The 127,554-nt window shown below is 39.2% G+C and overlaps 3 protein-coding genes across 3 annotated transcripts; 1 reads left to right on the top strand and 2 right to left on the bottom strand.

Annotated features, from left to right (window-relative positions):
- Positions 1-19,987: 19,987 nt before the first annotated feature.
- TMPRSS3 (transmembrane serine protease 3) lies at positions 19,988-49,271 on the bottom strand. The gene is made up of 13 exons (XM_089508096.1): positions 49,254-49,271; positions 46,016-46,160; positions 45,779-45,886; positions 42,296-42,412; positions 41,579-41,702; positions 39,840-39,965; positions 36,849-36,892; positions 35,093-35,258; positions 33,967-34,136; positions 29,116-29,211; positions 28,455-28,597; positions 22,546-22,698; positions 19,988-20,014 (listed from the first exon to the last, which is right to left on the bottom strand). Exons 1-13 carry the CDS (start codon positions 49,269-49,271, stop codon positions 19,988-19,990), a joined length of 1,437 nt encoding a protein of 478 aa, XP_089364222.1.
- A 4,517-nt stretch (positions 49,272-53,788) lies between these two features.
- UBASH3A (ubiquitin associated and SH3 domain containing A) lies at positions 53,789-84,850 on the top strand. Its single transcript, XM_089508095.1, has 14 exons — positions 53,789-53,901; positions 56,600-56,653; positions 57,984-58,170; positions 59,036-59,234; positions 60,237-60,406; positions 65,991-66,199; positions 72,204-72,321; positions 75,028-75,136; positions 75,514-75,636; positions 76,992-77,084; positions 77,985-78,129; positions 82,557-82,663; positions 82,842-82,948; positions 84,070-84,850. The coding sequence occupies exons 1-14, from the start codon at positions 53,789-53,791 to the stop codon at positions 84,205-84,207; spliced, it is 1,872 nt and encodes a 623-aa protein (XP_089364221.1). The 3' UTR covers positions 84,208-84,850.
- A 3,689-nt stretch (positions 84,851-88,539) lies between these two features.
- RSPH1 (radial spoke head component 1) lies at positions 88,540-105,933 on the bottom strand. The gene is made up of 9 exons (XM_089511964.1): positions 105,718-105,933; positions 104,753-104,866; positions 103,297-103,402; positions 100,126-100,216; positions 99,154-99,289; positions 96,575-96,640; positions 91,787-91,970; positions 90,027-90,167; positions 88,540-89,042 (listed from the first exon to the last, which is right to left on the bottom strand). Exons 1-9 carry the CDS (start codon positions 105,769-105,771, stop codon positions 88,984-88,986), a joined length of 951 nt encoding a protein of 316 aa, XP_089368090.1. The 5' UTR covers positions 105,772-105,933; the 3' UTR covers positions 88,540-88,983.
- Positions 105,934-127,554: the final 21,621 nt, after the last annotated feature.

Raw genomic sequence — 127,554 nt, 5'->3', positions numbered from 1 at the left:
TGCCTATATGGCTTTATAAAAGTTGCTTCAATTTGCAATGTAAAAATTCTGTACTTTTGAATGACAAAAAATCCTTTAAAATAGGACTGCAGCCAGAAGGCACCATAGCAAGACAGACTTGTCCTACTTGTTCACAGCCTTTCATGGTATGATATAGTGAGTGATGATGATATGAGACATCAGAGTAAACTAGTGAGCAAAAAAGTTGTTACCCAAAATGCCAGGGTCCTGGGAGGGCACCACATTTAATAGTCAATGGAGGAATTTTATTAGCTCAAGTGAAAGCAGTTGAGAGGGCTTGGGCCACTAAAGTAGGGAGCAAACCTATGTATAGTGATTCCAAGAAACAGAACTCCAGAGTGCAAGTTCCAAAATAGATTTATTTATCAATCAAAGGAAGTCACCATTCATGCAAAAGCACTTACTCCTGCATATATCCAAGAACTAGTGATATAGGAAGTGGTAGCAGATAGTAATTTAAGGGGTTGCAGGTGGCAATACTGTAGCAATTCCAGATGTGGAGCTCCAGTCAGGTGACACTAAGACATGAAAATGGCTCAGCAATGCTGAGAAATCAAGCAAGATACCAACAGAGTGTCTGACCTTAAGCGAGACTGAATTGCAGGCATATTTACAGGGCAAAACCAGTCCTGGGGCAGAATTCAGGATTGTGGGATAGCTTCCAGGAGAAAAAAATGAGAAGGGAAATCATGAATGGCCAGACAATCAGTGAAAGGAGTGTTGTTCCCAGAAGGAAGCGTACTTGGACTTCTGTTCACAAAGTCTATCACCTTATCTCTCTTATCAGTGATGGGATTATGCAGATTCTGATCTTGAGCATTCTATCCTTTTCTACATGCTCTTGAGCACCTTCATGCTAAGCTAACTGGATCTCCATATACGGTAAGGCTGTTTCCCTGCACTGAGGCACCCTCACAGCTACATGCTCTAAACATCAGTTTTAATATCACCTTGATATTAAAAAGAGAGGGGTACAGGGAGGCTAGACCTTGGGGTAACAAAATTAACATACTATTGCCTTTGAATTAAATTGATCATCAGACCAGTCTGTGCTATAGATTCTGACCTACACAAACATCCAACAAACTGGGTAACAAAACTAAGATCACATATATATGGGATATTGGCTTGTATGTAAGTTGACTCCATGGAATCCAACTGAGACATCTTATATAGAAAAAGGTGAGGGCTACAACAACACTGCTAAAACAAAGGCTGAGATTCTGCAACAGTGCATTCAGACTGTAATTCTTGGCATGTGAAGCTCCCTGCAACTTCCCTCCCACATGGCAACTTTCCAGCTCCAGGGCTGTTCCTATGTCTGTTTATTGGACAAAATGTTAGGAAGGAAGGGGATGAAACCAGACAATCCTCTCTGAACATCCAGCAGAGTGACCTTATTTCTCTTCTAGAACTGCAGGTGGGAGCGCCCAATCTGCCACCGCTTCCATCCCTCCCCTAGCCAGTAAATGGACATAACAGCAACCCTTGGCATTACAGCAAGATATGTGGAGAAGGTTGGATGTTGTATAAGGAGTTAAGGAATATTCCTTGAGCAACATCTAAAGCAAGATATGCACATACCAGTAACTCTGACTTACATATAAATATGGCAACAACAGGATTCTAGCCAAAGACTGCAGAGAGAAAGGAGCAAGCAATAGTGAAGTCAGATCTGGGAACAACAGTCTATAATAAACATGGGCAAAATGTAGACTGCAAATCGCATGAAGCCCCCAGGACCTTCCCCTGCCCCCAGTCTTCAGTGCTCCCCAGGATTTATATTTATATTTGTGTGTGAGAGTGTGAAAGAGAGAGAGTAGTTTGCAACCCAGGTCCAGTGGCAATCTGCTAAATCCACTATAATCAGTGGAGAAATGGGTGACATTGACTGCCCCATTGTCTATACAATATAATTTTATTAATAACATAATATAGTTAATATGTAACATGAAATGGTTAGAATACTGTTAATGACATAGCACAGGTGTAAATTTGTGTTACACCTCTGCATGCCATTTTAAGGTCATTGTAGAAGGCCATCTCCTGTACTTCCTTTGGCAATGACCCTCACCACACCTGTCAGCTGTCAGAGATTGCCCAAAACAGGCACTGAAGAAGACATCAGCCAGAAGATGCAAAAGATCCCTAAACCCCTATATAATGGACAGACTCCAGTAATGGACTAGATGAAAGGAAACAAAATGAAACTTACTCCAGACAAGACATAGGTCCTCTTAGTCAGAAGGCAGATGAGGAAATAGGGATTCTGCCTGTGTTAGAGAAGTTACACTCTCCTGAAGACACAGATTTGCAGTTTGGGGATACTCCTGGACACAGCTGAAATCTGGAGGTCCAGGTTCCAGCAGTGGCCAGAAGTGCTTTTACACACTTAAATCTTGTGTGCCAATTGCACTTGTTCCTTGAGATGCTGGACCTGTCCACAGTAATACAAGCCTTTTGTTACATCCTGTATGGATTACTGAAACACCCTCTACCTGAAGCTGCTTTTGAAGAGTTTTTTTGGAAATTTCACCTTATTCAAAGCGCTGCAGCCAGAGTGTTAACTGGGGTAAGTTACAGAGACCATACTACACCACTGTTTAAACAGCTCCACTGGCTGCCAGTATTTTTCAAGCACATTGAAAAATATTGGCAGTTCTGATTATAACCTATGAAGTCCTATGTAGGCTATTTAGCAGACTATCTTTCCGTGTATGAGCCAGCACAGGATCTGAGATTATCAAGAGAGGCCTTTCTCTCAATCCCATCACCATTGCAAACACAAATGGTAGGGACATGAGAGAGTGCCTCTTAGGGGCTGCATCCAGGCTCTGGAACACCAAGCCCAGAGAGGCTGTTGTCTTTCCAACAGCATGCTAAAAGACTTTTTAAAAAGAAAAATCAGATAGGCTTTTAAAATAGAGAGATTTTTAAAGAACAAACCAGAGGGTGCTGCATTGTTATAACTAAATTGTTTTAAGAATTTTCAAAATATTTTAAATTATATTTTATTCTTTTATTGAATGATTGCTTTTAATACTGCAAATAGTTTAATTCTATCTGAATGCTCTCTTTTTGTATATTTGTAATTGTACTTTTAAATGTGAGTTGCTTTGAGTCCCAAATTTATTTATTTATGTTTGGATATTTATCCTGCCTTTCTACCAAAAAGATTCCCAAAATCTGGGTAGGAAAGTGGGAGAGTGGGGTGAATAGTTAGATGACATCTTCTTGTCTTTCAAACTGCAAAAAAACAGATGTTGCTTGGGTGTCATCTGCTTTCCTCCAGCCACTAAATGACTATGAAGACATGTGCTCACAATTGACAGAGCTGCACACATGTGTGGGGGATGGTGGTGGAAAGGCAGAGATATGCCTGGCAGAACTTAATGTAATGTATTGGTGTAAGACTGTGGCCAATATAATATTAATATAATAATAATCAAGTGTATTCAAAGACATAGCCATGTTAATCCACATCAGTGTCCAAAGGGATCTTGTAGCACCTTTGAGACTAACTGAAAGAGGTTTGTAGCACAAGTTTTAGTGAACTCAGTCTACTTTGTCAAATGTATGAAATAAAGCACCTGTGGATAGATGTTTATATTATATGTGTGAGAACAGTAATAGAAATGCAAAACATGTGGGTATGGTGATGGGGTGACAAGGTCATTTTCAATGATGGTCACAAATAGTTAGGAGACAGAGGTGGGAGACAGGATCTACATAAAAATGAATAGAGGAAGTTCTTGGTCTGCTGTGCTGAAATGGTCTCGGGACAGAAAAGAGATGTCAGAAAGTAACATGAGAACCTAGTTGTGCCATCAGATATTAAAAATGGGAATGCACAAAACCCAGTTTCAGCACATCTTAGCCTTCCTGGACCTTCTATCTCAGGTCTCAGAACAGTAGCAGTGGTGTAGCCGGGATTTTGGAAAGGGCAGGGGTCCAGACCAAGTGCCACCATTATAATGGGGCTTGGGCACAGTGGCGCAGCAGCGCACACCATTCATTGTATCTAATGGAAGGAGGGTCCAGACCCCATGGACCCCCACTTGGCTACGTCCCTGACAGCAGTCCTTGAACAAACAAACAAACAAAATTTCAAAGGGAGATTAGAATGAGAAATAGATGAATTAGGATATATCTACAAATTCCAGTCCATTGACAGTGATCTGAACATAAACAGTGGTTTTCTGAAAATTCTGGCATACCATGAATGTCAGCACTAGCTGACATTCCAGTCATAAAATCACTCTATATGTAGAGTATTCAAGTGTAAACAGAGGAAATTTAGAGCATATTCATTTTGTATTACAAAAATATTTGGCACCTGTAGATGCACATGTTCTTTTAAATTATATTACTGCAATATGGAATGTAATTGGTGGTAAACATGCTTTCACTGTTGTAAAATGACTTATACTCTGGAAGTGGAATGAGAAACATTCACTATCTATTGTTTGATAGTGAGACAACCTTGCTGATTTAGCTATGCATGAATGTGTTGTTGAAGATGCCACCTTACAATGTTCGTATTTTTAGAAACGTAGTCCACTTACATCAACGTAAATTGATGTGTATGCATAATGTATATGCCTGTTGTTGTTGTGTGCCTTCAAGTCATCTCTGAATATGATGACCCTAAGGCAAACATATCACAGGGTTTTCCTGGCAAGATTATTCAGCAGGGGCTTTCTTGAAAGTTACTTACCTAAGGCAACCCAGTAGGTTTTTATGGTCAAGCAAGGATTTGAACCCTGATTTCCCAGATTCACAATCCAGCATTCAAACTACTACACATGCCTAGTTCTCGTACTTTTTCATAACTGCTTTTTTTCTCCCTCCCCCCCCCCCCATATATATGTATATGGTTTTTTTAAACAAAAATAAACAAAATTAATTTGAATGGTTGTTTTTTTAACTGTTTTAACTAATTTTAGCTAATTTTTATGTTATTTTAGCTTTAAAAACCCCTGTAAAATGTAAGGTGATCCTTGAGCATTTGAGCAGCATGAAGAATGGCACCCTGCCCCAATGCAATTGCCCATCCTGAGACTGAAACATTGCAGGTAAACCATTAGCTCAGTAAATTATTGCATATGTTCAGGATCCACCCACCCCCCAATTTCTGGGATAAATGGGTTCTATACAAAGCCCTAATTGAATTAAATTCTTACTTCAGTTTGGTTAGCCATCTCAGACAGTATTTTTTTTAAGCCACAAACCTGCTGTTGAGCTTTTGTTTTCCTGCTTCATATGACAAAGACAGTGAAGGCCAAGATCTAAGAGGAAAGCCTGAAAATCTCACAATATTAGTCTAATCTTGATACTGGATTTTTAGTCCAAAAAGTAACTTTGCTCTACACTGCATGAAAAAAGACACACATAGGAGCTGATCGCTTGGGCAAATAAGATGGCTTCCCTCTTCCGGCTTGATTCAGGATCTGGGATGCACACAGATGTTATCATACCTAAATCGCCACTGATCTAGTTGGGATTCCACTGCCTGGATGCATCCCAGGTTGAAGCCTGGCTCAGCCAGCACTTTTTCGAAGTCTGGAAGCTTCCGACTTCAAAAATTGGCTGGCTGAGTGAGGCTTCAACCCGGGATGCATCCAGGCAGTGGAATCCCAACTAGATCAGTGGCGATTTAGGTATGATTACATCTGGGGACATCTCATATCCTGAATTCAAGCTGGAAGAGGGAAGCTATCTTATTTGCCCAAGCAATAAGCTCCATAGACCTTCCATCCTGGCCAGTTTGAACCAGAAGGGCTTAAGAAGTGGCAGACAATGCATATACATATAACTCCCAGCCCAGTTACAGATACTTATTTCTCAGTCTAGGGTATAATAATGATATCTCTCATGTGGTCAGTAGAAATTAAACATGTCACACATTTTGCTTTGCTTTATTGTTCCTGGAAGGTGGCAAACATTGAGCAGTACATATGGGTTTGAGAAGCAATAATTTCCTTTCATTGTTTAGCCAGATTAATTAGCCAGAATATTCTGCAGGATTTCAGCAGTTATGCCATCATCAAGAAACAAAATATCATGATGAGATGTCTTGGGGATAGCTTCTTCATGTAGAAAAGTCACTTTTTCCTACCATTACCGAGTACCTTCTTGGTAAATGTGTTGGGCTTCATGAGGGTATTCTAGAACACACACTCTAGATAGAAAAAGAATAAAAAGAATAAATAAAATAAATAAAAATGACAAGAGATGAATAAAGTTAGCATTACAGCTAATTTTGTCAGAGCCCTTCTGATCCCAATTAAAAAGCCTAGTTTTAAATTATCTGATGGAACATCTTAACATTTCTAAGCTGCAACAATAGATATATGTGTTGAAATATAAGTTGATGACTAATGCTAAAGAAAACCAGTAGCCATCTACAGAAATAACTATTAGTTATTTCTCTCCTCTCCACAGCATCAAGCAATGCAATGATGTGATGTGACATTACTCAAGTGTTTTCCATTTCTGTGGCTACAAAAACATACAGTGTTATGATTACAGGCATCTGTAATAGTAGCTTTTGCAGTGGATGGTTGGGGGCATTAGCTGAAGAAGGAACATTAAATCCCCGATCACCATGACCACTTCCGAATTCCTCAAAGCTTCACAGCATCTGAAGAGGTGTGCACATTTCTTTTTTAGCACATAGGCAGTTCTGAATATAGACATTTAATTTATAGGAGGTTGTGCCAATGGATCTTCCACATCATTCACATGTTCATATGAACCAAGTCCCATCTCTTCCTCCAAATGTTGACTTAATTCTACTTATTTTATTAATTTTTTCTTTATGTCCAGTTGCTTATATGTCACATTTTAAGCATTGTGTGTGAGAGAGTGTAAATGCCGAGGCTGGTGCTCATGTTGCCCTGCAGACATTGTTGATCTACAGTCTTCATCAACTCCTAGTGAATATAGCTAATGGGAAAGAATGTCTGGAGTTGTAGGTCAACAGCATCTGGAGAGCTTCATCATTCCCACCTCTGATGTATAGAATAGGATTTTGTGTGTGTGCATACGTATACAAGTGTGTGCGTGTGTGTGTGTGTAAATAATTGATACAAGAGCTAGTATGGTATAGTGGTGTGAGTGTTGAACTATGACTCTGGAGACCAGGGTTCAAATCCCTGCTCAGCCATGGAAATCTTCTCTGTGACCTTGATCAAGTCACATTCTCTCAGCCTCAGAAGCCTCCTCTGAACAAAACCTTGCCAAGAAAACCTCACTTTAGGGTCATAATAAATGGAAACAACTTGAAGGCACACAACACACACACACACACACACACACACAGAGAGAGAGAGAGAGAGAGAGAGAGAGAGAGAGAGAGATACAGTTTTAATAAATATTTAGGTATCTTCATAAAGAATCTGTAGTGTAATCCCCAACTCTGCTGGTAGGGGTGGTTCTGATGATACCTTTGAACATATCTTTGTAATAGTTACAATGCTAAGCCTTTCGTTCATATGTACACAGACAGACAGAATGCTTGGTATTCCAGGGTCACTGCGTAGCACAGCAGTTGTAATTCCTAAAACAGGGTGAGCATTTATTTGATTTGGGGCAGAGACTGACAATGGGCTAATGTTATATTAATGTATAAATTTGTAGAGCTTTTAATAATTAAAATTTAAACTCTTCTAAAACACCTCTGTCTCTGAGTGCAAGTAACCACACACACATAAATTTTATAAAACCAGCATATGCCAGCAATGATTTATATATACTAACCATCTACTGGAACAGGGTTGAAACACCAGGGGGCATCAAATGTGTTTGAATCAAAGCAACATTGCCTTGCACTGCATTCAATTTCATCAATGCCTGGGTAGCCACAATTTTGTCTTGACTTTGCTGGAACATTGCATTGTCCCGAAGCTATTTGAAACAAAGCAAAACATAAATAACTTGATTTTTGTGAAGTAGTCCCACGCAGCCTTTACATACCATCAAGGATCTTCCTATTTAGAATAAAATAGCTTGCCATCATCACTCCATTAATCCTGATTCTAGTTGCAATACCAGAACTCTTAAATAGTTTCAGTTAATTGCAAACATTATTCTGATATTTTAATAACATATTCATTAAATAGGTGTCCTGGGTCACATGTAACCTCTAATGGCAATTTGAATTATACAATGACCTGTTAAAGAAACAGTATACGTCTAATGAACAGATGCTTACCCCTTTGTTATTATGGGCACAATAATGAGATCAAGACCCAATTTGAAGCTCAAGATTCAAAGAAACTGAAGTTACTAGATTTCCATTTTCAGGCGCATAATCAAAGAAAGAAAGTGAAACTCCTAGATGTCCATTTTCAGACGCAAAATAATCACAACACACATCTGCCCTTGTGGTATTTCATATTGTATATATCATAGGGAGCAGGTATGTCTGTTAGTATCCTTGAAAAACTATAATATCTAAAAGAAGCTCTAGTACTGTATATACTTGTCTATAATTTGAAAAATGAATGCCTAAAAATTGACACCAAAATCCCAGGTCGATTTTTTTACAGGTCAGTATGGTAATATGATAGTTCTTTCAGATTTCCACATGCGGTGGAGAGAGCAGTTTCTTTCTCTCTTGAGCCAAGCAGAAAGAGTCCTGGGTGATTGATTGCCACCTGGGTCTGGGGAGTGAAGGCTGAAACGAAGGCTGAAACACTGAAGCAAAAAGCCTCAGTTAGAGTCCCTCTTGCTGCATGCACACATACACACACTGAAGGATCCTCCAAGTTTTACCCCTGACTTATCCATGGGTCATGGCATAATTTTGACCCCAAAACCTGTCCTCGACTTATACATGAGGTCGACTTATAGTCAAGGGCATACAGTAGCTTCTAACAAATACAAGTGCCCTTTCTTTTAAAAAGGGAAGTTATTTATAAACATTATGATAATGTGGAATGTATGTTTGTGGAAGCAGCTTGAAAATATTCTGTGGATGTAAAAAAATTGCTCAATTTTGTTGAATTTCTCTCAGTCCTTCCTGCATTTACCCACTCTTTTTTATATTTCATTGCAAGATTTTCTGTTTTGCATATTTATTTGTGCCGTTTACTGATCTATGCAGCTTTCTCCCATTCACTAAACTATGTTTCTGAATTTTTTTGCACATTTCATGTGTTTGTATTTTAAAATATGTAAATAGCTTTCTGTGCACTTTAATTCTCAGAAATACCCTGTAAGCCTGTAAATTTGTAAATTCATGAAGCAAGAGTTGCCTTTTCTTGTGTCTCAGTAGATGGAAAAATATTACTTTTCACAGACTGCTGATTTCGTCAGAATTTCACCCCATCACCAAAATATAAAGGATTTTTTCCCTAGAAACTTTGAAACAAGAGAAAACTGTCATTGGCCTGGAATTCTAGGTCATCCTATCTGTAGAGATAGGATTCTCCAAAGAAGTGTGAAGAATCTCTTCTGGTATTTTGTTGTTGTTGTCATTGTTACAGATCTAATTCAGCAGTTCCTAAACTGTCTATGGGCTGGATTCATTTCGCACTCTGGAGTCTGTAAATCAATGGATAGCTGTGCACATGTGAAAAGTGGATAAAACATTGCTTAAACACATTTAAGTCAATGATGGAGGGGATGCACTCAAGCAATGCATATCATCTAAAACATGGACACAAACAAGCACATATTTTGGGGGGGAGTTACCAAAAACTAGGATGGATTCCATCCCATTAAAAGGAAAAAAATGAAAGGACCAGGGATTGACTAGAGGTAAATAGGGTGAAAAGAGAAATCTACAGATAAAAGCTTTGTAGGTCTATTAATCCATTGATGTCTTAAGACCACTTCCAGTTCCTATTCTACCTGTCTCTGAAAATCTACACCGTTCTTAAATATGACATATCAGTTTTTAAAATTCTTATTCCATTACAAAATCCTGAGAGTAAGTATGGACATACAATTTTAAAATTCTAGTAATAAAACAAAGTGCATCACTTACTGTCCACAGATAATTACAATTGCCAAATTTAGGTTTTCTGCTTTTAGAATCTGAGATCTGGAATTTAGAATTCAAAGGCCAATGAGCCATTTGATACCGGGGGAGCACACTTCACCAACTTATTCATGCTAGAGCTCTGCAGAGCAATGGCTCCCCCTTCTTTCTTACTGAATAAGTCCAGCCAGACAACACCAGACCCAGAGTGGCTTCTTCTTTCCAACCCCCATCAGCATGATGACAGACACCCGGCACAAAGTTACAGTTCTGCCTCCTGCCAGCTGTGGTTCTGCATACCTCTTTGTGAAATATCCCCAAAGTACTTACTGGGACATAATCCAGAGTTACACCAACATAAACCCCCAAGTTCTCAACCTTTATCTTAACACTTAGTGAAACTCAGTGAAACTACATAAAAATATTTTTTCTAGACATCTCCATCCAAATTTCCAGACCCACCAAGATATAGGAGAAAGACTATCCCTCCCCCTTTATTACCTCATTGAAATAATTGGAACCTATTTCCAAGCAGACCTGTATACGCTTTTAGTGCTAGATTGCTTGATATTCTGCACAATACACACTATAAAGAAATATTGAAAATGTCTGCACTTACGCAGCAAGGCACTGCTGAGCCCTACGATTAGGCAAATGGTGAAAACCAAGAACAGTTTTTTCTCCATTGCAGATTCTATGTTCTACTTCCAGAAAAGGAAGATGGCGAATCTATGGGTGAAAATTATCCGAGAGAGGGTTTTGTTATATATACAGGTTTTGTTTGTTCACTTGGTTTCACAGAATATTTGCCTAAGGTGTTTTCTCCATTTTTGGCAGCTCATTACCTTTATTATTTTCTGATTACATTGACAAATTTACCAGGTAGCACTGACTGGTCATTCGTGATAGCAATTTTAAAGCATGCCAGTGCAGATATTAAACTTTGCTAAAGGCCTGTGCAACAAAAGAAGTTTTACGTTAACATTCTGTTTACACTAAGGCTGGGTCCATATTATAGTGTGACATGGGAGTAAGGTTTGGGATCACATATACACCCTCTTGCGTGCAGAATTGGTAAGCATTTATGTGTAGGCCACAGCAATGAAGACACTGAGAGCAGATTTAGAGTGTGGGAGGGGGTCTGGTGAGATTGAGGGGAAAAGAATGAGGAAGGGGATATATGGAAGAACATACATGGACAGTGGGAAAGAACTATGTACAAATAAATAGAAATCTATTAAAGTATTTTTCAATGGATATTATGCCACAGATAAATAAAAATAACTAAGTAGATATTTCTTACAAATAAAATGTATTTTCAGTTAATTCCTATTTTCCAGTAACAAAGGCTTAGTGGCATTCTGCTACTCCTGTGATTTAACAGAAGAGGAAAAACTTTAGTCTTTAGGTGATGGGATAATAGAAACCTCAGAGCCTAAAAATTACTAGTTGCTTATAAGTAATTCCCTTGGCTAATAAGAAAGTATAATTAAATCACCTTTTGCTAAATTACAAGAGTCTAAGTACCCTAAAGGCAACAGATCCAATCTGATCTTGGAAGCTAAACAGGGTCGGCCCTGGTTAGTATCTGGATGGGAGACAGTTAATGAATACTAGGTGCTATAAACTATATTTCAGTGGAAGTGACTGGCAAAGGCACCTTTGATTATTCCTTGCCTAAGAAAACCCTATGCCTTTGAAACTGATGTGGGTGCCATAAATCATCAGATGACTTCAGATCACATGCACAAACACCCACACATACATAATAATCTAAGGAGATTATTGCACTTCAGTTTTTGCCTGATCTGGTTATGGGCTGGAAACGCGCTTGAATGGGTGAAAATGGGTGTTATTGTACAGAAAAATGCCACCAATGCTGCTGGGAGACTACAAGCCGTCTCTCAGCAGCACTTAGCCTGCCCATTTTACAAGGACAGAAAGCTTCCATACTTCTAAATCGGCGGGCTAAGCATGGCTGGCAGACGGCTTGTAGCATCAATGGCATTTTGTGGCATCAATGGCATTTTGCTGTGTGATAACACTCATTTTCATCCATATAAACCCACTCCCAGCCTGTGCCCAGATGGAGCAAAAAATGAAGTGTGATAATCTCCTAAATCACATTATAATTGTAACTTGAAGTATATCGTCACTTCTTTTCAAAGGTAACTATAACATTTAGTTAATTTTATAATTATAGGGATGGAACAGGCACAGCAGGTGGAGCAGAGACATTACATGGTTCAAATGCTAATTAATACTGCTCCTTGGTGCTGAGGAGACAATGAAGTGAAGGAGGAAAGTATGTTTGTGCCATAGGCCAGATGCTTTAGCACTCAGATGGTTTTAAACAAAAAGTAACCGTTCTTGTTGCTCTTGAGAAATGGGAAGTAAGGTTATTTCATAAAAATGTAGCTGTCACAGTCACTAATGATTTGGGGCTTAGGACTTGAATGAATTGCTTTTCAAAAAAGTAAAAGTGCACCAAGAGTGACTATCTTAAAACTGATTTAAGTAAGCTACACACTGACCAAAATAAGATACTATTATAGGCTAGAAACAGCTTTTGCATATGTCTAGAAAGGTTAGCTATGCATTTCAACATCTGTGGTAGAGGTATCTGTCCATTTCATAACAACTATCTGGGAAGGTCATAATTGTCCCTTTCACTTGGGACTACACTTCATAGGTTTCTCTCTGAAAATTGTTTCAAAAATACTGGTATTGCAATATGGATATTGCAGGATGCTGCTAACTAGGCCTCTTTGGGGTGGCTGGTGCCGGGATCATATTCCTCTCTTGTACTAATTGCATATGGCTCTGATACCAGTGAGACGGTGATTCTGCTCTGAGTTTTCATCCAGAATTTTTTAGAAGAGATACAAAGTACTGAACGCTCTCCCCCCCCCCCCCCGCAAAAAAAGTTCAGTACTTTAGACTTCTTTACAGTCCAGAAGGATTCTCAGAATAGAGTCACTGCCATGCTAACACTGGGACAATTCAATATTGTCTGCAACATCTAACCCAATACACAAATCAATACACTGCCCCCTGCACAAATCAAGATGGCCAAAGCTAACCAAGATATTTTGATACAGGAGGCAACCCACCCTCACCCCCCCCACACACACACACACACCACATCTGGCAGTAGAATAAAAACTATGACAAGCCACCCAGGATCTGCTTTTTGAAGTGCCCATTTCACTCTGTCTATTGGTATGGTGACCTCTGCCTGGTCATTGCCATTAAAATTCTAGTATGATGCGGACTAGGGGTACTTTGCAAACCATTTTTTCCCTTACTTTCTCCCTTGATGCAGATTACTTTTCAGAGGTGGTCTCTTATCTGTAGCACTCCCTTGTCAAAAACTTGGGAGCTTATCGCATTAACAATTAAGCCTGCTTACCTCTTCTGGCTTGAATTCATGATCTGGGATGCCTTCAGATGTTATCATACCTAAATCGCTGTCAATCTAGCCAGGATGCCACTGCCCAGATGCATCCCAGGTTGAAGCCTTGATCAGCCGACACTTTTTCGAAGTTGGGAAGCTTCCGACTTAAAAAATTGGCCTGCTGAGTGAGGCTTCGACATGGGATGCATCCAGGCAGCAGTATCCCGGGTAGATTTAGCTATGGTAACATCCGCGGGCATCCCGGATCCTGAATTTAAGCTGGAAAAGGCAAACTGGCTTATTTGTTAATGCAATGAGATCCTTGTATGCCTCCTACATGAAAGGCTTTTAGGCAAGCAATTTATTTCAAATAATGACAGAAATATTTTTGTCCTGTTTCATATTTACTTGATGTGTTCATTTATAAGCTTTTTTTGAAGCCATATGACAGGGAAGCAACCTTACATACTAACATAAGTAAAGGCATGCATGAAAATGGAATTAGTTTAGGCTAGAGCTAAACATTACAAACTGTGAAGGTCCTTTTCTAAAGATGGTATCCTCTTGTCTTGTTCTTTCCCACTATAAAATCAAAGAGTAATTAATCACAGTTTTGTAATATGTAAACCTGAATTTTGGGTGTGTCTTTCCACTCCAAAGTCAAGGTTAAGTGGTCACAATAGGTTGAGCTTGTAGCTACCTGGAACCTTCCCTAATGTTAAACAAAATATCTCATTTTCCACCTGTGAGAAACAATATCTAAGATTAAATTATTTTAAGGGAGAGTTAATGGGTTACTTCCTATCTACTTGCTCCTTGCTCATTATAAGAATTCTCTTGACTAAAAAGACACAAGGGCAGATGACAGAACTGACAATTTAGATTCACAAGGTAATGATCAGCACCAGATAGGCCTGTTACAGACTGCCAAAATAAAGCTGCTTCGGGTCTCTTTGGAGGTATGCTATTTAAATGATGCATGGGTCCTAAGAGTCCAGAGGTCACACCAAAGTCACACTCCATTCCTAAGCGCTGGAGTGCAGCTTTGGTGCAGCTTCCGGATTCTTAGGATGCATGCATCATTTAAATAGCATACCTCCAAAGAGACCCGAAGCAGCTTTATTTTAGCAGTCTGTAACAGGCCAATAGGAACACTTTAATGCATTGCTGTGCACTTTTTTCATGTACCACACCTTTAGCATCCTGTAATGGCTTGACACTGCAGCCCTAGGGCCCATGGACTGAGGAGACGAAGCACAAGGAGAGCAAAGAAAGTGTCTGGCAAGACTAGATGAGTGAGGCTCACTCCTAGTTCCATAACATGTATTTTTAACATCTAAACTGTTCCTAGCTGTGGCATAATGTGATATAAACCTATCTATTAAAAATAAAATGTAATGCTTATTATAAACAACAACAAAACAATTGTCAGGTTCTAAACCATATTGCTAGACCAGAGATATAAATCACATTGCCTTTTAGATTTTGTTGGACTGCAACTCCCAGCATTCTTCATTTCTGGTTATGCTGTCTAGAGGTGATGGGACTTGTATAAAATAAATAAATAAATCTGAAAGTCTGCATATGTCTCACCCCTCTTCTAGAGTGTTCAGTAAACTTGGAAGAAAGAAAGCATAATAGTCGCTTAATCTCTCTAGATATGTACAAATGATACTTATGCCATGCTCTTTTTTATCAGTGGCCACTAAAATGGGCTTTACCAACCTGTTTCAGATAGGTTGGAGAACAACTCCCATCATCTGTATCAAGCATGGCTATCAGAGTTGTAAGCCAAAACATTTCCAGGATGATGTGAAGTTGAAGGCTTTCATGGCCAGCATCCATGGTTTTTTGTGGGTTTTTCAGGCTATGTGGCCATCTTCTAAAGCATGTCCACATAGCCCGAAAAACCCACAAAAAAACATTTCCAGGACAACAGTTTTAAGAAGGCTGCTCTAAAACATGATTTCCAATACAGTGCCTATTACTTACCTAACAGCTAACTCAGATTTTGTAATTTGCTCCTTTAGGTTAAGTTGGCAGGTTGTGTGGTCCCTTGCTTCAAGCACCTGGCTCTACTGAGCTTGCAGTTCTTTTCCCACAAGCCATAGGTATTTTTAAAGTATTTAAACCATTTTTTAATCCTGGAAACTGAAGGATGAGAGGAAAATGTGCTAGTGCTGCCCAAAATGCACCTCTAACTTATCCCAGAGTGGATGAAAAAGGGATCTCACCTCCATACATTAATACCTGTGACCTTACCTTTTGTGTGAGAACACTTTTGTGTGTTATCTGTGCACAACATTAAAGTGTGAGATGGTTATCAAGCCTCATTGTTTGTGCCACTATGCTCTCTCTCTCTCTCTCTCTCTCTCTCTCTCTCACACACACACACACACACACACACACACAGCAGCAGCAGCTTGTGAAATTTAACTCTGTCAACCTTGAAGCAAGTCTCATATTTCTCAGTGCTTCCTGTGACTATCATGCAATCTTGTGGCAAAACAAGTGCTTTACTCTGTGGCTTCAGTTGGCAGCCTTACATTGTCACATAATCAGCTTCTTCAATAATAAAATAGAACAGTATACCAGCACCCCTTTCCTTAAATGTCTAATGTGTGCCAGGCTTCTCAGGCATGTACAAGAGTTCCTATATTCCCATTGTGAGTGGAGGAAGAAGTTCTGCAATTTCCTGCATCACTCATATGCAAGTCAGGCTTCGATTTGTCTATTTTGCTTCAGTAATTGTATCATTTAGAGGTTTTCTCATCAAATGTAGGTAAAGATTTGTAATATCATGTGCAGACCTATGGCACACATGAACAGTGTGGATTTCTAGGATCAAGATAGGATCAGCTTCTACATACATACACATAGGCACCTCAGCATCTGGCCATAAAAGAGTGGAGCCCCTTTAGCGGGTTTTTATGGTCTTTTTTGGGGCTAGGCTTTTAACTCTTAAAATCCATTTGTCATTATTTTAAAATTTAAAATCATTTGTGAAATCTTAAAATCCTTTTGTGATTCCTTTGGATGCTTCTTCTCAGGTTTCCCCCCCTCATGCATGTAAATCTTACAGTTTGTAATTCATAGCTTGCTGGGTGCTTTTGGAGCATTAAAGTAAAATTCAAATTTGATAAATACAGTGGACCCTTATTATATGCTGAGGTTTGGTTCCAACATCCCTGGTGGATAACAAAATCTGTGGATGCTCAAGTCCCATTAAATATAATGACATAGCAAAATGGTGTCCCTTATAAAAAATGGAAAATCAAGGTTTGATATTTTAAATTTATACTTTTTGAAACATTTTCGAACTGTGGATGCTTGAATCCGTGTATAAAAAAATCCATGTATAAGAAGGGCCAACTGTATTTGGTGCTGTTCTGTATTAAGTCTGTGCTCTCCTATAGATTACTGTTACTAGTTTTAAGTGCCACTGGGTTTTTATGCTTTTGTTTTTACATTTAACAGTTTTTAAATTCTGTGAGGTAGCTAAAGAATCTCATTACTGGGTGGAATATGAATGTCACAGAGAAAGTAACAGCAAATTTCTCTTCCAGTATCATCTGTTTGAATTGAGTGAGTAAGTCATGCTTTACGGTTTAAAACACAGTGCATATTTTTGGCCATCTGTCAGGAGTGCTTTGACTGTGTGTTCCTAAATGACAGAAGATTGAATTGGATGACCCTTGTGGTTTCTTCCAACTCTATTATTCTATGATTCTATATGTGAATGTTACACCTGAGTGTTGCGTTCGTTTTTACTGTTTTTATTCACCACCCAAGCCCCCTAGTCAGTATCATATCATCTTTGTTTCCATGTAAGTGAATGGAGTATAAGCTTTCACTCTTCTCCGCTGATCCTCCCCTTGATCTATTGGTTGCTCATTTGCTCATGCAGAAACCTCACACATTCCTCCCACCTGGTCTCCACAAGCGGTCTTCTATCAAATGATGAATGCTGCACATGATTTTTCCTCCTCTAAGTATCTTTCACTGAGTGTACTTGACTTTGTGATTAATCTTTGGAAGGTAAACAGAAGCTTAATTGCAAGTCTAAATGCAGAGACATGTATCACTGAGGAAATCTAACTGTAAGAAGGAAAATGGGTTGATCATAAACATTAAATATTTTGTGAATCAGGGTATGTCATTACAATTTTAAAACAGAAGACATGTCTATTTTGACTCTCTGTAAAGCAAGAATACTGGGCAGAAATTTACACTGCTGACTTAGATACAAATGTGTAATTCAGCATTATCTCCTGGCCTATTTATTTATTTACTGTATTTGTACCTCACTCTTCTGCCAAAAAGGCTCTCACAGATGCTTACAGAAAGTTAATTAGACATTTCCCTGCCCTTAGGCTTACAATCTAAAACAAGACACAAAAGGAGAAGGGAATGGCAGTGGGGAACGGGAAAAGTCCTGTGGTTCTTCTCTCCCTCTGAGCAGTGTTGCCAACAAGCCTCGAAGATATTCCCCGGAATGTTTTATCAAACTCCAAAATGTCCAGAATTCCCCAATATTATTAGTTTTCAGTCAAAATCCCCGGAAAGAAATGAATTAAATTCCCCGGATTCTAGGGAATTTCCCGGAAATTGGCAACACTGCCTCTGAGACTTGGATCATGGCAGATGGACTAAAGGGAGGGCTCTGCTTCTTAATCTAGGCTAGGCCTGATGGAGCTGTCCTGCCACTCTTTCCCTCTGTGGCCGGATGATAGTGGATGAAGGGAGGGCCATCTTCTTGCTCTGGCTAAGCCTGATGGAGCTGGCCTGCTACTCTCCCTCTGGGGCCCGATGATGGTGGATGAAGAGAGGGCCTTCTTCTTGTTCTGGCTAGGCTTGGTGGAGCTGGCCTGCCACTCTCTCCCTCTGGGGCCAGATGATGGTGGATGGAGGGAAGACCTTCTTCTTGCTCTGGCTAGGCCTGATGGAGCTGGCCTGTCGCTCTCCTTCTGAGGCCCAATGATGGTGGATGGTGGGAGGGCCTAATCCTTCAAATGTAACTTAACAGACAACAGTTACTCTAGGTGATGGAGATCTGTTCTGCTAGTAATCAGGAAATAGCAGAGTGTTGTTTCTATTCCTCTCCCAGCAGTGATCCGTAATGTGATGAGGAATTGTGACAGGAGTCCACCCTTGGATTGTAGTAACCTCACTCACTTGGTGGAAAAGGCAGAAATCATCCTGCTACACCCTGATTGATAGCAGAGCAGATCTTCAGCACTTAGAGTGGTTCCCTGAAGGTCAAGGTACAATTCAGGGACATTTACAACTGTGGAAATAGCGCCACACTAATGAATACACAGTATAACTGAATATGGAGCAATTATGAATCTGTATTTCTAGGGTCTTAAACTACGTAAGGGCTGTATCCCATCTCCAGTGCATAATAACCCTGCTACAGTTTGACCTCATTACTACCACATGCACCTGTTTTAATCTGAAGTCAAACCAGTTTTGAAAGCTACATGGTGCCCCATCATGAAGTCACATTGGTACAAGAGGGCATTTCTACAATGTATGCAAGTTTACTGTATTGGTTTATTTTCAGTTGGTTGTACATCTTGGCGGTTACATGATCCATACCTGGGCAGTTACCTTAGCTCTTACAAATCTGTAACTGCAACAGAATGCCAGCCATACCCACCACCACCACCCCCGCCAAAATGGATTTGGGGTATTATGGAAAATACCCACTCCTTGAGAATTTTCTCAGTAGAGCCCCCTAATCCCATTAAACAAAGACAGACATGCAAATTCTTTTAAACTGGACCCAGTTTTCTTTGCTGGTCTGTAACAAGTGGAGATAGGAGTATCATTAAGGCAGGTGGCCCTCTGCTGGCTAGACTTGAGACAAGCAAATGCTCAACCATGTCACTCTCAGGTAGCCAACCCAACCTTATTGTAAGAAAGATGACTGAGTGAACAGATGCAAATCAGGACAAGAATTATGTGGTATTATTTGTGTTATTATTGCCATCCAGGATTATCAATCAAAACTTTATTACACATTTTAAAAAATGTATTTACATCATGCTTAATGTCTAAGCACCAAATGTAATTTTGAAATCTGGGGTGGGGGAATGTGCAAAAGGGCAAAACTGTTTATTTACCGGTTTTGTTAAGTTAAAGTTTGTGACAAAGTCTCTTTCAAAGCCAAGCAAATAGCTTGTTCGTTTCCACCCCCTTGGTCTTAGAAATAACCAATCCGCTAAAAGATACACAGAGAGGAAAACAAGCTTCCTGTTTAAACAGATGTGGGAGGGAAAGATTAGAACAGCTGAGATGCTTCAAGCTAAAAATATGACAAAAATCTAACAGAGAACATTAGCTGACAATGTGATTTGTGTATACTCTGGCTCTTTTTAGCAAGGCTGACAAGGTCAAACTGGATTTAACATTTCAAAAATGTCAAAAAGAGAGCCAAAGTTTTCATCATGACAAAGAGTGACATTTTTCAGGATAAGAGCAAAGATAGGTACAGCCATCCTTCTTTTAGCAAGTTCACTGAGCGTGGGGTGAAAGACAGCTTTTATAAACCTTTTCCAAGCCTTCTAGTAACGATGCTAACCTCCTCTCTCCCATTGTTCTCTCTGCAAATGAAAAATCAAACACACATGGTATGAGACATTGACAGTATTGCTTCATGGAAAGAAAATTAAATGATGAGCTGTTTGCATATTCTGTGATTGCATATTCTGGACTTTAGAAAGAGCATTTTATAGTGCCAAAAGAACAAAAGTTAACTGAAACTGTTCTGGCTTTTGTGACCCAGTCTTGGGGAAAGGGTGGGATATAAAAAACATGATTGATCAAATAGATCAACTGGTTGACTGGTTCGCTGCACTCTGTGGCAGATATTCACTTTGGGAATAGTCATTTGGTAGTGTCCAAGAGAGACAGAGAATCTTGAAATGTATGTCTTTGGACCTTATCACATGGAATGGAAGTGCCCAAATCCCATGGATAAACAGGATTTAAATCTGGGAATATCCCACAAAAGCAGGATTGTTTTCAGATGACATTGGGCTAATTGAGCATTAACATGGCCTTAACCCATGTAGAAAGTCACAAAATTGCAAAGTAGTGTTATTTTGCCCACTTTCTGCATGGGTTAATGTCATGTTAATGCTAATGGCCATCTGTTGAGGATGCTTTGACTTGGATTTCCTGCATGGCAGGGGTTGGACTGGATGGCCCTTGTGGTCTCTTCCAACTCTATGATTCTATGATTCTAATTAACCAGCCATGCCTGAAAACGATCTGACTTTTGCAGGATATCCCTGGGATCTAAATCCTATTTATCCATGGGATTTGGGCACTTTGCCTCCCGTATGATAAAGTCCCTAGACTATTTCATCATTGGATGTGGGGACTGATAATTATGGTAGTTTAGTCCCCTCTGTGATAGAAAACAAACATATTAAAGCATCCCAAAATGCTGCAGAGTAGTTCAGGAAAAAGCATGTTCTGTGCAGAAAGCAGGAAATATTTTTACAGGAAATCTCTTTTCAATGCAACTGGTTTTTGTGCAACCCCATCTTTCTATACATAATATATGTAACACTTCACATTTTTGAATACTAAGAAAAAGATTCTTCCTTGTCTGTGTTTTTGTTGTTGTTGTTGTTGTTGTTGTTTTTGGCTTTGGCTTTTCCCAGCTAACTGTAAGGAGCCCTGTGTTTTGACCTGAAAACTAATTATAAATATTCTTTCAATCCTTAACATTATCTGCTAAGAAAATGTCTCTGAAATTCACATCTTTGTCTTCCAACAAGGCAAAGAAGGAAAAGCCTGAGAGGAGCTACTGTTCTCTCCTTAGAAGCTGCTGTCTTACATTTGCCTCACTGTGCCTAATGGTAGGGCTGCCTCTCTAGCAAAAGGTAGTATGATAAAATTCCATGCTCCCAAGATTATCACTTGGTTTTCTTTCTTCACTAGAAATGAAAACTCCTTTTTGTTGACATTTTTGCCCTTATGTTCCCTTAAGAGCCCTGGTGGCGCAATGGTTAAATGTCTGTACCGCAGCCACTCATTCGCAAACCATAAGGTTGCAAGTTCAATACCAGCAAAAGGGCTCAAGCTCGACTCAGGCTTGCATCCTTCTGCGGTCGCTAAAATGAGTACCCAGCTTGTTGGAGGCAATTAGCTTACACTTTGTAAACCGCTTAGGGAGTGCTTAAGTGCACTGATAAGCGGTATTGAAATGTACTTGCTATTGCTATTTCCATCGTATGTTAAGTGGCCCCAAATGGCATGTATCCTGTAGAGTTTCCCATAGGCATCTCAAAATGGTTAAGCTTCATACTGCTCTGCATTCACTGGATATGTAAAATGGAATCACTGAAGGAGCTCTGCATTATACTTGCTGCTGCTGTCTTTGCAATGTGTACTCCTCCTGCTCCAGAAACCATTGACCTGATCATGCAACACCAGGCAGGAAATGCCGCAACACAGCCCTGCAAATCTTATCCATTCTTCTACTATCTTATCTATGGGTAAATACAAGAACATTAGGGTGCAACTGGAATAGCCCATGTCAGATTGGAGTTGAGTTCAGTGTTAGCACCCAATGTTCCTAAACAAATAATCACATTTCCAGTCATTAAACCTCTCCAAGAATGGCTCAGGATTCCCTCCAGCCCTTTTATAAACACTGAATTTCATAACAATTTCTGCTGCCTGGAGTCAGCTTAATTGTGTGCAAGACACAAATGAAGGAAGAGTAATTTCCCTGCACTCCATTCACAGGAATATGGCACAAGTAGCTGATAAAGCTGAGAAGCCTATCAGGAAAAAAGTAATGGCAACCTTGATTCAAAACCTACATAGCTGAAAGGGATTCGAAGCCAGACTTTTGAGAACTATGCACTCAAATCCCAAGCCCTATGTGGAATTCCATTTTCTTCCTTTTCCCCCCTCACAAATTCTTTCTGTCCTGAAAATAAATAATGTTGCAAATTTTCATGACTGCTTAGGAAAAGTGAACCAAAATACATTTTTTTCACCAATCCTAAGGTGTACAACAGGAGAAACTACTGACGAGAGAATGGAGAAGAGAACACTGTACTGCATTATATACATCATGATTAAGCACAGGAGAAGGAACTATCAGAAAGTAAACCTCCATCTGTTCATGTATCCAGTCTAGAAAGGATGTAATTCGGCTGTAAACCCCTGGTTTATTTTCTTCTGCACAGCCCATCCCAAAGCTGGTTGTGCCCACCAGTTTCCAGGTATTCAGATCTTCACATACCAATGGTCCACCACTATCTCCCTGAAAGAGACAAGAAAATAAAAACTTTGCGTTAGAAAGAAAGAACAGAAAGCTTTGTTCATATTTAAACTAGCACAAGTTATTTGCCTATCACACACATTTGCCTACCATGTTCCGTCATGTAACTCCTAAAGATGTACATAGGGATGTAAAGAATATTCTCCAAAATTCGAAAATTAGGAGAAATATGCCTAATTCGACAATTTCTATAACATTTTAGAGAGGAGAAATTCTGAGCAGTTCTTGATCAATGAGTAAGAATCTTGATGGTTAGTCATTTCGAAATGAGGGGGAGAGAAGAATCCTTCATCTGACTCTCGATGGCCACTATTTGCATATTTTGTGTAAGAAAAGCTACCATTCATCCTGGAGGCTATTTCCTTTGTTAGGGTGATTTGCTCCAACTTTGCTTAATCACAGCTTTGCTTTGAAAAACAAAAGATAACAAAAGGTGAGGCTTCTGCCCTTTATGCCATGCTCTGACATTCAAATTCTCACAGAAGAGAAGAACTTGAAATCTCAAAACTTAGCAGGAAAGGTCTTGGCCACAGTTTTTTGGATTAAGACAGGTATTTTGATGATAAAAAAATGACTAATCACTTTGATGAAATACAGTTACATCACTATGATCTGGAGACTACCTTGCAGTGGAGACATTGATTTGGGTTCTCCAAGGCCAAGAAATTCAAGCACACACACACACAATGCAAAATAAACGTAGGTTTGCCTTAGCATCACCTTGAGAGAGCTGGAGAGAGAGGTTTGTCATGTCCTGCCTCTGAGGCTGAGAGAATGTGCCAATTATTATTATTGCATGACCTCTTAGCATCACCATGGGAGAGGTGCAGAGAGAGAGGGCAGGGAAATGTCTAACAATTTGTAAGCTGCTTTGATAGCACCACAGACTGCTGGGAACTGCAGTCTAATAAGGCTGCACACTGCAGAAATAATCCAGTTCGACAATACTTTAATGCTATGGAAACTCCTGGGATTTGTAGTATGTTGTGCCACCAGAGCTCTCTGACAAAGAAGGCTAAATGTCTCACAAAACTACAATACCCAGATATTGTTGTTGTTGTTGTTGTTTTCTTATATCCCTGGCACAGACTCTCAGCCTCAAAGGGAGGCACTGCCCCCCCCCCCAACAAGCCTTGCATGCCAGGAGAGTCCTAAAAGTCACAACACACGACAACAGCCATGTTTCCAAGAGGTCATGGGGAAAGGGAGCTCAGGGCTTGGATGGCCATAGGAGCCCTCTGGGAGGCCTTGGGCAAGTCACACTCTCTGGGTCTCAGAGGAAGACACTGGCATGTCCTCATTGCAAGAGCCCTCTAAACACTGGGTTCTTAACTCAGCTCAGAAGTTGGAATACAGTGTCTCAAAGCATGAGCAGAGTGCCTCTGAGCATGAACAGAGTGGCTGCCGCTCATTGCTCGAGCAGCTGCACTTTGCTTGATCGAGATGAATTTATCTGATGTAAACACCTTCAGAGGAAGGACTCAGTTTGCATCTGCACTGAAAAAATAATCCAGCTGGCCACTTTAACTGCCCTTGGCTCCATGTTGTGAAATGCTGGGATTTGTAGTTTGTTGTGGAACCTGACAGATGACTCAACAGGTCCTCAAAACTACAGATCCCAAGATTCCATAGCACGAAGCCATAACGGAAGTTAAAGTGGTGCCATCGAGGTGTCAAGGGTAAACGCTCGACCCTCTTTTTGTGTCTTGGGGGGGCTCTTAGCCTCTCAAAATGGTGGCACTTAGTCTTGACCCCCCCTTCCCAAAATCCTGGCTATGTCCCTGGTGGGTCACACTGTCTCAGCTTGAGGGGCATCCCATGGCAAAACTCCTCTTTATGCCAAGAAAACCCTCAGTTTGTCCCATCTTCCAGTGACATCCTGATGTTGAACAGGGGTCAGACTACATGTCCTCTAGGACATGCTACTAGAGAGGTCACTTCCTCACCACTACTCCCTTCTCCTTTTGTGTTGTGTCTTGTTAGATTGTAAGCGTGAGGGCAGGGAACCGTCCGATTAAAAAGATTGTATGTACTGCACTGTGTAAATTTGCAGTGCTTTATAAATAAAGGTTAATAATAATAATAATAATAATAATAATAATAATAATAATACATGTCCTCTAGTATGCCATGTATTCCTATGTATTACTTCATAGCAGAAGGGGGTTGGACTGGATAGTCCTTGAGGGTCCCCTCAACTCTAGCATTTCTTGTTGGGACTGTTTATTTGTTGACACTGGGCTTTTTTTGCCTTTTGTGTGTGTGCCTTCAGGTTTTTTTAAGCATAGGAATGTTCTTTCAACCTCTGCCAAACTTCCTTTTGACATGGTAATTGAGTTTGAAATGCAAAGTAATTAGCGTAATTATTCGCCTTGTCTTTTATTGTCATTCAGAGAAATCTGTGAAAAATATTTCGCTAGTTGCTGAAAGGGAGAGAAGAAATCACCCTTTGAAAGAGGGATTTGTGGAACGAATATTTTTTTTAAAAGTTCTCCTCAAGCTCTCAGTTAACGAGAAGAAAAACATGGGTTTCTCTACATACATATTTTTATATAATGATATTTCTCCTTCATTCCTGTTTGGTCTGTTCTTTCCAACTAGACTATAGCCCTCAATTACTGTATTCTAGTCATGAATCTCATCTCAGCTGGTTTCAGTAATGCTGATTGTATCATATTTACCTTCCTATATAGAGTTCAAGTTCATCTTGTTTATTTCTCATGCTCTGTGCATTAGTATAGAGAACATAAAGGCATGAGTTATTTCCTCCAGTCGCTTCATTACTGTTTTTTTCTTCCACTTATGAATTTACATCCCGCTCCCTGTTTCCCTGCATTGTTGAAGATATTGTCCCTGATATATTTTTGTACTTTAACTCCCAGAATCCCCCAGCCAGCATTACCAGTAGCCATGCAGGCTGAGAAGATCTCAAAGCTGTAATAAAAAAATGTGAGCTTTGCCAAGCAAATTCCAGTTGTGTTACTGATGTTGTTACATTCATTTCTGTTCCTTTTTTTCTAGTTCAGGAATTAAAGCAGTTTACAACAAATTAAAAAATACATTGTTAAAAATTCACAACTTACAAAAGATAAACTGAGATTAAAACCAAATTAAAACATACATCATTAAACACACACATGCACTTGTACACACACCAGCACAAAAATTAGCAAGGTCCAGCACATTGTTTAGGTGAGGTGGGCCTTATATAGTGACTCATCAAATGCCTGTCAAAACAGTAAAGTCTTTCTGTTTCAAAAAGAAAGCAGGGAGAGTACCAGCATAACCTCTCTGGGGTGAGTGTTCCAGAGCCTGGAGCAGCCAGTGAGAAGGCCCTCTCCCATGTTCCCACTAGATGTACCTGCAAGGATGGTGGAACAGAGAGAAGGGCTCCCAAACAGATCTCAATGCCAGAGCTGGTTCAAAGGGATAATATTGTCCTCCAGGTAACCTGCATCTGAGCTTTATTGGACAAAACCAGAACTTTGAATTGTGCCCAGAAATGGACCAGTAATAAGTGGAGCTGTTGCAAGAAGGGAATTATATGCTCCCTGTAGCTAGCCCCAGTTAACAATCTGGCTGCATCTCTTTGGACCAATTGAAGCTTCCAAAAGGCACATCCTTTCTATAAAGTTCATGCTGTTTTTTTCTGGATTCCTTTGTTCCTAGTTCCTCTTCCTTTTCTGAACCCCACTTGCACTTCTGGAATTTCTCTCACCATCTATGAATGGAGTCTATGCTGAACATTTTTGAGCATTATAATGCTATGGTCCTATAGCTGCTGCTCTCTTTTGTGTCTCCTTTATTGTGGATTGGGATATATATTGATCGTTCCCAGTCCATTGGCCACTGTTTTGTTTTCCATATTTGTTGACATACATTAGTTAGGTTTAGAATTTGGGGTTCATCTTCATATGGTTCTTCTCTCCATAATTAAATAATTTTTCTGTGTATAGCATCCAACTTCTTTTTCTTTCTTCTTGATCTTGTAATATGTTCTTGTCATAGAGCGGTGATCCCCAAACTGTGCCCTTTAAGAGATTTTGGACTTCAGCTCCCAGAAGCCTCAACCATGTTGGCCAATAGTCTGGGATTCTGGGAGCTGAAGTCCAAAATCCCTTAAAGGGCTTGAACTTCCCTGTGACTTCCTGGAATTTGTGGAAAAGGTCTCACAGGCCCGTTACAGACGGGCACCCTAGGATGGACTCAGTCCGTGCTAGGGTTAGAAAGGGGCGTCTCTTCCAGACGCCCCTAACCCTAGGACGGACTCAGTCCATACGAAATGGCGGCAGCTGTTCCACACAGCCGCCGCCATTTTGACGTAGCGGACACTCTGCATCCGCAGGTCGCATCCCAGATATGACGCCGTGAGTGCGCAACTAGCGCTTCGCGGCGTCACATCCAGGGCCCAGGAAGGAGCATGATTTTCGCGCTCCTTCTTTGCTGCGTCCGGGAACCATGCCGTTTGGCTGCTGCTTTTCAGCGGTCTGTAACCCGCCACTCTTCCTTTTTTGTTGTTGTTGTCTTCTATTTCGCTGCATTGATCATTATAATAGTTCTCTTTTTCCTTTCACACTAGTCATTGTGCATTCATAGTTCTGTTTTTTATCCAATCTCCCTTTTCTTTTGCCTCTCTTCTTTCCTTCTCTGCTTGGAGTGTTTTTTCTATCATCCATTGTTTCATCTCTTTCTTTTTGGCCACTGTTAATATTGTTAATACTGTTAATATCTTTCTGCATTCTTTTTAATATTCTTCCGCATTCTTCGGTCCATGGTTCTTCAGCTTTTCAGTTCTTAATAGTATAATATTATAATATAATAATAGTATATAGGGTTAAAATGTAAAAATAAAAAAAATGAATTAGGAAGCTGGTATAAAAAGTCTCTGATAATACCAGGGAGTGACAGAAAATATTCTGGGATAAACAAAACATGTACGGCTGTCCAAAATAAATTCAGAATGAACAGGAATAAAATCTGAGGCTTTCTGGTATTTTTAATCAGTGCAGATGCACCCTCTTTCAGTTAAGTCAATATGTTGCTGAGGTTAGAACAGAATTTGGAAGGAAACATCCTGAATCCCTCTCTTTGTCTCAACTAGAATACAGCCATTGAATCAATTGTATTTATCTATGTATTTAAGAACTGAATCAATGTTTCTACTCTGTTTGTGACCACTACTCTGTTTTTAGCCATTAAATAACAATTCAAACCATTCAGCTCAGTATCATCTACTTCAACTACCAAGGATTTTCTATCTTCATGGTCTCATAACCACCATCTGTGCTTGATCCTTTCCACTGGAGACACCAGAGACTGATGGTGGGACCTTTGGTATTCAAAACCCGTGCTCTACCCCAAAATTAAAACTGCTTTCCATCCTAGTGGTCACCTTATCATCTTCCTTACTTCTTCAACTAGTCTGGATTTGATTAAAACAGTTGCAACATTTCTTTCTTAATAACGTTTTTAACGGCATTTCTCTCCTATAATATTTATATTTACATGTATATACAGTGCATTATCACAGGCTGATGTGGCTAGATGTCAGTCAGTACACAGTAGTTGTTTTTTTTTACTCTAGCTGCCACAGGAAGAAATGGTAATAAGAATGTATCATCAGATAAAGTCTAACTGATATAAATATCATAGAGATTTCTTCATATAACGCAGGTCGTCTTAATTTTCTCTTAGCTGATTACACATTTTAGACAATTACCATCAAGAAATGCCCCTACCTGGCAGGAGTCAATGCCTCCCTTTAAATAACCTGCACAGAGCATTGATGAAGCTACAATTCCTCCGTAGACCTCTCTGTGGTTGCACACTTTGTTTGAAATCAAAGGAACCCCAGCATAATTCATGGTCTCAGACGTGTCCCCTGTTTTCAGAACAGAAGAACAGATTTTCTACTTCACTGGCAACAAATGGTACAACGTCTTAAACAGCTATTAACTATGGTTAAAAACTGCATCTTAAGGAAGTTTCCTGTAACCTATTATATTCTTATAATTACTGCTACACAACCAGTGATGTATTTAATAGAGATGGTTGAATCGTTTGTTTCATCTTATGCTTTTTAATGTTTTTTATGAAGAAGAAGTTCACAGTTCTCATCAGTCTGTCTTCAGAAAATATTTAAATGCATAAAATGTTAATTAGGCTTAAGTCTAATTGAAATCAATGGGGCCATATTTATTTTGAGACTTCCCACTACCACCCTCAATTTGAGGGGTGTGCTCTTATATGAAGAAATGGCATCAAACAGCAGTTTAATTTCTGTTTTCTGGTCAATCTGGAAATTTTCCATAAAAGTTTTTTTTAATGTGAAGTTGTTCATATACAGCAAATCTACAGGTACTGTAGCTGAGACAATATTAGTTTCACATGGTAAAATACCTCCTTCTTCTGTAGTTCCCCATCCTGATATCCAACACATTTTCCCTTCTGGAAAATGTTCTCCAAAATTAGGAAGACAAATTGGCTCTATAAGACCTGTGTTAAAAGACAAAAACCTCTGCTCTTCAGATTAGCAGTTTTATCATTTATAATTCATATGAAGGAAAACTTAATTTTTGCATATATTTATTATACAAATACAGATTTCCTTCAAAGAACACTTCCTCCCAGGCAGCTTAAAGATGGTACCCAAGTTTCCTCCCCATTGGGCCAAACTAACTTGACTTCAGCAGCAGAACTGTATGACATTCCTTCACTCATATCATCTATATTGTAATTTAACTTGTGGCAGTGAAGTTTCTGACATTAATTGCCTGAGCAGGTTGTGACAGCTCAGAATATTCAGCTGCACATGAGTTTACATTCTAGCTTCTTTGAAGGAAGGAAAGGGCATCAGTTTGACTTGGGATAGAATTCCACACAGGGACAAATTGAAGAGCAGAAAAAAATTCCGGAAATTAGAGAAACTATATGAAAAAAGAAAGGTGATTAGAAGAATGGTGCAAGATGAGTGATGAACTAATACAGAGAAATCTGAAAGTAGAGTAAGACCCCATTCACACTCGCATTTTTGTAGCACGGAGATTTGATTGGATCCGATGTGGCAATTCTGAACCAAAGATCATACTATGGCGGGGTACATACCGCCACTTTGCGGCGCTCTGCCGCCGCCGCCAGTAGGTCCGCGGGGGAGCCGGAGCCTTCACACGGCCCGACTCCCGCGCGGACCGAAAAAGAAGCTCCAAAATGGAGCTTCTTTTTTCGTCGCGTTTGCGACGTAGCGAGGCGCCAGGGGCGCGCTCGCTACGTCACAAGCGGCGCGACGCGTACGGACGCTCAGCGTCCGATACGCAAAGATGGCGGCGCCCATGTGGAAGGGGCGCCGCCATCTTGTACGTATAGGATACGTACTAGGGTTAGGGGGGTGCGGAAGCACCGCCCCTTCCTAACCCTAGTACGTATAGAAGACGTACTAAATGGCGGTATGTATCCCGCCTATGTTTATCCTGATCAAATCTGTCTGGCACAATTTAACCCTATTGAAGTTCACAGTGACTGAAGCACCAATCCAAAATGGATCTTCCATATCGATTGCATTCAGTCATTTGGGGGGGGGGGGAGGGTGGTTGTTCTGTTAATCAAATGATGCGCACCTGTCACAACACTTCTGTTGTCACAGGACTTTATTACATAGGGAAAATTAGGGGTTTAAAGAATTATTATCTCAGAAAAATGACATCCCGTGAATTAGGTAATAAAGAGAAAGTGATCCTTCCCCCCCCCCCCCCCCCTTTGCTTCCCAGCCTTTATTTGTGAGTAGAGACAGTATGCTGAGGGGAAACAGAGGGAGGGATCTTTCCAAGCCAGTGTGGTGCAAAGGTTTGAATGTTGGACTGAATCTGGAGACTAGTGTTTGAATCCGAGATCAGCCATATAAACCTAGTTGATGACCTTAGGCTTGTCACACTCTGTCAGCCTCAGAGGATGACAACGGCAAACCCCCTCTGAAGAAACATGACTAGAAAACCCTGTGATAGGTTATCCTTAGGGTTGCTATAAGTCAGATATAAAACAATGTGAAGGTACACAACAAGAGACAACAACAATTTCTCCCTCTCTCCTTTTCCTTTCCCAAATGCCAATTCTCCTTCTCTGTTTTCTCCCCGGTGCAGTTTTCCTTTACAAAAGTAAGCAAAAAGTTTTCCCACTTCTTCTTTGTCCCTGCCGGAAGGAAGGATGGAAAGACAGACTAGCTGCTGAAAAGGAGATGAGGCACCACAAAATGTAGGACATTCAAGAAAAATGGAGGGCATGGCAAAACGATTGCAATGGTGTGACCCTCAGAGGATCCCTTCCCAAGAAAACCTGGGATAGGTTAGCCTTAGGGTGATTTTCCCCCGTTAGCCTCGGAGGGTGGTGATGGCAACCTCCTAACACCCACCCCCACTAATAGAATTTTCCCCCTTGCACTTTTGTCATTTTTGGAAAAACTGGGTTAAGGGGGATTTGCCCTGGGCCCCCCTTGAATTTGGGTCAGAAAAAACCAGCGCAAGTGTGAATGACCCCCTTTTAAACCGGTTTATAACATAATGTAAATGACCCCTAAGGCCCCATTCCCACTCGCTCATTTGCCCTGGATAGAACTGGGCAGATCCGGTGGCCCCCATATCGAATCTACTCGGAAAGAAGTGCCCACTACCCTTTACCTCGATCAGGGGAGTGTGCCCCTCTGAAGTTCACATTTACAGTACCGCTTTAAAATGGAGCCTCCTTTGTTGTCAATCAAATTCACTTCCTCTTTCGTCAAAGGTGACATATCCTACAGCTATTGGCCAACCGAATGGGTGCTTCCCCCCGCCTTTTTAAAAAAAAAAACTGGTGGCAGTGTGTGCATATTCTGTCAACTTGTCAAATTTAAAAACGCCCAGTTGTATGTATTTGGGTCATTACAGATTATGGCAACCTTAAAATGATCCCATCCTGCGGTTTTCTTGGCAAGTTTGGTTCTGAGGAGATTTGCCATTGCCTTTCCCCTGAGGCTGAGAGAGTGTGACTCCCCCAAAGTCATGGGTTTCCACAGCTTTCCCCCTGAATGCCAGCCTCTAGCCTCCCCTTCACTTCCAGCCCAGGATTTCCTCCTTTTTGGAACCTCTTCCCTTCCCTTCAAGCCCAATGCCACCTCTGAAGCCCTTGCCTCCCCCCCATGCCATCCTCTTCCCATCACAATAACAATAATAATAATACCTAACCTCAGAATGCCATCTCTGCATCCTCTTTGCTTTCTCTCCGATTGCCATCCCAGAATGACTTACATACACATATACATATATAGCAAAAGCATCCACACATAATTTGCCAAATTTAAAAGGAAACACATTCACATATTCTGTCTCACACACACACACACACACACACACACACAAATAATTTTTTAAAAAGGCCACTTGCAAAGTGAAGTGCCGTGCCGGCAGCAAGCAAACAAAAGGGAAATGTAGCACAAGCAGACATATATGTATCAACCTGTAGAAAAAGCATTCACACATTCTGTCACAATACAGTGGTGCCTCGGGATACGAAATGATCGCGTTACGAAATTTCCGGGATACGAAAAAGTTGGATTGGAAAAAACTGTTCCGGGTTACGAAATATTTTTCGGGTTACGAAATTCATTTCGGCGCGAAATTCAAATGCAAAGTGCAGCTATAGGCTTTCCAGTGCTAACGGAAAGCCTTTTCGGGTTACGAAATTTTAGAGTTACGAAAGGAATGGCGGAACGAATTAATTTCGTAACCCGAGGCACCACTGTAATAATAATAATACTTCACCTCTGAATGCCATCTCTGCATCTTTTGCTTTCCCTCTGATTGTCACCCCATGCCATTACATAGACATATGTAGGCAAAGCATTCACACATTGTATCAATTTGCCAAATTGAAAGGTAATTTGTAACATTCGCATTGTAACATTCGCATATTACACACACAAAAATAATTTTTAAAAAGCCACTTGCAAAGTGAAGTGCTGTGCCGGCAGCAAGCAAACGAAAGTAAAATGTAACACAAGCACACACATTCTCTCAATATGTATCAGCCTGTAGAAAAAGCATGTGCATAATCTGTCAAGAATAAAAATACAAAAAAAGAGGAAGAGAGAAAGCTGCCTGCAAGAGGGAGGCATGTTCCTCCCTCTGCCCTCCCTCTGACCTAACTCCCTTCCCTGAACTTGACTCAAACATGACCAGGGCCAAGTTCACATTTTCTGGCACCTGTTTTTTTCTCAAAAGATAGAGGAAAAACTCCGCTTTCAAAAGACCCGTGCCAAGGCGGATTTGCCCCTGAATGGGTGTGCAAAGCTCAAATTTGAGTGTAAAAGAACCGGTGCCAATATGAACTTCCCGCTTTTAATCCATTTTCTGAACCGGGGTAAAAGGTAGTCTGAATGGCCCCTAAGTTGACATGAGAACTATGTGTGAGGACAAAGGCAGAGGGAACTAAGTGTGCAAGATTGCTAGCAGAGGGCTTTTTGAAGAAAACTTAACAAAGTCAGGATGGACTGTGTTTATATAATTGTAACAGATTGCTCAAGTTGGTCAAGAGAGGTTGGTCAAGCAGCACTGACCAAAAAAGAACAAAATTAGCAGTGATATTAAAAGGATGATTTTAGGGGAACTATGAATGGTGGAACGCCAGAGAGAAAAGAAACCTTAAGCTATCCCAGGGAAGAAGTAAGCAGACAACGAGGGTCTCCTTTCCTTTTCCTTTTATATAAAATTATAAGTCAGCATTTAAGTCCATGTCTCATGAGGGACATAAAAACTGTTTTGAAAACTAAATATGGTTCATGAGCAACCAACTGGGCCATCTTTCATTTAGAAAATAAGTCTTCACTGTCCATATCAGAATCTTTAACCCCCAATTGCCCCTATTTCCATTCATATAGATGGCAGGTTGACTTCAGGATCAGCATCTAGAGCCTTAGATGACAGACCAATGATTCTGCTGGCAAGATGAGCCCCTTTCCTGACCCCCCCCCCCCCGGCAAAGAAAACCCCAAATATGCACATTTTGGAGTCCTACAAACATGACAGACCTAGAGAAAGAGAGTTGCTGTGTGGGCTTGTTCACATTGACAGTTCATGAGCCTTTTCTGTAGTTCACTGCAGGGATGGTTTTGGTTGAGATACATCATAGATTTTAGATCTTTAATTATTAACAACAGCAACATTTATTCCAAGTTAAAATATAGAACAAAAAGAAATAAGAAAGAAATGATGGGAGATTCAAAATTACCATTTAGTGCAAGTGGATTGGCCAGCTTAATCAGTGCTATATCATTCTTCATTGTTTTAGGCCTATAATTTTTATGGTATATTATTTTATCCACTAAGTATGGATTAATGGGTTTTTCTTCCAGTATTACAAAACCCACATGTACACTCCAAGCTCTAGGAAACGACAAACTGAAACAAAGATATTATAAAGAAAAGTTAGTAGTTGTTCAACATTTTAAATTATCTGTCAGACTTTTAATTAAATAAATTAAGTCCCCACAATGATCAACTTCTTTTAAAAAATTAGTTCAAATTCATTTCAGTTAATTTTTAACAATCTACATTCATTCAAAAATTGGCAACTGTGTGTTCCAGAGGCAACGGATTTAACTTAACAGTGCCTATGGCTGCATCTACACTGCAGAATTAATGCAGTTTGACACCACTTTAACTGCCATGGCTTAGTGCTATGGAATTCTGCAATTTGTAGTTTTGTGAGCTATTTCACCTTCTCTGTGAATGAGCTCTGGTGCCACAACAAACTACAAATCCCAGGATTCCATAGGATGGAGCCATGATAGTTACAGTTAAAGTGGTTTCAAACTGCATTGATTTGGCAGTGTGGCAGCAGCCTTTGTCACATGACCATAGAGACTTAAGGACTCAGTCAAGGGTGTCCTTGAGGATGTGATGAACATTTAGGGATGTCTTTAGGACCTATGATATAGGGAACAGAAATAGGATAAAAGAAAAGGAAAAGGCAGAGATGGCTTAATAAAGTTCTCCTTTATCTTCCTTCCCTTTTATCTCTTTGCTGCCAGTACCACATTATCATTCATTTCTGGTTTTGATTTAGGCCACACCTTGGTCTAAAAGAGATGGGGTTAAAAGAAAAATTGCTTCCCACAGGCACTATAGAGTGATGAGGGGCTTTGCTGGTAGAAGAATTTGAGGGTAGAAGCTTCGGAAGCCATGCTTGAGCCCCTTAATTTTTGCCCACTATAATTATTGTAGTCTTTGTAGGCTTGGACTATATTCTATTATAGCAACAATATCCTAAACGAACTGGGTGCACTCTGAGCCAAAGCCATTCGAGCTGATGTAACCAGATTTGAAAAACATTGCAAATGAGATTGGATACGTACTCATAGACACAGTGAGCTGCTGTGACTATCCACCAGGGGGTGATGACAGATCCCCCGCACAAATGATATCCTTGAAATTGAAGGCTGGCTTGCCATGGCCACTGCTGGGGCAATGATGCATTTCCACCAACTATGCGTGGTGAATAGCCAGATCTAGTGCCGCATGCTGTTGGAACAGGAACATAAAATGACTGAAATAGGGCTGTCGTTATAAATGAAATCTTATCTATGAGAGAAATATGTGTCTTTAAATGTAATATCTAAGTCATAAAGACATAACTATGTCAATGGGTTGACTAAACTCATAGAAAACACCTGGATAACCTGTGGATAACCTGTATGCTTCCCCACAAGTTAACCCATCTGCTAGTTCCAGTCTTCTCATTCCTAACTTTTCACAGAAAGAATGTCTTTGTGAGAACTGCAATAAGCAATTAACAAATTGGTTGGTTTTGCTTTATCCCACACTCAGATTTATTTTAATCTCAAGATTTTTACATTCCCAGATTTGAAGATATTTTTTATTTTTCCTAAATTATTTCAAAACCAAACTAAAATGAATTCTTCACCCATCTGATCTGGCCAAATTCAATAGAAACAGGATGCAAGTACGATGTTGCACCTACCTGCCAGATGGTAGGTATATTAAAGATGAAGAGTGTGTCGGGGGGGAAGTAGACACCCTAGTTCTACACTAATGTAGTTGAATAGATAGTAATTCAAATCTAGGTAAGACTCAGAGCTCTGGACTTGAATACACAAATCTGTCATTCTAGAGTTTCCCAACTTCTGTGGCATCCCCTGGAAAGCCCAGGGGGTGCACCCCCTCCCAGGATAGCAATGTCTACCGAGAATAGAATGTGATAGCCTCGCTGGCAAACCACGAGGTCATGACTCACCTTCTGGTTGACAATGCTTTATCCATAATTGGATAAGCCCATGTTGATTCGGCTGAGACAGTGTACACATCCTGTTCCCTTTGCTAATTAGGATTTTCCTGAGTACACATTGGTCCCTGATTCCGCAAATTGCCTTCTGATGTACTATGGGATAATGTAAACCTAATGTAACCCTGATGTGAATAAAAGGAGCTGGCCAAGACCTGGCCAGCTAAGAAGCTTTGCACCCCCATTCCCGTCTCTGCGTCTCTCTGCCGCGACAAACTTCTGATATTTTTTTAACTCTTAAATTCTTTCTCGTACATTTATGAAGAATTTTGTGAATTTTGGTAGATTCTGTTCAGAGACAAATGGAAATAAAACTCTAACCAGTTTCTTGCCATAGGATGGAAATGACTTGAAGGCATGCATACAACAACAACTGCTGCTGCTGCCCCCCCCCCCTAAAAAATCTCAGGGGTTATTCAGATGTAGGGATTTTTTTTAGCACTCCGGTTTTGTTTTTCACACTATGGAACTGCACCTATGTGCATCTCTGCAAGTCCGGTTGCTCACACATACCAGCGCTCAAATAAAGATAAAGTCAATGATGTGGATGTATTCAAAGCACGTTAAAGGCATGCAGAGTTTTATCACAATTTATCCCGGGTCTATTTGCATCAGTTATTCACACAGCCCATGATGTGAATCTTTTAGAAAAACTTAGAAAAATACCTGAGACCAATTACCCCGGGTTAAGTGGTATTTTTGGCAGCCCTGCCCCAACTTAATCAGATGCATTCGAAATGCATGTGAACAACAAAGATTTAACCCAGATGATAAAACTGGAGTTAGATTCTGATTCCTAAAACACTTACCCAAACATTTTACAACAACCACATTGCCTGAGGCGCACTCTTCTCTAAAATAAAAGAAAAAAGCAATACATTTTAAAGTATATTTCTTCTACATTTTCGTCTCATTCATCAGGTATCTGGAAGCTAAACTGGTTTTAGTAGGTATGTTTGAACAAGACATTATTACTCCAATCTTAAAAGCTTTGCTAGCATAACCTTCATTTGTATCAACAGAGGAGCTAATTTTGAACATATGTGCATATTTGTTTATTAATTTCTTTAGTATCCCCTCTTGAGAACTAAGCCTCAAAGCAGCTTTCAAAGTTAAAATAACTAGAAATTAAAAAACAAAACAAAAAAGGAGATAAAAACATACAAAATATTATTGTTCAGATTAAATTAAACTGTCCATAAAATTAAAAACAATTTAAAATATATCAGTTAAAATGGGAAAAGAAATAAAAGTAGTACAACACATTTTAAAAAGCCCTTTCTTTTAAAACATTCAATTGCTGGATTTATTTATTCATTTAGTCAGTTAGTTATCTAATTTTTTTCCTGCCAGTGGAAAGATAACAAGAAAAGGGCAGTCTCTCCTCCCTAAGAAGAGAGTTCCAGAGTGTTCGTAAAGCCACAAAAATGGATCTCTCTCCTGTTCCCACCAGACAGGTCTTTGAGGGTGGCAGAAAGAAGATCTCAAAGTCAAAGTAGGTTTCTGTGGGACAGTATTGTTCTTTAGACACTCTCGACCTGACCTGAGACATGTAGACTTTATAAGCCATAAAGAGCAATTTGATTTGTTCCCAGAAATACGAGGCAAAAGTCTCTTGACAATGGGCATACCTACACAACCCAATTCCTCCTCTCTCACTGTGACCTATGTACATGACACAGAGCTAAATATCTGATTCCAGTGCAGTCTAGTCATGAGAGAAAGCCAGTTCTGCACCAAATCCACCCTTTCTCTGTCTAAATTGGATTTTAAAAGCTTACCTTTTGCTCCACATTTTGCAGGACTATCCGATATATCTATGCATTAAATTATTTTAATTGATTTTGATACTAGTTTAGCAAATAAACTCTATTAATTTTTTTGTTATCAAATTACATATTTATATTATTTGTATTAATAAATACATTGAACTGTCAAGGGACTTTTGCCTCATCCTGTATAAAGGTACGCAGTGGAGCTGCTGTAACAAGAGAGTCACCTCATCCCAGTAACCAGCCCCACATAGAATGCCCACCTTGACTGCCAAACAAAATATTATGTAGAAGATCACTGGTCAGATCAGGCAACTCCAGGAATGGATACTACCTGGAACAGTGTATTACCTTGAATGATGCAAATGCATCTCAGACACCCCAGAAGCCTGACAACAGCATCTGGACTGAATCTAGAGGTCTGGCTTTTAACAGGACAGAACCACTTCTGTTTTATCTAGATTAGGGCGCGTTACAGACCACCCAAAAAGGGCAGTCTGCCAGCGCCTCCGTTTCCGCCATCGTGAAGCCTCAGCCTCCAGAGGCTTTTTGCACTGCGGAAATGACACCGCAAGGCGCCAGTGGCACACTCGCGGCATCATTTCCATGGCGTGACGTGCGGACCCTAAGCGTCCACTACATCAAGATGGGTGGCACCCATGTAGAATGGGCACCGCCATTTTGTACACGTTCAGTGCGTACTAGGGTTAGGAACGTCCGGAAAGGATGCTCCTTTCTAACCCTAGTACGTGTCGCGCACGTACTTCCCGCCCGTGCGGAATGGGCCATAGATTCAGTTAATAATGTGTATTCAATATTAGTCATCCCTTCCCAGGATTTTGAGGATGCCTGCAGATCACAGTGCAATTCATTCCTCTGTTCTACCGTCCATTCTGTTTCTTTTCCATTCTTTACTAGGTCTTAGACAAAAACAGTTCAGAGAATGTCTAAATATGCCTAACTATCATCTCCAGTAGAAAGACTGTCTTTATTGGGGATGATCAAATCTGTCAGTTTCACTTTCTCCCACACCTGATTTTTTTTTAAAAAAATCTCAAATTCTTTTGGACAAATACATGAAGAACTGTCAGACTTTTAGTAAGTTCTTTTCAAAAACAAACAGAAAAAAATGTCAACCCATGTGTATTGGACAAATGAAATAGGTTCAACTGATCCCAGAGTGGAGCTGAGAACAGTATATCTCCATGTGTGTAGTAGTCAAAGGAGTGGAATCTCTTAGAAAGAAGAGGAAATTCATCACTACCACCAAAGGAATTCAAACCCAGCCTTTGAAATGTGAGGTCTCAAAATCCTCTGCTTGGATGAATGAATTGTCTGCTTCCCTTCCTCTTGCTTTCAAAAATGACCTTCTGTCAAATTTGGAAGAAATATCTAGGTTTTGAAAACTTCTTATTATAAAGCAGTGAAACAATCTTCTTACTCATCCCTAGACTGAACTTCTAGCATCCCTGCTCTTCTTGATGGACTTCAGAACATAGGTCATCTGTCTGGATGATCCTAGGTAGGAGTAAGGCTGCTTTATTCACCTATAAGAGCTGCTCAAAGGTCTGCCACTGGGAATACTCAGCACTTTGGGGAACACTCAGCACTGCTTGTACCCCACTGAGGCCTAATAGTAAAGAAAATTAAGGAGGTGATCAGTGATGCCCTTATTGTAGTGATGTTTTATTTAGGATGTGATGGGGAGGCAACTGAATTGAATACATTTTTTCCCCAGTGACTTTTTTAAGGTATCCTGAATCAATTTTCTAATGCACATTATTGCTTTTGCCAATGTAGAAATGGAAAGGCAGTGACTCAGGATACAGACTGTCCTATACAATAGCATCAAATGAAGCTGGTATCTCTCTCTCTCTCTCTCTTTCTCTCTCTCTCTCTCTCTCTCTCTCTCTCCAGTTTTTGGGGACTATGAGAGTGCATTTTATTCCATTACTTAACCCATTTAGGTTTTCTGACTGGTATGTTTGTGTTGCTGTTTTTCTGTAGTGAAACATCTGAAACACATACCGCAGGTAGGTAGCATTCTGGGGTGAGGTCAGCTGCTCCGCTGATAACCAGTGATTTGCTGTAACAAAATATTTCTGAAATTCATCTTCAATTGTAGCTAGTGGGAACTCAGTTGAATTCACAAAACTGCAAATGATAAGAATTACCAAGCAAATTCCACTGCATTCTCAACTTTCATTCTATCCATCACATTAATATTCTACCTGGTGGGTGAGTGTTAGATGGAATACTATAGAGCACTTATACAATTTTATAAACATGATTAAGGAGAACCAGTGTTGACACATCAAAAAGCGAAACATGGGCTGAATCTGCCACTGCAGAAATGATGCTATTGGATATCACTGCTATGGCTCAAAGCTATGGCATTCTGGGATTTGTAGTTTTGTGAGCTATTTAGGCTTCTCTGTTGGAGAGTTCTAGTGTTGAAACAAACTGCAAATCCCAAGATTCCATTGCATTGAGCCATAGCAGTTAAAGCAGTATCAAACTGCATTGTTTTTGTAGTGCAGTTTCAGCCATACTCTAAAAGTCCTCACTATAACTACAACAAAGGTGTTAATGGCTTTTGTATGCAGATTCCTTTGTTAGGCAGACTGCTGCTTTAGGAATATTTATTTGCTATTCCTTCAGTTGAGGGGAAATGGTTAGGAGACTGCTGGGAAACCATTTCAATTTCTGAATGAGTCTGATACACATCAGAGCTCCCAACCACTATCCGCTTCTCACCAAATTAACAGGATGAGTATGAATGGTGTGTCGTATGGGATGAATGTAGCCTATGGGGTTTTTCTGTAGCCCCATTCACCCCATTGCCTTTTTAGGTTGTTGCCTCAAAATGCCTCAAAAAGGAGATTTGAAAAATTGGAAGTTACTGGACTATAACTTCTAGTTTGGGGGGAAAATTAGAGGTGACACACGTATTGGGGATCTCAAAATGGGTTAGGAATGATCCACAGATTCTCCATAGCTGCTTACCCCTAAGCAAATGTGTTGGGTTGACACTTGAGAGATTCAGGTTCTAATGCCCACAGAGTCAAGAAACTCACTGGATGACTTGGGGGCAGTCTCATTCTCACTTCATAGGTAAGTGATGATACAAAGTTGGGAAAAAGAGAATTGGGAGGAGCAGAACTCCTTCAACGCATTGTATAAAAGGCTGGATATAAATGTAAACCAGTGTTGTGTAGTGGTTTGAATGTTCAACTATGATTCCGGAGCCCAGATTTTGAGTCCTGGCTCAGCCACATAAACCCACTGGGTGACCTTGGGTAAATCACACTCTCTCAGCCTTAGAGGAAGGCAATGGCAAGCCCCCTCTGAAGAAACATGCCATGAAAATCCTATGATAAGGTTGTCCTAGGGCTGCCATAGGTCAGAAACAACTTGAAAGCACACAGTAGCAACAACAAATAAAGCAAACAGATGTTTCCAGTGCTATAGCTTTAAAAACAATAGCAGCAAAAATTTGTCATGCTGTTGGCATACTTTCAGTAATAAGATTATATCTGCAGGGATTTTACTGACTGTCAGTTCATTCTTGTCGATACATAAAATATTTAAGATGTAGCATTTCAAGCAAACAGAGGTGAAAACTCAGTTGTTCCTGTATTTCAGGAAGTCAAATGTAATGAGAGGGACTTTCCTTGAAAGGAACATTTATTACACAAAACTCTTTCTTTTAAACATCTGAAGTTTTTAGATTTCCATTGCCATTTCATGGTATTTCTAAGTAGTACCTTGAGAAACCTAAGTATTTACATGTAACACTCCCATAGATTTCCTTCCAGTCATCTGAACACATAGTCCTCCAGGTTCCAAAGCTGAACACCTGCAACACACCCTTCTTGCCACTTAATCTGACTATAAAACACAAAGAGAGAGAGAAAGTCAGCAAATAAACAGTATCATCTACTCAGCACTTACTGCCACTCACTAAGAATCAAAAGAAAGCATTCCAGCCTTCCATAATAGGAAAAACAGCACACAAAAATGGGAATACAAATCACTGTGTCATGGGGAAAAGGTTGTGCCTGTCTGGGGGACTCCAGAAGACCAGCCCAAGGCCAGAGGTTCCCTACTCTGGATACTGTGACAGAACCACATTGTTTCAACTACTATATCCCTCGTCATTTGTTGTATTTGGGCATTTTTTCAACTTAAATATCAGCACTCAGCTTAGAAGGGAAGAAGCATGCATTCTGGAAGGCAGCATGGTATAATGGTTTGGTGTTGGATTAGGACTCCAGGAGAACAGGGTTCAAACCTCTAATCAGCTGTGGAAACCCACTGGGGGACTGTGGGCAAGTCACATTTTCTTAGATTAAAAGGAAGGCAATGGCAAACGTCCTCTGGATAAATTTTGTTAACAAAACACAAGGACAGAGTTGTCAAGTCATAATTGACTTGAAGGCACTTAACAAAACATGTATTGTCCAGAATAAAGCCAAAGTTACCACATCTGTATTCATCCTCTCCATCTCTGCAGTTGAAAACACCATCACACCTTGCTGTTTGATCAATACATTTAAAGGACGACCTGCACCGAAATCTTCCACTGCAGTTGAAGTAAGCTGGAAGAATGAAAGAAACCAGCAGAACTTGGGTTTGTATTCTTAATGTCCCCAAATGTTCAAGTGATTATGAAATAGAAAAAGCAGGATAACGTATGTTTCCAACATTTCCCTGGAGAGGAATTAATTCTTTTGCAAAAGAATCTGGATTCTTTTGCGTGCGCGCACACACACACACACACACACACTCATCCCTCCATATTTGCGCCTTTGATATATGTGGATTTGATTATTCACAGATTTGATTAATATGTTCTCTCTAGGAATATCTAGGTCCACCGGTGCAATTCTATGGTCAACATTAACTAAAAGTTGCACTGAAAGACCTAGAGATTCCTAAAGAGAATACTCTACTAGGCATTTGTAGCTCCTCCAGTGCAGTTCTATGACCAATGTCTGTTGGACATTGACTACAGAGTTGCACTGGCGGACCTATAGAGGTGTCCTCTCAGGTAAAAACATGGTGTTTTTATTATTTGTGGTTTTTGCATATTCACGGGGGTCTTGTCCCCCAAACTAGTGAATATGGAGGGACAAGTGTATATCATTTTTTTCTGATCGATGACACTTCCTTACCAAAGGTTTACAATTGTGACAAAGCCTAGTCTTCTTCCACCTGTGATGGAACCCTGTGAGACACTCTGCTCTGTAGGTCTCATGGGGCTTTGTGATGTGGAGGACACTCTAGAAACTTCCTGAATCATAGAGCAATTGCAACTGCCACTGAATTTCAACACCAGTACTGTAAACTGTGGTTCCAATCTGACTCAAACACACACATCACTTGGTATTGGTTTAAGGAAAATCAGTCATGCACTGCAGAGAACATGCTGGCCTTTTGTCAGTCAATCACTTACTCATTCACTCAAGTTTGCTAAGGGATCTTGTAGCGCCTTTGAAACGGTGCAAAAGACATTGTGGCATAAGCTTTTGTAGACTTGGTCTAATTCCTCAGACCAAGTTTATGAAAGCTTATGCTACAACATCTTTCCACACAGTTGGTCTTAAATGACCCGTATTCCAATCTAACATGGCTATGTCTCTGAATTCATTCATTCAAAATCTTTTAAACGACCTTCTTGAAATATGACAAACAGCAATTTTGCTTAAAACATTTTCAAACCTATGCATAAGTTCCATAATCAAAATCCTTCCATACTACAAAGGTTATGTGAATGTAAAGATTTTGTTCATTCTCCTCTCCTACATCCCAAAGAAATTTACTGTTTTATAATATACTAATGATTTTTTTTCCTTCTATAATTTTTCTTCCCCCCTACTATTACGCTACCTGTTACCTACATTGGTACCTACTAACAATGTTTATTAATGTCATGTCCACAACTCAACTAATGTGATAAAAGTAGGAGAGTGGATTTGTGCAGAGATAAGTATTTCATTAAGGCATGATACAAATATTTCCCCACACTCCTTGTTTGAAAGTATACTGCCCCATACCCATGACATCTAAAACTGCTGACAGTCAATTAAGGAGATGGTACAGTTAATGTGACTTGAGCTGTAACCACATACCACACTTAGAATAAGTGTGCTTAAACCATGATCTTAATACACTAGTCGGTTACATTTTTATCTGCTCTTGGACTATTATAGGAACATAAATCTAGCGAAAAACACCACAGTGTGCCTCTCTTTCCCAAATGCTTGTGGGGAGCATAGGGGCTTCCAGTACAAAATCTCTGTCTTGTATTTTCTGTCCGTAGTTGTTCAGTTGTCTTAGACTATCAAAAGATAATAAATTAGTTATTAGATAGGTTATTTCTCACACCTCTGCTTAGTGATGTTAGGCATAGTGCATACTCATTTTTATGGTGCTGCAGATGTTTGAAAAATCTTACTTGTGAGGTAATCCAAAAATCAGAGACTTAATTCAAATGTGAGTCCATTTTCAAAGATGGAAAACATCTGGGATATTGGTATCAGGTAAGGTATCAGTAGAGCAACTTTCTGGAGGAACAGAAGGTTACTTCAGTAGCTTTCTGTATCAATGAGTTCTCTAAACTAGGGGATGCCAGCTAAGGGATTCTGGTGTAGGTGGATCTACTTTGCAGGAATGTAGGTCTGGCATGGGGTAAACTCTCTGATTCCCAGGACCAAGAAAATACTGCTCTAGTGTGTTAGTGCTCTGGTTTCAATTGTCTTTAGTTATATGTTCTTCTATGTAGCCCTAATGGTGTAAGAAGTATGTACCTAAATCACACATACTTGGTATACATCCAGAATTTTGAGTGCCCTGTAGAATTGCACAAGAGAACTTTCCCTATTCTGCACAGAAGCAAGAAGCAGTGGTATCATTAATCATGGTGTCACCCAATGTGGGAAGGGTGCGCATGCGCCCCTCCTCTCCTCCATCCCTGGGCTTTCTGCCTGGAGGGGAAGTCTTGGGTCACAGTAGCCAGCAAGTGTGTGCAAATGCCCCTCCTGCTTCTCCGTCCCCAGGCTTTCTCCCCTGGGAGGAAACCCAAGAACAGAGCAGCAAGCAAGGGTGTGCATGTACCTCTCCTGGTCCTCCATCTCTAGGCCTTCTCCCTAGAGAGGAAGCCCAGGAATGGAGCAGCCAGCAAGGGTGTGTATGCACCCCTGCTTCTCCATGGGGGGGGGGGGAGGGCCAAAACAGATGTCATCCCTCTTCTGGGTGTCACCTTGTGTGGTCCATATCCCATGCAACCCCCCAGTGTGTCACTGGCAGGAAATAAGAATGTCTGAGGATTTCATTTCATTTTAAAGTTTTAAAAAATCCAGAATGAATAAAGTTTGTATGAAAATGTTGATTTTGTTAAAAAAATGAATATAGGAAAAACAAAAACTGTTAAAGTAACTTATTCAAGCCCATCTCTTAATAGCCTGTGTTAGAATCCAATCAGGTTAGTGCCAAATTAGGACTGTCACCTCTTTTTAGCCACGGACAACATGGTCCTTTGCTGGGAATTAATAAACATGTCGAAAGTGGGCAGTGCAAACAGAGTGGTATTCACTCCAAAATTTTCAAATTGGATATTCAGGAATGCTTGGGTGTTTGAAAAATCCAAATATGGGAGATAGTGAAATTGAAAGATTTTGTCATCTGTTGTAAGATGTCCATGTGAGTACACAGGAAGTAGTCATGAAAGCTAGTCCAGACTGAAGTGATTTAGTTATGTTCTTTCTACAGGTTATGCCAGTAAATTACCAGTTCTGATTAAATACCAGTACTGTTTTACACAGCTTACAATGAGAGTTTTTAAAAAGCAACAAAAATTCATTATTTGGTAGCACATTAATCCTATTCTCAGCAGGAGTCTCATGAAAAATGCAAACTCTTGAATGGTTAATTGAGGGCCTAATGAATAAGTTATTGGCACTCACCACCCAGGCCAATAGCAACTGCGATGATTACCGTAAGCAATAAAGCAAGGATGAGGGGAAGCAGCCTTAGAGGTATTAAAGCATGGCACTGTGGTGTTGTGATGTCTTCTGGAAATCAAAGAGAAAAGTGAGAAATAACCTCTGCAGTGCATGTAATATGAGACTTTATGCTACAAACAAGGAAGCTAGTAGAGACAGATCCCATACTTCACAGTCAAGAATTATACATTCTCTTACCATTCTCATTTTCACTGGAATCTACTTTTGTTTGCTGTATGCAGAAAAACCTTTTGTAGAAAAAACAGAGCTCAGAATCTGGCAGTTCATCTTCTGTGACTGAAACAATTTCAATGGCTCCAGGACTGGAATCTGTTTCTTGGACCTGAACCAGCAGAGAGCACATGCATGCACACTGTAAGACATTGCAAGGTCAAACTAAATGAGTCATCTCCATCCTCTTAAAAGGTCTTTTCAAAGTACCTCTCCTCAGTATATGCAGAACATGGCCAATACAGTGTTTGTCAACACTCAGAAGCCTATCCAGGAAATCTGGGCTCAACTGCCAGAAAAAAGAATGTGTGGCTGTTTTGCATTTAAGGCACACAGAGAACTGAATATGTTTCTTCACCAACATATTCAGATCTGGAGCTCACAGAGAAAATCATTGTCTGATACAGACATCTATTTCTGTTCCCTCCATACCAAGTTTTTTGTTTTGTTTTGTTTTGTTTTGTTTTGTTTTGTTTTCATTATCCCAGCATCCCAGTTTAGGGGATAGCAAAGAGCTGATTAATTTTACCATTGCTTTCTCCTCTGGGAGTCTAAAACTCTTGGTGATGTACTACAGAAAATTAACTAGGAGCATAGATAGGCTGGTTTGTAGAAGGCACAGGCTGGGAACAGTCTTAAACAGATCTTATTGTATGCCTCCAGGCACAACTCAGCCATATGGCATACCTGATCCAGACTCCTGGAGTACTTTTCAAAGAATGATACGTTCCTGTTCTTCAAAAAGTATGCCAGGAATCCAGATTGTGTGCGCGATGCAGCCAAGGTGGGCCTGGAGGCATGCACTAAGATCCATTTAACCTTGTGCCCAGCCCATGCCCAGATCGGGTGAAAAGAGGCATGCAATAATTTCCCTAGTCTCTCAACAGCAACCCTTTCATGTGTAATATTGATTTACCATACAGGAATAGTGTACGAATAAGGCCTTGTCTGCACAGGCCAAAAGACCTGTTACCCCCAACAAATTCTGATCTTGTCCTATTCAGACAACACACATCCAAAACTTAAGTTCTGGTGTAGAATCCAGATGACATCTGGCATATTCCACACCAAAACTGGGAGGAAATGGACTTAACATGTTTTGAAAAAACTTACCTGTTGCTCCAGATCTTCCAGAAAGATTTGGAGTCCTTTATTCCCACACTATGGCAGCTGTTTCTACAGGCATTGCACTAGGCTGCCCAGTAGGTTTGCCACAGCCAATGCAGGTCACTTGTTTTAATATCAGAAGCTTCCAATTTGGAAAAAATGGCCACTGAAGTGACTTACGAGGCCCAAATTCAAGACTGGAGGCAATAGGAAGCCGTCTTGAGAGAAAAGTCAGTGCGCTAAAATCAGTCTAATTTCCGAATTTGAGCCACATTCAGAAGAGGTAAGTCGGGTACCGGAGGTGGTGCAATAAGCTCCATACTTTAATTTGTCCACAAGAATCAGTCTTCTCATCAAGGAAACCCTGTTAAGCTTCTCCCGCAGAGATGCTCTTGAAAAAGATTAAGTTCTGGACATAATGGTCTTAACAGGAGCTCTTTCTTTAGATGATAATGAGTATTCCTTTACTTGCTTCAAACAGCAAAAGGCCCACCCTGTTATGGTTGGAGGACCTCCTACTCATTCTGATGAGTAGCAAGAGCATCACTATGGAGGTGTGGGCCACACCAGGTGATATCCTAATGGGGGTGACACCACTGCTTTCCAAACATCTACTCTTTTTTAGAAAAAAAAATTAAAAACCACATCTTACCAAATTTTAATTGTAAGCAAATGAAGCTATGTACATGGAAATACATTTAGATTGCATATATGATATTGTAATTTAAAGGGATAATATTACTTTTGCTAGTTGTTTACGTCACAGCTATTACCATTACATTCAGTGATATATGGGAAATATAATTTATGAGACACAAAAAAACATTACTAAGCCGCGTTACAGACCGCCCAAAACGGGCGGTCTGCCACCGCCGCTGGTTGCTGTGTCCGGGAACCACAGTGGCCAAACCGTGCGGTTCCCGGGTGCAGCCAGAAAGAAGTGCCAAAATGGCGCTTCTTTCTGGGCCCCAGAAGTGGCGCCGCGAGGCGCTAGTCGCACACTCGCGGCATCACTTCCGCCGCACGGCGTCCGGATGCTATGCATCTGCAATGTCAAAATGGCGCCCCCCCATGTGGACGGGCGCCGCCATTTTGTACGGACTCGGTCCGTACTAGGGTTGAGGGGCGTCAGGAAGTGATGCCCCTTCTCAACCCTAACACGCCCCTTCCTAACCCTAGCACGCTCCTTCAGCGTGTCTGTAATGCGCCTAAGTATTCTGTATGGTGTGGTCAAGTGGAGGGCGGTGATAAATTGAGTTACTGCACCAAGTGACTCCAACCCTAGTGACACTGTTTTTTGTGGGTTTTTCAGGCTATGTGGCCATGTTCCAGAAAAGTTTCTTCCTGATGTTTCGCCAGCATCTGTGGCTGGCATCTTCAGAGAATGACACTGCTGCTGAGTAGGGAGCAGAATGTCAGTCCCAAAGTCCTAAGAGCACCACAGTTCTGAAGAACTCCAGTGTTCTTATTAATGGCACAAAGCCAAATGGTTTTTAAATGAAATAGTTTGAGGAGTGCTCCCAACAGGGTACAAATTACCAGGAGCAATACACTGGGGAAAGATGGTTCACTTCAATGGGACTTTTACATAGAAATAGAAAGGATGTCTCATACAAGCAATTTCATGTCAGAATTTTGCCTTCTATCCTGAAAAAGCCTGCTGCCACACAGAAGAATTAATGTAGTTTGGCACTGCTTTAACTGTCATGGGTGCATCCTATGGAATCTTGGGATTTGTAGTTTGTTGTAGCACCAGAGCTCTCTGACACTAGAGTTCTATATCCCGCAAAACTACAAATCCAGAATTCCACAGCATTGAGCCATGGCAGTTAAAGCAGTGTCAAACTGCATTAATTCTGCAGCATAGGGGCAGCCTAGGTTAATAAATTGCTAAGCCACTATGATCAAAGAAAAAACATGATTTTCCTGGGGCAATTGTCTGTATCTCTTTAGGTATGCCTCATGTCTTTAGGCATTCATCCTTTGAGAATCAGCTCTTTTAAAAAAAGGAGCTTTGCAAAGACAGTCATGTGATGGAGGAACAGAAGAAAATTATTTAACCATCATCACCACCACTATAACCCAAGGTATTACTCACCTCTTCCAATGAAGCCATTCTCACAATCCAATGTGCTTTTTCTTTGCATTATAATAGTTAGCCAGCTAGAAATGCTGAAGTCTGCTCTGCAAATATTTTCATTGAACTGCCCGGAATTGCTAGTTGAATCATTGTAGCGGATGGCACTGTGACTGGCGTCAGTGTAATTCAACCCGCCTAGAGAGATCAGGTAGCCTAGAATGGCATTGCTCCAATCACCAGGAAGGTAAAAGGGCAGCAAGCCTTTTAATTAACCATAATCAGAAAACAGAATGTTGTAGTATTTGCAAACATATCCAAACAATCTCTCTGGAAACTGAGCAAAGTGTATGTGCGGTCTTTTTCTTTCTTTCACATCACAAAAATGTGATTTAGTTGTGCAGTTTTCCATCATTAAAGGCCCGTTGACAGGGTAGCAAAGAGCATCTTAAAATATGATTCCTGTTTGAAATAACATCTCAGTAACAGAGAAGAGGTGTCCTTCCAGAAATACTAAAGAAATACCTGTGGGTAGATATTCCATCTCTCATAAACTCACAACAAAACAGCTTTCTGCAAGAGGATTCCTGTTAAGTGAAACCCAAAGAAGATGACTTCTGGCTGAGAAGGATGCAGCCTGAGGACACAATATGTAGATTATTATTTTCTGCACTTTAGACACCTATCATTCAAATTATCAGTGCTTTCACAAGGTGCTGATTGTGTCAGCTTCCCCAACTCGTTGCTCTTCAGACATATTGGACTATAATTCCCATCTTCCCTGAGTAGCATGATGGGGATATACTCCAGCATTTCTGGAGTACACCAAGTTGGGAGAAGCCTAGATTAAATTAGAAGGAGGGGAACTGACCTCTTTTCCTAACTGATAATATGTAAGTGTGGAGCTGACAGTACTGATCACTCAGCAGGGGAGGGGTGTTTGCTGAATGTGGAGAAGTTATTTTCTTTAAGCACAATTCCCAGAAGTGTCCAGATACCATCCTGGTAGTTATAATCCAAAAAGTAATGTCTCCAGGTTCTAGTGTTTGTCATGTCGCAGTCAGATGTGCATGAGTGTGTGTCTGTGTGTGTAATTTCTACTGGCTCAGCTCAGGGGCTGGCCTAAAAACTCTAAAGTTCTTGGATTTACAGGCTTTAAGAACCATTTTCCCCAATCTGTAATCCCCCATGTCCTCCATCTGCCTTTTGAGTTCTATTCTTCATGACCCTATCAATGGAAATTATGTGACAATCGATTTTTGTTGTAGTTCTATGGGAAATGCATAGAGTTGTAGCCTTCTTTCCCTGTAACCTGAGCCTGCAAGACCTGAGAAGAATGGTTGAGAAGAGGGGGGTCTTGGAAGTGTCTCATTTACTGGATCACCATGAGTGCAAGTTCACTCAAAGGAGGTTAACAACAAAGCTGATTTTTATATTTCTTCCTGCATTGTTTGGGATTTTTAAACATTGTTGCAGTTTTTGAAATGTTTTATTTTATTTTGAGTATTTACTACTGTACATTTAATTGTTTACTTTTTATTATTTATTTATTTTTAAAAGATAACAGTTAACAACATAGAATTCATTAACAGAGTAACTAATCACTGATACGTTCTAAATTTGGTATTAAACAGACCTGGAAGGCATATTATACAGTCATCATTCCACTGTACCTTCAAGAGAGAGAGAGAGAAATGTTGATAATACTTAAAATTTCTTATCTCTTAAAATATATCTTTCCATAGGTTGCCGTGATGAACTAGTGGTTTTAGTAACTGCAGACTATTGCTGACATACTCAATAAATGGGAAAAAATTCTCAATAAAAATACCTCTTCTGCTTTGTCCTTTGGAAACATTCATATTATGTAACAGCTTCTCCATCAACCATTTATGTAACAGCTTCTCCATCAACCAGAAGTCCAATACTCTCCACCACAACCTATCCATAGAAAAGCCTCCTGTCTTTCAACCTTTGGCATTTTCTGCTCTAGCTGTAGCAAACAACAACAACAACCTTATCAAATCTTTGTGTTTTAATAACCAAAAGTAAAAACCAAAAGTAAAATAAGACCTGGACAGTGTTTTTTTTTACTTTTGATAGGTAATCTCATACATTAGTTTTATTATCTCATGCCAGAAGCAAGTCACACTGAGTCTTGGGCAATCAGGCCACACCCGCTGCAACATTTTGGAGATATGAAATTAGTTATCCCCTTCAACTTCAAACAGGCATGAAATACCACTTATGCACTGTTTTAAGAGAACACTCTCTGGTGGAGACAGATTTTAATTTGATGTGGGAGAAGGCCATAAGTTTATCCAGTCTGTCTGTGAAGTCTCAGCCCCAAGTCCTGTCTCTCCTCCTATTTTATGCTTAAGACCTCTCCCATAGGTGGCATCAAGAAATCATTTATAGAGTAGTGTGAATCATCCTTCAGTAAAGTACCCTGAATGTACTGGCATAGTCTCAAACAAGTGAATGACCTTGAAGTTTTCTCTTGAGAGACTAATTTGGAGGTGAAGGCTGATATCTGATACAGCTGAAACCAATTAGACAGCTGTATGCATTTCAACTCCATTTTAGAATTGTAATTGAGGGCAATTGGATGTTAGCATCTCATGCTCTACCCCTAACCTGAATACAAAGCTTCATTTTGAGATGGTGATGGAAAAGAAAATTTGAAGTCTTTTTGTGGTGTGATAAGAACTTCCAAGTGCTGTTTTCTATAATCATTCTCCTGACAAGGAGTAAAACACTTGTTCCAAATTGGAAAGAAAAGGGGGAACCACCAAGGTAATGGAAGAAACATGTGCTACACTTCCTTTCTTTGTTTTCAAAATCCCAAGCAATGTTTTTGTAGCCTAGCTTCTGAATATCCTTTATTTTCCATCTTGACAAATATCAGGGATCCCAGGACTGTTCTTAAGGGGGGAGGGGAGGTTCAACATTGACAGGTGGGTTGCTATTAATTTTGTCTACTTACATGTACTTTTTTGCTGGGGGGGAGTAACTTTTCCCATCCATTATCACTGACACATCCTATGAAGACTCTTACAAATATAAGGTCTACTCAAGAGTGCTCTCCATAGGTGCACATAGGCTAGATTACAGGCAGCCTTTATTACTCCTGAAATGAGTCAACAACAATAGCTCTCTTAATATCTCTTAGTGCATGGTCATTTTGTAAACTTCTGCTTGGTAATTCCTGAGGTGACTCAGCTGTGTATGAGGCTTGGTAATCCAATTTTGCCAGATTCTTTCAGGCCCATCTGTAGCCTAAAACCTGGTGGGGCTCAAGCTGTGTTCTGGGATCTATGACTATAAAAAAATTGTTCACTTCCACAGACACACTGATCTTTCTTTTAATTTTTTAAAAAAGTGCAAATTCTACAAACTGCTTCATGGATATCATTGTGTCCAGTCTCACAACAAAGTTCTTCATTTTGCCTCCAGATGAGTTTCCACCTTGCAAGCCACATGTGGTCTCCTTGTGTTTCTGCCTGAATGCCTATTACAATCTATTTTGCAAAAGTGGTAAACTATAATGATGCTGCTATGCTTATTTCCTTGAAAGAACACCCCAGCATGCACACGTGCACACACACACACACACACACACACGAGACACTGCTTGTGTGAACTGAGACACTAGAGAAATATGACCATGGATAAAGAGGGGGTGTCTCAATGCAGTGCCACTGTTGCATTATACTGCTAGAGAAAAATGGATTTTGGCGCCTGGAGAGAAATACAGAAACAGGGTACTAACTGATGACTGCATCGCATGCAATGACAGGCATAGAAATGTATCTGGGAAAGGATGCAAGGGGAATGGACACACCCATATCTAATGTCACAATCCACTTTCCAAGCAAAATGCTCACAGACAAACTGTAATGTCTCACTTTTGTATTGAAATTGTTTAAAATTTAAGGAAAACATTCAGATGGAAATGTGGCAGGAAGCATCAAGAAGTAACATTAAATGGTGCCATAGAATTGGCACAATTTACCATGGTTGGGCAATAGGCACAATTTGCCAGTGTGGATGGGCAATTGTTATTGTTACTGCTGTGAGCAGCAACTTTGTTTCTGTTACTGAGGAGCACAGCATAGTTATAAAAGATAAATTAGGAATCTATAAACAATGTAGTTCTCATCAGACCTACACTACACTAACATTTCTTTCATACTGACATGGTACCACTTTGGGGTAATCAGTTTACAGCCCAAGAGACACTAATGTAATAAGCTGGCAGACACAGAAATGTATAGCACTGACATAGGGTGGGCAGTCATCTGTAATTCACACTCAGTCTAACATACATGCTGTAGCAAGGTATGTCAAAAAGTTTGCATTTTTCCTTTCCTTTCAGCCTGCCTACAGTAATAATTCTAAGAACCACAACATGCTGTAAAAACAGGATGTCAACTTGTGTCAAAAAAGATCGAAGGAGGTTTTTGAGGTTTTGATTTTTATCACAGCAGACTCTGCCTTCACACTCTTTCTCTGCATCTTTGCTATGTTGCTTTCACCAGAAGAGAAAGAGAGAGATGGCGGCAAGTGAGATGCCACTATATTCAAAAGTCTTGAACAAGCATAAAAACAGAAATACCCAGTCGTTACTGGAGCCTCTCTTGAATGATGGATTCTCTGTACATACAGCGTAAGTATATCTTCTAATAAAATTCTTCTCTTATCTATAAAAGTGTATAACCAAAGAAACCATGTGAGGCAATCAACTGTTCTTTTGTTACATCTCTTGTGATGTCTTGACAAGTTCTATATTTGGAAAGACCCATGGGTATGGCAGCTTTTTTCAGTCAAACATACTGGGAGTTAATTGTTTGGGGTCACTTTATAGCCCATTCATGGCATAGCTGATCAAAGTTAAACCTGAATTAAAACACTGCAATAATATCTTGGTTCAGATTTGCCACTGTTAAAATCTTGGCAAGGACAAGAATCGTAAGCCCTCTGCCTGCCCTATTTTGGCAGGAACAGTCCCAAATAATATCTATCAACCCATTTTTCAGTTGCAAACAGAGTTCAAAGTGCAAATGTAGTCTGCAGTCAAACAATTCAACAGGAGAGAGGGGAGAGGAAGGGATAGAATCTTGCTTTTCCAAAGAGTGTCAGGCAAAAGCAAACTGCTGCAGCCACTCTTAGCTTCTGTGTTTTTCCTCATTAACAACTTTTGCCATCTTGACTACATTCTGCTATTGTTTGGTCACACATGCCCAAGATTTCATGAAACCCTAGTAATAGTTGGCAAATATGGCGCGGGACAGACTGCCCGAAAAGGGCGGCCTGCCAGCGGCCTAATTCCCTTCGGAGGGAAGCCGCAGCCGCCAAACCACACAGCTTCTCTCCAGAGAAAAAAGAACCAGAAAAAACTGGGTTCTTTTAGCGCTGCAGGGCAGATGTCGTGAGTGCGCCAATGCGGCACCGTGTGGATGCCACGTGGCACTTATGTTACAATGGCAGTGATCATGTACATGGTACACCGCCATTGTTATACCGCCACACCATGCTAGGGTTAGGGACTATGAAGTTGCTGTGCAGTCCCTAACCCTAAAATCGGCACCAGCACGGTGCAAAAGGGTGGTATGTACCCCACCTCTATTATGGAATAGATTCTGTGGGGCATCTAATACTTACTGTGATTTGTCATAACCTCTTTGGGTATTTAAAGAGTACTGATATAATTAGTACAAGATTAGAATAGTGCATGGTTGAAAAAGATAGGCCCTCCCATAGTCTCACAGATGATTTGACTATGACTTGTTTTTTACAGCTGTAGGGGACAAAATGAAATATAATAGGATTATGATAGAACATTAGGAGTAACTTCTTAATGGTAAATTCAAGCCTGAAACTCATTAACTAGGAACCTGAGGACCATCCACGCTGGAGACCTTTAGGGAAATAATGAATAGTCTGTTGGGAATGCTCTATCTCTTGGATTTGTTGCATTGATTAGATGGCCTACAATAACACGTTCTAATCTATGACTCTAAGAATGGTTCATTCCACTTTTTCTTCTTTGTGTCCAACTGGTAAAAGTGAAGCCTACAGGTGGTTTCCCACCAAGTGACAGAAGTTATGGGTTTTCTTAGGTTTTAAATCAAGTGGCACCAGGAAAAAAAAACTGTAGAGCAGGAGAAAGCACAGCTCAGCTTCACCAACAATGGGCATGTGATCTCCATAAGGGTATGAGAATCCCCATTCTTGGAATTTTCTGGGGAGACCTTTCTGTCCCTCTACATTCACTGGTAAGAAATCAAGAGAGGATCCTCTGGGAGGTTGTTCCCAGGCTTTGGAACTACCTCCTAGAGAGATTCGACTGACCCACTTTGCTATGCTTTATTGTTTCAGCAGGCCTTTGGGATCTGACGGCTCACAGGGGAAGGGCGTTTATGCTGTTTTGATTTATTGTTCTTTTTAATAGTTATGCTTTTAAATACTTTTAATTTTATTGAGTTCAACTATATTTTTAGCTTTTGTAACACACACACACACACACACAGTGTGTGTGTGTGTGTGTGAGAAAGAGAGAGAGAGAGAGAGCGCAAGAGAGAGATGTATCCATTTGCTAAGTGGCTTTGAATCCCAGACTGGGGGAAAGGGGGATATAAATAAATATAATAATAATTAAAATACCCATATATTAATGCCCTGATAGAAAATAAAAGTTGCCAGAAAAGGGGGATGGTCTCTTGGAAATGGTGAGAGGCACATAACGAACTATTGAGTTCTTCTGACAATACACCATGCAATATGGCTCAAATCAGAGCTTGTGAAAATTCTCTTTTGGACATTAGCTACCAGAATCCCATAGCTGGTATCGCCACTGGGAGTAGTGGTCTAAAAGGGAATTTGCCCAGGCTGTAACCCTGAATGAGATCTGTGTTAAAATGATAATCAGACAGCTTGAACTAAATTTATTTTTATTTTATTTATTTACTTCATTTATATGCTCATTTTCCCCATTGGAGACAAGCAGAAGAGAGTGAGACTCAGCCCTTCACATCTTTTCTGTCCTAGTAGGTGGGCTCTAGAAGCACTTAGATTTTAATGATCCCTTTATTCCAGACCCCCCACTGCCATACCAGCTAAGGAATGTTTCATAGAGAGTTTCTTTTATCAGATGATAGGCCTAGTATTTAGATAGTGAAAAAACTCACAAGGAATACAACATAGGCAAGAATGTTTTTAGGATCAGAGGCTAATTTTAGTTAGCAAAGTAAGTCATTATGTTCAGAAAGCATCTTCACAGTCTGACATCAGAAATAAAGTCATACTGATTAAATGTGATTGTGTGACTTCCTTTTTTCAAAGTGGCTTTATTGTACTTTCCTCAGACTAAAAGCTTTGGCAGCTACTGGACAAAGATCAGTAGAAGATGCAACCAAATGGTGAGTGTAAGCAAGAGGTATTTCCAAACAACATGCCTTAGAAATCATTGCTCCAGTTGGTGCATTTCCAAACTTGACACCACAGCAGTTAATGCTGCAAGATCACAGCAACCTATGGAGTATGTTTTCAAGCAATGAAGATTCTTCAGTATGGTTACATGTTAGAGTGGATGGTTTAATGATAAGCCAGTTAATGCTGTACATGTGAGAGATGGCCTGTTGTTTCTATGGCTGCTCAAAGGTATGGCTGCTCGTTCCTTTGATTTCTGAAGAGGAAAAAAAAATAGATGTAAACATAAGGAAGTATGGTGGTAGATATGAGCCAAGGAGCCATATCTGGTCATTGGTCATTAATTTTTAATTAAAGAATTAACCAATTGAACACAAATCATGAAGAAGAGCCATTGTGGTTTGAGTGTTGGACTAGGACATTTGGAGACTCAGGTTCAAATCCCTGCTCAGCAATGAAAACCCATTGGTTGAACATGGGCAAGTCACACACTCTCATCCTGAGTAGAAGGCAATGGCAAATCTGTAAATAAATCTAGTGAAGAAAATCTTATGATTGGATCACAAGTCAAAGTTAAATTGAAGGCACACAGCAGCAACAAATAGATACTTGGAAGAGGACACAGAGCTTGTTCAAGGGTTTAGCATAAGCTCTGCATTTGCATTCTGAAGGGTGCTCACCTTGCCACCTTTCTAATGTCCTTACGGTACTTGTGACCAAAACTTGTTTTCCAGGAATGCTTTTGGACCATAAATGGTTGCTCCATTTTCAAAGTGTAGTAATTGCTGTGGCTAACTTATTTCTGGTGGCTGTTTTATTGTAAATCTTAACTCTCTTCCCTCTGTTGTTTTTATATCATTATCTTGGGACAGGGATTAAGTGGCAAAGCCTCAACCACTTCCTAAGCCCTGTCAATCAGGTCGGAGGTATATGAAGCCATGAATTTGCTCCCTAGCAAAATCTCCATTGAAAGTAATGGGGGGAATTAACTATGGCATCTCCAGGCTGGTTAGTTTAGAGTCCTGATCCAAGTCCCCACTTTAGGTCAAGCCAGCTTTATCTTACTTGAGAACAGCCTGTTTCAGGGCCAACTAGCCAGTATATTTATTTTGTTTTATTAAAATATTTATATCCTGCCCCACAAGATCTCAGGATACCACAAAATCTCAAATGAAATTTGTACTGATTGTAGTCTGTTTATACTCACAGAGCTTTCTTTAAGCACAAAGTAGGTTGCTTGCATAGAGTCCTACTACCCTATTGGGGACAGAAGAATGCTTGCCCCATTTTGTATCATAATATGTCCTCTCTTAATTGTAGGTTGCATTCTCACTGCAATGATCCTTCTTTGGATGATCCTATCCCACAAGAATATGCACTCTATTTGTGCCCAACAGGACCACTCAATGACATACTGATGGAGTTTTGGAAAGAAAGCAAACATCAGTGTGGAAAAAACAGAGCCCACGAAATTTTCCCGCACATCACCCTGTGTGAATTCTTTACGGTGAGCCAAACATTTACTGTACAACAATGGTGGCTGAAGTAATGTCATGAAGAAATATGCATCTTGCTTGCTCGCTCTCTGTCTTCATCCGCATTCTGCACTGCAAAAATAATCCAATTTGACACCACTTTAACTGCCATGGCTCAATGCTATGGAATTCTGGGAAGTGTAGTTTTATGAGACATTTAGCCTTCTCTGTCAGAGACTTCTGATGCCACAACAAACTACACTTCCCAGAACTCCATAGCATTCAGCCATGGCAGTTAACGTGGTGTCAAACCAGATTATTTCTGCCAAACAGAAGCAGCCATCCCCTCCCCTCTCTGTGTAATTGGCTCACCTTGATATACAACATTTTGCAGTGTTCAGTATGGGGCTATTGCATTTTCATTTCAGAAGCTGTTTTTAGAGTTTTCTACTTTTAATCTCTCTAGGGTGTTTACCCAATTTTCATCATGTTCCACTTCAAGACTTAAGTGTATATAACTTCAGAGTTTGGGAAAGTTACTGCTGAACTTACCCAACCCAGACAAGTATGACCAGTAGTCATGCTGGCTAGGATATTTTGATAGTACAGTAGTAGGCCAAAAGGTTACTTTTTCAAACTCTGTATAAATAATTTTTGTGGATTTTTCAGGCTATATGGCCATGTTCTGGAAGAGTTTATTCCAGATGTTTCGCCAGCATCTGTGACTTCAGAGATGCCAGTCACAGATGCTGGCAAAACATCAGGAATAAACTCTTCCAGAACACGACCACATAGCCTGAAAAACCCACAAAAAACTCTGTATAAATAGTACAATTTATAAAACAACCTAAAACAGCAGAGTTCTCAGAAAACATGAAAAGTTATGTTTTCTTTCAGTGTGAAGATCAAAAGGTTGGTGGTTTATATGAAGCCTTAAAAAGAGCAGGTGACCGGTTTTCCAGCTGCTTCCCCACCATCATCTCTCTCTCACTTCATTCCTCCAGCAGCTACATTGGCTTCTTCCTTAGCGATGGTCCTTCAAATATCATCAAATCATTTGCTGCAGCTTTTGCCACAGAGGCAATGACCTTAGCAGGTAACAACATTGACAAACCGCAGCACATTATCACTTTGAGTTTCCCCCCTGTTTTTATGCTCAGCAAAGTCTCTCTTTTTAACTATAGTAGCTGGCTTTGGGGTTCTCTGAATTGCAGTTGAAGACTGCAACATTTCCAGGTTCTAGAAATATGGAAGAGATGAAGGAACTACCCAGTAGAATGAATTTCAGTGTCTATCATTCTAGTGCTACTGAGCAGGCGGGCTGTGTAAATGAGTTGGTGTTGACTAGAAGTGTAGTCAACCTATGCATATTTGGCTGTAACCTATAAAGCTGTAGCCTTTCCCATTCCAACTAAATGTGGTTTGTGCTCATTCTTGTTAAAGAGGAAACCCCACTTGGTCCATGGATGACATGCTAAATTAAATGTACATCTGAACAGTTTCTTCTTCTTCTTCTTCTGGTCCAAAAAGTTTCTTAGGGTTTTTATTCAGATTGGGCCCATCACCATGTGCATATATGCCTTTTCCCCAGCCGTTTTGAAACACAAATCCACCCCTCCCACACATGTGTGCAATGCAGGCTTTCATGTTTTTAGGTGCCATGTGTACCAGAAATGTGTGTGTGTGTGTAAAACAGAGAGTTTCCCTATGCTTACTTGTGAGTAAAAAAAAGATAATATGTTCAGCTGTGTGTTTTAAGTAGCATGCACTTTAAGCCCCATCAGTTTCAGGGAAACCCCTATATAAATTTCCTTACTGCAGAAACATCACCTTTTCTGAATCAGGCATCACCTGGCAGTGTGCAGCTTTGAGAATACATCTGAATTTGTGAAAGCATGCTAAAACTACAAGCTGCAATTATATAACTCATGCCTGTCCGTATGTCCCAATAATTTTGATGGGACATTCTTTAGACTTAGACAATCTTGTGATTGTCATGTGACTCAGTGCCGTCGTGGAAAACATTATAGAATACAATTCCAGGAAATAATCTTGTGATAATCTCATCAAATAATACCACTTGTTACTTTATCTGTAGACTGTTCTGTTAAACCTTCAACCAAGCAGCTCCATCTTACATTGGCCAACAAATTTTATCCTCACCATCAAAAGACTTTGGAACAACTGGCCAAATCAATCAATCCAAAGCAAGCCTGCAACTGGATGGCAGCTCTGTATTCCAGAGACATGCGCTTTGTGCATTACCAGGTATGTATATAACTAGATAGTTCTGCTTCTTTAAAATTAGAAAAGCTCCCTCTGGCTGTTTAGCAACACAGGTGTTAAGCACTTCTCTTCAGAGCTCGGAAAAAATATTTTTCAACTGCAGCTCCCAGAATCACCCAGTCAGCGTGACTCCAGGTTGGGTTTTTCTGGGAGTTGTAGTTTTTAAAAACTCTTTTCTAAGCTCTGTTCCCATTCATCATCAACTTTAAGGGACACTTCACTTTATTTTCACTCCCTCTAAGAAGAATGATACCCTGGTGGCGCAGTGGTTAAATGCCTGTACTGCAGCCATTCACTCAAAACCACAAGGTTGCGAGTTCAAGACCAGCAAAAGGGCCCAAGCTCGACTCAGGCTTGCATCCTTCCAAGGTCGCTAAAATGAGTACCCAGACTGTTGGGGGCAAATTAGCTTACTTGCTGTTCACCGCTATTATCTTTGGAATAGCGGTATATAAATAAAACATATTATTATTATTATTATCATTATTATTATTATTATTATTATTATTATTATTTGACTTTGAGGCCCATTACAGATGGGCGTAAAGTACGTCCTGGGGACGTTCACCTAACCCTAATACATCCCCAGGACGTACAAAATGGCAGCGCCCGTTCCACATGGGGGGGCGCCATTACGATGTCACGAACGCACCGCCTCCAAACGGGGCGGCGTAGACGTGATGTCTTTGAACCGCGCGAGGGTGCACAGAGCACCCTTTCCGCGGCGCTAGAAGGAGCTCAGAAATGGAGCTCCTTCTGTGATTTGCGTCGCTGGCACAGCCTTTAGACGGCTGCGCCAGCGACACAAGGGAGAAAGGGGCAGAGTGGCCCCTTTCTCCTCCTCCCCACCACCGTCGGCTGTCCTTGGGGCATGAAGCCCCAAGGACACCCCTTTCCAGGCCGCGGGGAAGCGGCCTTTTGCTGCTTCCCTGCGGCCTGGAAAGTGGCGGATCGGGGCCTTGGAGGCTGCCATTCTGGCAGCTGAGGCCCCAATCTGGTGGGGAAAGGAGCGCCTACAGGCCGCCCCAAAGGGTCGGTCATTTTGCGTGCCAGGACGTTCTGCTAGTGTAGATGACACAAGCTTAAGACTGTAAGCTTTCCTTGGTGTTACCAACAAAATTCAAGGCCTGGTTTAACCTTTTGGGGGGTATAACCTTTATCAAAAGGAAAAAAAATATTTTTCGATACACAAAAAGACTGATTTTAAGCTTACATAGAGTAAATTCATGGGGAAGGTCTGAAAAGAGCTTTGTATAATCAATGTAGCTATGAGAGTTTGGCTCTTATTGGTAGATAAACTTGTGATAGCAGTGAGTGGGAGAAAACACACAGCAGTTACATATATTTGAATGCTCCCACTGCAGATTTTTCCTTTGTACTATATAAACAAGAGAGCATGATGTAGTAGTTTCAGTGTTGGGTTATAGCTCTGAAAATCAGGGTTCACATCCCTGCTCAGCCATAAAAGCCCACTGGGTAGCCTTAGGCAAGTCACACTCTCTCAGCCTCCTTTTGAGCCCTGTTGGCGCAGTGGTTGTGAGTTCAATGCTAGCCAGGGCTCAAGCTTGACTCAGGCTTGCATCCTTTCGAGGTCACTAAAACAAGTACCCAGCTTGTTGTGGACAATTATCTTACTGTTGTAAACCACTTAGACACTGTTAGTTCAGTATGAAGTGGTATATAAATGAAGCTGTTTGATTGTTTTGTTTGAGGCAAAGGCAACCCCCCCCCCCAAAAAAAAAAACAACCCACAGATCTGCCTAAGGGTCGCCATAAATTAGAAATGACTTGAAGGCACACAGCAACAACACTGTATAAACACAGATTAAATTGCCTGTACTATTTGTATTCAGTGAAGTCTCTTTCTTCTGCAAAACAAATCACTATGGTGCTTGTTCTCACACTCTCTAATAGATGCTTTTTGTTAATAATGGGAGTGGTTCTGAGCAGTAAAGAAATGGCTAAGGTAGTCTTGTGTGTAATGGAAGCTATTAGGAGTTTCCTCCATCCCCCCCCAATTGCATTCTAATTTCATAGCACCTTGCAAACATGGATCAAAATCACCTTATCACCACCAGGTGGAGTACCTCATTGCTGGCTCCTAGGCAGATCATGATATTCTCCCTGACTGGTTACCAGAAAGTTGATTCCGTGGAACACCATATTTGAAAACCACAGCCCTCCAGCACTCTAAGATTTGCCACTTCTTGAAAAGAAAGGATGTGGTCATTTACTTAGAGTTGTATAATGCAGCATTGTAATGACTCATTCAGGTAGAAGAACAAAGGGCAGGTAATATATATGGGATAATCTGAGCGTATCCTTGTATGTGTCATTTTATGTAGAAGCAAAAGGAGTATTCTCTACCTCTTTCCTCAGCAAGGAAGATAGCATCCCCCAGCAAGACAGTGTGCACCCCAGTGCAACAGTAGTGATCAGGAAGAATGGCAGTGCTGGAGCAACAGTCAGCTACACTTTTGCACACAAGTGATGAAATGAGACATAAGCTTTCCAGTTCCTCATCAAATACATGCACAGGTGTGGATTAACTAAGACAACATATATTTGGAAGGCATAGGAAAGAGTACAAACACAAGAATAACTCATTCTAACATCCAGCATATAGAATTAACAAAACTTGAATGTTGAAAGGGGATGGTGGAGTTTGAGGGTTGGATGAGGGTGATAGCTATCTGTCTTGAAGGGAAAGTCCATGGAAAGTAGGAATGACTCAGACTGTGAGGCTTGACAATGCCAATCTTGGGGAGCTTATAGGAACAAACTGTCAGGAAAAAGCAACATGGGATATATAGTCACAAGAAATATAATATGTATATGAATGTATTTGAAAGTAACATGACACAGCAAAAGCTATTGAAATGGCACATAGGTGTTGCATATAATGTAATTAGAAGGTCCTAAAAGCCACGGACACATGTGGCAAGGACAAAGTGAAAAGGTGCAAATTGATATCACCTGAAAGTCATTGAGTGGACAGCAATGTATGATGCAATGTGAGGTAAAGATTGAGCCAAGTATGATATGTCAATCATAATGTATGTACACACCCAGGAGGTGGCAACTGTATAATGAATTGAAAGACAAATGCCTATATAAGCAATAATGTATGGCAATACTTTTTGTGGGTATTGAGGAGTATAGTAGTGTGGGTATTGAGGAGTATAGTAGTGTGAGTTTTGTGAGTAGTGAATTGTTTTGTGCATAGTGTATATATTAGAATAAAAGTAGATCTTTTATAGAAGACTACTGTGTTGACTGGTGTCTTGAGAGCTGCACAAGAACCAGCAGACTCCAGAGAAGATTGGAAAACATCTTCAGCCAATTCTCAGAGCTACTGGTCAAACTGGTTGTTCTTCCGCTGACCAGGGGGGTGAGAGTGAAAGCCAGGAGAAGAGCTGCAACTCCCATCATCCCTAACACAAACAGAGTGCTGAGCACAAATAAAGGGAGATAGTGACTCAGACTAAACCCTGAGGGCAAGTAGGGTGGGGTGGGGGGCTGACTGCAGTGGAAAGACTAAATTATGGGGTGCTGTATACACCTTAAAACTAGCCCAAGACCAAGATGATTCTGTAGGCAACAAAATCTTAATAGCCCTCCAGATGAACCTCAGAAGGTTTCCAAAGTGATGCATTTGTTTTGATATCCGGGAGATGAGAAAGGTTAATTTTGATTGATGGTTACTTCATTGATTTTACACCAACAAGATCTGGAGTACCCTAAAATGAGCAGACAGGAGAGGTAGTTAGGAACATAGCACCGATTGTTTAATGTGTTTGCAGAAACCTATCTTTGATTTTCAGTTTTCATAAGAAATGTAGACTGGGGGGGGGGGTGTTGCCACCTTTAGCAAGCCCCTTCATCTTCCTTAAGCCATCTGCATATCTAGGATCTACATACCATATTCAAAAAAACTACCTTTTCCAGGGTGCCATAGATCATCACACCCACACCAGCACATGCTGGCATCCAACAGTGTAATAGCAAAAATATTGCTGGATTAAAATATCATGAGGATACAGTTCTCTCTGTATCCAGAACCACGGATATTCCATCAATCTGTGTATGATATGCCCTGAGAAAGGAAATGCTGGCTTGATCATGGGGAGCAAGTGTGCATGGATGCATCTGTCTCCTTTCTCCACTCACTGTTCCTGCTTGATGGGGTGGGATTCAGAGGTGAGCTTGGGGGGGCGGGGCAACTCAAGGTGCCACCACCACTACCACTGAGCTCTGAGACTGGAGGAGCTTTCTCCAGTGGGTGGAGAAAGGAGACAGTTATTAATCACAAGCGAACATATCCATTCTCTTCCCACTGAGCCGCACTTCACCTCACCCAACCCCTTGGATGTTTTGGGGAGAAGTAGTGGCACCCCATTTAGGGTGTCACCCAGTGTGACCAGTGCAACCAGCACCCCCTGCATGCCCCCAATGATGCCCCTGAATCCAGGGATTTACAAAATGAAATGTTTCTGTACCTGCCTGTGTGTTTCTATCAGCTCAGAAGCAGTAAAGATGTGTTCTGCCACATAATCATCACAGCTACTGTTTCCAGGATACAGATTAAGATAAATGTGAGAGAAAGATCTTAATGCTTAACTAGTGCAATATCACTAACGCACTTTAGCACTTCGATGATAATTCCTGCATAATAATTTTTAAAGGTTCAGTGGAAATTGGCGAAAATCAGTTTCTGAGATGGGACCCATGTTGAATGGAAGGTGAAAGGGAAGGAAGAGGAGGGAGGGGAAAAGATGGATGCAAGCCCATGAATATGGAGGTAGAAATTTGGGGGGAATGTCTCAATACTCCCTGAGTGTTTGTTTTTTAAAAAAATCTGTCTAGAGGCACCCAGTATGTAGTAGTTTGCTGCACACACTGTAGTTTTCTGCCTATAATTAAGAAGGACTGGGGTTATAACCAACCATGCTCTACAGAAGAATACATTTCAGCAGTGGCTGCAGTCTCTTTCAGCAAGATGACCAGAAGTTATCTTAATAAATGCCAGAAGTCGAGTGGGGGAACAGAGTGAAGATAAGAACTGTGCAAATTCTTTGATACCACACCATATGACGTCATGGTGGGTGTGAAAGAGAACAGGAATTGCACATTTGCACCTGAAACATACATAAAAAGGAAAGTGACTAGAGTACATTTAAATATACTTTTCATTCTTCTATTCATAGTGATGCACCAGTTTCACATTATCAAGTTGTCCCATGGCAACTGAGTTATGACAGGAACAACCAGTCAAGGAGCTTCTGTTTCTGTTCTACTCTGAGCCATCTCCTGTTTCAAGTACAGTCAGGTTGCTTTGGCAGTGTTCAGAGCATAGTATTCCAGGTCAAGTGCATTCTGTTGAAACCATTGGGCTTTATTTCCATATCAAGATGTGGGAATATGTTTAATAATGCACTACTGTAGTCTTATGTATCTAGTCAGCAAATAAAGCATAAGCAATGTCAGTTTCCACTTATTTGACGTATTTTAAAATATTCTCCCTTGATCTCTCCCTCCCTCTCTCTCTCTTATTGGTTTCCTCTAGGTTTTAAGAGCCTTATTCCAGTATAAGCCTCAGAACATTGATGAACTGATGCTGAGTGCTGGGGATCATGTATATGTTGACCGAATACAATCAGTAGATGCTTGCAGTGGCTGGGTGATAGGTGTCTCCCACCGAACTGGGTGCCGGGGGTTTCTTCCTGAGAATTACACAGAAAAAGCCAATGAATCTGATACCTGGGTAAAACACAGGTTAGTTACTTGGCTAGCATGCATAGTTTGCTATTAAATAATTTCCTCCAGTGGCCTGTCTTCAAGGCATTCAAGGTAAAGTTTTAGGAGAGGAGAGGAGAGCTATACTGTCTTTTAGTTTTAGTAATGAAAGCATGATTGGATAGAAACATCCTGGTGACTGCATTAAGGATAACAATTGGCAATTTTGTGTAAGTACAGAAAATTACCATTGCTTTTTTACAAAAAAAGAGAAAACCATTTTCTAGCCCTTATGACAAAGTAGACAGAATATAATATGGCTGCATGATAAAATGATCATGGATGGACAGGTATTAAGTCGTCAGTACCAGGGTTTCTGTGTATTACATGTCTATTTGGCCCACACCATGAGCAGAAACTATAGCTACTCTACCAGTTAGTTCAGGAGTGGTTAGGCTTGCCATATCCCGCCTGAGGGCGGGACTTTCCCAGTTTGGGGCGGGTCTGCACAGTCCCGGCCTGGTTTGGCCCTACCCCCGGGATTACCCCCCCCCCCCCAGCGAGGCCCTGGAGGCGGCTCCGCAATCGCAGAGTCCTCCAAGGCCTCGCTGGGGCTTGGGAGACGCTGTCTCCCAGGCCCCAGGGAGGCCTTGGACAAGGTTTTAAAATGTAGGACCTTTTTTTTTTAATTTCCTGGCTAGGAAATTAAAATAAAAAGGTCCTACATTTTAAAACCTACATTTTCCCGGTTTGGAGGTCCTCGGGGATGGCAACCCTAGGAGTGGGCAACATATAGACCAAGGCTACATGTGCCACCTGTTCCATTTTTGTGCTTCCACCCCCACCTCATAGCTATTCCACCTTGAACCATCACCTTAGCCATTCCCTTGCCCCATATGATGGCAATCATAAGCCCCTTCCTGCATTCCTCCCAAAATATTGCTACCATTAAGGCTCAGCTATACCAGGGCTCATTCCCATTTCCAACGTGGGCTATTCTTATTCCAATTTTGCTTTTATTGGTCACATGTATCCCTTTCAGTCCAACTTGCAATTGAGAAGACAAGCTACCCAAGTCCCCCATCACGGATCCAAGGTGGCATAAAAAGATGTATCTATTGTGGCCATATGTTGGCTTTTGCAAATTATTTCCATCCCCATGACAGTATAATTTGCAGTGTTTGTGTTCCATTCACTTCATGCAGGCGTATATTCACATATCCACAGGTTATATACTTTGCACTCTTTGATTTGTTTTCTCTCAATACATGCACACATGGCACCAGTATTGAGCAGGTGAGCACAGGTGAATATCTATGAATGCATAGATATTCACCTGTGCTCACCAGCTCAACACTGATGCTAAGCCCCTGGCAGCACTCATGCCACTTCTTCCCTGTTGCATCATTGGCATTGCCACCTGTTACCAATATGTATAGAATTGTAGACTTAACAGCATAATTCTATACATGCCTTGTCATTTCCAGGAAAATGGGTATAAGATTGAAAGCTTATTGTGCAGCTCTACTCAGAAGTAAATCATACTGAGTTCAATAGTACTTACTCCCAGGAAAATGAATTATAGTCATTTTCCATGGGACACTCCTCCTTCTCTTTCATACCCTGCTTAAAAGGACATTTGCCATTTCTGCAAACTTAGCTGCCAAAAATGCTTAAAGTCAAATTAAAAGCAAGAGAAGATATGTAGGTTCACAAGCTCTGAGTTATAAATACATGCAACATTGTACAGCCAAAGCTTTCCATATGCCCAGAGTGCAAGGGAAGAAAATGGAACCAGCCCTTCCCAGCTGCCCTCAATACAAATGGACATATTTTGATCCACTTGACACATTTCCCGACATGCCCCTCAACCCTCTTCCCCATACCTTTCACCTCTAGTTTCATTCTGCTCCCGGTCCTGGCTGTAAAACAAATAGTAAAAAAGAAAAGACAGATATGCAGGATCCTCCCAGAAATCACAGACAAAAACTGAGTTATTTATAAAATTGCCATCAAACCCTCAGGCATGTAAAAAAAAAAAATACTAAACTGGTTTTGGAGGAACACTGTGTGCCATACCAGAAAAAAAACATGAGATAAGTCTCAATTATCTTTCCTATGTACATAGTTGGTGTGGATGTGATTAATAACAGGCACAATTTTCTTGAATACTTGTACAGTTTATGATGTTATATATTAGTCAGTCATTACTGCCTTTCAGCACACTAAAAGACATATGATTACAGGATTTTTTAAATTTATTTTTTGTGATATATAGAGAAAGAGAGAGATAATTAGCAAACCCACCTTTAGAACTGAGATACACTAGGGAGAAAAGTCTTTACATAAACTTCAGTGAAAGTCATCCAAATGTCTACAAAGATATCCATTCAAAATTGTGTGTGTCCCATGAACAGATTTGTGGAAGGGCTTGAACAGGAGGCAGACATTTATATTGCCATTGAAAAATCAAACCGGTTTGATGTTCCAGAATGATTTGCTGTAGTGGTTTTTAATAATAATAATAATAATAATAATAATAATAATAATAATAATATTTATTTGTATCCCGCCTCTCCCTGTATTGGATCGAGACGGGTAACAACAAACAAAAACAATAAAATCAAACATGAGTATCAATAGATAAAAGCATAACAGGACATATTAGATCCTAGCTCCCCAATCTCCCTCCCTCCTAAAATACCATTAAAAACAATTCCCAATAAAATGGTTAATAAAACAGATCGAGATCAAAGTCTGGTGGGTACAGCTAAACAAATGGAGAGTGAAAATTCTGAGGAGATCAGTTTGGGAAGGCCTGCTGGAAGAGATCGTTTTTATTGCCTTCTTAAAGGCCTCCAAAGATGTTAGATGGCAGATCTCATCCAGCAGGTCATTCCAGATTTTTGGAGTGGCAACAGAGAACATCCTCTGGGAAGTCATCTTCAGTCTAGTTCTCTCTAACTGCAGTAGGTTCTTCCCAGAGGACCTGAAAGTGTGGGAAGGATTGTATGGGAGGAGGCATTCCCTCAGGTAAGCTGGGCCCAAGCCATGCAGGGCTTTATAGGTAATAACCAACACCTTATACTGGGACCATAATAGTATCTCATCATTCCAGTCCTCCTCATCCCAAAAGTCAAACAAATGGGCAGCCAGTGTAGGGATTTTAAGATAGGTGTAATTGAATCAATTTTGGAACTCCCTGTCACCAATCAGGCTGCCATATTTTGGACCAATTGCACCTTCCAAACGTGGGATGAGGGTTGCCCCATGTAGAGCGCATTGCAGAAATCGAGATTAGAGGTTACCAATGAATGTACAACAGTTTCTAGGGTCGTAGCTGGCAAATCAGCCAAAACTGATAATGGGCGCTCCTGGTTGTTGCATCTACCTGGGATGACAGCTGAAGCGACGGGTCCAGGAGCACCCCCAAGATATGGACACAGTAGTGTGACCCCATCCAGAACTGGAGACCTTATCACTATACCTGGACTGGGATTGCCTATATCGAGTACCTCCATTTTATTTGGATTCAATTTAAGTCTATTTTCCCTCATCCAATCCATTACTGACTTCAAGCATTCATTCAGAGGGGAGATGTCTTCTTTGGTCACTGAAGCAGTCCGAGACATGGAGAAACAAATTTGGGTGTCATCAGCGTACTGACAACACCCTGCCTCATGTCTCTGGATGATCTCACCCAGCAGCTTTGTGTAAATGTTGAATAGCATTGGCGACAGTATCGCGCCTTAAGGGACGCCCAATTTGAGCTCCCTCTTGGACGAACAAGTGTCGCCAAGCGACACCATCTGGAATCTAGCCAAGAGATACGACTGGCACCACTGCAGAGCAGTGCCTCTGATTCCCAATTCCCTCAGGCACTCCAGAAGGATACCATGGTCTATGGTATCGAAGGCCGCTGAGAGGTCCAAGAGCACCAACAGGGCCACACTTCCCCTGTCAATGCACAGATGGAGATCATTGACCAAGGCAACCATGGCAGCCTCCACTCCATATCCTGACCTGAAGCCAGTTTGAAATGGATCAAGATAATCGGTGTCATCCAAGACTGCTTGGAGTTGGTTAACAACTGCCCTCTCGATCACCTTGCCCAAAAACGGTAGAAGAGAGACTGGACGGTAGTTAGATATCTCCAGGGGATCAAGGGAAGGCTTTTTAAGAATGGGTTTGACCACAGCCAGTTTTAAACTGTCTGGAAAGCAGCCTTCCCTGAGGGAGGCATTAATTATTGATCTTAGTAAACTCATAGTTGCCTCCCCTCCCTGGATGGCCAGCCATGAGGGGCTGGGGTCATCCAGGGAGGGGAGGCAACTATGAGTTCAGGTCAACTCCAGTTTATGGTAATGCTGTCATAGGATGTTCTGGGCAAGATTTATTCAAAAGAGGTTTGTCATTGTTTTTTCTTAGTATGAGGGAGTATGGCATGCCCAAGATCAGTGTGAGTTTCCATGGCTGAACTATGATTTAAATCCTGATTTCCGGTAATCCTAGTCCAACATGCCAGACACTCTTCCATGCTAGTTTTATCCAAACCAATGACCCTTTAAAAACATTCTTGGGTTCATCCAGACTGGCCAAAGGCCATGGGATTAGGTGGAGTTTACTGGGATAATAAATAAACAAATAAATAAATCCACATGCCATATCACCTGTTCCAATCTATTTTTTTGTTATTATTTTTTCAGGACTAGCCTGACATTTTGAATACAGGGCAGGGAGGTATGGTTTTTCCCCAACCCTCTTTACCCCAGGAGTTTCAATACAGGCAGGACAGGAGTAAAATTTCATGTCTGTACCCATTGTCTCAGTTCCTTCTGTACTTCTGGGTAATCCTATTGCTGATGCATTGAATAGGAGTGTGGGCTTTTCTACAGAGATTTTCCTCTGACCTTTCCCTCCCTCATTGCATTTCCAGTTGCCAGTTGAGATTTTCAGGGAATACAACTATAAATCAGTGACAAAACAATAAAATAGTAAAATTCTACATTTAAAAAACTAAAATTACTATGGACAATTATCTAGGCTAAACATAAGAAACCTGGCTGGTTTTCAACTGGCAGCAGAAGCTCCATAGGTTAGAGTCACCTGATCTCAAAGGAGAGATCATACCACATGGTGGCTGCCACAGAGCACATCTACTCTGTAGAAATAAATCAGTTTAACCCCACTTTAACTGCCATAGCTCCATCCTACAGAATCCTGGAAATTGTAGTTTTGTGGGGCACTGACATACTTTGGCAGAGAAGGCTAAAGACCTTGTAAAACTACAAATACCAGGATTTCACAGAGTGGAGCTACAGTAAAGAGGTATCAAACTGCATTATTTCTACAGTGTAGATCTACCCACAATGGAGAAGTTCCTTTTGTATAATGCAACTAAACAAATTTCACTAGACCATGCTATGGCAAGCAAATTCTATCCAAAGAACAAAGAGAAACAGACCCAGGATAGTATATAGGCATTTTCTTTAACTTGTATTAGTAGCTAGCCAGCAGCCATCTATATTAAGGGCAGCCAGTTAAATGGCAGCCATTCACTAATACTAAAATCTGATATATTGTCATTCAGAATAGTGCTTCTTAAACTATTTTATGTGGGGACTAGAAGGGCTCTCCCTCAGTTTGCCAGATACCAGCACCATATTTGCACCCATTAGTTACAACTGATTTTTCCATTCCTGGAGGCTTGCCATGGATTGGCATCTGATAGCTCAAAGACTAGCACCAGTCCACAGGCCACCATTTTGAGTAATTATTATTTATTTCAAAGGGATAAAAAAGGTGGTTTACAAATAAGATCTCAGTGGCTTATAAATAGCTGCACCTGTAGTACTGATTCAAAGGATTCCATTAAGCTCAACTTTCGTTGCAAGAGTAGCATGTTTGGGCCATTCAGGGAATGACCTTTCTATTTCATAGTCTGAGTGTTGTGTTTAGTTTTAAGGAGATATGTGCACATAGATTTTATCATTCTTCCCATCCCCACCCCACTCTGTCATTGAAATCTAATGTTTCCTTGCAGAGAATATGTTTTTACTCTAGCTTCAGAACAGTCTCCCAAGAATCAAACTGAACTAGGCATTAAACAGAAGAACCCAAGTCTGCTGCCAAGGAATGTAGCCAAAATGTCTGCTCCACAGGTAACTAGATTTTGAATATCTTACACTATGACAGGTGTGTAAAGACAAATGAAAGTAAAGCCACTATATAAACATATGTGCAAGTATATTTTTGTACAGTTTTGAGGTTTCAGCTTGTGTCCTGTAGATTAAAGAATAACGGATGTCCAAGTACTACCTAAGTACAAAGAAGCCTGTTTTCAGAATTGATTTTCAAACCTTTAGGACCACCTTTTTAATGATATATAATGCCCCTTCCCCTTAAGCGGGGATCCGTTCCAGATCCCTCCACGTAAGGGGAAATCAGCGTAGGAAATAATTGGGCTCACACCCATGGCGTGTGGCAATGCGACGGCCTGCACACGACACAGCCATGCACCCCATTAGTTCTTCTGGGGTGTCCGAAAGGCTCTTCCAGTGCGGCTTTCAGCATATGCTGAAAGCCGCATATGGTGTGTCCGCGTCAAATGCGGGCGCACTGTATTTGGGTTGTGACCATTTGAGTAGTTCTTCTAATCAGTTTGAGAAAATTAGCTAGTAATTTGTTAAGTTAATTATTATGTATTACTAATTAGCTATATTAATTATGTAGTGATTAATGTTAGCTAATAATACCTCTGTTTTGTGCTTCTGATTTAAACTTTGTCCTTGTTTGTGTGATTGGCGTAAAAACAAGCACTCAAAAAGACTAGGAATGTAAAGTAGAACCTATGAAGCTCTCAACAATCTAGCCAGCTACATACCAACTACTAAGCCATGATAGGTGAATTACCCATGTTTAGATGACATACACCTCCATTTGCCAAATGCTGGAACCAAACTGTAGAACACAAGCGGCAATGTGTGGCCTTCCAGGGATTCCTGGACTGTAATTCCCATCAGTTCTAATCAACATAGTCAGTAGTGAAGGATGATGAGGACTCCAGACAACAATAGCTGAAGAACCACACATTCCACAGCCCTGGAATCCTGTTGAGCAGTTGTGAATGTGTAACCTAAGCTGCATCTACACTGCAGAATTAATGCAGTTTGACATTGCTTTAAATGTCATGGCTCCATCCTTTGGGATCCTGGAATTTGTAATTTGTTGTGACAGAGAAGGCTGAATAGCTCACAAAACTACAAATACCAGAATTCCATAGCATTGAGCCATGGCAGTTAAAGCGGTGTCAAATTGCAATGCAGACACAGCCACAGACTTACACATTAGTAACTGCTCTATAGTTATTTCTATATTCAAGGTACTATTATGGTGGTCACAAATACCCCCCTCCTACCTTGAGAGCCAAGAGCTGCACAGAGCAATTGAGATCTGTCCTTCTGCTGCTCAGGATGCAGCAGGAGGATACTTCCAGACCTCTCCCCCAAGCAATCTCCAGCACAACAATCACTTCTTTGCATTGGGCATTGCTGGTGGGAATGTATTCTGTCCTGGAAGCACTACTCTCTCATCCATCCAGCCTTTAGGGTGAGCACCAACAGTTATGCCTGCTGGAATTGTGTAAGTTCCTTGGCATTGTTTTCTTTTCCTTCATCCTTTAGATCCTTTGTTACATTCCCCTAAGTTTTGGCCTTGATTTATCCAGAGGTCATATCAAAATGAATAATACTGGCCCCAACACCTGCCCTTGACTTATCTATGAGATTGATTTATAGTCAAGTATACTATATTCAGTAGTTACACATTCATAAAGACATATGTGATGTAACATCTTGACCAGTGTTTTCACATCACAATCTGCTTGTGAGCTTCTTAGGGACACCTGGAGCACTCTCACCCACACAGTTGTAGCACCACTTTAACTGCTTTGACTTCCTCCTGTGGAATCCTGGGAGTTACTATTTGGTGAGACATTGGAGTGTTCTGGCTGCGAATTCTAAATACTCCTCCCTAAAGTACAAATCCAGGATGTAAGCATAACAATAAAAGTAGAATCATAGTGCTATAATTGTATAGAACAAAAGGGCCCACGGTCAACTTCTGCTGAAGACAAAATGCTACACTAGGTAGCCTTTGTTCAGTTCCTACATTTTTACCACCAAGAAAAAAAACCACACCATCAGCGAAGTGAATGTCAATGATGTTGGTTTGTACCAATAGAAAACTGATAACAATCTGTTGGCATCATGTCAGGGGGCACCAGTATAAATATCACCTCTGGTCATTTAACCTCTGGAGTTACACATGAAATATGATAATTGACTATACAACTATTTAGAGTAAAAAGGAAATGAAATGTCATTTTAGGAACTCTGTCTAGAGAAAGAAAGATAACCTTAGGGATGCTGTCAGTTAGCTATATGAAGTGAGAGCAGAGAGGACTGAAGGAGAAGGAAGGGAAGTAATCCCTGAGAGTATCATTCTATGCAAAGAAGAGATCAAACAAGGGAAAGAGAAGCACACAGAGATGGCCCAAAGTATTTGTGTTTACCAGATAGCCCAATAGACAAATGAGAAATTAGCACACCAACTTTTATTCCTGCGCTAGGTGTAAGATGTAAACGCACAGAGATGGGAGAAGCCGAGTCAGGTACAGGATGAGTACTGGCTAGGGACAGAGATGTGCGATGGAACCCATCCCTGTGTGTTAAGATCCCATGTCCAGCGCGGGAATAAAAGATGGTGCATTAATCTCCGTTGTCCTCAGTGCAAGCATTCTTGCTCCTTCCCCCCCCCCCCTTTAGCAACAGTCATTTTAACAAGAATTGTAATGCAATTTCTTTCAGTTTTTTGGGACAAGCCCAGCACAAAGAGGCTTTTTGGTGATCCGCCATGGAGAAAGGGTAGATGAGGTGTTTGGGAAGTCTTGGCTTCAGCAGTGTTTTGCTGCCAATGGTAAGTAAAAGTTATGGGATCAGATACAGCAGGTTTGACCTAGGGCAATATATCATGCAATATTAATGAACACAATAATCTGCCTGCCCAGTCCCTGCAAAACCCACTGGAAATGGACATGGTCTCCCTATAAGCTCCCAGTACTTGACATGAATCTGAAATAGTGTCAGCATGACTTAACACAGTAACACTGTTTTGTTTGTTTTACACAATGCTGCTTAAGCTGACTTTGGGGACAATGTGCATTCTGAAAGGAACTGAAATTGTAGCAGCATTAACAGATAGACTATAAAAATACCAGACGCAATATCAAAAGGCTTAGCTTGACTGTGACCATTTTGGGATTTATGAAAGTAAAGGATTCTGTTTTGTTTCAGGGAAATATTATCGAGCAGACCTGAATTTCCCTTCCAATCTACCAAACCGAAAAGATGGTATCAACACTTTTGAACATGATCCTCCTTTATCATCCTGTGGTATATTCCAGTCTAAACTAATTGGTAAGTTAGTTAGTACATTGATCAGAAGCTGAAGAAGGAGAATTCATGGTTTTAAATTCCCTTGTCATTTCACTCATAATACACATGCATGATATTCTGTGGTCTGAAGTGAAGGACAAGATGGTGTCCTTGTACAGAAACCAACCGGACAGGAAGTTCAATCTCACTTCAACCCTAGAGATGGTCCTGGCTCCTTCACTGCATCCAAAGGCAGAAGGGCAGTTTTGGAGGGGCAGAATTAGTTATGTGGTACACACAGTTTTTCCTCCAAATCCCTCAGGCCTATTCCTCATTTGCTGCTGGAGGCAGCTTCTCCCTCTATAGGGCCAGTTCTCATGGTGAACCTATGCCTTCCCGCATTGTGGCATTTCATTTATGGGGCTACTAACAAGTTTATGGGGTGGAACTAACAAGCAGTAATTGTTGTTCTGTCCTCAGGTAAGTTATTCATTACTGTTTTGAGCAATGGTAGATCTTGATTGTGCAAGTGTTCCTATTTACAGCAGAGGATGCATTCGGTATATTCATACCTCATTGGGAGTGCAATGGGAATGCAGAAGCATCATGGACCACCAATGGATATAATGTAACACAGTACTATGGACTTTATCACTAGGAAATTGGGGGGGTTAAACAATGATAATCCTGTGAATATCACACAATCACAATTAAGAGTAACACACGGGGTCATGATTATCCCCAGAATAACCAGGGAATAGTCAGCAACAAATCATTCATGGGGAAATCTCGTGAATGATTTGTTGCTAGTTATTCCCTAGATAATGACACTTTAATCATGATGTATGTGAAAATCTTAATCATGATCACACAATTTTCACAGGATAATCACTGTTTAAGGCACCGATTTCCCCCCGGAAATCCTAACTCCTAAGTGATTGGGTGAAAACTCCGCTTTAATTCTCCTTCCAAGTAATAGTGAGAGAGCAATGCTTCAGCTGCCTTAAAAAGCCCTAAAACGAAAATAACAGGTATGAAAGCAAATACTACCAAAGAAATCAATATGTCTGCAATATTTTCTAGACCATGCCATGTTTACCCAGACATCTGTTCCAAAACTTCTCAATGAGATTTGCATATGTCAAGAAGATTAACATGTAGATTATAGCAGCTGTTCCCTGCAGTTTATTCCATTCTGAAAACACTTCTTTTCAACCTATCTACTCAGATTCTGTACTTTTTAAAAAATAAGAAAGCAATTCAGTTGGGAACAAAAATGCTCCACAAATCAATGCATGGAAAAATCCAAATGGGTGTCTGTGAGAACACGTCTTGCATAATCTCTCCTCTTATAAATAACTTGAAAGGATTATCTGTTTATTTATTTCCATTACCAGGTGAAGCTCTGCTAGAGAAGGAGGTGATGGTTTCCTGTGTATATTCTTCTCCAGCACTGCATTGTATCCAGACTGCTCAGCATTTGTTAGAAGGTAGGCTTAACATTGACACTGTTCAGCTGTTCAGCTTCTTGGCATTTCCAGATTTTTCAAGAGCAGATTTGGGGGGGGGGGGGGGGGGCACAGTTAGAAGATTCTTTGTTCCTACATAAATACTTAGCCAACTTTCCCAGTTTATGCTAAAACTGTCTTTTAGCCTCCAGCACATAGGGCCTGCTACACACATTGCAGTATGGGGACTTCCTTTTGATTCCAACCTATTTCTTAGCCTCTTCCACCATTTTATTTACAGTCAGTTAGTATTTTTGCCCAATGTGCATGCTCAGTCCCAGAGCTTGACAAACATATATATTTTTGTACTTGTTGTTGATGTGTTCCTTCCAGGTCATTTTTGACTTATGGAGACCCTAAGATGAATTTATTGGCATTTTCTTGGCAAGTTTCCTCAGAGGGAGTTTGCCGTTGCCATGCCCTGAGGCTGAGAGGGAGTGTGACTTTTGCATGGTCACCCGGTGGGTTTACATGGCTAGCTGGGATTTGAACCCTGGGTCTCCAGAGTCATAGTCCAACACTCAAACCACTACACTACATCTTTGAAAAGCCCTATTCAGCAGAGCTTCTAATGGCTGGGGGAGAGAAGTGCTTTTGCAAGTAAGTAACTTTGCCAAACTCTGTGCCATCCCTTTTAACTGCTTTTCTGCTACAATACATAGTCCCCTGTTTCACTTTGGATTCCTTTGGAAAGACGAGACATTTCAGATGAATTTTTCCAACACAGCTCACTTTAGTTCTAACTTCAGGTGTTTTCAGACGGAGACGCATGTCTCAAGATACATATTTTAAACAAATATGTTTACTGAAGCTAATAATCAGTTCTAAAAGGGGGATTCTCCATGATTTTTCCAAAAATAATATTTACCTTGATTCTTGCAGGGCTTCAGCTGGAGCAAAGAGTTAAGATTCGTATTGAACCAGGCCTCTTTGAATGGACTAAGTGGGAGGCAAACACAACAATTCCCTCTTTTATGACAGAAAGAGAACTGACAGAAGTACATTATAGCATAGATACCACATACAGGTAAGTGCTGCAGTTACAGTGCATTTCTCAAATGGTGCCTAAATGTTATGGACTGTGATTATCAGAAAGAAGCCACACAACCAGACACTTAGGACTTTATCACACATGGTTTTTAATCTGTCATTAAGGTTAGAAAACAACTCCTTTAGTGAAACTTATTACATGATGCCTTCTCTGTTTCATCATTGCCTTGTCTTCAAACTGTTGTTAAAGCACATCATGCCATTGACAGGGAAAGCCTGTCAATAAGTTCCCAAACACACTGCTGTAGCAGTAGTCCTCAGATGTGATAAGTTCTTCCGGCAGCCGTTCTGATATTGAGTGATCACGTGGTGTCAGTTTCTCTTCCTTTCCCTCTCCCCAAATCCCCCTCACTATCCCCAAGCAGGCTCTTTTCCTGTTTTAAAACTTTCTTTTATTTTCATTTTTCTTTATTTAAAAAATTGTACTAGCATACCTCTAGAATTGTGCATACCCTCCCCACCCCCCACCCCAAAAAAAATCTTGAAAGGGTGGGGCATAAGACAAGAAGCCAGGGTTAGAGAGGAGTACAGAAAATAGCAGTTGTGCTACTGAAGAGGCATGCGATACACAATGCTCCCAAACCAGTATGTATCTGGTTCTTTTTGCTAACACAGTCACAGCGAGAACAGGGCTCATGTGATACACCTGAGATGCAAAGAGAATCAGCAGAATGAACCACTGTCTAAGCAGTATTATGTTATCTATTCAAGTAGCTGAATATTAGCGCTAGTAGTAACCATTTGTTTAAATCAGGAATTAGATGGATGTCTTAAAAGCCAACATCTGAAATATACGGAGATATACCTTTGCATTTTACTTGTCTCTGTAGCTGATCACCCTGATTTTCTTGAAAGCACAACACTTCACTAGAAGATTCAGGCATATCCTGTATTGCGGACTTTAAGATGAGGTGCAGTGCAAGAAGCTGATAATAATTGCATTATTTGTTTCTGCTCAACTGAAAATCAATTTTTAGTGGCAAATATCAGGAGTAGAGTCTTGGCTTTACAATTTTCTTCACTGTTTTCTGAAGGCTTCTGAGAGGCTTGTTCCTGGTTAGAAATAGGGTCTCATTTCTTTAGTCTCATTCAAGTGGACATTCATGTTCTTAAATCCTGTGTGTAGCCGCAGAATCGGGACCGCTGAATCTATTTGAAACAGAACGGACTTCTTACTACATTTTTCATTACCAAATGCCTCTGCGTCCATTTAACATGGTTCAAGTTCACACTTATTTTTGCACCCCAACAAAATGGATTCTCAACCTCGGATGTGTTCAATGCATCCTGGTTCTTTTTTAAAAAAACGTCAATCATATGATGCGCATGGGTGTGTTTCTGGTGACGCAAGCACTCGGAGGTGTGGCTGCATGCATCAGCTGTTGGTATGTCCATGGACCTCTCTGTATGTATGTGTTCATGTATGTTTGTCTGTGTGTGTAAGATGCATACACTCTTCCCCCTCCCTCTGCCCCTCCTCCCCACTTTCCCTCCATTACTGGGAATGGGCTGCTAGAAGAAATTTTTATTTCTATGGGAGCAACAGTGAATCCAGTCAGAAAGATACACACACCTTCCTCCCCACTTTCCCTAGTCCATCATGTATGTATGCATGCACGTACACACACACACACACACACACACACACACACACACTCTTTCTCTCCCTCCCTGCCTTAGCTCTTTTTATGTTTGGCTCCCTCCCCCCAACTGACTCTTCAACCCCCTTCAGCTCCCAATGCCAGCCATGCATCCTAGGGGAAAATCCCCTATGACACCCATGGATCCATGCATCCCAGGGGAGAATCCCCCATGTCACCCATGGTTCCATGCATTCCAGGGCTGAATCTCGTATAACACCCACGGATCCATACATTCCAAGGCTGACTCCCCTATGACACCCACTGCTCCACACATCCCAGGGAAGAATTCCCCATGATACCCATGGATCCACACATGCCAGGGGAGAATTCCCACCATGGCGCCCATGATTCCCTCCTTTGAACCCACAGAAATGCAACAGTTTGCAGAAACTGTCAAAAAAATTTTTAAAACACACACACACACACCGCACCATGCCCCCTCTGACAGCCCCACAGCAGTGCTGAGAGGGGCAAAAATGGTGGTTAGCGAAGACCTGTGGTTGGATGGGTACAGCCCTCTGCTCACCCTCTGCCCATTGTCCCTCCCTCATGAACTGGATCGAATGGAGATCGGAAACTCATTTATATTTGTTCACAGTTGTTGCAAACCAGTTCTTTTAAAGAACCTCTAATTTTTCCGTTTTCAAAAGAACCGGTTCAGGAGGACTTGTGTCAATTCACCCCAATTCAGCCCGAACTCAGTCAGGGCGCAAATCGGCTCGAGTTTGAATGTGGCACATATAATCCGGTTTGATCTACTTTGCAAACCAGTTTAAATTATAGTGTGAATGAGGCCTCAGACTTTAAAAGTGCTTTGCAGCCCTTACTCACGGATTCTTTCAATGTCATGTTATAGTGCAGGGATGGGCTACTATCAGGGGATAGGACACAGTATTGCCCCCACGGGAGACCTTGGAGGGCCACACAACCCCACCACACACCCCTGGAAAAAACTGAAACAATTTCCCCCCAAATGCATCTCACTTCCTGTTTTTAAAAAGGTCTCTCCTGGGCCTCAAATGCCCTGCCCTGTCAAAGGGTTAAAGTCAGCACACTGGGAAATGCTTAGATGTGTGTGTGTGTGACCATGAGCATCCAGCACTGGGAAGGACAAGGCTGATCATACACAGCTGATGCTCATAGGCTCAAGGACACTCTGGTGCCTGCGTGCACTAAACCTGGATGATGAAACATGTGTCTGGATTGCTCAGGAGGACACTTTAGCATGTGGGACAGGAAGTGATTGAGTTTGGAAGACCGCATGGTCTGAAGGCTATATATACTCAAAGGCTTCCAGTAATTGCTTGTGGGTTGTAGTAGGAGTTGGTATTCGTGTGATCTGTATTATAGTGTTGGTGATTTGGATAGCACTCTGTAAATAAAGATAGCACTTGGGGAGGCTTGGCTTGTCTGGTCGTTAATCAGCTGAAGCCTGGCATCGGTTGCTGAGAGTCCCCGGAGATTCCTGCATTCCTTCAGTTCCTGGAAGACATCCAGTTGCTGTTATCTCTACTGAGGGCTGTGAATCACATTTCTGAATTTGCCAGTTATACTCTGCTATATGCCAGCTTTTGCTATATAGCTCAGATGAGTTGCTGGCATGCCCCATTTCAATCACTCTCACACACACAAAAGTGGCAAAATTGACCTCATGCTCCTAGGGATGTATTTGGGGCAAACTTTTTTTTAACTTTTTTTTTTAAATGACTCCTGGGGAGCCCTAGGGCCCCCCAAATGGCCACATGCAGCCTGCCACACTTCACCCAGCCTTTCTTTAGTGAGGCCCAGGGCCAGTTATCTGTCCTCAGGACCCACTTTTCCTCAAAAAATGTGGGAAAAGAGGACAAAGAAAACCTAGGCCTCATTCTCACTACATAATAAACCAGTTTTCAAATCAATCTGAACTGGTTTAAATGGCCCTTGTTCGTACTTTCACAAAATTTCTGGTGTGGTTTGCTGAGGGGGGCGCAGTGCTAAATCCATTTAAACCAGTTCTTCCAGATCTGTAGCATTCACCACTTTTTTTGAAATGAATTGATTCAGCGCAAGTGTGATCATGCATTTTGATTAGGTTTCTGTAGTGCAGTCACCCCATAAGGTGCCTCCATGTTGAATCAATTCATTGCTGAAAATGAACAGAAAGTGTATTAAATTGAAACAGGTAGGTTTAATAGTGTGAACGTCTATTCAGCATTAAATTGCTTCATCAGTTCAACTCAAAAAATGATTTATTTTGTAGTGGGAATGAGGCTCTAGACATCCACTTCCAGTTTCCTGGTGGGAGGGACAAGAAATATATGGATCCCTGAACCTTATGTTCAAGTGAAATCACTACTCCTGGAGACCTTCAGCAGCAGAAACTGACATTTGGAGAATAATTTTTTCAGAAGGGGACATCAAAGGAGTCCAAGAGGAGCACAAAAATGAGCTGTGGTTTACACTCTGCCCACCCCTATGGTATGCTATTCCAGATTTATATATGAGCAGTTAGCACTGAAAGATAGTTATTCCAAATGATGTATTTCTTAGGAGGGTGGAAATTCTAATATGCAAGGCATTTTTCTCCTACACTGAATGCCAATTGTTCAGGAGCATCCTCTGTACATCAAGAGAAGCATGAACTTGTAAGTCAAAGGGAGTAATTTCACAAGGCTACCAAGCAGGTTGAGTGATAGAGCAGAGACTGACATGCAAATGATCCAGACTGGATGCCTTCTGGAAAACCAACCAATGTTAACCAAGTGAATGGTTTTGTTAACAGATGTAATTTTCCTCTCTCTTCTCTGATGCCATCTGAAGGATATGAGGACTATACTAACAGATGTTCTGCAAGTATAAAACACATCATTGGCTCCAGTGCAACTGAAGGTAACTCCAGGATGACATTTGATTTTATTACTTTGTCTCTTCATTAACAGAATTTCAAGCCAAAATTTTCCACAAGATGTTCTCATAACTAGATCTAGAATGCAATTGAATACAGAAATATAGTTCCCAACTAGAACTTTTAATATGCCATTCTAAGAAATTATGTTTCTGATAATAGGCACCATCCTAATTGTTGGCCATAGTTCATCTCTGGATTCCTTCACCCGGCCATTATTGGGTCTTTCTGCCAGGGAGAGCAATGATTTTGCACAGTTTGTCCGAAAGGTAAGGCATTATATACTATTATAACTAATGTCGTTTCCCCCTGATTTAAAGCACTGATAGTCACTGCTCTTCATTCATAAAATCTAAGCTCTCTCAGAAACATGGAAAACTGCCTCCTGCTGCGTCAGGCAGAGGTCATTCCCATAATCTCTTATCTGCCCAACTTTATCTGACCATTTCAGCAACCCAGACATAAAACCTGTTTCATCCATTTGCTTGTGATCCATGGCTAATCTGTAACCTCTCCTAAAAGGAGTAGAACAGAGGTGGGCAAGGTATGGACCCTAAAATTCAAAGCAGGTTGACTAGCAACATCTCAAGCACAATTGATAAAATATATGAACCTGCATTATAATTATCAGGTCTCAATATCCTCTTTGTATTGTTAGCCAGGATTCTGGGGAATGGGGACTGAGCAGTGTGCTGGGGGCATGGTGCCTGATATAGCTCCCAATTAATTTATCTTCAAGTAAGGACAAATAAATAAACCAAGGGCCCTCCATTTATTGTGACATCTGAACTGAGATTTATGATCTAGTTATTATGTCAAAACCAGGAATCCCAGCTTGAGTTCCTGGTTTGAACATCAGAAAAAGCCAATCATGCATTGTATAGTCTGTGGCTTTTTTAATTACTCCTGCCAGTAGAAGACAAGCAAGGATGATCAGGCAGTATGCACTAACAGCTTGTTCATAAAGGATAATTCAGCATTCTCTGGGATCCTGGCTTATTGCATTAAAATGTATTCAGAGTTCTCTCTCATGAGATTGTTCTTTAATCAAAGTAAGAACCTATTCATTGTTTCTTTAAAAGATCTCATCTGCCTTATCTCTTATATCATGGAACCCATTCACACTGCACAATTGGAGCACTATGATTCCCTTTTAACTGCCATGGTTCCATTCTATGGAAATTCTAGGATTTCCTATTTTGAAAAGAGTACTTAGAATTCTCAGCCAGAGAGCTCTAGTTCTCCAGACTACATATGATGCAGTCATTGCAGTTTAAGTAGAATCATAGTAGTGTAACAATGTAGTGTAAAAGCTGTGTTGGATCCCTTTCTTTCTCATTTCTTTCGGAAAGTTAATCAAATGCTTCTTAAATTTTCTCTGCTTTACCAGATACCATCACTGGGAATGTGTTTCTGTGAAGAGCGTACACAGGAAAGAAAATGGCAAATGGCTAATCCTCCAGTCAAGATGTTAACCCATGGATCAAATGTTGCATTTAACTGGAAACACATCCTTTTGGACAATTAAGCAACATTTATTTACTCTAAATATGGATTTATGTTGTACTGATTCAACAGAATTACCTAGTTAACCCAAAATCCTTCCCTGTAATCTGTTTCTTGCTTACAGCTAAGTAATATAACTCAGGAACTGATTCTGATGGAATGGAAAGGATACTCTTTGTGTGAAAATTTAAATTAAGCATGTCTGTAATTCATTTGGCCAGTAATGGATGCATAACCATCACAGTTATGGAGTGTCACAGTGGCTGCCAGATCAACCTTCCCAGCCCTAATCTACTGGGCAGCAGCTGCTGCAATAGACAGAGATCCATTCCTCTATAGTTCCAGAAGCAGCTGGGTGATGTTCCCATTCCCTCCCATAAGAGATCTCCAGTGTGACAATCAAAAGCAGGAGCCCTGTTGCACTTTCCCTTTGCAGCAAAGATCATTTCGACCTAACTGAATTCTAACCCATGTTTTCAGATTTCAGATTCCAGGGGAAGAAAGAAATGCAGCTAAGAAATAAAATCTGTACATTTCAGTTTTAACAATGCATACTCCTTCCACCAAATAACTGCAGCAGCAATGAAATACAGTAATTGTTAAATGATTTGCAACACATTTTAAGAAACAAGAACAACCTTATCTACTGCTGTTGCAAAAATTGAGTATTGTGATAAAAACAACTTTTACATTCCAGCCTAGTATCTGCTTTACATTTCCTGAGCTGGTATTAAAGTGATAAAACTATTATCATTACAGTTGGTAGTCTCATCCTAAAATGAGACAGCACACATATTGATTCAGTTTTTCATGTTCTCAGTTACATGGAAACTGTCATTTGTGCAGAGAAGGAAATACCATCTTCACTTAACTCTTTCTGCTTTTAGTATACCATTGCAAGTGATTATCACACGGTATACGGGACGTCATTCTTCTGCCCTTCCTTGGGAGGGACTTCCATTTAACATTGCACTTATCCGGACATTGTCCCATCCAGAAAACACTAAGGACAGTGATCGCACAAAAGCTTTTCAAATGATGCCATGCTGATCCTGGCATTGTCCCATCATTGAAGTGGCTTTTCCCCAGCATTTTGGATTAACGGGAGTTCGCATTAATGCAATGCCACTTCAATGACAGGATCAGCATGTCTGATATGAAAGACTTTCATGCGATCCCCCCCCCCCCCCCCCCATGGATGGAAGAGTGATCCTATCCCTATTTCGTCTGAGTGTAATAATCTCCACAGTCATGGATGGAGAATGTTCATTAGAACTCAGTGGTGCACATTAGGCAAGGCAAATGGCCCTGATGTGGATGTAGATGGTGGGGGGGTTTTGTGTGTTTTTATTTGCTTGTGTAAAACACCTTCACTCCATTTTTCTACCAAATAGTTTTCTTCAGGTTTTTCCCCCCAGAGAATCTGTACAAGCAAGACACAGTCTGCCTAAAGGCTTAACATTTAGAAGACTAACACTAAAGGAAAAGGAAAAAAGCAAAATTGAGGAACAATTTTTTAAAGTTAAAGAGCAGGCTCCACTCAGTGAGGCAAATGTGTTGGGAAGTGAGGTATTTCTTGCTCTGGTTCCTGAAGTGCTTAAAAACATTCAAATGATGTTTCTGTTGTCTTGGACTTTTTTCTGCTGTTCCCAGTATGGGCTGCAACATTTTATTCCCAACGCGTTGAGAAATATCAAAACAGTATGTTCCCTTTTCTTCTCTTCCTTTTTTATTTGTATTTATTTTAGAATTATAGTGCTATAATGTCTCAGTGCATTAAAAGGACACTTTTGCAGCATAACTCAGATAGTCCAAAAATATTAAAAAGAGGATACAATTTGCCCTCCACAGCATAGGGGCACCTTAACAACTATGCTGCAGTTTAAAAACACCAATATAAGAGCCCTACTGAAGAGCCAAAAAAAAAGGGTACAGACTGTTTCCAGAAAGAATAGAACAAGTAGACCCAGAGGTGATGACAACCAGCAAAGACTGGCAAAACTAAAGGAGTTATATGTAAGAACGCATATTTCTTTAGACCAATCTGGAACAGCCCATCATCATGTTTTGAAAACCTAATTTGAAACATGCCCACAAGGGCTATAACTCAAGGCTGCTTCATGTAAAATAGCCTGTCAAGTAAAATAGGTCCTGTCAAGTAACACTTGTTGCAGTGCTGTAGTCTATTGTGTTTTTGCCTCATGTGTTATATACAATGTTTCCAAAATATGTGTATTTATTATAAAATGGGTTTCATCCAGAGTTAGCAATGCTTTGAGTAGGCCTACTGAAATCAAGGACGTTTATCACACCTTGTAAGTGCTCAAAAGGCACTACAGTCATATTAGTTCAGGAAATCCAAACATACCTTGGTTGGGTACAGTCATTATCACTTAACTCTTCAAAATCGCCATGGCATGGCTTCTGTGTCAGCCTCTGCATGCCAGCTTCCATAGGCCTGCCTCCCTGCCCTACCCCCTTCTCAGTCCGTCTGGATTTATTTGTATGTATTTTTCTTTTTACCACTATTACATAATCATAGCAATCTATTAAGTATAAAATAAATAAAATAAATTGGAAAAAAGGAAAAAAACAGCATACTTGGGAATAGCAAGGCGGAAGAGAGGAGCAAACTCCTATATAATACTGGCTCCTGCTTTGGGTTTAATTTGAACTTTAAAGGAGGTACCAAAAGTGCTGAATGCCACCCTCAAAATATATTCAGCCCCTTGGACTAAAACCTGGAACAAATTCACCATAATGCCTCAACTGCCACTGTGTGTATCTGTGTTGTTGTTATCTGCCTTCAAGTCATTTTCAACTTAAGACCCTGTCACAAGTTTTTCTGGGCTGAGAGTACCACTCCCCCAGGAGGTTTCCATGGCCGAGCAGAGAACTGAACTCTGATTTCCAATTTGTAGTCCAACTCTCAAACCACTACACACAAGCTTTTTGATACAACTTCAGTTACTATGTTTTCATCTTATGGAATCCTGGGACTAATGTGATGAGATACTTATAATTTTGTTGAAAGAAGCACTGTAAGTACTACAATTTAAAGGAAAGTACCAAAGCTCTCTAGCTGAAAGTTTGAAGTACCTCATCAGTTTTCTCGGTTTCAAAAGATGTGGGAGAGAATAGATATATGGGTGTTGGACTGTGGGTATATGTATATTGTGTATGTCTCTCTGCATTAAGTGTGTATGTTTTAGTGGGGAGCTTGAAATGGTGGGAAAGCCTTGTAGTCCCATCAGTTTTACAGTTTGGCCACAATAATCACTGGCATGTGGCGTGAAAGGTATGTACACAGATAATGTGTTTCCCCAGCCAAAAAAGGTTCCCTTCTCTGTTTCAGATTAATAGGTGCAATGTTCATGGTGCAACACTGGTCAGGACATTCAATTCTTCTGAAAAGATGTCTTCCATATGTTTCTGGAAAATGTATGATTCAGTGAATATACTGAATAGTAAGTCATCATGCTCCTTTCCTGTGAGTTCAAAGAAACATAACCCATGTGAAAAACAGTACTTGCATCCAAAGAGGCGAACTCCAGGGGGCAGCTATGCCTTATTATTGCCACATCCAGCAGCATTCTTCTGTAGACGAATGAACATGACTTTCTGAAGATTTTCACACGACGTCGTTATATCGTTCCTTTATCGTCCCAAAGTGTAGTGGAATCGTCATAACAGACAGATGGTTCCAAAAGATTTTCACATGAGGCTGTTAGTGTTCTTAAAACGTTGATATATCAGAATTCAGCAATTCAACTGTTTTGAAATTGTTTTGTAATAATTTATTGCTGAATTCTGATATATCAATGTTTTAAGAACACTAACAGTCTCATGTGAAAATCTTTTGGAATCGTCTATCTGTTATGACGATTCCACTACACTTTGGGACGATAAAGGAACGATATAACAATGTCATGTGAAAATCTACTCTGTCTCAGCATGTAAAAGTCTGTTGTTGGTGTAATTTACAAGGATTAGATTTTACACACACACACACACACACACACACACACAGAGAGAGAGAGAGAGAGAGAGAGAGAGAGAGAGAATTACCTATCCCTTCAGATATATAAATGAGCTAAGAAGCTGGTATTTCCTTCCACTGTGCAAGTAACCTGAATGCCTGCTATTCTATTTCACCACTCAGTTTGGCAGAACACTGATGCTATTTCTTGTGAATCATTCATATTTGTTTTTTAAAAAAATCTAAGACCTCAAAACTCACATAAATGTGTGAAATTCAGTTTTTGTGATGGACTTTCTGAAGACTAACATATTCCACAAACAAATGGGAGTGGGGTGGGGTCTTGAAAATCACTAATTTTCAAGATACAGACAGACTTGTAGTCACACACACACACAAAAAAAACTTTATTAAAAATAGCTTGACAAACATTTCAATTTTAAAGGAAGACATATACGGTGGGAGGAGGACAAGAAGGGGAAAGAGTGAATGAGGATGGAGCAGGGAGAACCTTCACCTCTTGCCTCTGACAATGAGGCTGAGGCTGTCTCTTGTAAAAGGAAAAAATGGAGCCAATAATATGCATGAGGAAAGAAGAAAGTATGGACATGACCCTATGAAAACTATGTTTCAAAACATATCTTTCATAGTATGGACGTGACCCTATGATAATGAAGCACTTTTACATCCCATGGATTTCAGGGAAAGAATTAAGCATGTGCTGAAATCCTCATGTAAAATTAACGGAAGTAACAAGTGCATAACATTGGCTAGATTGGCCCTTGTGGCTTTGTATGTAATCATTGACCTTTCTTTCCTTTACTCCTGAGGCTCAGCTTCCTTTGTTTCTTCCTCCTTTTCTTCTGCAACAACTGTCCCTGTGGAGAAAAAATAAATAAAATGTATTTATTTTGAAACTTTTAAAAAAGTCTTTCAGTTATTGCCTCCGAAGCAATGAGGCCAAGGCTTCCCCTGAAACAAGAAGACTGCAGAAGGAATGAGAGCATTCCCATTGCCTTACTATTCCAAAGCTCTTCCAGAAAACAGAAACTGAGACCTGGAAATTTTCCACTCTGCTCTAGCCCCACACATTACAACAGTTGTGAAAACACAGCCTCCATGGGCAATGGTGTATTGAGGAACAGTCTGTCAGCACTTTTTCCCAATCATATGCTATGGTGCAAAGTAGTTCAAAGTCTGTGGATTTGAAAGTGGAGAATCCCTATCTGTCAGTAGAAGGTTGGATTCCAGGCATTTTTGTATTTTTAGATTATTCTTTTTGCCAAAAAAGAACACTTTGCTCCAAGTGCCAGTTACATTAGGACTACAACACTGAAGGGAAACATTCTAGCTCAATCTGTTATTTGCAGGTAAGGGCTGCTGGACTGTGGATTTGGGCTTCACATCTAAGTCATATCTATTATTACAAACTACAATTGGTTGCTTGCAGATCATTTAGAGCCTTTTAGCATTATTAAACAAACCCAAAAGGCAAACAAAAAAGCAGGGTTTTTTCCCCCTCCCTCCGCATGACATCATTCTTTTTTGTTCTCTTCCGATTGTAAAACTGTGGGCAAGGGTCATAAAAGTGTCCCATTTGCCAAGCTGACATAATCCATTTGGCAAAAATTACTCTTTTACAACACTCTCCCATGCTTTTATAACCTGAAGGGAAAGAAAACCATGCAAAGGGACCTGGGGGGGAAGCATGTGCCTTTTTGTTTGCCTGTTTAATAATGCAAGAATGCTCTTAATCAAAATCAAAGTTTGAGATCTTTTAAATAAATATGTAATGTCTCATTGTGTTCAAGGACTAGCTTAATAGCTCATTGCACACTACCTATCTTGCCCCCCCCCCTCACCTGGATCCACTTTCTCTTCTTTAGCTGCCTCTTCCTCCTCTTCAGTATCTTTAGGTGAAATTGTCACTTCAGTGGGTTCTGTTGACTCTGCAGCTGCCTCAGTACTTTCTGTCAAAGCTTCAGCAGGAGTTTCACCAGTAGCTGAAAGAGAGGGAAATAGGAAGAGTGAAAGTATTACTGGCCTCTTTAGCTGATTTTTTAGTTTATTTGAAATAAGTGATTCACTGAATTAAAGAACTAAAGAATGTATCAAGATGGAAAATATATAACACAAAGAAAACAACAAGAAATCACATACTCATTTTATAAATAGTTAACTTTGGCCCGGTACGCACTGCCAATATGCGGCGTATTAAGGCCGATACTAGGTTAGGGACCACGCGCCAACTGCATGGTCCCTAACCCTAGTACATACTGGCCCTGTTACAATGGCAGTGTCCCATATATACGGGCGCTGCCATTGTGACGTAAGCGCCATGCGGTATCCACACGGCGCCACGCGTTGCTTATGTCACAAGTGCGCCAATGGTGCACTCGCAACATCACTGCGGCGCTACAGAAAGAACCCAGAAATACCGAGTTATTTTTGTTCCCCAGTGACAGTGTGCCGTTTGGGGGCTACGCCATCCCTGCAGAGCAAAAATGGGCACCAGCAAGGTGCCATTTCTCGGCAGACTCTCCCGCGCCTCTATTAAATTTTTCTCTTTTTTCTGGAAAGTAGCTAGTATAAGTTAAATGACCTAGAGAGGATCAATGGTCAAACTGTTATCGTTTCCATCTAATGGCTTGGGCCCGAGTTACTTGAGGGAACGCCTCTCCCTACACAATTTGCCCCACACTCTCAGAACATCCGGGAAGAATTTATTGGAATATACGAAGACCAGACTAATTACAAATTCCTGTAAAGCATTCACAGCCGCGGCCCCCACACTCTGGAACAACTTAACAGAAGAGATCCATCTCATCACCACCTTAGAAGCCTTTAAGAAGGCACTTAAGACGGATCTCTTCCAGCGTGCCTATCCACCTTATCTTTTATAGCGGATCTTATAGAATTTTCTACACCTGATTCAACAGTATAGAAACAGAAAACGATTTGGCCTGCAAACATTCAAGAAGTATCTTTCAGTTAACAGTTCAGTGAGAAAAATGCTGTCCCCAACTTTGACACTATCAGCTTCCTTTCCTATTCTTATATATCTCTTTAAAGCACTATGATTACTCATAGGTTTGCTTCCTTAGGGCAAAACTTCCATTTTCTAAAAGAAGACCTTTTTCTTCTAATGCTGATCATTATCTCTGTTGAGGACTTCTTGGTCTCTGAATATCCTTCCTTCATATGCATTCTAGCTAAGTTTCTATTAATGTGGTTTTGAGTATCCTCCAACCATCATTGTCCTTTCAGTTCATTCTCCTTTCTAGTAATTCCTTCACTTTACAAAAGAGGAAAAAGTTTCCTCTTTTGAAGTCAAATAAGGTGCTAGCATTTCCTGGCACTCTCCCATATATATATATATATAGAAAGTTGTAACTAAGTGTATCACATCATGTGCTTATAGCCTTTGTCTATCCAGTGTAACATTTTAAAAGTGTATTCTTACTATGCTAACACATTACAAAACTTTGGTCTATTAAATTCATGAGGCCTGCTGAAATGAATATAAATAGCATTACCTCTGTGCTTGATAGTCTGCTCCCACAATAATAATAATAATAATAATAATAATAATAATAATAATAATAATAATAATAAATCAAACCTGCTGATGGTTCCTCAGGTGTTGGTTCCACCACTGCTGGTATCTCATCAGTTGCTGCAGGAGCTACTTGTGGAGGAGGTGGTTCTTCAGGTGCCCAGAGTGTTAGCTCAGTAATCTTGGTCGCTTTCCACTTGGGAACCGCTGGGACCAAAGTTTCCTCTTCCTCTTCTTCTTCTGGCTTTTCCTAATGAGATATACCCATAATGACAGGGATTGAAAAAAGGAAATGCGCAAGCCTATTTGTGATAATTGCTTTCTGTTTCAGTGAAATTTACATGCATAAGCATACCCCATAACCCAAGTGCTTTCCCAATCCTAAACCATTCTAAACCTAGTTACACCTTGTTTGCATTACTGCAATATGCACAATATGAGGCTGCCTTTTTGGACTATTTGGAAACTCAAAGTGGTTCAGAATGCTGCACCCAGGATGCTGACTAGCACTAGTAAGAGTAAGCACGTGGCTACTATGTTACAGTAGATACATGGGCTGCTAGTCCATTTCTAGCCACAGTTTAAAGTACTTGTTAGAAGAGGGAAAGCCCTAAACTGCTTGGGGCCTGGCTTCTTGAAAGGCTGCCTTCCCTCACATAGCTTGCTTGGGTGCTAAAATCTTATAGAGTCCATTTCCTCTGTCCTACAACATCTGATGAGTTTGGCAGAAATCTGAGACAGGGCTTTTTAAGTGGCTGCTCCCAGACTCTAAATGTGTATATCACATTCTTCAACCAAAGAGCAACCTTCTTCTAAAGGAGAGTTAGATAATATTAAGAAATACTCCAAAGTAACTGTTGTTTCTCCCAAATTCATTTTGAGCATATGTCACATGCAAGCAAACCATGCAAAACCACTCCATTTCAAAGCCAGAGGGCACCTCTGTAGTATTAGGTTCTGTGTAGATAAAGGCTTCAATGACAGGTTGCTTCTCATAGTTCTGAACAGAAGGCAGTTCTTTGCTACTACTTCTCTTGCTTTTGGTTTGTGTAAGCTAAGAATGTAATGAAAAGGAACCAAAGTGAACTCTAATTCCACTATACAAAAGTTTTGAAAAAGAACTTTAAAACAAGAATTTGTTGGGGAAAAATGCATTTGTTAAAAATGGAAATTGCATCCCTGGAAGAAATGGAAGCTTGTGATACATGAGTCCCCAAAGAGTACAGCTACTTCATAAAAGAATATTCTGATCAATGGACGATTGTTGCTTATAGCTCTGAGCAAAAAAGAATTCTTTGCTACCTCTTTTGCAGTACTGTCCATGGCAGGATATTTAGAGCAAATCATGAATTGAACAATTTCAGCACATTTGCATGGTAAGAATCCAAACATCACAAGACAAACATAAAGAAGAAGGTTCTCATCTTGGATGCTGAAACGTTGTAATAAATGCACGGCTAGCTTAGATAGTCATTTACTCAGTCCTGAGCTACTACTGATGTTAGGATGAATCCACTGTGAGCCTCTGCTGTACATCTCTACTGAAATGAATGGGAACAAATGAAGTACACTACTCCCACATTGCTGGCGAAACGTCAGGAATAAACTCTTGTAGAACATGGCCACATAGCCTGAAAAACCCACAAAAAACAAAGTACACTACTGTTACTTTGAAGAAGAATCAAACCCATTGGAAACTGGATCCCAGAGCATCCTCCTACTCTTATCAATTATCGATGGCTTTACTATGTCATTATATTTATTCTTTTTTAACGTAACTTCCTAAATTATTGGAACTGGGACACTATTGTGAATTGAGCCTCCAACCAGCAGTTGACTTGCAGCACAACTGTGTAAAAGATGTATGAAAGATGTTCTGAGAAGCTTTGTTATTAAATGTTAGCATCCTGGTCTTATTTTACCATTTTCCACTCACAGATTCATGTCAAAAGTGACCCCATGAGAAATTATTACTTTCCCTGGATGGAATCAGGATCTCAGACTGTTTTTAATTCTGGGTATAGATTAGACTTTGAAAACTGAATAATGTGTCCCCAAGTATGAATCATTTTCTATACTAAAAGACACAGTCTTGTTAGTCTCGATCAGTATGCAAAAGGATCTTGTAGCATCTTTGAGACTGAAAGAAAGAAATTGGTAGTATAAACTTTCATAGACTAAAGGGGCTGTACAAACTCTATGCTGCCCCTGAATGGGCTGGGTTGGAGACACAGCAGCCACACGCCAACCCCTGAAAAAAGAAGCCCCCAAAATGAGCTTATTTTCCCAGAGCTACAGGGGCGCCATAAGGGTCGTGCCGTGCCCTTATGATGCCCCTAGTGCACAGTGCCATTTAGGCGCTATGCATGAGCAATATCATCATGGCACGCACTGTCTGTCCAGACACATGCCAAGATGGCACCCGGGGCATGTGGTACGGTTTCTCAGCATGTAAACGCTCAGCCCCCGTGTAACCCTAGTTCAGGCCCTAAATCTGCTCATCTGTCCAAGTCCTAAGTGTGCTTCATCAGATGCATAGAGTGAAATGCCTAGGGGCAGACATTTATACTTATGAACGAGCAGGTTGTGTGTGAACAACAAAATAAATGCAAAAGTTGTGGGTATGGTGATGAGACAAGTTCAGCTGAGTCATTGGAGGTCATTGGGGGACAAAGATGGGGGGAAAGATGGTGCCTAAAGCCAAGGTGAGTAGATAACCATATGCATGATGGTAGATGATGGTGGGAGGTATTGGAATGTACTGTGATTCAGGCTGGAATCAGAAAGATGTGTGATAAACTGGCCAAGAGAGCCCTCGTGAGGCTGGAGTATTAATTACTGTTATAAGATATGAAGTTTGCCAGGAAAACAATGTCTCTGTCCAATGTTGATGGTCTGGTCTTTGTGGATCTATTCTATTCTGCCATTTCTCTTTCCAATAATTCTTTGTAGGTATTTGTTTTTTGTCTTGCTGTTGTTGTGGTTTTGTTCAAGGACTGCTTTGCCCAATGTAGAGAGATGAACATTGTTGACAGAGGGTGGCATATATCACATTAGAGGATGAACAAGTGAAAGTACCTCTAATATTGTGGATGATGTGATTAGGTACTGTCATAACATTTCACGAGTAGATCTGTGGGCAGAGTTGGCATCAGGGTTTACTGCAAGGTCTCAATCTTTCACCTCATCACCATAACCAAAGTTTTACATTTCTGTTGCTCTAAGATATAAATATTTGTTCCTAGGCATTTCACTCAATGCATCTGAGAACTGGTCTATGAAAGCTTATACTATCCATTTTTTTCTCTCAGGGGTGAAGCAGACAACCAGGAAAGCATGGCCCCAGGCCACTCCGGCCACAGGCAGATCGAGTCCACGGCAACTGCACAGCCCACTCCAATAGGAGGACACTGCCACACCACTAGGAGCCGGATTATCCTGTCTCCTTTTTGCTCAGGTCTAAAGAACTGGAGCCTGGCCTTGGCTCAGCTTCCAGCCATGTTGGAGATGTGCATCATATAAATGGCACACCTCCATCATGGCCAGAAGCCACTTCTTTTGTGGCCCGTGTATTTTGGGTCTCAGTCTCAAAATGCTACAAGATCCCCTTGCTTTTAACTAAATTCCATGGGACCAGGAACTTCTTAACTTTGATTGTGTCATTCTTTTGATATCCATTCATTTTGAGATTACTTCATACTGTCTGTCCATGGCAGCAGAATATTATAGGAAACAAACAGTAAAGTGCAGAATACAAAAGCTGTGTGTTCTCAGTTTGTTGTGCGGCTGTTGTTTTTTAGCATGCAGAGCATTACCTTTCTTGTAAAGACAAACCCTGAGCCTTTCTCCACAAAGAGAATAAGGTGCACAGGACTGAAAGACGTTGCACTTTGAAAAAGATCACCCCTGTTGTTTTATTATTAGAGGAGCTTATTGTAGTAATATTTGGTATCTATAGCAAGCAGAGTGCAGCAAAGTCAGTGCAATATGAGCTTGTGATAGAAATAAGAGAAAAGAGTCAAGACACTCTTGTAACATTAAAAAAAGAAAGAAAAACTTACAATTAGGAAATCTAGCTTATGATAGTAAAGGAGATAAGATTTCCCAAACTTCAACAGAGGAGCCCCTAAGGCTGGCTCTTATGTGTGGAAGTTGACTAGTGTACATCATGAGGCAGGAGCCTCATGGTCACCTCCATCCCAGACAAAAGGAAACAAAGGGTTAAATAACTTTTGGGAGAAGAGAGAAGTGACCTCTGAAGGTAGGAAAGAAGCAAAACGGCTTGAGTACACAGTTCAAAGAGAGAGGTGAAACAAAATGGCAGACATGCTCCCGAGAGTGCCCTCTCTTACTAATTACACTATATACAATAAGTGTTGATGCCTTTTTGTTTCCAGCACTTATGTACTACCTATATCTTTGTGTACATTTAATGTAACCACTAGGATGTTATGTGTATATGGCAAAACTGGAAGAGGACGTTGGGTACTGTGTGCAATTCCTAATCTATGTAGGAATTCGAGGTCAAATATTAGATACTTACTTATTTCTTATCTGGTGAGCACAGACCAAATGAAAGAAACTGAATTAGTATTGCTACTAGGAATTAGTATTATCAATTTTGTGCTTTAGTCTAAAGTATATTTCTTGACTGTATAAAGAATTTTTCTTTAAAAATCTGCAGTTTCAATCTTGCTTTATAGGTTTACTTTACATATTTACTCTTTCAGTCTTACAGGATAAGGATAAATAAGGATAAAGATAAATAAGTCTTACAGGATAAGGATAAATAAGGTGAAGATAATAGATAAAACACTTTCCAGCCATTAGTATTATTTAAGCTATAATAATTACCTCATGAATGTATTCACCATGTTGTTCACATCCAATATCAAATATATACTTCCCAGGACCCATTGGCTATTTGAGAAGAGCAACAAAAATGAGCATTATTATGAGAGCATCAAAGCTTAAAACAATGTACTTCATACTTTGGTATTCCCACCCATATTTTTCTGGATACTACATAGGAAAAAGGGTAGATCTATAAGCTCCCCCCCACCCCCCAAAGAGCACAAAATTAAATGGGTAGAAATCTGCTACCAGAAAGTACAACTTGAAGAAATTTAGAGTATTTCACTCGAATGAAATACTTGCTGACCTGACAGTGGCTATTCTTATTTAAGCTATACCCTGATTGTTACATCCCCCCACCTCCAAGGCCCCCAAGCACTCAGATCTAAGTTAAACCTTTGGCTGAACATGACTACATACAGTAGCTCTCTGAGTAGAAAATCTAATAAGCTTGGGTTCCCATATGGCAGCACTGTAACAGTGGTGCAGTACTAGGGTTACCATAAGTCAGAATCTCCAAACCGGGACAAATGTAGGACAAATGTGGGACAACATTTTCAAATGTAGGATACATTTTTTAAAATGGAGGACACGCAAAAATGTTAATATAAATGCATGTTTCTTAGGCATGATCATAATGGAGGACATTTTGGCATTATTCCTAGACAGATGGCAGAAATGTACTTCCCATTCTGGCCAACACCCCCCCCCCCCCAATTCCAAAACACACAACAGCACATTTGGGCATTTGACATGGCTTCTTGCATATTTCAGAGGCTTATTGCATAACCAAACTCTTTGGGTTTAACATTTAACATGGTTATCTATATAACATAGCTTATTACATATTTCAGTTGCTTATTCCATAACCAAGGTCGCCATAAGTTGGAAAGGAGTTGAAGGCACACAGAACAGCAGCAACAACAACAGAGGAGGAAGAAGGGGGGAGAAGAAAAATGAAGGAGAAGGAGAAAGAAGAAAAGAAGGAGAAAGAACAATAGAAAAAATAAGATAAAAATAAGAGGAGGAGGAGGGGAAGAAGAGGAGGAAGAGTGGAAGAAGCAGAGGAGGAGGAAGAGGAGAAGAAGAAGAGGAGGAAGAAGAGGAGGAGGAGGAAGAGGGGAAAAGAGGAGGAGGAAGAAGAAGAGGAAGTAAAGAGGAAGAAGGGGAGGAAGAGGGGAAGGAGAAGAGGAGGAGGAGAAGAAGAGGAGGAAGAGGAGGAAGATGAAGAAGGGGAGGAAGAAGAGGAGGAGGAGGAGAGGTGAAAGAAGAAGAGGAAGAAGAAGAGGAGGAAGAGTGGAAGAAGCAGAGGAGGAGGAAGAGGAGAAGAAGAGAGGAAGGAGGAGGAGAAGAAGAAGAAGAGGAGGAAGAAGATGAAGAAGAAGAGGAAGAAGGGGAGGAAGAGGAGGAGGAGGAGGAGAGCAGGAAGAAGAAGAAGAGAAAGAAGAAGAAGAGGAGAAAGAAGAGGAAAGGCTTTTTTCCCTGCCTGGGTTCCGTTCCTGGAGGCGGAGCCCAGGCAGGGAAAGAGTCCTTGCCACGGCGAGGCTTCTTTCCCACCCTCAGCTCCGTTCCTGGCGGCCGACAAAGCCAAAGAGGGGAGGGAAGCCCCCCCGCCAAAGGAGAGAGGCCTACACAGGCCTCTCTCTTTCCCCCACCACTGCTGTTGCAGACTTTGCAACAAAGCCGAGGGGCGGGGGCAAACCCGGGACAAAGGGCAAACTGGGGCGGGACCGTGCAGACCCTCCCAAAACCGTGAAAGTCCCGCTCCCAGGTGGGATATGGCAACCCTATGCAGTACAGACTGCCCCAAAGGGGTGGGTCTGTGGCACCCCTTTTAGTTCCAGGTTGGGGGCAGGGCAGCCTCACTGGCAGCCCTGAGTCCCCAATCCAGAGTTTTTCCGGACGACAGAAAAGTGGCAAAATGCCACTTCCCCGTGGCGCGGAAAAGGGGTGTCCTTGGTGCTTCATGCCCCTGGACACCCCAGGAGCCAGAGCCATGGGAGAAACGGGCCGCCTGGCCCCTATCACCCCGGCATTTTCCCCGCATCCATTTGGTTGCTGCAAGAATGATGTGTGCACCCAAAAGGAGCTCCTGGGGCAGCATGGAGAAGTCACGCATGCGCCGCACAATTTGGATGTGGCACGTGTGTGACGTCATCATGGCAGCCCCCTGTGGATGATTACACTGCTGCCACATACTAGGGTTGTGGGGCGTGCAGTCGCTCTGCTCCCACATAACCCTAGTACGTGGCCCGGCCGGCGCAAAGCTTCGTCTGGACCACACCAGTGTTTACCTGAATGGAGAGCCCTCTTTACACCTTCATGCTAAACGCACTAATGCCCAAGTTGCTTCTGTGTGGGAAAGTGTTGAGGAAAGTGGCATACACACACATCTCCATATTATCCCCAAGAAGCAAGCAGGACTAAGGAGCTTTTTTATATCAGGACTGTCACTTAAGGGAGAGGTGGAGAGTATGTCTATAAACTATGTTGAAGTGACTACTGTACGCTGTATGCTCAGTGAAGGACATATAGAATGAAAGATGTTCTCAGTTGGATACCATTTCTAACATACGTACATTTCTATTCACAAACTTCCCCTGGTATCTATGGTTAAGGTGAATAAGTTCAGCAGATCCTTCTTGCTGTCCATTTGCCCAAGTGCCAACGTATTTAGAGCCAGTTAGTGCATAGAGATATGTTCCCTGTCCATGCCTATGAAGAGACGAAAAGTACTTTCACATAAAACAGATGGAGACCTCTGATTCTAAGCACCAAAACTTTCCCCCTGACATTGCCAGATTGGAACTACTGAAACCAAGGCAATTTAAACAATAACTTTAAGTTTATTTTTAAAATTTATCACAGAGATTTATCCAATATTGTGGTGATGGTTGTAATGAAAGTTGCTATCTTGTCTACATTGCAACCAACTACACTACCCGAAAACTGGTAACTTTGGGATTTTGCCCACTGGTTTAAATTAAGGCTATAATTCTGCATATATTTACCTGGCAGTAACCACTCTGAATGCCACAGGCCTTACTTCCAAGTAAACATGTCTAGTACTGTACTTTACTGTTAGCTTCACAATTCAAAGTTATCCATTTGTGTTGAGCTGCACTTCTCCTGAGTTTTACTACTTTCACCTTACTACCCAACTGCTTCATTGTCCTCTGCTTAGGTGTGAACCAATAAACCAACCATTACCCAGTGAGGGAGGAGGCTTGGGTACAATTGTGTTATATGTCAAAGTCACTGTTCCATTCTAGAGGACATGAGGGCTATGTCCGAAGTCTCAACCATTCCAGAGGAAAATTCTCCAGAGCCCTAAAGAATCCATTAGAACTCATTAACCTCTTAGATGGTGCTCACAATATAATAAAACTATATGTGAGCATAAAATAATAACACCAATGAAATATGCAAACATAGTAGAAAACAAAACAGTCACTAGATGTACTTAGAATAGGGACTATAATGATGATCAAATATCAACTATTACAGCAAAAGAAACTATTTGCAGACTTCATAAGAATCATCATTTAAACCTGAAATGATTGAACCACTCTCCAGTGTATGTGTCTCCATTTACGTAGTAGTAAACTCCATTGCCGTGTCTTTGGTCCTCTACCCAGTCTCCTGCAATAAACATAATCCAGATTTTACTGCTCATCATAGAACAATCAAGAGCAAACTGAACTAAAAGAATCTTGTATGAATAAGAGTGAACATAAAGGAATAAAACTGGAGAGTAGACGACTGTATAAATAAGCATTTCCTAGAATAAGAATGTGGCCAAAAGGTACCACAAAACAAAGACTATCTTAACTTACATCTCTACAAGGCTTTTTGTTCTTGTACTACTGCTGGCAGTGATGTGCTGAACTTTGGAAAATACATCAAAGTAGTTGTAAATACTTTCATCTACTGAAAGTAATCTTCTATTGCAGGTCTGTGAATTGTGACCCTCCCCTCCAAGTTATATAGGATATCCAACAAGGATTTAAAAAACCTGTTTACTTCTTTGAGCCCATGACTATTGTGGAGAGCAGACACAGTTGGGCCAGTGTAGCAACAGCTAATTGGGAGAGACCTGGCAACAGCTAATCAAATTGAAGGCTAGAGATGAAAACTAGGTCAGTTGGTGACAGAGCGAGTTAGATAGTTGTGGTTTCAGACAGTTAGAGTCTGATTGTGTGAAAGTCCAGAAGTGAGAGACTTGGTTCTAATATAGTGCTCCAAGTGAGGGAGTTGCTGTTTTGATATCCTGAGAGATAGGGTTAGCCTGAGAGCTAGTAGAAAAATAAGGTCAGAAAGATAACAGTAAAGGAGGATGGTGTGAGAGTCCTATGTGTTCTCTAGAAAGAGAGAGAGAGAAGTAACCAAGTGTAACTAAGTGTAACAAACTGAAACAATAACAAGTGCATATAGCCTAATAACATAATAAGTGAAACCTTGTTTAAAACCATTCTGTCAAACAAAGTTTTATTGTTATTAAATTACAAGCTTGTCTGTGACTGAAATACGTAAACACGCTACTAGGTATTATAGGAGAGCTGGTTCTGGAATAAAAGATAGGGCGGTTTTGGTGGTCATTGTGACAGATTGGTGGTAGCGGTGGGATGAAAAGTCCCAGGGTGCTGTCAGAGAAGAAACTTAGTGGTGAAGAATAAAGTGATCATGACAACTACAGCCAGTGTGGTGTTGTGCATTGTAGAGTTTGAGAAATGGAGTAAGACTCCAGAGACCAGAGTTTGAATTCCCACTCAGCCATGGAAGTCCACTAGGTAGAAGGGAAGCAAAGGCAAACCTCCTTCTGAACAAATATTCACAAGAAAACTCCATTATAGGATTACCATAAGTCAGAAACAACTTGAAGGCTCACAACAAACCATGACTATAAAATGTCTTCAGACAGATCTCCTGAATCCTAATTCAATTTCATGTTGCTGCAGTATCTGGGATTATGGGACCATGCACACTGGCCTTAAAAGCCAGCTTGAGCGCAGAGCTGGGGCATGGCGTCCACATGACACATACACTGACTCCACCCCCATGGCAGCATGATGCCATGCACCACTCTACATGGCGTGTGGTGTCACAGTGCGCCTCTGACACTGCATCCACACGACGCAACGCTAAAGGAGCACCTTAAAGCCATAGTGCCATGGCTATCGCACCCTTTCCAGGGCTCAAGGAGGAGCTACTTTTTGCAGCTACTTTTTGCACCTTGAAAAGACCAGATTGGGGCTGTGGTGTGAGATTGCCATGGTCCCAATCTGGCAAAAATGGAGGTGCTGCAGGCCACCCCTTAGGCGGTCTGCATAGCCCCTATATAAGTGTTGCCCTTTCAGAAAACTCATAGTGATAACACAGATTTGCTATTATAGAGCAAGAACCCTTGTTCTGCTTCCTTAATATGCTGGGGGAATTTTTAGCAGCTAGCTTGAGAAAAGAAAATACTGTTCCATATTTAACTAGATCAGTGGTTCCCAACTTGAATCTCCAGATGTTGTTGGGCCTCAGTTCCAAAAAGGTTCAACCAGCACCATAGGATCGAGAGGACCCCAGTGTGGGAACCACTGAATTGGACACAAAGACATTTCCCTGCAAGTCTGGAAAGTCAGTATGCAAAGGGATCTGTAACACCTTGGAGACTAAGACCTAAAACACATGGACAAAATTACGCAGCTTCAGGCAGCGTTGGGGACATGCCGTTTACATGATGCACATCCTGAATGCAACCTGCAGCTGCACTGAGGCCACATCATTTGTAAAGAACGCTCCTTCCAGCGGCCTGGTTCAGAACTGCGGCAGTGGCCTAGATTAGGACCAGGCATGTGCAGTTGCCATAGTCCCTGCACAAACGGCACTGGTGCAGTTTCCCACTGCTCTGTTTGGCCCATCTGTTTTGGGCCTCACTGAAAGAAAGATGCTGGTAGCATGAGCTTTTGTAGACTTGAGCCTACTGTAAACATGCATCTGAGAAAGTAGGCACAAGCATACAAAAGTTCATGCTACCAGCTTCTTTTTTCAGTTAGTCTGAAAGGTGCTAAACCTTTACATACTGAATTAGACACACATATAGAAATCTGATTTCATGTGCATGTTAAGTATACAGGTACAAACCTGAACTGATTTATTATTGCCAGTACTATAATAAAATCTTTAATCATTTCTTCTCCGAAATTTCTGATGAGACAAGTCATGAGGGAAAGCAAAGCTATACAAGGCAATCCCATACTTCTCTTGCTCAGAGGTAAGATGCACTGAATTCAATTAGGCTTATTTTCAAATACAGGTAATTAGGCAGGTATTCTATAGCCATAGTCATCTTTTGCCTTGTTGAATCAATGTCTGCTACTCATTTCATTGCTCCTCACCATTGCATTTGTTGTTTTATTCATTTTATCCTTTCTTTTTCTTTTTAAACTTTTATTTAATATTCTTGCAATATACAATACAATACAATACATAACATTTTCCTTTGTACATATATATATTCTTTGCAGTCTAATATCTTGTATCTAAATATCATTTTATCCTTTCATTCATTCATTCATTCACTTACTCACACAGACACGCATGGGTTTCACTAGACGTCAAAATGCTTGCAGTTAAATGTGAAGAAAAAATGCAGTTTATTTTCATATTTAGATCCATCTGCAGACATAAAATCATCCACAATTACATCTGAACAACAACAAAATACAATTTACCTTCATATTTTGATCCATCTGGGTAAATAAAGGTGCCCTGGCCATGTTTTTTATTATCAATGTATTCTCCCAGGTAACGTGCACCATTTTTAAATCTGTATACTCCCTGAAAAAATACACATTGTAAAATAGATCAGTTTTCTAGCTGGACAGCTCCTGTTTAACTTTCCAGCTGCCCCACTTTATTCTACTCTTGTCTTTTCAATCCACAGACTCCTTTGACCAACCAGTTATACTTACTACTGTTTCCCTCCACATGCACACTAGTCTTTGACATTTTATTCCCATCCCCCATTTTTTAAAAACTTCTACAAACTTTTGGACTCCAAAAGGCCTAGTAATATACTGTATATACCCATGTATAAGTCTAGAAATTTAGGTCAAAAATGGACCCAAAAAACCTGAGTCGACTTATCCATGGGGTCAATGTAAGGACTGTGTCTTAACTCTTATTTAAAAGAAGGAACCATCCCTTGCTGGTGAAAAGCAAGAGTATAATCTGCCTTGGAGGCACTGATCCCCTCTATTCTCTCATCCATTCAGCCTTAAGGGTAAGCACAAAGAGTTATGTCTGCTGGGGTTTTGTAAGATTTTTGACATTGTTTTGCTTGCTTCGTCCTTTAGATCCTTTGCTATAAGCCTCTAAGTTTTACCCTCGACTTATCCACGAGTCATAGCAAAATCCATCATTTTGGCCCCAAAATTTGCCCTCGACTTACTGTATATATACTCGACTATAAGTCGACTTCATGTATCAGTCGTGGGCAGGTTTTGAGGCCACAATGATGGATTTTGCTATGACCCGTGGACAAGTCGAGGATGAAATTTAGGGGCATATAGCAAAGGATCTAAAGGACAAAGCAAAGCAAAACAATGTCAAAGACCTTCCAAAAGTCCAGCAGACATAGCTCTTTGTGCTTACTCTTAAGACTGGATGGATGAGAAAGTAGAGAGAGACAGAGTTTCACATACAGTCAACTCTTCTTACACACAGATTTTTTTTATACACGGATCCAAACATCCATGGTTTGAAAATGTGTTTAAAAAGTATAAATTTCAAATATCAAACCTTGATTTTCCATTTTTATAAGGGACACCATTTTGCTATGCCATTATATTTAATGGGACTTGAGCATCCATGGATTTTGTTATCCAAGGGGGATCTTGGAACCAAACCCCAGCGTATAACAAGGGTCCACTGTATTATACTCTTGCTTTTCATCCGGAGACGGTTCCTTCTTTTAAATAAGAGTACAATACTTACAATGTAAAATACAATACTTACATTGACCCGTGGATAAGTCGACTCAGGTTTTGGGGGCCAGTTTTTTAACCTAAATTTCTAGACATGAATACATACAGTATACGTGAGGTCGACTTATAGTTGATTATATACGGGTAGTTAAGGTGGTATTATTTTGGCTACAAAGAAGAGGTTGACAGCCACTGCTCTTACGCTTCCGTTTCTCCTTCCATTTGCATACTGTCCTTCGTACGTATCGCCATTCGGTAGCCGGGCCTTTCCGTGTCCATGCCGTTCTCCAGCTTCGTTGCGTTCGCCTTCATATTCCTACTTAAAATGAAGAATTGCAGTTAGGATTCAGTTAAAAACGAATGAATAAATAATCACAAAAGTGATTATGTGATCAGCGATTGCTAAGAATAAACAAGGGAATGTAGCCACTGTATAAGAAATCAGACTATTGGCCCATCTAGTCCAATACTGCCTGCCTCCATTAACTATAACCGTGCTATGATTAAAGTGCCAGTTCCTATGGCGCCAAAAGTGTCTTTCTGGATCTCATTGAGTAGCATCACTACTGATCTGAGCATGAATGAGGCTGAGCATTTTCCTAGTGTTCAAGGAGAGATCGTGCCAGTCGTAAATGGAGATGCCAACGACCCAATGGACTTCTGTGTGGAAAGCATTACCTTGGATGCTAGTTTTCAATGGCCATGTGAAATGAATGTGTATACAGGCATTTACTGTTGTGACCTTTTTGTCTCTGTAATCCTCCTCGGTCCCCAGGGAGAGATGGGAAATATAAATTATTATTATTATTGTTATTATACCTCAGTTAACAAAGCCTCTGAAAAAGAAGCTTCTTCTCACTAAGTCTTTCCCTGCCCACTTTTGGATTAGGAATAACATGGGTCCAAAACACACTGCAGAAACAACCCAGTTTGAGACCACTTCAACTGCCCTGGCTCAGTGCCAGGGAATCCTGGGAAGTGTAGTCTATCGTGGCCCCTGAGAGCTCTCTGATAGGGAACTACACTTCCCAGAATCCCCCAGCAGCACCGAGCCAAGGCAGTGAAAGCGGTCTCAAACCGGATCATTTCTGCAGTGTGCCTGGACCCTCCTGAGTCCCTCTGGCCTTAAAGCAGCCCCAGCTGCCTCCCTGCCTCCCCAGCACCGACCCCCAAGTCGTTCTCGGCCTCCTCCTCGATCTCCTCGGAGCCCAGGTCCGACATGGCTCCACTAGGCCCTGCCCGTCGCCATGGAAACGGCGTCCATCTCCTGCTGCATTGTTATCTCAGGGGCGGTCGCTATGGCAACCGCGCTTGGAAACCCTCGCGTCGCCATTGGTCCCTCCCCGCCTTCGGCAGCGGTCCCCGAAACTGTGCCCTGCTTTGAGGGAACTCTGGACTCCAGCCCCCAGGAGCCCAGGCTATTGGCCGACGTGGCTGAGGCTTCTGGGAGATGTAGTCCAGGTCCTTATCAAAGGGCCTGGCAGCTGGGGATGCTCAGGGCAGCAGGGGGCTCCCTCTTCTCTCTCCTGGCAAGGAGCCTTTCGGTGCTAGGCTGCCTTTAACGGCTAGGCAGGGTATCTATGCCAGGATATCTAGTCTAGCAACATGTATTACTAGTCTTACTGTTATTATTATTATTATTATGTTAGGATTATATATACACAAGAATATATATATATATATATATATATATATATATATATTAGTAGTAGTAGTAGTGGTAGTAGTAGTATCAGTCAAGGAATATCTATACAGATATAAAATCAAAATTTCAAAAATCTAGGCTGCCTAGCAGTCTAGGAATATTTAAAATAATAATTATTATTAGCAGTTAAGGAATATTTATACAGGTATAAAATAAAATTTTTAAAAAATCTAGGCTGCCCAGCAGTCTAGGAATATTTATTATTATTATTATTATTATTATTATTCAAAGAATATCTATACAAGCATACAATGAAATATTTAAAAATCTAAGCTGCCCAGCAGCCTAGGAATATTTATTATTATTACTATTAGTATTAGTAGTAGTATTAGCAGTCAAGGAATATTTATACAAGTATAAAATTAAATTTGTAAAAAAATCTAAGCTGCCCAGCAGTCTAGGAATGTATTATTATTATTATTATTAGCAGTTAAAGACTATCTATACAGGTATAAAAAGCAATTTCAAAAAATCTAGGCTGCTTAGCAGTCTAGTAATATTTATTATTATTATTATTATTATTTGTAGTCTAGGAATATTTATACATAAATATTAGGCTGCTTAGTTGTCTAACAATATTATTATTATTATTATTATTATTATTAGCAGTCTAAGAATATTTATACAGATATAAAATGAAATTTTAAAAAATCTAGGCAGCTTGGCAGTTCATTATTTATTATTATTGTTGTTGTTGTTGTTAGTAGTAGTAGTAGTAGGAACATTAATGCCAATCTAACGATATTGAAACAAACAGTTATAGAGGTTTGAAATAATATTCTAAAATATCTAGGCTGCTCAGTTTATTAAAGATAAAATTACATACATAACAACAAAAAATACAAACAAATACAACTATGAGATACAAAAAAATTACACATCAGTTCCTTCACTTTTCTTACCTTACCACACTTCCAACATTTATTTTCCTTTGTATTATACATTTTAGATAACCTCGTTGGCGTCAAGTACCATCTATTCACTACTTTCAGGTGATTTTCTTTCAAATCTTGAGCAGCCGTAAATTTAGCTGTTTTTTCCCATGATTTTTCCCAATTTCTAAGCTAATCGGGTGTCCCACGTCCTGTGCCCATCTTATCATATTTGATGTGACCACCTCATGCTCTAGATCTCTTGATGACAATAGCTTATAGAATTTGGAAATCTTCCCCTTATCTGTATCCCAAAATATTTTATCTAATTCATTTGGATGGGTCTCCAATCCCTCCTTTAGTAGATCTTCTTTGAATTTGGATTTGATTTGCAAGTATGTAAACCACTGAACTCTTAATTCCACAGCTTTCCAATTCCTCTTTGGTCTTTATCTCTATTCTCCCATTTACCATCCTTTTAATTAGATCTTTATATCTTAACCAGGTTTGTGTCCTTTCCCATCTGCTAAACAGAGCTTCTTGAGCAGAGGCCCAATATGGTATCTTTGTATAAAACATTGATCTAATTAGTTTCCAAATTCTTAACAAGGGCTTCCTGACTGAGTGATTAATAAATTCTTTGTTAATCAAATCTTTGCGGTACCATAAGTATCTGTGCCATCCATACCTCGTTGGATGACTCAATATTTAATAGATTGGTGGTTTCTAATCTCACCCAGTCCTGTAGCCATAATAGTCCTGCTGCCCAAAAAGACAATTTCATGTTGGGCAGAGCACAACCTCCGTTTTCCTTTCTTTTCCGTAATACCTGAGTTTTAATCCTAGCCCTTCTTCCTTTTCATAAAAATGTATTAATCTCTTTTTCCCAGATCAAAATTATTTTATCATTATTAATAATGGGCAAATTTAAGTAAAGATACATAATTCTTGGAAGTATATTCATTTTAACAGTACTTATCCTTCCTAACAATGACAAATCTAGCTTGCTCCATCTTTGCAAATCCTTTGTGATCTGTTTCCATACTACTTTATAATTATTTTCAAATAATTCTATATTTTTATTTGTTAGCCAGATACCTAAGTAGTTTGCTTTCCTTTTAACCTCAATTCCTGATTTCAGTATCAATTCTTTATCTTCCAACTTTTTTCATATTCTTTGTTATCAGTATGGTTTTACTTTTATTTATCTTGAATCCTGAGAAGAAACCAAATTCATTCAATTCTCCTAAAACACAACCAATACAACTGTTTGGGCCTTCTAAGATTATAATCATATCGTTGGCATAAGCCCAAAGTTTATATTCAACTCCCTTAATTTTAGTGCCTTTAATAGTCTTATTTGCCCTGATAGAATTGTTCAATACTTCCAAAACAGTGATGAAAAGCAAGGATGAGAGGGGGCAGCCTAGTTTTGTGCCTTTTTCTACATTAATGTAATTTGTCTTTTGACCATTTATTATAATTTGTATTTTCTGATTTGCATATAATTGGGCAATATTTGATAAACAATTACACCCCATCCCCATTCTCTTCAAGACCTCGAACATAAACTTCCATCGCAAGTTGTCAAAAGCCTTCTCGGCATCGACTAGCATTAGCGCCAACTTTTTATCATTATGTATAGTATAGTGTTCTATTATATTTAAGATGGTACGTATATTGTATCTTACATGCCTCCCTGGCAAGAATCCATTTTGATCTACATGTATCATCTCCTCCAGTACTTTTTTAAATCTATTTGCCAAAATACCAGTGTATATCTTGTAGTCTATATTTAGGAGTGCAATGGGTCTGTAATTGGTGGGCTCTGTTCTATCTTTGCCATCTTTTGGTACTAGGGACACATTTGCTAATTTCCACGTGTTAGGGACCTCCTCCTCTGCTATATTATTGAATACTTTCCCTAATTCCTTTGTGATATCTTTTTCAAAAATTTTGTAAAAACAAGCCATATAGCCGTCCGGCCCCAGAGCTTTCCCTTCTTTCAGTGCCTTTATCCCCTTTGATATTTCATCTTCCTGTATCGGTTTCTCTAACTCCTCAGTTTGTTCTTTTGACATCTTTCCTATCAAGATACATTCTTATTTTTTCATCAAATTCTTCATCTTCTTTTTTTCCCTTCAATACATTTGTATAATATTCCTGAAACACTCTTTTTATCTCTTCCTGTTGTGTTATTATCTTTTGTCCTATCTTAATTTCATTGATCTTTTTTTTTCTGTTTCTTTTTTTAATTTGTCTGCTAACCAACGTCCTGATTTGTTAGCTCCTTCAAAGTGTCTTTGTTTAATTCTCATTAGCTTTTTCCCAGTTTCCTCCGTATTTTGCTGCTGCATTTTATTTTTAAGTATTATGTATTGTTTTTTCAAAGTGTCACTGTCCCTATTTTTCATCATTTTATCTTCCAATGCTTTTAACTCCTGCATATCTCTTTTGTATTTTTCATCTTTCTGTCTTTTGATTTCTGCTCCTTTTTTAATCAGCATCCCTCTCATGACTGATTTAAAAGTGTCCCAAACAACCTTACTTTTCATTCCAGTTGTGTTATTTTCCTTAAAAAAATATTTCATTTCCTCTCGCATAACTTCTACAAATTTTTTTGTCTTTAATCAGATTCTCATTTAATTTCCATGTCCATCCCATTTTCCTGTGCTCAAGATCTATCGTTACTTCTATCAAATTATGATCTGACATTACTCTTGGCCCAATTTCCATCTTTTTAACTTTGGTTGTTAATTCTTTAGTTGAAAAAAAATGTCCAAACGAGATAGTGAGCTATGTGCGTAAGAATAGTATGTGAATCCTTTTTTACCTCTATAAAGATGGGGCCATACATCCATTAACTAGTGTTCGTCTAACAATTCGAAGCAGAAACTCGGGAGTTTACCTTGATTGTTTTGAATTTTTTTCTTTGAAACTCTTTTTGGTTTTATGACCCCGTTAAAATCTCCTGCAATAATTGTGTTGATTCCTTTACATTTTATTAGCTCTTTATTTAAACTACGAAAAAACACATCTTTTTTTCCAAGGCCCTGTAAATGCAGTTGGGGTAAAATTAAGGACTTTGTACTTTATTTTTTGCTTTAACATCTCAGATGTATTCTAATTAATCAGAAATCCTCAGAACAAAATTATTCTCCTTAGACCTCAAATTACACTTTATAATGTGTGTGGGGTATTGCAGGGAAAATAATGCTCAGCCACCAGGAAGACACTGCCTTCATACAAGATTTCCATAATAATAATAATAATAATAATAACCTGATAAATATTTAGCAAATTGCAAATTAATATCGAAAACCTTGATACAGACACACTTAAGTATATATCAGTACATCACAGACTTTAGAAAGCTGAATTATTAATACAGCAAGTTATTTCCATTTGGCACTTGTTAGTATTTGTTGTTCTAGGTCTTAAAGTCATTTCTGATTCATGGTGACTCTAAGGCAAGCCTGCCGTGGAATTTTCTTGCCATGACTTGTTCAGAGAGGGTTGGCTTTTGCCTTTCCTTCCTCTGAGTATGAGAGGATGTGATTTACCCAGGGTCACCCAGCACCGGGTTTACATGGCCGAGCAGAGATTCAAACCTAGTCTCCAGAACTGTACTCCTTAAACACAATTCAGTTTTACATTTTTAATACCAGTATTAATATTCACGATACAGAGGGCCTTTGGTTTCAACTGGGGTTTGGTTCCAGGACTCCCTATGAATACCAAAATCTGTGGATGCTCAAATTCCATTAAATACATAGTATCCTTTATATAGGATGGCAAAATCAAGGTTTCCTTTTTGGAATCTATCTATCTATCTATCTATCTATCTATCTATCTATCATCTATCATTGTTTTCAAGCCGTGGAGGCTGAATCCATAGATAAGAAATCCATGGATGCAGAGGGCTGACTATATTAGGAAAGACTGTTATTCAGGAAAGCCTTGGGCAACTCATTTTGCTTGTGATTGAAGGATTTTTTTTCCTAGTTAGATGCTGTACTGGTTTTTTTGGTGTGTTGTGTTACGTAATTGATTAAAATATCATTTGTGTTTCTATGACTCCATCCGCACTACAGGAATAATCCAGCTTGACACCACTTTAACGGCCATGGCTCAATGCTATGGAATTCTGGGAGTTCTAGTTTTGTGAGATATTTAGCCTTCTCTGGTGCCAAGACAAGCGACATCCCCAGAATTCCCCCACAGCACTGAGCCATGGCAGTTAAAGCGGTGTGCAAATGGATTATTTCTATATAGTGCAACAGATGTATCTTACAGTATATTGTAATGATAGATTGTAAATGTGATCATGAGTATGTGGAGATTAAGTGACAGGTATAAAATGTTGGCATATACTTCCATAGGGAAGGTGATTTGCTAAAAGGGTGAAAGTGAAATGTGTTACTGAAAATCCATGGTGACATATGAGAGTCAGGCAGAATTAGAATCTGGAAGAAGACGAAGGTGTGGAGTGTGAGTTCTGATGAATTCTCTGTGAGTTCTCTTTTCAATAGAAAAGACAAGCTGCAACTATACATCTTTATCTGCTGGAGAATAAGGAGTGAAATTCTATCAAACCTTTTAAGTCATTGATCATAACCTCCTGGTCACTGCCCAGGGTTAGCTCTTAAGAACCAAAAAGGAACAGCCTGATCCAGAGAAACTTAGAGAAAGGAGATTAGGGTATAGACAACCTGATAGGAGCAATATCCCAGAAATAATGCAAACATATTAGGCTGGACCATAGGACAGGCGATGGCTAGCAATATGGGATACTCACAGGGTTGTTGTTGTGGTTTCCAAATTCATTTTCAAAATATTATATGCTTTCATTAATTTTATCTCTTTGCTTACAATACAGTAAGGCTTGTATGATTCCCACATGATGTGCTTCCAGATGTAATAGTGTGTGTGTGTGTGTGTGTGTGTGTGTGTGTGTGTTGGTGGGGATTTTAAGCCAGCATCGTGTAGTAGTTTGAGCAAAACAAAATCTAAAAAGCAAACCTGGATTTTTCTTTTTTATACAAGGGAGACAATTCTACTAACCCACTGCACATAATAGGACTTGAGCATCCACAGATCTTGGACCCGAGAACCAAACTCCAGCTGATACGAAGGGCCCTCTGCATAAAACTCAAACATCAGTTTTTGAGGAAATAGAGGATTTAACTTGGGGTGCTATGAAAGTGTGTATGCAAATAAAGGATCTTCTCACAGCTTAATTTCCCCCCAAGTTTCCCTAGTCATAATCCTGTCTATTGCTGGAGAGGCAAGCTGCATTCTGAACTGAAAAGCATTTACCTTCTCATCAATGGAAAAGTCGTGCAAGGTGCAGCTTCCAGTTGTATGAGCAGCACCATATGTTTGTTGAAATATGTATCTTTTATTATCTGTGGTCAATAGATAGATTCAACTTCTAGCACATTGAAAGTATGTACAGCAGAGCCGTAACAGTGGCTATGTGAAATCCAGAAGTCCTTAGTATTCTCAGATCATGAAGCTGTGTGGAAGACTCTCTTATGGCAGAAATACATCTCTAGCCCCTGGAAGGGAAAAGAGGTTATTACATTCTTATTTATTTATTATTGCACTTATATCCTGCCTTTTTCCCAAAATGCGATCCAGGAGTTTTCAAAAGATCCAATTAGAACATTGATAAAAAAATGGAAAAGGGAATTAAGCATTGTCGTTATTAAAAACACAATTAAAGCGGCTAAAACACTAAACATGTTGAAAAAGAGTTTCAATGAAATTTAAATTCAGCGCCATAATTAAATTTCACAAGGCTGCCTGAATCCAAAGGTCACCCGGTCTAGTGAAGAAAGAGGTTCCTTGGAGTCAGATGGAAAGGAGAGAGAGAGTTCTGTGTCATCAGCATATTGATGGCACAAAGCCCCCAAACCTTGGATGACCTTCAGTGGTTTCATGTAAAGATTAAACAGCTAAGGGGCAATGCAGAATAGTAGTGGCCAAGGTGTCTAATGTAATTATTAAGTATTATTATTATTAACATGGTTGCTATTTCTTCAGAGCAGGTTCTCCATATGAGATTATTATTATTATTATGATTAATGTGGTTGCTATTTCTTCAGAGCAGGTTCTTCATTGGAGGTGAGTATAATTAATATTATTATTATTCTTACAATTAATCTGGTTGCTGTTTCTTCAGAGCACGTCCTTCATTGGAGGTGAGTATAATTAATATCATTATTATTAGAATTAATATGGTTGCTATTTCTTCAGAGCAGGTCCTTCATTGGAGGTGAGTATAATTAATATTATTATTATTAGAATTAAATGTGGTTGCTATTTGTTCAGAGCAGATCCATCATTGGAGGTGAGTATAATTAAAATCATTCTTATTAGAACTAATCGGGTTGCTATTTCTTGAGAACAGGTCCTTCATTGGAAGTGAGTATAATTAATATTATTATTATTAGAATTAATCTGATAGCTATTTCTTCAGAGCAGGTCCTTCATTGGAGGTGAGTATAATTATAATTATTATTATAATAATTTATATGGTTGCTATTTCTTCATAGCAGGTCCTTCATTGGAGGTGAGTATAATTATAATTATTATTATTATTATTAATGTGGTTGCTATTTCTTCAGAACAGGTCCTTCATTAAAGGTTAGTATAATTACTATTGATATTATTATTATTATTAATGTGGTTGCTATTTCTTCAGACCAGGTCCTTCATTGGAGGTGAGTATAATTAATATTATTATTATTAGAATTAAATGTGGTTGCTATTTGTTCGGAGCAGATCCATCATTGGAGGTGAGTATAATTAATATCATTCTTATTAGAACTAATCTGGTTGCTATTTCTTGAGAACAGGTCCTTCATTGGAAGTGAGTATAATTAATATTATTATTATTAGAATTAATCTGATAGCTATTTCTTCAGAGCAGGTCCTTCATTGGAGGTGAGTATAATTAATATTATTATTATTAGAATTAATCTGGTTGCTATTTCTTCAGAAGAGTTCCTTCATTGGAGGTAAGTATGGTTAATTTTATTATTTTTAGATTTAATCTGGTTGCTATTTCTTCAGAGCAGGTCATTCTTTGGAGGTGAGTATAATTAATATTATTATTAGAATTAAGCTGGTTGCTATTTCTTCAGAGCAGGTCATTCATTGGAGGTGAGTATGGTTAATTTTATTATTATTAGAATTAATCTGGTTGCTATTTCTTCAGAGCAGGTCCTTCATTGGAGGTGAGTATAATTATTATTAATATTATTAGAATTAATCTGGTTGCTATTTGTTCAGAGCAGGTCCTTCACTGGAGGTGAGTATAATTAATATTATTATTATTACAATTAATCTGATAGCCATATCTTCACCGCAGGTCCTTCATTGGAGGTGAGTATAATTAATTTTATTTTTATTAGAATTAATCTGATAGCTATTTCTTCACAGCAGGTCCTTCATTGGAGGTAAGTATAATTAATTTTATTATTATTACCACTAATCTGGTTGCTATTTCTTCACAGCAAGTCCTTCATTGGAGGTGAGTATAATAATTATTAATATTATTAGAATTAATCTGGTTGCTATTTGTTCAGAGCAGGTCCTTCACTGGAGGTGAGTATAATTAATATTATTATTATTACAATTAATCTGATAGGTATATCTTCACCGCAGGTCCTTCATTGGAGGTGAGTATAATTAATTTTATTATTATTACAATTAATCTGATAGCTATTTCTTCACAGCAGGTCCTTCATTGGAGGTAAGTATAATTAATTTTATTATTATTACCACTAATCTGGTTGCTATTTCTTCACAGCAGGTCCTTCATTGGAGGTGAGTATAATAATTATTAATATTATTAGAATTAATCTGGTTGATATTTGTTCAGAGCACATCCTTCATTGGAGGTGAGTATAATTATTATTAATATTAGAATAAATCTGGCTGCTATTTCTTCAGAGCAGGTCCTTCATTGGAGGTGAGTATAATTAATATTGTTATAATTGAAGTGGTTGCTATTTCTTCAGAGCAGGTCCTTCTTTGGAGGTGAGTATAATTATAATTATTATTGTAATACTTAATCTGGGTGCTATTTCTTCAGAACAGGTCCTTCATTAGAGGTGAGTATAATAAATATTATTATTATTACAATTAAACTGGTTGCTGTTTCTTCAGAGCAGGTCCTTCATTGGAGGTGAGTATGGTAGATTTTATAATTTTTAGAATTTATCTGGTTGCTATTACTTCATAGAAGGTCCTTCATTGGAGGTGAGTATAATTATTATTATTATTATTATTATTAGAATTAATCATGGTTGCTATTTCTTCATAGCAGGTCCTTCATTGGAGGTGAGTATGGTTAATTTTATTATTATTAGAATTAATCGGGTTGCTATTTGTTCAGAGCAGGTCCTTCACTGGAGGTGAGTATACTTAATATTATTATTATTAGAATTAATCTGGTTGCTATTTATTCAGAGCAGGTCCTTCATTGGAGGTGAGTATAATTATAATTATTATTATAATAATTTATATGGTTGCTATTTCTTCATAGCAGGTCCTTCATTGGAGGTGAGTATAATTATAATTATTATTATTATTATTAATGTGGTTGCTATTTCTTCAGAACAGGTCCTTCATTAAAGGTTAGTATAATTACTATTGATATTATTATTATTATTATTAATGTGGTTGCTATTTCTTCAGAGCAGGTCCTTCATTGGAGGTGAGTATAATTAATATCATTCTTATTAGAACTAATCTGGTTGCTATTTCTTGAGAACAGGTCCTTCATTGGAAGTGAGTATAATTAATATTATTATTATTAGAATTAATCTGGTTGCTATTTCTTCAGAAGAGTTCCTTCATTGGAGGTAAGTATGGTTAATTTTATTATTTTTAGATTTAATCTGGTTGCTATTTCTTCAGAGCAGGTCATTCTTTGGAGGTGAGTATAATTAATATTATTATTAGAATTAAGCTGGTTGCTATTTCTTCAGAGCAGGTCATTCATTGGAGGTGAGTATGGTTAATTTTATTATTATTAGAATTAATCTGGTTGCTATTTCTTCAGAGCAGGTCCTTCATTGGAGGTGAGTATAATTATTATTAATATTATTAGAATTAATCTGGTTGCTATTTGTTCAGAGCAGGTCCTTCACTGGAGGTGAGTATAATTAATATTATTATTATTACAATTAATCTGATAGCCATATCTTCACCGCAGGTCCTTCATTGGAGGTGAGTATAATTAATTTTATTTTTATTAGAATTAATCTGATAGCTATTTCTTCACAGCAGGTCCTTCATTGGAGGTAAGTATAATTAATTTTATTATTATTACCACTAATCTGGTTGCTATTTCTTCACAGCAAGTCCTTCATTGGAGGTGAGTATAATAATTATTAATATTATTAGAATTAATCTGGTTGATATTTGTTCAGAGCACGTCCTTCATTGGAGGTGAGTATAATTATAATTATTATTATAATAATTTATATGGTTGCTATTTCTTCATAGCAGGTCCTTCATTGGAGGTGAGTATAATTATAATTATTATTATTATTATTAATGTGGTTGCTATTTCTTCAGAACAGGTCCTTCATTAAAGGTTAGTATAATTACTATTGATATTATTATTATTATTAACGTGGTTGCTATTTCTTCAGAGCAGGTCCTTCATTGGAGGTGAGTATAATTAATATTATTATTATTAGAATTAAATGTGGTTGCTATTTGTTCGGAGCAGATCCATCATTGGAGGTGAGTATAATTATTATTAATATTAGAATGAATCTGGCTGCTATTTCTTCAGAGCAGGTCCTTCATTGGAGGTGAGTATAATTAATATTGTTATAATTGAAGTGGTTGCTATTTCTTCAGAGCAGGTCCTTCTTTGGAGGTGAGTATAATTATAATTATTATTGTAATACTTAATCTGGGTGCTATTTCTTCAGAACAGGTCCTTCATTAGAGGTGAGTATAATAAATATTATTATTATTACAATTAAACTGGTTGCTGTTTCTTCAGAGCAGGTCCTTCATTGGAGGTGAGTATGGTAGATTTTATAATTTTTAGAATTTATCTGGTTGCTATTACTTCAGAGAAGGTCCTTCATTGGAGGTGAGTATAATTATTATTATTATTATTATTATTATTATTAGAATTAATCATGGTTGCTATTTCTTCATAGCAGGTCCTTCATTGGAGGTGAGTATGGTTAATTTTATTATTATTAGAATTAATCGGGTTGCTATTTGTTCAGAGCAGGTCCTTCACTGGAGGTGAGTATACTTAATATTATTATTATTAGAATTAATCTGGTTGCTATTTATTCAGAGCAGGTCCTTCATTGGAGGTGAGTATAATTATAATTATTATTATAATAATTTATATGGTTGCTATTTCTTCATAGCAGGTCCTTCATTGGAGGTGAGTATAATTATAATTATTATTATTATTATTAATGTGGTTGCTATTTCTTCAGAACAGGTCCTTCATTAAAGGTTAGTATAATTACTATTGATATTATTATTATTATTAATGTGGTTGCTATTTCTTCAGAGCAGGTCCTTCATTGGAGGTGAGTATAATTAATATCATTCTTATTAGAACTAATCTGGTTGCTATTTCTTGAGACCAGGTCCTTCATTGGAAGTGAGTATAATTAATATTATTATTATTAGAACTAATCTGGTTGCTATTTCTTGAGAACAGGTCCTTCATTGGAAGTGAGTATAATTAATATTATTATTATTAGAATTAATCTGATAGCTATTTCTTCAGAGCAGGTCCTTCATTGGAGGTGAGTATAATTAATATTATTATTATTAGAATTAATCTGGTTGCTATTTCTTCAGAAGAGTTCCTTCATTGGAGGTAAGTATCGTTAATTTTATTATTTTTAGATTTAATCTGGTTGCTATTTCTTCAGAGCAGGTCATTCTTTGGAGGTGAGTATAATTATTATTATTATTAGAATTAAGCTGGTTGCTATTTCTTCAGAGCAGGTCATTCATTGGAGGTGAGTATGGTTAATTTTATTATTATTAGAATTAATCTGGTTGCTATTTCTTCAGAGCAGGTCCTTCATTGGAGGTGAGTATAATTATTATTAATATTATTAGAATTAATCTGGTTGCTATTTGTTCAGAGCAGGTCCTTCACTGGAGGTGAGTATAATTAATATTATTATTATTACAATTAATCTGATAGCCATATCTTTACCGCAGGTCCTTCATTGGAGGTGAGTATAATTAATTTTATTTTTATTAGAATTAATCTGATAGCTATTTCTTCACAGCAGGTCCTTCATTGGAGGTAAGTATAATTAATTTTATTATTATTACCACTAATCTGGTTGCTATTTCTTCACAGCAAGTCCTTCATTGGAGGTGAGTATAATAATTATTAATGTTATTAGAATTAATCTGGTTGCTATTTGTTCAGAGCAGGTCCTTCACTGGAGGTGAGTATAATTAATATTATTATTATTACAATTAATCTGATAGGTATATCTTCACCGCAGGTCCTTCATTGGAGGTGAGTATAATTAATTTTATTATTATTACAATTAATCTGATAGCTATTTCTTCACAGCAGGTCCTTCATTGGAGGTAAGTATAATTAATTTTATTATTATTACCACTAATCTGGTTGCTATTTCTTCACAGCAGGTCCTTCATTGGAGGTGAGTATAATAATTATTAATATTATTAGAATTAATCTGGTTGATATTTGTTCAGAGCACATCCTTCATTGGAGGTGAGTATAATTATTATTAATATTAGAATAAATCTGGCTGCTATTTCTTCAGAGCAGGTCCTTCATTGGAGGTGAGTATAATTAATATTGTTATAATTGAAGTGGTTGCTATTTCTTCAGAGCAGGTCCTTCTTTGGAGGTGAGTATAATTATAATTATTATTGTAATACTTAATCTGGGTGCTATTTCTTCAGAACAGGTCCTTCATTAGAGGTGAGTATAATAAATATTATTATTATTACAATTAAACTGGTTGCTGTTTCTTCAGAGCAGGTCCTTCATTGGAGGTGAGTATGGTAGATTTTATAATTTTTAGAATTTATCTGGTTGCTATTACTTCATAGAAGGTCCTTCATTGGAGGTGAGTATAATTATTATTATTATTATTATTATTAGAATTAATCATGGTTGCTATTTCTTCATAGCAGGTCCTTCATTGGAGGTGAGTATGGTTAATTTTATTATTATTAGAATTAATCGGGTTGCTATTTGTTCAGAGCAGGTCCTTCACTGGAGGTGAGTATACTTAATATTATTATTATTAGAATTAATCTGGTTGCTATTTATTCAGAGCAGGTCCTTCATTGGAGGTGAGTATAATTATAATTATTATTATAATAATTTATATGGTTGCTATTTCTTCATAGCAGGTCCTTCATTGGAGGTGAGTATAATTATAATTATTATTATTATTATTAATGTGGTTGCTATTTCTTCAGAACAGGTCCTTCATTAAAGGTTAGTATAATTACTATTGATATTATTATTATTATTATTAATGTGGTTGCTATTTCTTCAGAGCAGGTCCTTCATTGGAGGTGAGTATAATTAATATCATTCTTATTAGAACTAATCTGGTTGCTATTTCTTGAGAACAGGTCCTTCATTGGAAGTGAGTATAATTAATATTATTATTATTAGAATTAATCTGATAGCTATTTCTTCAGAGCAGGTCCTTCATTGGAGGTGAGTATAATTAATATTATTATTATTAGAATTAATCTGGTTGCTATTTCTTCAGAAGAGTTCCTTCATTGGAGGTAAGTATGGTTAATTTTATTATTTTTAGATTTAATCTGGTTGCTATTTCTTCAGAGCAGGTCATTCTTTGGAGGTGAGTATAATTAATATTATTATTAGAATTAAGCTGGTTGCTATTTCTTCAGAGCAGGTCATTCATTGGAGGTGAGTATGGTTAATTTTATTATTATTAGAATTAATCTGGTTGCTATTTCTTCAGAGCAGGTCCTTCATTGGAGGTGAGTATAATTATTATTAATATTATTAGAATTAATCTGGTTGCTATTTGTTCAGAGCAGGTCCTTCACTGGAGGTGAGTATAATTAATATTATTATTATTACAATTAATCTGATAGCCATATCTTCACCGCAGGTCCTTCATTGGAGGTGAGTATAATTAATTTTATTTTTATTAGAATTAATCTGATAGCTATTTCTTCACAGCAGGTCCTTCATTGGAGGTAAGTATAATTAATTTTATTATTATTACCACTAATCTGGTTGCTATTTCTTCACAGCAAGTCCTTCATTGGAGGTGAGTATAATAATTATTAATATTATTAGAATTAATCTGGTTGATATTTGTTCAGAGCACGTCCTTCATTGGAGGTGAGTATAATTATAATTATTATTATAATAATTTATATGGTTGCTATTTCTTCATAGCAGGTCCTTCATTGGAGGTGAGTATAATTATAATTATTATTATTATTATTAATGTGGTTGCTATTTCTTCAGAACAGGTCCTTCATTAAAGGTTAGTATAATTACTATTGATATTATTATTATTATTAACGTGGTTGCTATTTCTTCAGAGCAGGTCCTTCATTGGAGGTGAGTATAATTAATATTATTATTATTAGAATTAAATGTGGTTGCTATTTGTTCGGAGCAGATCCATCATTGGAGGTGAGTATAATTATTATTAATATTAGAATGAATCTGGCTGCTATTTCTTCAGAGCAGGTCCTTCATTGGAGGTGAGTATAATTAATATTGTTATAATTGAAGTGGTTGCTATTTCTTCAGAGCAGGTCCTTCTTTGGAGGTGAGTATAATTATAATTATTATTGTAATACTTAATCTGGGTGCTATTTCTTCAGAACAGGTCCTTCATTAGAGGTGAGTATAATAAATATTATTATTATTACAATTAAACTGGTTGCTGTTTCTTCAGAGCAGGTCCTTCATTGGAGGTGAGTATGGTAGATTTTATAATTTTTAGAATTTATCTGGTTGCTATTACTTCAGAGAAGGTCCTTCATTGGAGGTGAGTATAATTATTATTATTATTATTATTATTATTAGAATTAATCATGGTTGCTATTTCTTCATAGCAGGTCCTTCATTGGAGGTGAGTATGGTTAATTTTATTATTATTAGAATTAATCGGGTTGCTATTTGTTCAGAGCAGGTCCTTCACTGGAGGTGAGTATACTTAATATTATTATTATTAGAATTAATCTGGTTGCTATTTATTCAGAGCAGGTCCTTCATTGGAGGTGAGTATAATTATAATTATTATTATAATAATTTATATGGTTGCTATTTCTTCATAGCAGGTCCTTCATTGGAGGTGAGTATAATTATAATTATTATTATTATTATTAATGTGGTTGCTATTTTTTCAGAACAAGTCCTTCATTAAAGGTTAGTATAATTACTATTGATATTATTATTATTATTAATGTGGTTGCTATTTCTTCAGAGCAGGTCCTTCATTGGAGGTGAGTATAATTAATATCATTCTTATTAGAACTAATCTGGTTGCTATTTCTTGAGAACAGGTCCTTCATTGGAAGTGAGTATAATTAATATTATTATTATTAGAACTAATCTGGTTGCTATTTCTTGAGAACAGGTCCTTCATTGGAAGTGAGTATAATTAATATTATTATTATTAGAATTAATCTGATAGCTATTTCTTCAGAGCAGGTCCTTCATTGGAGGTGAGTATAATTAATATTATTATTATTAGAATTAATCTGGTTGCTATTTCTTCAGAAGAGTTCCTTCATTGGAGGTAAGTATCGTTAATTTTATTATTTTTAGATTTAATCTGGTTGCTATTTCTTCAGAGCAGGTCATTCTTTGGAGGTGAGTATAATTATTATTATTATTAGAATTAAGCTGGTTGCTATTTCTTCAGAGCAGGTCATTCATTGGAGGTGAGTATGGTTAATTTTATTATTATTAGAATTAATCTGGTTGCTATTTCTTCAGAGCAGGTCCTTCATTGGAGGTGAGTATAATTATTATTAATATTATTAGAATTAATCTGGTTGCTATTTGTTCAGAGCAGGTCCTTCACTGGAGGTGAGTATAATTAATATTATTATTATTACAATTAATCTGATAGCCATATCTTTACCGCAGGTCCTTCATTGGAGGTGAGTATAATTAATTTTATTTTTATTAGAATTAATCTGATAGCTATTTCTTCACAGCAGGTCCTTCATTGGAGGTAAGTATAATTAATTTTATTATTATTACCACTAATCTGGTTGCTATTTCTTCACAGCAAGTCCTTCATTGGAGGTGAGTATAATAATTATTAATATTATTAGAATTAATCTGGTTGCTATTTGTTCAGAGCAGGTCCTTCACTGGAGGTGAGTATAATTAATATTATTATTATTACAATTAATCTGATAGGTATATCTTCACCGCAGGTCCTTCATTGGAGGTGAGTATAATTAGTTTTATTATTATTACAATTAATCTGATAGCTATTTCTTCACAGCAGGTCCTTCATTGGAGGTAAGTATAATTAATTTTATTATTATTACCACTAATCTGGTTGCTATTTCTTCACAGCAGGTCCTTCATTGGAGGTGAGTATAATAATTATTAATATTATTAGAATTAATCTGGTTGATATTTGTTCAGAGCACATCCTTCATTGGAGGTGAGTATAATTATTATTAATATTAGAATGAATCTGGCTGCTATTTCTTCAGAGCAGGTCCTTCATTGGAGGTGAGTATAATTAATATTGTTATAATTGAAGTGGTTGCTATTTCTTCAGAGCAGGTCCTTCTTTGGAGGTGAGTATAATTATAATTATTATTGTAATACTTAATCTGGGTGCTATTTCTTCAGAACAGGTCCTTCATTAGAGGTGAGTATAATAAATATTATTATTATTACAATTAAACTGGTTGCTGTTTCTTCAGAGCAGGTCCTTCATTGGAGGTGAGTATGGTAGATTTTATAATTTTTAGAATTTATCTGGTTGCTATTACTTCAGAGAAGGTCCTTCATTGGAGGTGAGTATAATTATTATTATTATTATTATTATTAGAATTAATCATGGTTGCTATTTCTTCATAGCAGGTCCTTCATTGGAGGTGAGTATGGTTAATTTTATTATTATTAGAATTAATCGGGTTGCTATTTGTTCAGAGCAGGTCCTTCACTGGAGGTGAGTATACTTAATATTATTATTATTAGAATTAATCTGGTTGCTATTTATTCAGAGCAGGTCCTTCATTGGAGGTGAGTATAATTATAATTATTATTATAATAATTTATATGGTTGCTATTTCTTCATAGCAGGTCCTTCATTGGAGGTGAGTATAATTATAATTATTATTATTATTATTAATGTGGTTGCTATTTCTTCAGAACAGGTCCTTCATTAAAGGTTAGTATAATTACTATTGATATTATTATTATTATTAATGTGGTTGCTATTTCTTCAGAGCAGGTCCTTCATTGGAGGTGAGTATAATTAATATTATTATTATTAGAACTAATCTGGTTGCTATTTCTTGAGAACAGGTCCTTCATTGGAAGTGAGTATAATTAATATTATTATTATTAGAATTAATCTGATAGCTATTTCTTCAGAGCAGGTCCTTCATTGGAGGTGAGTATAATTAATATTATTATTATTAGAATTAATCTGGTTGCTATTTCTTCAGAAGAGTTCCTTCATTGGAGGTAAGTATGGTTAATTTTATTATTTTTAGATTTAATCTGGTTGCTATTTCTTCAGAGCAGGTCATTCTTTGGAGGTGAGTATAATTAATATTATTATTAGAATTAAGCTGGTTGCTATTTCTTCAGAGCAGGTCATTCATTGGAGGTGAGTATGGTTAATTTTATTATTATTAGAATTAATCGGGTTGCTATTTGTTCAGAGCAGGTCCTTCACTGGAGGTGAGTATACTTAATATTATTATTATTAGAATTAATCTGGTTGCTATTTATTCAGAGCAGGTCCTTCATTGGAGGTGAGTATAATTATAATTATTATTATAATAATTTATATGGTTGCTATTTCTTCATAGCAGGTCCTTCATTGGAGGTGAGTATAATTATAATTATTATTTTTATTATTAATGTGGTTGCTATTTCTTCAGAACAGGTCCTTCATTAAAGGTTAGTATAATTACTATTGATATTATTATTATTATTAATGTGGTTGCTATTTCTTCAGAGCAGGTCCTTCATTGGAGGTGAGTATAATTAATATCATTCTTATTAGAACTAATCTGGTTGCTATTTCTTGAGAACAGGTCCTTCATTGGAAGTGAGTATAATTAATATTATTATTATTAGAATTAATCTGATAGCTATTTCTTCAGAGCAGGTCCTTCATTGGAGGTGAGTATAATTAATATTATTATTATTAGAATTAATCTGGTTGCTATTTCTTCAGAAGAGTTCCTTCATTGGAGGTAAGTATGGTTAATTTTATTATTTTTAGATTTAATCTGGTTGCTATTTCTTCAGAGCAGGTCATTCTTTGGAGGTGAGTATAATTAATACTATTATTAGAATTAAGCTGGTTGCTATTTCTTCAGAGCAGGTCATTCATTGGAGGTGAGTATGGTTAATTTTATTATTATTAGAATTAATCTGGTTGCTATTTCTTCAGAGCAGGTCCTTCATTGGAGGTGAGTATAATTATTATTAATATTATTAGAATTAATCTGGTTGCTATTTGTTCAGAGCAGGTCCTTCACTGGAGGTGAGTATAATTAATATTATTATTATTACAATTAATCTGATAGCCATATCTTCACCGCAGGTCCTTCATTGGAGGTGAGTATAATTAATTTTATTTTTATTAGAATTAATCTGATAGCTATTTCTTCACAGCAGGTCCTTCATTGGAGGTAAGTATAATTAATTTTATTATTATTACCACTAATCTGGTTGCTATTTCTTCACAGCAAGTCCTTCATTGGAGGTGAGTATAATAATTATTAATATTATTAGAATTAATCTGGTTGATATTTGTTCAGAGCACGTCCTTCATTGGAGGTGAGTATAATTATTATTAATATTATTAGAATGAATCTGGCTGCTATTTCTTCAGAACAAGTCCTTCATTGGAGGTGAGTATAATTAATATTGTTATAATTGAAGTGGTTGCTGTTTCTTCAGAGCAGGTACATCCCTGGAGGTGAGTATTATTATTATTATTATTATTATTATTATTAGAATTAATCTGATAGCTATTTCTTCAGAGCAGGTCCTTCATTGGAGGTGAGTATAATTAATATTATTATTATTAGAATTAATCTGGTTGCTATTTCTTCAGAGCAGTTCCTTCATTGGAGGTAAGTATGGTTAATTTTATTATTATTAGAATTCATCTGGTTGCTATTTCTTAAGAGCAGGTCCTTCATTGGAGGTGAGTATAACTAATATTATTATTATTAGAATTAATCTGGTTGCTATTTCTTCAGAGCAGGTCATTCATTGGAGGTGAGTATAATTAATATTATTATTATTATTAGAATTAATCTGGTTGCTATTTCTTCAGAGCAGGTCCTTCATTGGAGGTGAGTATGGTTAATTTTATTATTTTTAGAATTAATCTGGTTGCTATTTCCTCACAGCAGGTCCTTCACTGGAGGTGAGTATAATTAATATTGTTATAATTGAAGTGGTTGCTATTTCTTCAGAGCAGGTCCTTCTTTGGAGGTGAGTATAATAAATATTATTATTATTACAATTAAACTGGTTGCTGTTTCTTCAGAGCAGGTCCTTCATTGGAGGTGAGTATGGTTAATTTTATAATTTTTAGAATTAATCTGGTTGCTATTTCTTCAGAGAAGGTCCTTCATTGGAGGAGAGTATAATTATTATTATTATTATTATTATTATTACAATTAATCTGGTTCCTATTTCTTCAGAGCAGGTCCTTCATTGGAGGTGAGTATGGTTAATTTTATTATTATTAGAATTAATCTGGTTGCTATTTGTTCACAGCAGGTCCTTCACTGGAGGTGAGTATACTTAATATTATTATTATTAGAATTAATCTGGTTGCTATTTGTTCAGAGCGGGCCCTTCACTGGAGGTGAGTATACTTAATATTATTATTATTATTAGAATTAATCTGGTTGCTATTTATTCAGAGCAGGTCCTTCATTGGAGGTGAGTATAATTATAATTATTATTATAATAATTTCTCTGGTTGCTACTTCTTCAGAGCAGGTCCTTCATTGGAGGTGAGTATAATTATAATTATTGTTATAATAATTTATCTGGTTCCTATTTCTTCAGAGCAGGTCCTTCATTAACGGTTAGTATACTTACTATTGTTATTATTATTATAATTAATGTGGTTGCTATTTCTTCAGAGCAGGTCCTTCTTTGGAGGTGAGTATAATTATAATTATTATTATAATAATTAATCTGTTTGCTATTTCTTCAGAACAGTTCCTTCATTAGAGGTGAGTATAATAAATATTATTATTAATACAATTAAACTGGTTGCTGTTTCTTCAGAGCAGGTCCTTCATTGGAGGTGAGTATGGTTAATTTTATTATTTTTAGAATTAATCTGGTTGCTATTTCCTCACAGCAGTTCCTTCATTGGAGGTGAGTATAATTAATATTGTTATAATTGAAGTGGTTGCTATTTCTTCAGAGCAGGTCCTTCTTTGGAGGTGAGTATAATAAATATTATTATTATTACAATTAAACTGGTTGCTGTTTCTTCAGAGCAGGTCCTTCATTGGAGGTGAGTATGGTTAATTTTATAATTTTTAGAATTAATCTGGTTGCTATTTCTTCAGAGTAGGTCCTTCATTGGAGGTGAGTATGGTTAATTTTATTATTATTAGAATTAATCTGGTTGCTATTTGTTCAGAGCAGGTCCTTCACTGGAGGTGAGTATACTTAATATTATTATTATTAGAATTAATTTGGTTGCTATTTCTTCAGAGCAGGTCCTTCATTTGAGGTGAGTACGGTTAATTTTATTATTATTAGAATTCATCTGGTTGCTATTTGTTCAGAGCAGGTCCTTCATTGGAGGTGAGTATAATTAATATTATTGTTATTAGAATTAGTCTGGTTGCTATTTCTTCAGAGCAGGTCCTTCATTGGAGGTAAGTATGGTTAATTTTATTATTTTTAGAATTAATCTGGTTGCTATTTCTTCAGAGCAGGTCCTTCATTAGAGGTGAGTATAATTATTATTAATATTATTAGAATTAATCTGGTTGCTATTTGTTCAGAGCAGGTCCTTCACTGGAGGTGATTATAATTAATATTATTATTATTACAATTAATCTGATAGCTATATCTTCACCCCAGGTCCTTCATTGGAGGTGAGTATAATAAATATTATTATTATTACAATTAAACTGGTTGCTGTTTCTTCAGAGCAGGTC

Source organism: Sceloporus occidentalis, unplaced genomic scaffold (genome assembly GCF_023333645.1).
Source record: "Sceloporus occidentalis isolate IW3139 unplaced genomic scaffold, rSceOcc1.0.p SCAF_2, whole genome shotgun sequence".
Lineage (NCBI taxonomy): Eukaryota > Metazoa > Chordata > Lepidosauria > Squamata > Phrynosomatidae > Sceloporus > Sceloporus occidentalis.
Note: the sequence above shows the minus strand (reverse complement) of the source record. Positions and strands in the feature narration are given on the sequence as shown.

What these genes read in the sequence shown, in the direction of transcription:
- TMPRSS3 (XM_089508096.1), bottom strand. An exon ending in GCAGCTCACTGTGTCTATGA is followed by an intron (nt 34,137 to 35,092) that starts GTACGTATCCAA and finishes TCTTTGTTTCAG; the next exon opens with TTTGTCGTTTCCTAGAGCTT. An exon ending in GAGGCATTGACTCCTGCCAG is followed by an intron (nt 22,699 to 28,454) that starts GTAGGGGCATTT and finishes TGTCTCTTTCAG; the next exon opens with GGAGATAGTGGTGGACCATT.
- UBASH3A (XM_089508095.1), top strand. Translation starts at nt 53,789, where the DNA reads ATGGCGGCAAGTGAGATGCCACTATATTCAAAAGTCTTGAACAAGCAT. An exon ending in CCAAAATGTCTGCTCCACAG is followed by an intron (nt 72,322 to 75,027) that starts GTAACTAGATTT and finishes AATTTCTTTCAG; the next exon opens with TTTTTTGGGACAAGCCCAGC. An exon ending in TGCTCAGCATTTGTTAGAAG is followed by an intron (nt 77,085 to 77,984) that starts GTAGGCTTAACA and finishes TGATTCTTGCAG; the next exon opens with GGCTTCAGCTGGAGCAAAGA.
- RSPH1 (XM_089511964.1), bottom strand. Translation starts at nt 105,771, where the DNA reads ATGTCGGACCTGGGCTCCGAGGAGATCGAGGAGGAGGCCGAGAACGAC. An exon ending in ATGGAAGGAGAAACGGAAGC is followed by an intron (nt 103,403 to 104,752) that starts GTAAGAGCAGTG and finishes GTATTTTTTCAG; the next exon opens with GGAGTATACAGATTTAAAAA. An exon ending in ACCTGAGGAACCATCAGCAG is followed by an intron (nt 90,168 to 91,786) that starts GTTTGATTTATT and finishes CCTCTCTTTCAG; the next exon opens with CTACTGGTGAAACTCCTGCT.